At 47.5% G+C, this 121,896-nt stretch overlaps 2 protein-coding genes across 2 annotated transcripts; one reads left to right on the top strand and one right to left on the bottom strand.

The window, feature by feature from the left end:
- Positions 1-5,682: 5,682 nt before the first annotated feature.
- Positions 5,683-21,452, top strand: Nipal4 (NIPA like domain containing 4). The gene is made up of 6 exons (XM_057775227.1): positions 5,683-5,944; positions 10,729-10,968; positions 13,891-13,947; positions 15,042-15,132; positions 18,582-18,742; positions 19,238-21,452. The coding sequence occupies exons 1-6, from the start codon at positions 5,902-5,904 to the stop codon at positions 19,864-19,866; spliced, it is 1,221 nt and encodes a 406-aa protein (XP_057631210.1). The 5' UTR covers positions 5,683-5,901; the 3' UTR covers positions 19,867-21,452.
- Positions 21,453-22,770: 1,318 nt separating this feature from the next.
- On the bottom strand, positions 22,771-109,815 carry Adam19 (ADAM metallopeptidase domain 19). Its single transcript, XM_057774711.1, has 23 exons — positions 109,600-109,815; positions 105,477-105,562; positions 101,523-101,593; positions 74,376-74,454; positions 68,563-68,639; positions 58,825-59,017; positions 58,134-58,199; positions 53,694-53,765; positions 50,517-50,683; positions 48,843-48,927; positions 47,478-47,617; positions 44,849-45,026; positions 43,011-43,100; positions 39,717-39,912; positions 37,204-37,312; positions 35,458-35,671; positions 34,716-34,793; positions 34,499-34,607; positions 32,916-33,054; positions 32,060-32,144; positions 31,574-31,798; positions 27,418-27,570; positions 22,771-26,685 (listed from the first exon to the last, which is right to left on the bottom strand). Exons 1-23 carry the CDS (start codon positions 109,676-109,678, stop codon positions 26,632-26,634), a joined length of 2,745 nt encoding a protein of 914 aa, XP_057630694.1. The 5' UTR covers positions 109,679-109,815; the 3' UTR covers positions 22,771-26,631.
- Between the last annotated feature and the right edge of the window lie 12,081 nt (positions 109,816-121,896).

Below are 121,896 nucleotides of genomic sequence, written 5' to 3'. Positions count from 1 at the left end.
GTGACCTGAGAGCCTGCCAAACCTGGGCTTATCTACCTTCTATCCGTGGCCACTTGAGGAAGTCACGTGACCTCATAGCTTCTCACTACCATCAGCTGGAAAAATGATCTCTCTGATGCCGCGACCCTTTCATACAGTTCCTCATGTTGTGGTGAGCCCCAACCATAAAATTATTTCATTGCTACTTCATAACTATAATTTTGCTACTGTTAAGAATTGTAATGTATATATCTCATACGCAGGCTCTCTGATACACAATCCCCAAGGGGTTTGAGACCCACAGGTTGAGAACCAGGCAGTTAGTGCCAAGCCCAATGCCCTGAGTTCAATCCCTGGAGCCCATGTAATGGACGAAGAGCACCAACTCCTGACCTCCCTAAAGTCACATGCCACGAGCTCATCGCGAAGTTTGCATGCAGTGACATTACCTCAGTGTAAAGACACATAAAGATTAGAGTGATACCCAGAAGAGGCCAGTCACAAACGAGTCATGTAACAACATACGTTGGTGACTGCAATGTAACTGGTTTCCCATAAGACCTGATAGATAATCTTACAACCTTAAGTACAGTAGACTCTCTGCACACCCCCACCAAGGCCAAGCAAAGCCAGACTTCCGCCTTCTGCCTGCACGCCTCAGAGTGAGCTCCGGTGCTGTCAAAGCCTGCTTTCCACCTGTAGGCAGACAGAAAAGTGGTGTGTTCAGGGTGAGAGGAGTGACCGAGAAACGTGTTCTGCTGGGTTTCATCACAGCGTCACTGTGCATTGCGAAAAGTTACTTAACTTCCTCAGCCTCGGTTTTCTCGTTTTAAAACCAGCACTAATAGCAGTGCCCAGTGCATAAACCTGGAACAAGGAAATGGGATAATGGAAGTAAAAACTTAACATACTGATTCAGCCTTAGAAAATGGGCCCAAAATATTAACTCTTGATTTACCCTCAGCTTAGCCCTTTGCCTCTGAAAGGAAAGAATAGAGGGCAGCAAAAGCGCCTGGGATGGCCTTAGAGTGACTTCAGATAAAGTGTAGATCGTGTTACCAGTTACCTATGCGGTGTTGATCGCGACCCTGCTTTTACGCTCTGCCTCAGTTTCTCTATTTGCAAAACTGAGGAGGTGGAATTTGGTGAGCCCTTTCAGGCGCCTAAATAAGGTTAGATGAGAAGACACAGGCTCTCCTACCAGGGTTTCTGTATGGATCCTACCTCCCCAACCATCCAGAGTAAAGGACCAGGAAGGGGCTAGCCTCATCAAACCCATGTCTCAATTGAGAGAACTATTGGAAGAGAGAAAAATATCCCAGCCGTATCCATCACTGTGTAACCTGGGTCATTCCACCTCTCTGCACCTCAGTTCCTTCTAAATGGAGCATCGAAGGGTACTCAGCTTGTCATAGCCACATGAGCTAGTGTCAGTCAAGGGCTTAGTCCACAGACAAAGGGTTCAGTAACAGTACTGTTTGTCAATCACTATTGGTTGCTAGGTGCATTGCATGCAGACCCCATTGTTAGACATAGCCCTTCTTATAGCTGGACCCCCCCACACACACACACATACACACACGTGAGTCCATTCCAGGCAGTATTTCCAGTGGCAATAAGGTTCTTTATGAGAGCGGCAGTCATGCCATAGGCACACCTGGAAAATTGTAGGCTTGCCTCTGCATACCAACCGTCTGCATTCCCGTTGTTCCCACTCGGCCTGAAGGAGGTGGCAGCCCTTGCCACAAAAACCGGTTTTGCAGAACTGGGGAGGACTGAAGATTACTTCTTACCCAAGATAGAAGGTAAGAAGAAGGGACCCTCCCATATCTCATGTAGTGTTATGGAACTTAGAGCTGTAGGGCACTATGCACTGGACTGAAGAATACACTTCAGGGATATGTCCAAGACAGACCTCCATTTCCTTAGCTGGAAAATGGAGTGAACCCCAGAACCGTCTTCCCCAGGTCGCTGCAAAGACCGAAGGAGCACACACATGGCGCAGAGCAAGCCTACAAAGAGCATCACCTGTGCCCTTGTCTCTATTCCGCCTGGGGTGTTATTTGACCACATGACCCTGGGAACACCCCAACAAAGGACACTTGGAGAAGCCCTTTCATTGTGACATCTGTAGAATAGTCTGGGGTGCCAATCTGGAAAGCTGGCTTCCTCCCTGGCTTTACCTCTCCATAATCTCACAGGATACTTTCAGTCTACGGCCCAGAGTTTTCTCATCTGTAACAGCCCCATTCAATAGAAACCCAATGTAAGCCACCAAAGCAACTTTAAACAGTTGCAGGTCTCATTTTTTTATAAGACATCAAAAGAAATAGGGCAAGAGGAAAATGAATTGAATACTCATTTCTCTCATTTCAATCTATCCCTCCGTGTTATCATTCCATTTTCTCTTTGAAATCTTGGTGGTTCTTAATTACAAGGTGATTTTTGGCAGTTTATCTGGGGATGTTCAGGGTTATCAAAAGCCAGGGCAGGAGGTAGAGACATGGGGGTGAGCTTGGTTACCTGACAGTAGAGGCCAGACCTTGTTAAACAACTTACAATGCATGGGAAAGACCCCTACATCATAGGATGGTCTGGTCCAAAAGCTGACCAGAAGCTGGTTGATGCTTGCAACAAATCTCTGTTTAGATTGGCTGCTTGTCAAGGGCTCATTAGGCACACGTGACCAGTGGCTGTCATATCCGTCTGTGCACATCTTCAGTATCAATACTGGGACATGGGCTTTAAAAAGTCAAGGATTTAGAAGATATGTACTTTTAACAAATTAGTTTTGTGCTCATCCTTAAATAGCTGACCAAAAGATTTATGGCTGGTCCACCACGGCTGCCTAAGAACAGAGCCCATCTGTCCCTAGCTGGTTAGACCCTTTCAAAGCACCCACCCGCCCCAGGGAGACCAAGCCTGGGTCAAACAGTGAGCCTTGTTGTTCTTGACGGGGAAGACAATGCTGCAGGCCCTGCTACCTGCCTGACAGAGCCATTGTGGCTGGAGCAGAAAGGGGCTTTGTCAGGATGGCAGCCGAGGAGCCCGCAGTTCAATAGGGCCCTTTATGTGTGCCCTGATAAGATGCCCTGATGCCAGCCTTGAGAGGCCCTGCCCCCTCCTGGAGCAGATGGGGAGCCTGAGGCCCTGAGAGGGTATGGAAGGCCCTGCTGAAGGTCTTAGTCCTCTTTACCTTGAAGGGGAACTTAAAATACAAACCTCACCTGTTACTGGGATTCCCTGTCCTAGCACAGGACAGACTCAGTACTGTCCTCTGCCCCAAAAGGACATCTAACCAGGACCCTCAAACATAGTGGCTCCTCAGATGACAAATCCACATAAAAATAAATATATTAAAGAATACATATATCTTTCTTCATATCTGGGTACAACTATGGCAAGAATAATTTAAATAAACTCCGTTAAGCTTTTAAAAGACTACCAAGAAAAGTGGCCGGATCTTGTGCTCTTAACATAAACATTTGCCCAACACACACACACACACACACATACACGCCCCAGTGTGAAGTGGCCATATTAATTAGTTTGGTGTTGTGGTAATCTTTCACAATGTATGCATATACCAAACCATCACACCGCATTCCTGACATACATGTCATTTGTGGCTAAAGAGCAGTCTGGGTGGGTAAACTGTTTTCTATTCGAGTGTGAGCACTTGAGTGTGTAGCCACGTCACCCGCATGCAAATGCCATGTGTGGCATTGCTTGTCTGTAACCCCAGTACTGGTGGGAGGAGGGATGAGCAGAGATGGGAAGATTCCTGGGAGTCTGCCAGCTAGTCATTTCCACAGGAACAGCAAGCTCCCGGTCAGAGAGAGACTCTGGCTAAAAACCAGAAGGGAGGGTGGAGGCTGATTGAAGAGGACCCCCAGACCCCTATCCTCCTGAATGAGTGAGAGCACCCACACATGAATGTACACACACATGCATGCTCATACACATGTACACGCACATGAAGTTGTTGCTTGTCAATAATATCTCAACACAACTGGAAGAGATTGAAAGATCTAACCAGGGAAAACCATTTGTGTATGCTCGCCTCTGTCCTTAAAACACAAGCGATTGAGTTTGAACATGAGGAGGCTTTGGGGCTGAGCCATGGCCAGCGTTCCAGCCCACCCGTACTGCAGAAATGCTGAAGTACAAGAAAAGAGACATTCTCCTATCAACTCCTCCTGCTGGGCCAGCATGATCCAATCAATGCATAGTTTCCCACCTGGGCCAGTCATTCTGGTTTCTTGCTTAGTGATCTGACTCACATTGGTCTGAAAGATGTTCGACCCTGTTTGGACTCTGGCCTGACACACACTCAGTGGGAGGCAGCATACAGAACCTTCCATGTGCATTTCTTTCTGCAATGCTTGAGACCGCCCTTCCTCCTCCAACTTCTGCCTGAGCAATTCATATACAGAGAAAGGACAAACATGCAGCTGAGTTACTAGAACAGAAGGGGACTGATCCTTCCAGAAAGCAACCGACTAACCCAAAACATTAGAGGAGGCCATGTGCTCGGAGAAACCACCAAGATCAGCAGGGTAGGGGTGCATATAAGGACCAGGCTGGGGAGCCTAGGAGGCTAGAAAGGCAGCCTGCCTCCCTTCCTGACTCAGCTGTGCTGTCACCCACAGAGCCAATATCTTTTATGATTTTATCTTTATAATCATCATCATCATCATCATTACTGCAGCTGTGTTGTGGTATTTTTGACAAATGAAAACTTCAGGGCTGGTGAGATGGCTCGGCTGGTAAAAGCACAAACCTGAGATCATGGGTTGGATCCCTAGGGACATGGTGGAGAGAAAGAAAGATCTCTCAAGAGTTGTCTGTTCTCTGATTTTCCCATGAATGCCAGGGCATGCACACGCATACACACACTCACACACACAAATAAATAAGTGTAAGAAAGCTGCATGTATTTAAGGCATATAAATGTGATGATTTTATATGTATATATATTATGAAATTAGTACAAGTTAATATACTCATACATCCCATATATATGTGTATTAGTACACAAATACACATTCCTTCATAATTTTATGTATATATCCATATATTCCATCACTCTTACATAGATCTCCATATACTCCGTTACTCTTACATATATTCATTCACTCCCAACTTTTATTATGTAAACATGCATATTTATGAAATTTGATTGCTTACACATAAAATTTATAAGTGGTGACTTTGGAAAACATCTGCTTTCAAATGATTGATCTTAACTAGTTTCTCCCAGAACTGTATAAGAAAAGAATAGCCTGATTCATCTGGACGGCCAATCACTTCATTTCCTCCCTCCTTTCAGCCTGCCAATCCCCGGCCGTCCGTTCACGGAACACAAATATGTCTTGAACATTTAAGGGCACCTACTCTGCTCCCGTCAGCCACAGTGCCCAGCACGATCAGATCTGTAAGTTCTGCGATAGCAAAGACAGGAGAGGGGGGTAAAGGAAATGGGGGAGTGGGGGAACTAGGTTCTCAGACCTTTCCTTAAAACTTCCACCGCCCAAAGTGACCTCTGTACCATCCCGGAGCACATCAACTCTGCCATTGAGGAAACTAGATGTGGATGCTGCTGTCCCGGAAAGGCGGGCCCAGCGGACCCGCCCCCTCTCTCCTGCCCCTGGCACGGGCCAGTGACTCGGTGGCTGGCACCCAGCTGCAGTCGCACCCTGGAAGGGCACGAGCCCCTGCCCCAGTGTTGATTCCCCAGCGCCTGGTGTTGCCCAAGGCGCAGGGTGACTCCTCCCCGGGGACCCTCCCCTCTGGGGCGCGTCACTCTCCCCTCCCCTGGGTCCAGACCCCAGCGGCTTCCCGCCCCTGAGCCTCGCTGGGACAAGACGTGGCCACCTGTTTAGGAGCCGCGGACCTCGGGCGTTGTCAGCCCAGGTCCCCATGGAGTTGCGGGTCGCCAACGCCAACGGCAGCTGCGAGAACGGTGCGTGCGACTGTAAGGGGACCTGGGTGGGCGCTGCACTTCTCACCTTGCTCTCACCTGTCAACTTCTCCTCACTTACTGGGGCCGCAAGCTAGGGGTGGTGGTAGTCAGCGTCAGATTCTCACCCGGTTCCCAAACTGTCCTGAAGATCTGGTCTGGCAGAGATGTCGCCTCCCCAGTGGCAGCCGAGGGAATGCTGAGGCCAGCTGAGAGGAGGAAAACAGAGCGCACCGGGCAGGTGGCCCTATGAAAGGGCTAGAGTAGAGGACTCAGGGGTAGTGTTGGGTTGCTGCAGGTACCTGCCCACATATCTTTCCATCACCCAAAGCAGAGAATAGAGGGACAGAGAAGTTCCCCATCTCCAAATCCACACAAAACTTTTTGGAAAGGGAGATAAATGATCAGGAAAAACCCTTGATTTTCCAGTGTGTTCTTAACTATGTAGCCCATGGCCCTTCCCTGAACTATCCCATTTAATTGCAGAAGCAAACTGTAATAAGCAGGCAGCTGGGTTGTTGTTGTTGTATTTAGACAAAGTCTTGATGAATTGTCCAGTATAGCTTCAAATATGTGATCCTCCTGTCTCAGTATACCTTGGCCGGGGAGTACAAGTGTATGCCACTAGGCCTAGATTTTGTTTTAAAATTTATTACTAGTGTGCCTGTATATGAGCATGCCTGTGTGTGTCTGAGCATGCATGGGCAGACACATGTGTGTGCATGCATGCGTGCGTGTGTATGATGCATGGTGTGTATTTATGCGCACGAGTGCTATCTATACTGAGGATATGGAGGGTAGAGGACGGCTTTGTGCAGTGAGTTATCGCCTCCTGCCTTTATAGAAGTTCCAGGGCTCAGGATCAAAGGACTTTCTTTACCCAAGGAACCATCTTCCCAGCTCTAAGACTAAGTTTTTAAAACTTTTGTTGTTGTTGTTGTTTATTTTTCTGTTCTTTTCCTTTGGATTCTTTTCCTCTTTCTCTTTTCTGTTTTGCAATGTTGGAAATTGAATTCAGGGCCTTGTACAAGCTGGGAAGGGATGCTAACACTAGCCTTCATCCCCAAACATTTTGTTGAAGCGTCACTGTGCCCATTCTAGAGATACAGAAACAGAGGCTCTGGCAGGGCTAATAGTTTGCTCCAGGTAACACAGTGGGGAATGTGAACCACTTCTTGGGTTCAGACTCCTGAACCCACACTGCTGCCATCCTCTGTTTCATCTGGAACATTCTCCACGTGCCTCCTGCCTTGGAAGTACAGCCTGTGCGGTGTCCTGAGGTCCCTAACTTCTGCCCTTCTTCAGCGAAGCCAGCTCCCGGTGTTGACTGACCTTGGTCTCATTTTCAGCTTCACCCCTTAACCCAAGGCAGAGGGCATTCCTAGTTCTAGAACACGCTAGAGTAAAAGCTTATCAGCTTAGTACCCCCCTTTTCAGATATGTACCCACTCTGAATTGGGTACATATCTTTATCTCTTTTCTGTGCTGGGAGAATTTGACTTCATCAGAGGTGCTAAGCTGGGGTGGGGTACTGGAAAAATTAACTTCCTCAGAGGTGCTGAACTGGGGGCTGGGGTGCTGAAATGAGCCCCCTGCCTCCACCCACTAGCAGTGAGACTTGAAGAAGCAGGGGAAAGGTGAGGAGCAGACTCTGGCTTACTGCCTGCATTTCCTGAACTCAGGGAACTCCCCAGATGAGGTTCTTGGGCAAGGATGCCTTGAGCTGGTGGAACAGGAGAGAGCAGTGCAGAACCAGTCTGGTTAGGCCCTGAGATGACGACTTCTTGTCTCATTGTCCCATGGTGGAAAGACAGAGGGCACAAGACACCCAGATACCCCCTGGTGGATTTCAGTCCCAACTCCAGCAAATCTCAGCAAATTCTCAGTTTCCCCCAAGAATATTAGAGGATTAGACCATCTGTTGGGGGTTTTGTGGTTGTTTTTCATTTTATTACTTTTTCTACTTAGCATATGAAATAGTGGGTTTTGCTAGGACAATTTAGTGCACATATCTGATTGTGACAACTGTGCCTTGCTCACATTTGCTCGCCCTCCACTTTATGCTGCTCTTCCTCCCCCTCACTATTTTTTAACGAATGCCTCTTTGTCCCCCATCCGGTACCTGGGGTGGAACCTGCAGCCTTGCTTATCCCTGGCACATCCTCTACTTTTGAGATACACCTACTACTGAGCTACATCCGAGGCCAGCTGGGTTTCCTAAAGGCCCTTCTACCTCTTCTCCACGGCTCTGGGCCAACTTTGTCCTTCCTCTGCCGCACCCAGATGCTATACTCTGATGCAGGCGCGCCAAATTTCAGTCTCCTTGGCCTAGGATTTGGGGCCCATCTAGACACAGAGTAGAAACTCCAGCTTGGTCTGAGAGATCTGGTCTGGGCTTAGGTCCTTGGCACTAGGGTCTAAGCCTTTGCCACACACGCTAGGAAGATCAGAAGCTGAAACACCTGGAAAGGGCAATAGCAAACATGAATTGTGGGAGCAGGGTAAACTGAGGAGTTTCATAGGCATGTCTAAGAGGGATTCCGCTGCTGTCTCCAGGGCTGGCATGACCAGATAGACACACTGACCTTCTAAGCTTCAAGTGCAACCCCAAGTCTGAATGTTCCTAGGAAAGCTCCCCAGTTTTGACTGTTTGCGACAGGTTTACGTGTTAACCCAGGATGAAGTGAAGATGGATCCCACACATTACTGACCCATGGGGCAAGATGTTTATCAAAGAATGTGTAGTGATTCTGAGCAGAGACTCAGCCATAAGATGGGCATGGGGTCTACTTCTGGCTTCACCTCTCTATAGTTGGATGAGATGGGGTGTGTTCATGGTGGTATGACCCTAGACACATTTTTATAACAGGTCCCTTAAAGAAGGTCACTGAACTTGACTTCTCCTATTAAGGACCTGGAAACGGTCACTGTGACTGTTTCACTGAGTGGTTGTTAGGAGTCCTCAAGGAAAACTCTAGGACAGGAGCCACGTGCACGGTAGCACTGGTCGAGACTTGGTCATGCTTTCTTGCATTTCACTGGACTTGTGTGGTTTTGTGTTTCACCGAGGGTCTTCCCTTTGTTCCCAAGACTGTCCTTGGTGTCTGTGCGAAGGAGAATGACAAGTCGGGGGCTGGCAGTGGGCCTCAAGGAAAGAGTCAAACTGCAGACCGAGATGTCCAGAATGACAGCAGAACCAATCCAGTTACGCCCAGAAAGAGTCCCAAAGGCCCTGACCCAAACAGCACACATCTCAGAAATAAGTCCTAGAATGGTGAGCTCCCTCCCACAGGAAGCTCACTCCTCAGTTACCTTCAGGCTGACCCGGGCCTGGGTGGGCTATCTGCCTGGTGGCATTCCCACTCTATCTAGAGTTGGCAATAAAATGAAGAAGCCCCAAGTGAGCTCATGAGTTATTGGAGAACCCAACAGCCCAGAGGCTGAGAGGGGATCCCTGTGGAGGACACTGGGATGGATGCAGTGACGGCTGAGAGCTTAGGTGGCGTCCTACCCGGTGTGGAAGGCGTCAATCTCACAGGTTGGAATTCTGAAGCCAGACCATTGGTCAAGGCTTTCTAGAGGGACAGTTCTTACAGAATGAATATTAATTAAAAGAATGTGTTAAATCAGCTTACGTTGCAGTAGTAACAACAGTCGTGTTGCTCCTGAGAGGTTGAGAACTGTGTAATTACTTGGTCCTTCAGGCTGCGTGCCTCAGAAGTCGGGGTAGTCCCATACTGGCTGTGTCACCCTGGGGAGCCCAAGAGCCTGCTAGCTGCTCTATCCGTGAGGCTGGTCGACCTCACAGTACGAATCTGCTGCTAAAATCCTGGAGGTTCCTGGAGAGTAGCTGGTTCTCAGTGGTCCGCAGAGTCCTAGGGCACTGGTTCTGCCGTCAGGGAAGGGATCAGCTGCAGGAGTGTAGTAGGAAGCGGCGGGCTACTTCCCGCCACCCGGCTAGCTTTACCCGAAATAATTACACGGAAACTGTATTCTTTTAAACACTGCCTGGCCCATTAGTTCTAGCCTCTTATTGGCTAATTCTCACATCTTGCTTTAACCCATATTTAATAATCTGTGTAGCCCCACAAGGTGTGGCTTACCAGAAAAGATCTTAACCTGCGTCTGTGTCGGGTGGGAGAATCATGGCGACTGCCTGACTTGGCTTTCTTTCTCCCAGAATTCTGTCTGTCTACTCCACCTACCTAATTTTCTGTTCTATTAAAGGGGCCAAGGCAGTTTCTTTATTAACCAATAGACATATGACCCTCCTCCATCACAGGAGAAACAGAGTAAATCAACTCCAGGAAAGAGGGAAGGAGGAGTAGAGTAGCCTTCCTTCTGCTGTACCCCCTTTCCATCTGAAGGTGCCGCTCCCAGCGGGGGAGGGCTTCCAGCATCAATTAAGACAAACAAGACAAGTCCTCGGGTGAGATTCTTTACTCAGGTGCTGCGAATTCCCGATCTGTGTGTCCTTGAACAAACAACCGCACCCTCACAGGCTCCATACCTTGTCTGTGGAATAAGAATTAAAGACATTGCCTACAGGAGGTCCTACAATTTGATAAGTCCATGCAAATGAGCTATTTAGACAGAAGACAGCTAACAGCACAGAGAATGGGGACTTGTCTTTTTTTGGTTGAGATTCGATGTGTGGGTGGAGCCCTGGAGCAATAGAAACATGACATCTATGTCTGCATCAATTTCAGCGCATTTGAACCATGTTCTCGCGTATTTGAACTGTGCCCATGTCCTCAATCTAACTCACAACATGCGTTCCCCTCTAGGTTCCATAGTCAGTCTCTACTGCTCTTCCCAAGAGGTCCTCTGTCAGATCGTCAGAGGCATCAGCCCTGAAGAACCCAACAATGCCACCGTAATCACCTGGCAGGAGAGGATCAGGAAGAGGTATGGCTTCTACATCGGCGTGGGCCTCGCCTTCCTCTCCTGCCTGCTCATTGGTGGCAGTGTCATCCTTAAGAAGAAAGGCCTCATCCGACTTGTGGCCACGGGGGCCACCAGGGCAGGTAGGCTCCTGGGGTAGGTGGGAATGGATAAGGGGTAGCTGCGCCTGGAATGAATGACTTCCCTTTACAGGGACCTCAGGTGGGTCCTGGAGGTTTGCTGTCAACCCTGCTGAGAATCCCCACTGCCAATAGCTGGACGCCATCCTTTCCAGTCCAGTATTTCCTGAGAATTCCATGATGTACACATTAGGGTATAGACACAGCAAAGCCTCGGGATGGAGAATCAGACACTCCAGGCTTCATCACAGATTGGATTCTTACCAGCCTGTCCTGCAGAAGAAGTCACAACTTCTCCTGTGAAATGGGACCTCAAATGCCTCAGCCAACACACATCACAGGAGAGCCTTTACACATGCGGCGAACTGTGGTTCAGGCACTGAGCCTCATGCCTTTGGAAGACTGGATGCGATTCACTGAGACAGTCCTCGGGAAAGGACATCCCACATCATTTATCGCGTGCTTGCTGTGTACCAGGTGCAGTGTGAAACCTGGGACCCAGCGTCCCTGTGGCACTACCGGTCAAGTGGGAGAGAGAGTCATCCTGTGATGTGCTGAGCGCCTTCGTGGGGGAGATGCAGGTTGCTAGGGGAATAGTTTATACAGCTCGCTAAGGAAATACTTTGGAGTATGTAAAGTTCGGATACAGGTACAGAAAGGAAGTTTTCTGTAAAACTTGTTTCTTACACAGAGACCTGAATGAAAAGGAGGTAGCAGGGAGAGGGGGAAAGAAGATGATTCAGGCAGGAGCAGTGAGTGCCAAGGCTCAGAGGAGAGACTGAGCTACACGTGGAACTGAGGGCAATTCAGGATGACCAGAGAGCGCAGGGGCTGATGAGCTCAACAAGGGTCATGGAAAGTGGGCTGCAGAGATTGAGTGTGATTAAGGGATTGACTGATGTTTTAGGCAAGGGAGTGACAGTCTCATTTATGGTCTGAGAAGGGTCCCTGTTGCTAGGTAGAGAATGGATTAGAGTCCCAGAGTGGAACCAATGAACTGAATGAGAGGATGGAAGTAGGGCACTGGGTCTGGAGACACTTGGCAGATTCCAGAGATAGTTTGGGGGGGAGGGGTGGAACTCACTGGCTTTGATGATTCTCCCTGCACCCAGGGGAGGGCAGAGGGAAGTTGAGGATGACTCAGGTTTCTGACTTGAGCAACTGGGAAGCCGGTGGATGATGCCCTGTTCTGCAATGAATGCAGAGGGAGAAACAGGTTTTGGGATGAGGGCCTGTTCAAGTTTGGACCTGTTCTCTGCTTATTCTTCCCTTTCCCACGGGACACTGCCCTTTGGGAGCAGACTATTACAGTTCCAACTCTGGTGGCTTAACTGTTGTTAGTGGGGTTCTGGGCAAGAAACGCATTTTTATTTACCCCAATTCCCTCACCTATAAAATAGACGAAGAATGGTAATAACTTGGCATGTGTGGTGGTGTACGCCATCTGTTCTAGTTTTCATTCATTTTTGTGATAAAACACTAGCATCGTGAAGGGAAGTTGAGGCAGGAACCTGAAAGCAGGAACAGAAGCAGAGGCTTGGAGACAGCTTACTGGCTTGTTCCTCATGGCTAGCTCAGCCTGAACTTATGTTTGTTTGGTTGGTTGATTTTTGTTGTTGTTGTTGTTGTTTTCGGTTTTTGGAGACAGGATTTCTCTGTGTAGCAATCTGGCTGCCCTGGAACTTGCTTTATAGACCAGGCTGGCTCAGTCTGCTGCCTTTTTATACAACCCGGGACTACCTTTCCAGTGATGGTATCAGCTACAGAGGGCTGGACCTCCACATCAAGCACCAGTCAACCAAATGCTCTATATCCTTGCCCACAGGCCAATCTGATGGGTGCAATTCCACTCCTGCAGGTCCTTCTTCCCAGTTTAGTCTGTCAGGTTGACAAAACACACACCAGCATACCATCCCAGCACAGATGGAGACAGAAGGAACATAAGGTCAAAGCCAGCTGTGGTTACCTAGTCAACTCCAGGTGGGGTCGCTAACCTACACAGTGAGACCCCTCATAGGAAACGGAGACGGGGAGAGGGGTTCAACAGTCCAGGGTAGAATGCTTCCACTGAGGTAGGGAAAACGCCAGAAGATAAACAGATCATCTGTAATTACAAGTGCTAAGAACCATGAAGGAGGTTGGCCATCTCAAGGAGAAATTACAGAAACTGGAGGCCAGACTGGGCAGCTAAGGGAAGCAGTAGAGACTGACAGTGTGGGTGTGAATTCAGGCAAACACTAGAGGAGAGAATTCTGCACCTAGGGAGAAACTTGGTGTAAGAAAGAGCTTATTGTTCTTGAGGAATATGAAGACTATGACAGGGGTGTTTGCAGAGATGGGCAGGGTTGGTCTTTAAGGACCATAATGAGCGGGACTTCGTCTCTGGAATAAGTGGAAGACACTGGGTAGCTATGCATAGAAAAAGGGTATAACCTGATTTATTTGCATTTTCCAAAACCGCTGGCTGCCAGGAAAGAAACAACTTGCAATGGGAATGAGTGTGGAGTCACAGTAACTCCGTAACAAAGCGGTTGCATCCTCCTGGCCAGACATGATGGACAAGGATGCTGACAGTGCTGTGGATACATACCCAGCACTTTTTGGTGACAGAATCGGTCATCCAGACTACATGCAGAGGGCCCCTGATTTCTAGAAGTGTCATTTCCAGAGTTTCATTTGACAAGTTGCAGGGCTGTGGTGGAAGTCAAGAGTCATGTTCAGGGCAGAGATTGGGGTACATGTAAAAGATGGAAGAGATGCCAAGTGAACAGTTTAGAGGCACAGCTGAACTCAGAAGACAAGTCCAATCCACAGATACAAAACAGGACAACTAAGAAGCAAGTCCTGGGGGACAGTTCAGGTGACAAAGGCAGAACCCCACAAAGTAGCACTAACTTCTAACTTTGTGTCTATTTCCTTCCATAGTGAATGGCGGCTATGGCTACCTGAAGGACCCCATGTGGTGGGCTGGATTTGCTACCAGTAAGTGACTTCTTTTACTACTAAGAACAGTGACCTACTGATGGCTGGGATGGAGATGAAGGGAAGGGCAGATAGAACTGTCCTGTTTCTATTATAGACCCTGAGAGCCCAAGGTCAACTTGCTTGGGAGAATCTTGACCCTGTAGACAGCTTATACTGAGAAGTCGTTTTCTCAGCCCAAAGGAAGGCCTCTTCTATGACGATAATGATGTGTGTGCACAGGCCTGGGATATAGCACAGTTGGGAGAGCACTTGCCTAGCATGCACAAAGCCCTGGGTTCAATCCCAAGCATTGCATAGAACAGGGATGGTAGAGCGTGCCTATAATCACAGCACTCCAGAGGTGGAAGCAGGAGGAGCAGAAGTTCAAGGTCAACCTCAGTTACACAGCAAGTTCAAGGTCAACCTCAGTTACACAGCAAGTTCAAGGCCAGGCTGGGATATCAGAAACCCTGTTTCAATTTTTTTTTTGAATGAATACAAGTGTGTTCTCTCATCTGCCAAAAAATTACAGGGCACTGGTAGCACTGCCCCTTGGTCACAGTCGTGGCCTCTATCTGGTAGACTCTGGGAACCTTAGGCAACTCCACTATCCCATGACAATATGACTGTTTTGCTGCCTTGTCCAGATTTGTACGCTCACACTTTGCTCCGGCTGTCCATCTACCCTTCTGGTTATCAAAGCTTAATTTTTAAAAATATTATTATTGCTATCATCATCATCACCATCAGTTGTGTGTTAGGAAGATGTTAGGCATCTTCCTCTTATGTTTTCTACTTTAGCTTTTGAAACAGGGTCTTTTACAAACCTGAAGTGCGGTTCACAGTTTCTGCTAGGCCGACTGGCCAATAGTTTGCAGGATCCACATAGCTCTACCCCACTGTGAGTTCAGGATTTGGGCCTTGCCACCTTTACTTAAGAGTCTGGGTCTGACCTTATCTCCAGGGAGACAGCACACGGATGGATCTTAAGGAGTGCTGGTCTTGAGTTTTAGGTACAGTTGAACACTGACAGAAACCATCTCTGCTCAGATTCTTCTGGAACGGACGTGGTGCCTTGGAGTCACACTGGCCTCTTTCCTCTAATTTCCTAGTGTCTGCTGGAGAAGTCGCCAACTTTGGCGCCTACGCCTTTGCGCCAGCTACAGTTGTCACACCGCTGGGAGCACTGAGCGTCCTCATCAGGTCACTGTCCCCTCTTCTGCCACCTCTGGTCCTTTCCTGTTTTCGTTTTGTTGAGACCTGGATTTACCAAAGTGGGAGCAGCTACGTAGGATCCCCAAAACAGTCCATCGGTTCTGAGAAAAGGGAGCATGCTCTGAGAGCTTCCGGCTCTTGGACTGCTGGCTGCCACGGGTCTCAGTTCCTCTCGATGAATTAATAACACGAGCCTCGGTGTGCATTTGTTTCTAGTGTGTATGTCTTACGTGTATATGTGAGCGTGTACAGTTGTGTATACGGATGCATTTGCATTTGTGTATATCTGTGTGTGAGCTGTCTGCGGGGGACAGAGATTAGAGTTCATTGTCTTTCTTAATTAGTTCCTACATTTTTTTTTAATCAATGTTTCTCACTTACTGGAGCTTCCAGTTGGTTAGGCTGGCTGCCTAATAAGCTCAGGAATCCTTCAGTCTCTGAACTCCCTAGGACCAGGATTATAGGCACACATCACCACACATGGCGTTTAGGTGGGTGCAGAGGATTTGAACTCAGTCCCCCATGCTTGCAGGGCAGGCACGTTACCAACTGAACCACAATACTACCCAGGTAGTAATCCATACTCAAACCTTTGTAGTGATGGGTTCACAGGCAAGTCTCTTAGCCAAGCCTCAATGTGCCCATATGCAAAATAGAATACTAATGATGCACACTCAGAGAAATAGATGAGACAACACAAAGAATGGATGCAGAGCAAACTAGCTCCAAGTAACCATGGCTACAATAGACAGGGGGGAACTATGCATGAAGACATCTGGATGTAGTCTGTGCACTAACTCACTTCATCCTTATGTGTGTTCCCAAGACCCAGAGAGGTTAAGCACTTTGGCCAAGGTAACTTTCCAGCAGTTTCTACTTCTTGACCTATATCTGTTCCTTGGGTGGTAGACAAACCCCCTCATTTTACTTGTAAATGTCGGCATGAAGACCCTGTAGTCAGGCCAGGAGCCCTCCTATGCAGTATAATCCCAGGACCCAGGAGTTAACAGCCTCTCTCCGTAAAGATTCTGCAAACCATGATTTTAAAAATTAAGCTGGTGCTGTAGCTGGGAGTAGAGTGCTCACCTGGCATGCTTGGGTTTGATTTCTAACTTCCTCGAACAACCAAAAACCAGAATACAAAAAAATAATTGATACTAGGCGTTCGCACCTCTTATTGCCCCCATTCCCTCGAAGCTATGAACTAGGTATACCTGAGGAACACTCTCATTTAGGGGCTACCTCTGGAGCCCTGACAAATCCCGGCCAAACACACCTAGGACCTATCATCTCTTCTGTTTTCCCACCTGATGACAGTTTTGCAATGTTTACAGCTGTGAGACAATTAGATTCCTCACTCAGCACACAACTGGCCTGGCTGCTGTTACAGCTGAGTAGAAGCGCTCCTCAAATCTGATATGTTTACAAATTCCCACTCGTGGGATGTTCTGAGAGGCACGGGATTCGCCACTGTCTGGCCCTGCCTGTGTAAATGCCATCAGAATCTCTCAAAAAGAACATTGTAGGTAAAATAGTTGAGTCTTGCAGTTCCCAGCATGCTCAGTTTGTTTTCTTATCTGCCCCAGGACTACCTGCCCAGGTGTGGCACTACCCACCATGAGCTGAGTCATTCCTCAGCAGTCATCAATCAAGAAAATGACCCACAAGCTTGCCTATAGGCCAAGCTTTTAGATGCTACCTAGGTCCCAGGGCATCATTCACAAAACACTTTTAATGTGAACTAATGCCACCTTCATAAAGCAAGTGAGCTCACGATTCATTTCTAGCCTGCCCAGTCCCCCTTTTCCTTCCCTCATCTAGAGGATCAGAAGGGAACAGAAATCACATCATCAAGGAGTTGGAGGATCTTGCTCAATAAAGACTCCGGAAAGCATAGCGGTTCTCTCTAATGTAGAGGAAAACCTGTCGGCTTTACAGTAAGATCAAAGTCCGTTCAAAACCTGCTTTCTCCACTTAACAGTTAAAGGACTTTGCTGAGTCATTTCAGCTTCTATGAGCTCAGCTTTTTCATCTGTAAATCGGGAGCAATATCTGTTAAGTCAGATTTGTCAGATTAACTCTGACACGGGACATGTTAGGAAATGCATGCCCCAAGACATGGTGTCCGTAATTATCATCGTGGTGGTTTATATTGGCATATGCAAGTGGAAGAGAAATGAATTCATTCTCTATGACCTAAGGAACAGAAATGGGACAAGGAATAGAAAGTACGAGAAAATGCATTTGGAGTGAATACATAGTGTGAACCTGCAATGTTGTTCACTTGGCTTATTCCTGGCTACCACAGCTATGGTTGCAAAACATCTCCTAGCAATGCTATGGGACAATACTGTAGAAGGAGCTGTGGGCTGCGGCAGGGCTCCCGCATGGTTAGCTTTACACCCGAAATAACAACACACAAATTATATTCATTTAAACACTGCCTGGCTCATTAGCTCTAGCCTCTTACTGGCTAACTCTCATATCTTGATTAACCCATTTTTAATAATCTGTGTAGCACCACGAAGTGGTGTCTTACCCGGAAGATTCTAGTGTACGTCCATCTTGGGCTGGAGCTTCATAGCGTCTGACCCAGAGAGGAGAGGCAAGGCGATTGCCTCACTACCCTCTTCCTCCCAGCATTCTCTTCTGTCTACTCCACCCACCTAAGGGCTGGCCTATCAAATGGACCAAGGCAGTTTCTTTATTAACCAATGACCTTCCTCCATCACAATACATTTAGTTGGTAGGGAGTCAGACAAGAGTAGTTTGAAAACCTCTTTTAACCTGTCTTGGTTTGCTTTCTATTGCTGTGTTGAGACACCATGACCAAAAGCAACTTGGGGAGGAAAGAGTTTATTGGGCTTACAAATTACCGCCCCTCATGGGGGAAGGACAAGGCAGGACCTCAAGACAGGAACTCAGAGGCAGAAACTGAAGCAGAAGTCTCCTTGGAGCTTGCTCCTCCAGGCTTGCTCAGTTTGCTTTCTTACACGCCCCAGGCCATCTGCCCAGGAATGGTATACCCACCAGGGGTCTGTGCTGACCCACATTCCACCATCTAGAAAACGCCCCACAGGCTTGTCAACAGGTCAGTCTGATGGGGGCATTGGATCAGCTGAGGTCGCCTCTTCTTGGATGACTCTAGATTATGTCAAGTTGACAATAAGCCAACCAGGACACAACCCTTTGGTTTGTGAATGGTTTCCATTTCAAAAACCAAAGAGATCTGTGTCTGTTTCTGCTCCTCCCGTACACATTCCAACCCCCAAGAAATAAGTTTCTGCTTTGGAAAGTTTGGGGTTAGAAGGAAGGAATCTAGGAAGGTCTCCACAGAGAGGAGGGAATTTTGGACTGTTCTCTCCCCTAAGTCTTTACTCACCCCTTGTGTCTTTTGGTATCCTCACTCAATCCCTTTCTCCCATACCCCTGTGCAGTGCCATCTTCTCCTCCTATTGCCTGGGAGAGAGCCTGAATCTACTGGGGAAGCTGGGCTGTGTGATCTGCATGGCTGGCAGCACAGTGATGGTCATACATGCCCCCAAGGAGGAGAAGGTCTCGACTGTTGTGGAGATGGCTTCCAAGATGAAAGACACAGGTGGGTTTCAAGCACTGGGTTGGCAGAAAACACGGGGGTGGGTGAATTGCGTATAAACCATCTAATTGGGCTTTGTCCATCTCAGTACTGCCCCCTTGAGGAAGAAGTGAACAACAGAAAGGAAGTTGTTACCTGTTAGTACCTGTTAGTACCTGTTAGTAAGGCTTCCTGGAGCGTTGTAAACATGTACCATTTATATTGTTCATTATATATTGTTCAATATATGCAAGCACGTCTCTAAATACACGTATTTTTATTATAGAAACATGCAAGAATATGCATTATTTTATAAAGCAGCTCTACAAGGAAAAAAAATCCCCCTTTTGATCCCTTTTTACAAGTGAGTAACCTAAGGTCTTAGAGTTTAATAACTTGCATGAGTTATTCAAAGGTCTTAAGCTGAGATTAGAACCCACATGTGTCAGACTGTGAGTCCAGGTCCCTAGATACTGTCTGCGTCCCTCACTGAATGATTCCTGTCCCTCCTTGCTGAAGGGTTCATCGTATTTGCCGTCCTTCTGGTGGTGTCCTGCCTCATCCTTATCTTCATTGTCGCCCCGCGTTATGGGCAAAGGAATATTCTCATCTACATCATCATCTGCTCTGTGATCGGATCCTTCTCCGTGACTGCGGTCAAGGGTCTGGGTGTCACCATTAGGAACTTCTTCCAGGGCTTACCCGTGGTGCGGCATCCCCTGCCCTACATCCTGTCACTCATCCTGGGTCTGTCCATCATCATTCAGGTCAACTTCCTCAACCGGGCGCTGGATATTTTTAACACCTCCCTGGTCTTCCCTATCTACTATGTTTTCTTCACCACGGTGGTAGTGGCCTCCTCCATTGTCCTCTTTAAGGAATGGTTTACCATGTCTGCTGTGGACATTGTGGGTACTCTGTCTGGCTTTGTCACCATCATCTTGGGTGTTTTTATGCTCCATGCTTTCAAGGATTTGGACATCAACCAAATCAGCTTGCCGCACACGCACAAAAACACAACTCCTGCCCCCGCCCCAGAGCCCACGGTCATTAAACTAGAAGATAAGAATGTCCTTGTGGACAACATAGAACTTGCCAGCACGCCATCACCGCAACAGAAGCCCAAAGTATTTATGATCCACTCTTAAAGCCTGGAAATACCTGAGTAAGAGGAGGTGCCCGATGGTCCAGCCTGACCTCTCAAGTTCAAAACTACCAGGTTACTTTCAGCACATCTGTTGCCGAGGGCTATCTTTTTTTGAGATATTCATTTATACCTCATTGCTGTTTCCAGAAGGAAAAAAAAATCCCTACCCACTAAGGTAGGGGTAGCAAGACTTCCTAGAGATACAGCCCTGGCGACTAAACTCACTACTTTCTGTTGGAACCAGCAAGTCCCCAGAGCCTCTTCCCTCTGGTTCCCTCGGCACCATCTCTGTGTTGTTGGGGAAGAAGAGAGAATCTGACCTGCTGAATGTAGCCCAGCTCAAGAACTGCCCTCAGACACTGGTTGTCAAGAAATCCTTCACACCAATTGATCTGTTGAGCTGGACTTGGCCCAAGAATGAAATTTGTGGAGGTCTGCAGAGCAACCTGGGTGCCCCACCATCCCAAGGTGCATGGCAGGTGCCAGGTAGCCTGATGTTTCCTGGAGATAGAAGCAAGACCGCAGCTGACCGTCTTACTGTGAAAGCCACCTGACGTCTCAGGGAAGTTCCAATGAGTCCATTCTCCAAGCACTCCAGCCTGGAGGTTGTATCTTGCTGTCCATGCCCCAAGTGGCACCGCCACCCTTCCCTCTCTCCGTCCGTCCCAAGGCACCAGTCACTGTCACATGCACACTGTAACCTTAGAACTCAACAAGAGCAGGGATGTCTCCTTGCCTGGCCTGCTGGCCAACCCTGTGTTCACCTAGCCTCCCCCGGGAATAGAGCAGTATTGTTCTGTCACTCTGGAATTGAGCATAATGTGACTTCTTTGCATCAAGGAGTGGACCATAATATGACTTGGGGAGGTGGGGAAGAGTATGAGGAACAATACCAAGGTTGGAAGGATGGGGTTATGGACTCTCTGGAAACCTGGAAGTAACTTTTGGGCTGACTCTAAGACCCAAGTAAGAACCCAGGCCAAAAAAGGTGTGGGGAAATTTCTGAGCCATAGCTCATGGAATTGGTTTTGAATCTCAGTAACTAAGTGGGAGTGTAGGATTGGTGTACCTTGGTGACCCAACTGGGCCTGAGTCTATCTCTGTTGACAAAACTAGCTGCCCACACTAGCATGCCACGACTCTTCCTCCATCACTTGCTCTGGGGACCATCTTTGGTGACCTCACATTTGGCGTGCACAGATAGCAGCCGGAGAACTGGGATCCTTTTCTTCACAGCTGCTTCCAGCTGTGAAAGGAGGGACCACAAGAAGGTGAAGTCAGGAGCCAGTGTGTAGGAAAAAAGGGGGACTTGATCCTCAGTGCAGATAGGGTCCTGTCAAGCTCCCTGCCTGTTTGCCTGATCCCTTAAGGGCAACCACACCCATGTCAAACCCTTTCTAGCTTTGAACAAGCTCTTAGGGCAGATCAACACTCCGGGCCCCTGTTCCTTCCATCTCCAAATCCCCAGAGTTTTATTGAATGTGGATTTCTGACTGTAACTGAGATCCAGGGAACACATTGGATCTTGCGGATGGCAGTCAGCTGAGGGTTCTGAGAGCCTGGGCTCTGGGGTCAAGAATAAAGACTTCAGAGTGTGTTTACTTGACAAATGACTTCCTCTTCCTTGAACACGGAGCAAATTCACACCACTGGTCCCTCTAACGTGATGGGAAGCCAATCCACACCACTGGTCCCTCCAATGTGATGGGAAGCCAATCCCTGATCTCTGAAATTCCAAGCAAAGCCCTCCCGTGTCTTTTACGTTTCTGTCCTCATTCAAGTGGGGAAGGACACTGTTGGAGTAGCTGCTTCTGAAGACGACACCTCAGCTAATGCCTGAGCCCTTACTCGGCTCCAGGCATAGTTAAGAGCTTATGTTACACGAAGGATGCTTTCCCTGCACTCATGTGAGGGGTTGATGAAGTCACTGCCTTAGCTAAGGTTTCTATGGCTGTGAAGAGACGCCATGACCACAGCTACTCTTATAAAGAAAAACATTTCATTGGGGGCTGACTTACAGGTTCAGAGACTTAGTCTATTATCTTCAGGGTGGGAAGCATGGTAGCTTGTGGGCTGACAGGATGCCGGAGAAGAGTTCTACATCTGGATCCAGGCAGCAGGAAGAGAGTGCAACCTTAAAGCCTGCCCCCAGTGACACACTTCCTCCAATAAGGCCACACCTCCAATGCCTTGTGCTTATGGGAATCACTTTCAATCAGATCACCACAATACACCCCACCCCACCCCCCACCCCCTCGTGAAAAAAAAAAAAGTGCCAAGAGTCCTGCATGGGCTAATCCCTCAGTGAGTATTCCTTCCTCTTGTGGCTCTTAGTCTTAGAAAACCTCAGAACTGAGGTAGTGCATAAGTGAGTATGATGGGGGCGGGCACCAGTAGTGTATGGTGTTTTTACACAGGCCCAGGGAATCTGCCCTGTACAGCCTGGCCCTCCTGCACCTGCCCCTGCAGCCCAAGAGACCCTCACCAAGTCTCCCACCTTCATTAGAACACGCCCCTTAGTAAGGAGAGATGGTAGCACAGCATCTCAGCCCCCTTCTAAAGAACATACTAGAATCTTAAGATCATTAAAGCCCTTGATAATCTAAGATCTAATGAAACCAGACCATCTTCTGCATAGGAACAGCAGGCAAGACTCTCTGCTGGCCATGGGAAAACCTGGGGCTTCACTATGGCTCAGGTCATGGCCTTGCGGGAAGACTGGCGGTCTCTAGGGACCCTCTTTCTGAGAGGTACATGCCACATGTTTTAAATGGTCCACGCAGTGGGACAGTGAAACTGCACACACACACACACACACACACACACACACACACACACACAGAAGAGCTGACCAAACAGATAGCATTTCCCAATGACAATTTGTTTTAATTAAATACAAACAAGGAGAAAAAATAAAACAAAAACAAAAAATAACAAAACAAGGCACCATGGCCCATTCAAGTATTTTGCATAGATGTACAAATATTGTAAACAATCAATAGGAGGACAAGAGAGGAGAGGACTACTTCCTGTGAACAATCTCCCAAATAAAAAGAAAATTCACATTTGCCCTGTATCCCAGATGCAGGCGTACACACAGTCGTACAAGAGGAGCTGGGAGCATGATTCGGGTATTGGGCTTGGAGTCTATAGAACCTCTAGTAGGCGTCCCTAGGGAAGGGGCACCTTTCCAGTTGGTGTTCCCTGACCTGTGTGTGGAGTCCTTTGGGGGCTGTCACTACAAGCACGTGACAAAACGACCAGCTTTAGCACGTGCCTCCAATTTTAAGAATACGAGTCTCACGCCGGCTTTATCAAATACGCAAATTAACTGAACCCAGGGGAGACACTGTGGCAAAGGCTTACTGCGGAGTGACGGGGACTGTTGCATGGCAGAGGACGTTCAGACCTTAAAATCTACATGTCTTGGGGGAGGGGTTACAAAGGGGGTTTCCTCTTACAGGTGGAAGTCACCAAGGAACAGAAAGCAAGAAGGAAGTTATAATTTGGAAGGGATTAGGGACCTGATGTTTACGGGTCAGAAATGGCTTTAGAGCTCTATACTTGACAGCTAATTTAGCTTCTCAGAACGTTTACGGGCTGGGCTGGGGTTGGATCTCAGTCGGTAGAGTGTTTGCCTAAACGTACTTGAAGATCTGGGTTTGAACCCAGGACTATGTCACCAAGTGTGGTGGCACACACCTGTAGCCCCTTAGCACTCGGGAATTCCAAGGTCGTCCTTCGCTTTTCAGTGAGTTGAAGGCCAACCTGGGATATATGAGATCCTGTCTCATATATATACAATTTTGGTTTTGGAGGCAGAGTTTCTCTGTGTAGCCCTGGCTGTCCTCGAACTCAGAGATCTGCCTGCCTCTGTTGGGACTAAAGGCATGTGCCATCACACCTAGCTACAAACTGAACTTCCCGCGGCCCATCAGAGCCTTGGCTTTGACCTACCTCAGTGTCCGCTAACATCTCTATAGCGGCTGGGAACAGCTATTTCTAGGAGGAAGAGACCTGGTCGGTCGTCCTCATTAACTTAGACCATGAAACCCAATATGGACAGTTCAACAGAACCACCACATACGGGCTGCCCATGCCTGCCTCAGTATTGCCATGGCGTACATTTCAAACATTTTTAAATTTCACTTTTTTTTTTTTTTTTTTTTGAGACAGGGTTTCTCTGTAGTTTTTGGTGTCTGTCCTCAAACTAGCTCTTGTAGACCAGGTTGGCCTCAAACTCACAGAGATCTGCCTGCCTCTGCCTCCCGAGTGCTGGGATTAAAGGCATGCGCCACCACCACCCAGCCTAGATTTTACTTTCTATGCACAAGAAAATGTTTTTTTAGCCTTGGATGCCCAGACTTGGGGTAGGTTGACCGACGTGTTCTCTCGTAATCATCCCCTCCGCTCCCTGTGGTAAGTCTCTTTCCCCTCCTAAGTGGCAAACAACCCTTTGGGACAGACACTGAAGTCTAGATGTATCTGTATGGGACACTTCATGGTGCAGAAGGAAAGGAAGGGGCCCCTACCTGTGACAGCCTTCCTAACCTTTGGATAACAGAGGTGGGCATGAAGTTGTAAACAGAGTAGCTGCCAGCACCTCTACCAAATTAAAAAAGTTTGTCATCTTCCTGTTCACAGTATAATTTTATGGAATGGGGGTGGCATCATCAAAGCAATGAAAATGGCAAAGGAAAAAAAAATGATTACCGAAGAGCAAGGAAATGGGTCTTCTTCTGGTATGGTTCAAAGGACGGAAGGCTTGAGGTTCGGAAGGCTCATGCTGTGGCTGTGGCATTGGCCCTCAGGGCCACCTGCCTCCTGAGCTGAGGGAGAAAGGCCACACAGCCCACAAGAATGTCTAGAAGGTACGGGGTCGGGTTTAAGGGAAGTGGTGTTTCTAACTTCATGGTGAGCGGCAGGGTGATTTTAGGACCCAAGCTGTAGTCACTGGGCATTTGGCGTAGCACGTGAAAGGAAAGCTCTCAGAAGGCAGGAAATGGACCTAGGTCCCTGCGACCTTCTGTATCACGGCTCAGGGAGTCAGAGTGGGAACCGCATGGTCACCCTGAGGAGAAAGGTGTTTTCCTGAGATCTTTCTACCCTCAGCCATGCACCCCACATCTCCCATCTGCCTACAATCCCAAGAGCTCGAGTCGAGAGTTTCCTCTGTGAAGAGCTATCAGGAAGTTGTTTATAAATGGGAGTCACAAGCTTGTCTCCTCCTCAGGGAGGCTTCTAAGAGCTAGCAACTGCTCACTGTGGTGGCAGGAAGGTCCCTAGAGGACCTTCTGGAGTGCTATCCCAGCACCTTTTGGGTGATGGAAGATGGCCTCTCAGAGGCCAAGCCCAGCAAATATGGAGGGACTGCCCTAACTAGCAGAGCACCAAGACGCCCTCCTGAGCTCTTTTCATGAGGATCACATATAGGCAGTGATTAGGAGAGAACCAATGGAAGTGCATGATAAGATCCTGGCTGAAGAGGGTTGGGGGCCCCCTGCCCAGATCTGGTTTACTGTGGCTGCTGGCAGCTTCCAAAGAGATCAGCTATCTCTTTAGAGTCAACAGACCCACCTTTGAACTGACCACGAGGGGAGGGGCTGGTGCCCCTGTGTATACTTTCCTAATAACTGGGGTTTTAAACATGCCTGTCCCCTCAGTATACCTGTGACTACCTCAAAAAATATCACCTAGGATATAGGTCAGAAATAGGGGGAGGACCCTTTTCCTGCTTGAGGCCAAAAACCACAATTATATGCAGAGCTGGCATATTCTCTCTCTCTCTCTCTCTCTCTCTCTCTCTCTCTCTCTCTCTCTCTCTCTCTCTCTCTCTTTCTCCTCTTTCTTTCTCTTTCACCCAAGCCCACTCAGCTCAACACTCATGAGATCCAGTGCAGGAAAGTCCAGTGCCTACCCCGTGAGGCAGGATCCTGATTCGTCGGTCATCAGAGTATGGTCACCAGCAAGTCAGGGCTGCTGTGGTTTTACCACCAAAGCACCATAGGATAGGGAGGTTGGAGGAGGAGGAGGGGACCCGAGAAACAATGGGGACGGGCAACTGGGAATTCTGAGAGTCCTAACAACCTTTGGCATCACGGCTCAGTGGGGACACAGGCTGACCACTCCCCACTGCTGTCTACGCTGCCTACAAATAGTACCTGTCTGAGTCAGAGAGCGACCCGTGTAAATATGGGAGCGGGAACGTGAGGAGCGGCAGGGGAGCATGGCTTGTCACATGCAGTCATTTGACCAGGAACAGGCACCTTGACCAAGCCCTGGGGCAGGGATGCAGCAGCGGCTTCCTCAGTCCCTGAAAGCTAAGAGACAGGCAAGGCCCAGCCTCTCTGTAACCTGGGAATTCCAGAGAAAGGCCAATCAACAGATGCTCTCCCATGTACTTGCCAGCATGGGAGCTGTGTGGATTCCTTCTCCAAGCTGGGCACAGAAGGAGGAATCTCCAGCTTGAGACCTTCCCTGACCGTCATTGGCTAGGGGGCTGAGAGAGAATCTTCCCCATCTTCTTCCATCAGGCCCCCTTTCCCGCCAGGGATGTATATTGCACAGGACAATACTTAGAAGCCATCAGATAGTCCCTCTGGGCCTCAGAGGAAACAGGAGGCACTGGGGCGAGAAGGGAGATTCTGGAGATGAGGGGGACTCCAGAAGGCTGGAGAAGCTTCAAGGTGGCCGAGCAGACTTCTTTCTTCTGGATCTTCCATGGCATCCAGAGTCTTCAAGGGAAACAAGAAACTTCTATACAGTTCTAGATCTTGGAGCTAGTTGTTCCTCCAGCCCTCTGTGATCTGTACTCAGGAAGCTGGAAAGAAAGAGGAAGGGAAATACGTGACCTCAGTGCTGGCCAGTCGGACTAGGGGCAACTATCCTCCTGCTCTTGACAGTCAAGAACAGAAGCACAATCTTCAGAAGTCTGTCCCTGTGGCTGCTTTCCTGAACCAACAGCCCTCACAGTTAGAGCAAGTTGTGTGCAGCCCCAAAGCTAAAAAGTCGCCCCCTCCTCTCCTTTGTCAGGCTTCAGTACAACAGTTTCCCAATGATTCATGGGAATTCAGGGATGGCAACCAGCCTCCTTGCCTTATTCCTTCTGACCCAACTCCTCAGACTAAGCTAAACAGGGCAGCCAGAGAGAAGCATTAAGGAAAGGGACATAAGTGGCTAGGCTTATATAAATTAATGGCTTTGACCTTCATAGCAACGTTATGGAGCTGGTCCCTGCTGTTTCCTAGGCTTTTAAAAAATCATCTTTCCTGGTGAACCACCTTACTGGTACATCTTAAGTCTGATTATCTAGACAAGGGCTCAAGGTGGCTTAGCTGTTCAGGTGCCGAGGTAGTTGGAAGCCACCAGAACTCAGGCTTCTCAAATGAAGGCAAATCATCCTTTGCTCGTGTAAGGTACAGTCAAATAGTCCTCCAAGCATGGCCTTGTTCCTGCTTCTGTTCTAGAAGCTCAGTCAGGATGATGAGAGCAAACGGCTTTCTCGGTCACACACGTCCCCCACTGCTATTTCTGGGTCCTCCTGGGGACTCACCTTTGGAACAGATATTGTGGGAGGCCGGGGAGGCTGAGGACCGGCAGTAGGTGGCTGCAGCAGGGAGCTACCTCCTGGCCTGGGAACTGTCCTGTGGCCTGGCACAGGGTTTGCTGGGAGTGCCTTCTGGGGCGGCCGAGGCCTAGAGAAGTCCTGGAGGAAGCAAGAAGTCTCATTTGAGGGGCTCCTTTCAAAAGAAAATATGCCTAACATTTTTTGGATTAAAACCAAATAACTTACAAACTAGATGGTCTCATTTTTAAAGAACTCACATGTGTGTGTAAGCGTGGGGTGGGAATAGTATATTTACATACTAAGGAAAAAAATAAGAACTTTTTGAAAAACAAGTTGGCTATATCTATTAAATTTAGAGATGGGGTATAGCATGGTGTGTACACTTTTAAGTCCAACACTCAGGAGGAAGAAGCAGGTGGATTTCTGTGAACTCAAGGCCAGCCTACTTGACATTAAGTTCCGGGGCCTGCCAGCGCTATATAGTGAGACCCTGTCTCAAAACTAAGATAATTAATTAAATAAATGTACAAAAAAATAAATAAACAAACGGAAATGGTCATTTCCAGTGTGACGCTTCCTGCTGGCCATGTTAGAGACTGTTTGCACAGGTGCACCAGGCTGATCTGCAAGAATGTGCCCTGTCCTCTGTTTCTAACACCAGAGAACCTAGAAACTTCTGAAGTTTCCGCAGTGAGAGAAAAAATGTAAAAGTATCCAGGGACATGGGCTCCAGCAGGCACAAAGAACAAAGCAGGTGGGTAAGGGCTAATGAGGACAGTCAGCTGCCAGAGAAGCCTGGTAGAGGAGTGTATACAAAACAGACTACCATGGTCCCTGCCTGAGGCCAACAGAAGGAAACAGCAGCCAGCCAGGAAGTGCCAGAGCAAACTGACAACAGAGGAAGGGCTACCCTGGGATGGGTGTGGTCCAGGGAAACAGAAAGAATGGTGTGAGTGTGTGTGTGTATATGTGTGTGTGTGTGTGTGTGTGTGGGAGAGAGAATGTGTGTGTGTGAAAGTGTGAGAGAGAGAGAGAGAGAGAGAGTGTGTGTGTGTGTGTGTGTGTGTGTGTGAGAGAGAGAGAGAGAGAGAGAGAGAGAGAGAGAGAGAGAGAGAGAGAGAGAGAGAGAGAGGCATGTGCACACACCTACCCACAAGCAGTACCCGGACAAATTAAAACTTTAAGAAACCATGGTTTTTACTGTTGCTACTTTGTTTGGATTATTTTTTTCTTTTGTCTATACATGGCATGATGATTATTTTTCACCTTCTCAAGATGGCAAAATTTTCCTTATTATTACCTAACCGTATCTCTATCTAGCATGTTGTATCCTGTAGAGAGCCACGTGAAGTCGCACCTGATGGCAATGTGTAGAGAGCTGCGTGGAGCCGCACCTGATGGTGCTGGCTTCCACCCTCCGCGATCCCAAAAGCGAGTGCTCTCTGTGATAATCAACTCCTAATATCAACTAGGCCTGACTTATGCTGTTATCACGCAATGATTGTCAGCTGCTTGCATATGCGTGGATCTATGAGCAGTGTTCACCTGGCAATCTGGGGTTGGCGGCCCAGGCCTACTTAAGGGCTGGGAGAGGTTTGCCCAGAGAGAGAGAGAGAAAAGGAAAGAGAAAGAAGTTGTGAATAAAGTCCTGAATAAACCGCTTAGCAAGAAGAGCTCCGGTGTTGCGTCTTCCTTGCTGGCCGAGGTGGCCGCGGCAGTATCCCAAGCCATTTTATTTTACTCAGTTTCTTTCTTTTTATAGCCTTTATCCCTACCAACTTAAATAATTTGTCAGGCTTTTACTTTCTCTCTCTAGCCACCTCTGACTAGGACTAAAATGCAGGCGGGGCAGGGCACCTTTTCTATCTAGTTCATGGGGCTGTTGCAGGCTTTCTGGGCGGTTGATACGCAGGAAGCCTTCAACTCAACAAGTACATAAATGAATGAGTTATTGAAATGTCCTAAAATAGATACATATTTCTGTGCTACTCAAATTTTTAATTATAAATAACTATTATCATTATTGTTGTTGCTTTGAGTCAGGATCTTTCTACATAGCCCCAGCTATCCTGTAACTCACTGTGTAGATCAGGCTGGCCTCGAACTCACAGCAATCCACCTGTCTTGGCCTTCCAAGTGCTGGAATTAAAGGCGTGCACCATCATACCTGGCTATTTGTACTATTTTTGATTATGTGCATGCGTGAGCGTGTGCCCTGTGTGTTCAGGTGCCCATAAAATCCAGAAGATCCCTCGGAACTCACGGATGTGGGTGCTAGGAACTGAACTCAGGTCCTCTACAAGAGCAGCGAGTGCTCTTAACCATAAGTCATCTCTCCAACCCCACTACTCAATTTCTTTAAACAAATACTTTAAGGGGCAACTATAGCCTGCCCCCAAGCTGATTAGATTTGAGAAAAGCCAGTTCCTTAGCCTGCCTGCGAGGGGCGCTAGTGAATTCCAAGATAGGCATGGGGTAGGTGTACAGGAAGCAGACACACTGCAGAGTTGGTTTCCGTACAAGAATGACTTCTTAGAGCAAAAACTGAAGCTAGAGAAGTCAAAAATGTCTGAGACCAAAAAGTCACACACTTCTGTTCTACCCTTTCTGAGGGAACCTAGACTGCGCCAGAGAACTCAGGTTTCAGGGAAAGACAGTGGGGTGTGGGTGTCAGGTCCCAGTTGGGAAACTACCAAGTGAGCCCTTGGTGGTTGTTATCTGCACAGGAGCCTTATCAGGTCTGCCCTGGGTTTCCCAGCACTGGGCCTCCCAAAGCAGCCAGTCTGATGCCATAACCTGATTCTTGGTGAGTGAAGAAGCAAAGCCCAGACTTAACAGAGCAGAGGCCAATAACCTGCTGTGAGCGAGGAGAGCATGGTGAGGATTCGCTAAACTACGTCCCCTTCACAGGCGGCAGCAAGGCAACTTTATCCAAAGCATCCATCCGCATTCATAAGGTGGGCATCCCTGAGCACGCTCAGTTTAAGGCCATAATTTACAAAAAATAATCGGAGCAGGCCCATTTAGGGGCACGCATATCTCGATATCACGGAGTCGTGTTTAAAGTGACTAGGTAGGCCTGAGTCTGGGTATGCTCAGTTTGAGATGCATCAAGTCAATCTTTCCTCCACATGGATTTGTAGATCACATCCCTGCCCCCACCCCAGGAACTTAGGAGCAACAGCTTCACAGCACAGAACCCAACCCAACACCCTCAGCTCTGCCAAAGTCTCACTACCCCATGCCCTAGGGACCATACCAAACCCTCACTGGCCCATGCCGTAGAGACCATACCAAACCCCCATGGAACCATGCATGCCCTAGGGACCATACCAAATCCTCACTGCCCCTGTGTTTGCTGTGATCAGAGAAGCCCAGGCCCTGGGGACGGCCTTTGGACAATGCCAAAAGAAAGGAGTCCCCTAACACCAAACACAAAGACAGTTCTAGAAGCCACCATGCTGGGCCACTGCCCAAGCATGTCTCCCATGTCTCCACTGGGGTACTTAGACCAGAGTAGACCTGCTAAGCAAACAAGCCACTGGGTAAGGGTTCCAAGTTGTGAGTACCAGCCACAGAGGAGGGGCCCAGTCTAGACCTGCCGCCTCCCAGAGACCCCCTCAGATAAGCAAGGCATCAGGGTGTACACTTTAGTGAGACTCTTTGATGAATGGGAGCTAACTGGTGGGTACACTTTGCAGGGATGGGTACGATGAGAGGTTCAGGGCACTAAGCTCAGCCCTACAAGGTAAGAGAAGCCCCCTCAGGAGGAGTGTTATCTACAGTCACAGCTGTGGATGAATAGGAGCTGGCCAAGCAAAGGGATGTGAGTACGTATGAGTCAAAACAGCATCTGCGATGACCTGGAGGGGACAAGAGCTCAGGGAACTGAAAGAAGCTAATTTGGGGTACAAAGTGGGTGGAAATCAAATAGGAAAGAGGCATCCTGTGATTTAGGGATTGTGCAAAGAAGAACCTTCTTCCTCTTCCTGCTGAACTTCTGGAATCCATCTGATTCATCAGTTCAAAGGAAAGATGATCAAATCCAACCAGTACATCAGCCCAGGCTCCAGTGTCCCTCATTGCAGGCACCCTGCTATGGGCAATGTCCCCAGCCCAGGGTTGCTGAGAACTCACTTACCTGGGACAGGAGGCAGTTAGGTGCAGGGGGCATGGGCCGGCTTGGGGGAGGCCTCCTGGTGGACTCCTTTCGTTCTACCTGAGCCCTAGTTTCCGGGGAGCTCCTAGCAGCCTGGTTCAGGTGTACTGGCAATGATACAGGTGAGGGTTCAACAATCAAGTAGTCTGGAGGGGGCCGGGGAGGAGGATGGGAGGGCTTTCGGAGAGTTTCAGGGGTGTTGGCCACCTGTATGGAGGAGACAAGGGACAGCTGAGATGAGGCAGCCTCTCTATGCGTGTGTTTCAGTGAGGTGACCAGAGTCTCATTTAAAGGCAGGACAGACACGCTGACCTATTCATTCCATCAGATCACAGGCTTCAGAACCAACTGATATGTCTCCCAGACCAATAAAATGGCTTTTATTACCAATCCCATGGACACTTGTGAACTCTTAGACTGACAGAGATAAAAGGAAACCAATCAAGCTCAGTGGTGCAAAGTCTTTACCTTTCGCTTGCCCTGGGGTGTCTGCAACTTGAAAGTTGGGTTGGCATGGCCAGTTCCACCACTCTGAGACACCCTAAAGGGACAACTGGAAACAAAGAAGAGGGGACAGGGAGGAGGAAGACAGTCAGGGCTGTGTGTGGACTGAGCTCCTCTGGCCCAGGTCAACTGACAAACCTAATGAACCCTCCTCTGGAGAGAGTAGGGTGACCCTCTCAAACCTATCTCCTAAATAATAAATAGGTACATATGTGACCAGGGGAGAAATCCAAGGAAGGGATCAGACTTGCCCCCCACTCCTCAGTAAGGAGACAGAAATTCATTGGTCACTACTGAACCCCGTCCCCAGGCATGGACCCAGAAGGATTCAGGACAGAAAAAAAAAATCCCTTCCAGCAAAGAACGTTTAACAGGACTCTTGAGAATCCTGCTTCATCAATATCTAAACAAATTAATCATTTGTCTTCTCAGGTTAATGTCTAGCTATCCTTGTGACTGCCTTTAGCTTGCCATCCCTTCTCTGTTCCTCAGGTTGCTGCTTTTTAAAAAATGAGGTACAAATTAACCAGGTGGAGGAAGGCAAGGAGATTTTATGTCGCACTCCAATCTGAATGGGCTGGGTACTTTCTATTGAGAAGAATCCACAAGTGATGACCACATTCAGTAGAAACCACTTACAACCATTACTAACAATGTCTGCCACGGTGACAGAGCAGGATAGAAGGGATGAAGGTGGCATGTCCCCTGCATTCATCTCCCCAGAATTAGACCCATCACCACCAACCCACCAACTCTTCCACAAGGGTTCTGCGGACTAGAAGGGACCCCCAAGTCCTTGCGGGCATAGCGTTCATCCCACCTGAACTGCTGCCGGAGCTTGAAAGGGAGGGCCGAGGGCTTGCCCAGTTTGTGGCTCTGTCTATAGCAGTGGCATAGCAACACGAGGACAGCCAGCATGAAGAAGGCCGAAAACACCCCGGCTATCACGGGGCCCACACCTGCCGGAAGAGAGCACAAGCCAGAGGATTAGAGGCTGTCCTGGCTACGGTAAAACGATACGGTCTCGATTCTTCCTCAGATAGTTGATTTCCATTTCATTTGTGCAACTTATTTTAAACACACATACATCATATACTATTGGGGCACTAATACTAGCTTTAAGAGTAAAGCCCACTGGCTTTTCTTTTCTTTTCTTTTTTTTTTTTTTTTTTGGATTTTCGAGACAGGGTTTCTCCGTAGCTTTTTGGTTCCTGTCCTGGAACTAGCTCTTGTAGACCAGGCTGGCCTCGAACTCACAGAGATCCACCTGCCTCTGCCTCCCGAGTGCTGGGATTAAAGGCGTGAGCCACTACTGCCCGGCCCACTGGCTTTTCTAAAAAAAGAAAAAAAAAAAAAAAAAAAAAACCTCCACAGTCATTTCTTTCAATGGCAGAGAAACTCTCCAAAGCAGTTCCGACACAGTCATTTGTCATTAGCTTCCAGTTAATAGATTTTCATAAAGTCAGCCTGCATCACAATCTTTCCAGATGCAGGCCAGTGACCAGAAAATACTGGCTCAGACACCTTGGGATTAGAACTCTCACCCTCGACTTTCAATGTCACAGTCTGTACCAAAGCCACCTCAACAGTTTCAAGAATTAAGTTTAAATTTACAAAGTACACTTGTACCAATAAAACTCGACTTTACTCTATTTTACATGTTATTTTGTTTGTCTTTTAAGACAGCGTCTCACTGTGTATCCCAGGGACTCACTGGAACTCACTGTGCAGCACAGATTGGCCTCATAATTGCAGCAATTCTCCTGCCTCGACCTCTTGAGTGCTGGGATTACAGGGGGGAACTACCACACCCAGGGTTTTAGCTTTGTAATTTTTTAAACTACTTTTGCAATTATTCGAAGACCAAGTTTAGAAGTCACAGGAGTAGAGGCCCCCAGACTTCTCCTAAGAACTACAAAACTTAAAACTTCTCTGCTTTCCCATTTCTTAGCCTTTGTTTAGTAAAAGGCAGAATAACCCAATACAGTACACCCCAGGACTGTGATTATTTCAAGTGCTCCTAAAAGGACTAGTTACTAGTTACTCAGGCAAATATATGTGACTATCCAATGACCCAGAGTCTCTCTTGATCTCTCTTCCCCTCCTAGCAGTAAAAGGACCGAAAGGCAGCTAAGCCCAAGCCATGCAGGAGCAACTGACTTCCTCCGACTCAGCCTCTTTTTTCTTGGCTCCTCCCTGGAGAATGAAGAGAGTGAAGCCAACTTAACTTGGACTCTGCAACAGGCAAATCCAGCCTATGGCTCACAGCCCCCAGTATTTCACTATACCTATGACTCCAGCCCAACACATTTGTAGACAACAATGTCATATTGCAATGTCAACAGGTTGGTGGCTCCTGACCATCAACCACTCATACCCATGGTCTCCATTGCTCTCACTTACTCTTGGGGGGCAAAGGACCACTGTCAATGCTGCCGCCATCTCCTGGGGTGTTACAGAACGGTGGAGCCCAGCCAGCAAAGCAGTGACAATTCTTGTTGTTGTTGCAGACCTAGAGTGAGGAGCCACAGACGGTTCAGCACCTAGGAGAGCGGTGACCTCCCATAGGGCACACCCCTAGGACACCAGCATCCAGGAACTCAGGCTTCTGCACACATACCCCATGACCATTGCACTTTTTCCCGCAGCCTTCGGTCTCAAAGAAAGAGGTGTTCCTGCACTGTCCTTCGAAGCAAATCTGCAGAAAGGGAGAGCAGCCATCAGTAGAGCCACAGGGATATGGGGAAGGCTTGGAAAGTGGGAGTTTTGTACTAGGGATGAATGGGAACCCCAAAAGGTAACTCTTTGACTGATATATTATAGTGATAAACACAAAGAGCCCCAAAAGGCAGGACAGCACATAATTAAATTCTGCTATCAACTTTGTGATTGGGGAAGACAGCAAACACTGCTAAAATGCTACATTCAACAATTAGGACATGTTTACAGTCTGGTATTAACTTGATTATATGCTATCCAAATATGAACATGTACTAATTTTAGCCTTATGCCTAAAAATAATTATTGTAGCAGGAGCTTACTCTGTGCTGGGCATCGTACCATGTGGTTCCTTTGTTTTTATAACTTCACTAACACAATTACATATAGGAGATGGGAGGCATTATTTTCCTTGGTTTCCCTGGCCCTTAGACTACTTCTGCTTCATGTGATGGCTAATGATACAGATGACAGTGGTGAGTTCATTTACATGCCTAATCCATAGTCTATGGGTGGGCACCTCTAGACGGGTACCTGTGGGTGGGATGCTATTACTCTGGGAGCCGAGTGCCTTCCTCCAAAGCCCACACTTCTCAATTTCTGTCTCTTATCTGTTTCTGAGGGAGGCTGGGGCAGGGACTCACGTGGTTGTGACCACACTTGGTCCCAGTCATCACCAGGCCTGGGTCCAGCATGTCACCTTCCCCTTCCTCCTCCTCAGGACCCCGGTAGACATGGGTGCCCCGACAGTGGATCCGCCTCCCATTCAAGGTGATGGTGGTGTCAATCGATACGGCATTGGATTCCAGGGGCCGGGCCTGGGTGCTCTGACACTGGATCTTCCCACACTTGGCATCCCTGGGCGGGGAGAGAAGACAGTATCAAAGACTGGGGAGGAGCTGGAGATGCAGAGCTTCAGTGTTAGGCGGGGTAGGGCCAAGACCAGTTTAGAGACCCGAGGAAGACCAAGAGAGGGGGCAGGTTCCTTGTCTCTCAGACCGAGGCCAAGAGTTGAACTTAAGAAGCCCTAGCTTCAAGGATAACTGCATGGCATGAGTCATGGCTGTCACCTTATGCTCATTACACAACCACTCACCTAGACACTCCAGCAAGGAGCTGGGTCTCCCTCTGACTTCATTTCTCCTGGGATTGAGCATTTCTCTCCCTGTCAATCATCCCTCCTACAGTTTCCCTGACTCATGCCTGTTACTACCTTCTTTCTATTCTGACCTGCCAGACACCGAGGCCCCTGACTGCTCTGTCCATGGGAGGAGACCAAACTCTTCCAGCAATGCCTTTAAATCTCTCAGGATCCACCCCACTTCCCCTTTAAGTCTCTCAGGATCCACCCCACTTCCTCTAGTTATGCTCATTTCTCATGGCCCCTCTCCTCTGTTCCCCACAATTGCAGCTTACTGTATTTACTGGCTTGTCAATCTCTCTACATAAAACACTTCTTTACACACCCGTGTGACGCCTCACCCTGTTCATGTAGATGACTGCTACAGAACTCAACCAAAGAACTTGGGGAAACCACCTCAAGCTATTAACTATTACACTGATTATCATAATGCTCTAGACCAGTGTTTTTCAATCCATGGGTCGTGACCCCTTTGGGGGTCAGATGACCCTTTCCCAGGCGTCAGCTAAGACCATCAGAAAACAGATATTTTCATTACAATTCACAACAGTCACAAAACTACAGTTATAAAGTCGCAACAAAAATAATTTTCTGGTTGGGGTCACCACAACACGAAGAACTATTAAAAGGTCACAGCATTAGGAAGGTGAGAACCACTGCTCTAAACACTCAATATACATCTTGCATGTGATAAATCTGCAAAGGCAGTGGGAAGGTGAGTAGGTGAAAGATGGGCCAGTGGGTGCCTGGGATAAATGAATCAGAGATTCATCAAAGAACAGGCCATAATCTTAGCACTCTGGAAAAAAAAAAAAAGTTCAAAGGGCCATTTTCTGCCCTGTTGAGACAGGGTTTCTCTGTGTAACAGCTCTGGGTGTCCTGGAACTTGCTTTGTAGACTAAGCTGGTCTCAAACTCACAGAGATTTGCCCGCACCTGCCTCTGAATCCTGGGATTAAAGGCCTGTGCCACCATGTCCAGCTATCCTGCCCTGCTCTAAGAGAGTCCCCAAAGCAACCTTGCTCAACGTCCTAGGAAGCAATGCTACACACGCTTCTTTATTACTTCCTTAGGGCCAAGTGAACCATGATTATCAAACAACAGAGAGAGAACAGATATAGGCTTTCACTGGCTTGTTTAAAAGCTAGCTGAGGGCCAGCCATACCAAGCCAGGTGGGAGTGAAGAGGACAGAGCTGGGATCACTTGGTCACTCTTTCTCCCATGGGGCAGGCAGTGCTGTGGTCCTCACCTGGGGCTGCACTTCCTGTATTTGCCATTCAAGCCCTTGCCACAGTTTCCATAGGTATCTCCAGCTGCATTCACCCGCTCGAAGCAGAGATCGAGGGCAGGCCGGGCTCCTAGTGTGCAAGAAACATCTGTCAGTGAGCAAGCCTGCCTCAGGCAATATGATACTTCTATATTCATCAAAACTTTTACAGGCAAATTATTTTAGATTGGTTTTAACCCTTCATTGAAGACGTGTACCTATGGTAGTTGCATGCTTATCTTGCTTGCTAATGAAGAAGGGCTGTCCTATTTCTGGCCTTCAAAAGATTAATAATCCATGTCCAAAACATTAAAGAGCTAAACCATATATTTGGAATTTTTTCTTTATAATTTGCCATGTTTTCTCTCTCCTGTATCATAGAAAACCAACAATCTTTAGCTGTGTGTTTTCTAGGAAAAAATAATTTCTTTTGTTTTTTTGTTTTTTGTTTTTTTCTGAGACAGGGTTTTTCTGTAGCTTTGGGGCCTGGCCTGGAACTAGCTCTTGTAGACCAGGCTGGCCTCAAACTCACAGAGATCTGCCTGTCTCTGCCTTCCAGGTGCTGGGATTAAAGATGTGCACCACCACCGCCCAGCTATCTTCATTATCTTCTGCATCCCTTACATTCGATTCTGGGGCATCTTCTTGAGAGAACGAAACAAACAGTGGAAGCATCTTCTCTCTTTCTGTTCTGCATTTTGTGCTGTGACTCAGTTTGTTGCAGGGGTGCTCATATTCAGGACACGGAACTCAGCAGCATGGCATTCATTGCATGACTCAACTGGGTTACTTTTAATTGGCTGGTACTACAGGGCACCTAGGACACTGTTGCTACAACTGGCAACAGTAAAATAAACATCTTTGAAAGCATCTTCACACCCATCCCCAAGTACAACTGGAGGCTGTTTCTAAGTCCTATTAATTCCCAGCTCCTGGAAATGGTGGCGGATGGAATTCCATATCTGGATCCTGGGAGAGGGGCTCAGAAAATGGGCAACAGTAACGAGTTTCTGAATGTGACCACAAATTAATTAAAAACAGAATGTGTAATGAATCCAAGGTGTTTCTGGCAGAGCTTACCCATACTACATCATGTGACTTCACGGCATCTGTGGTTCTCAACACACTTGCACACTTTGCACACAACCAATGAATGGCACTGAAATCCCTCAGCTCAGATGTGAGGCTACTTTATATTATGAATGGCCGTGTTTGTACTGCTGGCTTGCTGTCTCTTGTGCAGTGGGTTAATCAAGAAAAACAAAGATGTAATGTTTTCCCTCCTATTATACCTCAGTAGTTAAGCACCAGATTAATGTTTGCATTTTGTTAGAAGGTTTGATTTGTAAAACTGCTGCTTGAGTTGCAGACTTGAGTTTCTTAAAAAAAAAAAAAACAAGTAATCAAACAATAATCCTAGCTGAGTGTGGTGCACGCCTTTAATCCCAGCACTTGAAAGGCATAGGCAGGTAGATCTCTGAGAGCTGAAGGCCAGCCTACACAGTACATTTTAGGCCAGCAGGCAATCAATACACAGTGAGCCCATATCTCAAAAAATAAAAATTACTAAATGAATCATGATTTGGGGTTAAAACAGAATTTCCAACAATTTCTAGTAAAACCATAGACTTATTTCTGTAATTTTTGTCCCACATATTGATGTGAGTTGGTGTTCCTACCACTGATAATGGTAAAATCATGATGTCAATCAACCTTTAAGAAGTGCTGAAGACCCTCTATGATCCATACCATCAACTATTTAGCCAAGATTTAATTCTTTATATAAAAAGCAAACAAGGACACTCATTGATTAAAGTGTAAATTTGTGCTGGCAAAACTATATATGTGAAAGATTATTTTATAATAAATTCCCTTTTGATTTATTATTAATAAATGTTTACTGTATATGTCTATTTTTATATCGTCATATATTCCATGTAAAAACTTTTTAGAAAAAAGGGTGAGTGGAAAAAAAATTAAGCCTAATATAGGATAACTAATGGGACCAGTAAGTGCATTAAAGGTTCTGCTCTCTCTAAACTGCTTTCTCCAGGGGGTCTGTTTCCTCAGACCCTCCACAACACCGCATTATGATAGGTGTTGCCCTTATTATATCACTTGCTGTCTTTGTGATCTGATACATAAAAACTCCATTTAATGGTAGCTACAATTTATTTTCCTTCAATATGGCTGAGGTTAAGAATCTTTTGTAGCTTAAGGGTCTTTTGCATTTTCTTTTCGTCTCCATTTCCACTTCATTGGTGTGTGTAAGGCAGGGTACTGCTATCCAATACCCTGTTAGAACTAAAAGCCTCGGGGGACTAGGAAGAATCCTGTCACCTGACTGCCCCTGGATGTCTCCCTTGAGCTAAGAGGATGAGAGGTGGTGTTTGAACACGCTCCGAAGCCAAGGTTCTAGGCCATGCTAAGTGGCCAGGGGGACTGGCTCAGAAGCGGTGGCTGGAAGACAACAAGCTCGCCAGCAGGGTCCTTACCAGGTCCCCAAAGCTGCTGGCACTGCTCCTGGTAAGTCAGGCACATGCCATTGTAGCAGTAGGCCTGGCCGCCCTCACAGGGGGTGCCGTCCATCTGGTAGAAGTTGGTGGGGCAGTGGGGAGACTTGCCAGTGCAGAACTCGGGGAGGTCACACTGCCGCACCTGCGCGCGACACGGGGTTCCGGGAGCCACCAGCTGAGTTGAAGAACAAGAAGAGCAAAGAAGTCATGTCTTCTTCCCTGACCCACCACCCTTTCAACCAAGAGCTCATCAGCCTCTCATCCGCGGATCACGATTTTCCATTACCTTGATATCACAGCACCTATTAGCACATGGCTTCATTAGCTCAGGCTGTCATTGGCCTTCTGATATGAACAGTGACTGAGCACCTTCGAGACTGTACCCACAAAGGCAAACGCAGCTCACTAACTTTTCACAGCATTCTTAGGAAGCAGGCGAGAAATAATATGTACGTAACAATTTATAGTTTATTTCGTGCCTGGGCAATTATAACTGCCTTTATGCAGCTTCGCCTAAGTGTCATTGGGACTTCATTTAGTTTGAGGGGCAGTCCTATATAAAGAAGTGAATCACAATGCTCAGAGTCTCGTGGTAAGTGGCAGATCTGTGCCCTGATATGCGCGCATATGCCCACGCACACATGCACATACCCACACACAGAAGACTGGCATGTGTGTGAATTTTCAATTTACAGCCTTCACGTTTTGTTCTTGAAACTAGCCTCAAACTCATTATTGAGCACAGACTGGCCTTGACATCATGGCAATCCTCCTGCCTTAGCCTCTGGAGTACTAAGACATGTCTCGCTGCACTAAGCTTGCGACTCCAAACTCTTCATCAACAATACATCCCCGCTGCCAGGCCAAGCGTGAGGCTGAGTGCTGTCCAAACACTTAGGTCATCTGACCTCACAATATCCGTGAAACAGATACAGCTACTTATCCTATTCTGTAGATTAAAGAACCGGACAACAGTACATTTGGGAAAACAATAAAAACCAATTTAAAAGCTTTAACTTCGGCTTCCCCCGGCAGTGTGTCTAGTACTCATGCCGGTCTGCAGACAGACAGCTGAGACCTCAGATGGTTGGTGAAGTGCCCGAATTCACACAGGCAAGGCTGGAAGTCAAGGAAGCCTTTGTGAGGCTCCATCTGACATCCGGGAGCTGGGTGAAAGGTCACTCCATGCTTATTCTCTTGCCTTCATCTGAGACTTGAAGGACTCAGTCCAGCACAGCCTCTCTGGGGTTGCCAGGTCAAAGAGATGATGTCCAAGTCCCCCTGAGCCAGCCAAGGACACCTGTGACTCCGAGCAAAGCCCTCCCTTGATCCCAGAGACCATGCTACCCAGAAGTTCTCAGGAGAAAAAGCAGGCAGGCCCCTCTGCTAGTGGGCCTGTGTGAGGAAGGCCAGTGCAAAGAGGAGAAGCCTCAGTCCATACACACGCTCAAATATACAATGTGCACTCGGCAATCTGAGGGCAGGACAGGCCGCAGCTCTATTCTGAAGCTCCTCTAGAGTTCAGATTTCAGGTTAATAAGAGAAAACAAAGGTACAAATATCATTAATAGTGTGTGTATGTGTGTGTGTATATATATATATATATATATATGTCTAAATGCATATGTACAGATCTGTATGAATAAATGTGTATAATTATAAATATATTTGCTGCTATATATGTGTATTATATAACCCAGCAAGACCCAAGATAAGCTTTATAGTCAACATTAAGGTGAAATAAAAATAATTATGAAATATTTTCTTCATAAGACAATAATTAGTCGCATATCCATTTGGGTCAGATTTTGTCACTAAAACTTATCATTTTTTTCCATTTTGGAACTTTTTTAATGATCAGATTTAGATTTAAAAAGTTCTCTTATTCAGAGTTATGTGATCATTAATAGTAATAAATTATTTCATGCATGGATATTAGGAATGTGGGTTCCAAAGTCAGGGAGAACTGGGTTCTCACCCTGATGAAACCTTGACTATGTCACCCATGTCCTAATGACCCTGGTTTCCTCCCCTTAAAAACGGAGGCAATAAAATTTGCTCCACGGGCCATCTGTGAAGATTTGACTCCGAAAACCTGTGTAACATTCTCAGCCTGGCACTTGACATCTACCAAGATGACCACTGATGTTAATCAAAATCACGATTTTCTTTTTAATGTGTTCAAATAAAAATGAAGCCTAGCTGGGCCTGGTGGCTGAGGCCTACAATCCCACCTGGGAGGTGATGTCAGAACTGGACTCCAGAGTAAGCTCAAGGTCACCCTGAATAATTGAGCAAGATCTTGTTTCAAAATAGAAAGATATATATCTTAATCTTATATAAAGCATATATATACACATAAACATACGTGTGTGTATTTATGCATGTATATATGTATATACTTCTTGGGGTAATTTGAACACAAGGATGTCCAGGGTGGAAAAACAGTAGGTTTAGTTGAAGGGACATTCTCAGTTCCAAATACCGAACACTCTCTCTCTCTCTCTCTCTCTCTCTCTCTCTCTCTCTCTGTCTCTCTCTCTCTCTCTCTCTGTCTCTCTCTCTCTCCTTTCCCATCCTCGCAATGCTGGGGTTGAACCCAGGGCCCTGAGCACGAAAGCACAGGGTTGGAGAATATTATTTTAAGATGTGTTACATTTGTTTATAACTGTGGATCATTTAGTTAATGATGCAAAAATATGCTGTATTCTTTTATGTTGCATTTGTTTAACTTAGTGAAGCTGTGTTACTTTGCCTGTCTAAAACACCGGACGGTCTAATAAAGTGCTGAACGGCCAATAGCTGGGCAGGAGAAAGGAAAAGTGGAGCTGGCAGACAGAGAGAATAAAACGGGGGAGAAATCTCGGAGCAGAGGACGAAGGAGCGAGAAAAGGAAGGGCCAGCCACCCAGTCACACGGCCAGACATGGAATAAGAAGGAAAGAAAAGATATACAAAAATAGAGAAAGGTAAAAGCCCAGAGGCAAAAGGTAGATGGGGTTAGTGAAGAAAAACTGGCAAGAAACAAGCCATGCTAAGGCCAGGCATTTATAAATAATAATAAGTCTCCATGTGTATTTATTTGAGAGCTGGGAGGCGCACCCCCCCCCAAGAGTCAAAAGAGGGGGAAAAAAAAAAACCACCAACAGCACAGATTCTACCACGGGCTATTCTCCCAATCCCTGCATCTAGACCTTTTAATGCAGGCTGAAATAGAATCATCACCCACTAGCCTGTCATCTCAGAGCCCGAGGCAGGGGGAGAGGGCACTTACCTTACACTGGTGACAGCAGGCCCCATGGGCACACTCGGCCCCTTCCTTCAGAGTGCAGTTGGAGGCATTGCAGCAAGGGTTTTTACATTCCTAGGAAGGCAACAACAGATAGCTTTTGGCCTCTGCAGCAGCAGGGCAAGAGTCAGAGTCCAGCAGGGGGCGCCCTTGCCACCTCCAGCCCCAGCCTGCCTGCCCTGCCCTGCCCTGTTTTTTGCTCCCTAGAACATCACTTGGCAGGATTTTATGAAGGTAATGAGTATTTGCCAGAGGAGACACAGGTGCACCATCCTTAGAGAAACCACAGCTTAGATGGGGCTGTGTGGTAGATGGGACTATTCTCAGTAGGTATTATATCCTCTAATTATGAGGTCACACTGAGCCTGCAAAATCCTCCCATCGGCACCGTTCCTAACAGAGCTCCCTCTCTGCTGAAGGTCCAGGGCGGATCCTTGCTTTTAGTCCATGGTTCTCAGTCTTTCACTAGTGCCTTTACTCTGAAAGTTACAGGGTTATGTTTTAAAAACAAGGCCAGAAAATGGCCCGGGCGGGGGGTGGGGGGGGGACTCGCTGCCAAGCCTGACAGCCTGAGTTTGATCCCTGGGCTCCACATGGTGAAAGGTACGGGCCACCAACTGTCACGCCCACCTTGGCCAGCAAGGATGACACGACCACCGGAGCTCTTCTCACTGCAGTTTTATTCAGGACCTTTTGACAATTGTAAAATCTCTCTCTCTCTCTCTCTCTCTCTCTCTCTCTCTCTCTCTCTCTCTCTCTCTCTCTCTCTCTCTCTCTCTCTCTCTCTCTTTCCTCTCTCTCTCTCCAGGCAAACCTCTCCCAGCCCTTAAGTAGGCATGGGCTGCTAAACTCAGATTGCCAGGTGGGCACTGCCCATAGGTCCACGCATATGCAAGCAGCTGACAGTCATTGCGTGATAATAGCATAAGTCATGCCTAGTTGATATTAGGAGTTGATTATCACAGAGAGCACTCACTTTCGGGATCGCGGAGGGCGGGAGCCAGCACCATCAGGTGCGACTCCACGCAGCTCTCTACATTGCCATCAGGTGTGGCTTCATGCAGCTCGCTACAGAAAGCAACTCTCTGGTGTTATTCTCTGACCTACATACGCATGCACACACACATGTGCACACACACAAAATAAATGCATGTAGAAAAACCAAAAGAATGTCTCGACATAGAGACCATACTGACACCTCAAGTATCACAGCCACAATATCACTTACTGTTCACCAGCTGTCAAGCAAGGGTTAACATTTTCTCATCCTTCAAAAAACAGAGGCGAAGCAATCTAGTTCTGCTTTTTTTTTTTTCAGAGAAACATGTTTCTGATAAAAATGACAGAGCTAGGGGGTGTGTGCTCCACACTCATTCCGAAGGAGGAAAGACCCATCCATAAGAGTTCTGCTTCTCCTTCCTTGGCTTCCCTTTCCCCGCTTCTCTTCTCCAGGCTAAACCGTGACCGTGCGAGCTTGTCATCTTTAGGCTTCTCACCGTGCTCATCTTTGTGAGCGTCACGCGCTCCTCTGGCTGTGTAAATTCAGGCCTCCAGAGTAAACTCGGGGCAGCTGGAGGGCCAAAGACACCACCTGGGGCTCCTCTGGGGAGGTCTGTGGCTTGAGCCGTTGCCCACAGAGGCAGAGGCCGGAGAGATCATCCACCTAGAGACTGCCTACATCTTACACACAAACGGTCCGTGGTTGCCATGTGTAGGAAATGCTGGCAACTAGGAAGTGATCTGGCACATTGTCCTTCCGATGGCCTGAAGCTCTGACAACAAAGCAGGGTCTCCCCTCTCTCTAGCCAGGCCCCCACGCTCACCTCCTCCTCCCCACAGTCGCACTCTTCGCCGTCTTCCAGGTACCCGTTGCCACACCGCCGGCCTCCGTACAGCGTCCGCGTGTCTGGCATGTTCGAGAGACACATCCCGCCTCCTGACTGCAGGTACCTGTCCAGCTCCCTCCTGTTGCACCAACTGAAGACTTTGGGGAAAGGGTGCCTGTCGGAGAACAAGGGGGCATGAGCTCGCCATTCTGCCACCCAGGAAGCTAACTCCACCTAAATAAAAGCCCTACCCATGCCTTCTGCCCCAGGACACTCGTCAACTCATGAACTTAGAGTTCTTTTATCCTGAATCACGAAATGATCAGCATGCCATGTGGTTACATTTTTCTTTTTACAAATGAAAAATGGAAGTTGAGAAACAGAACAGCAATATCCATCCTTCCCACCAGGGAACTACAGTAAGTAAAGGACAATAAGTACATTAAGACAGGTTTCCACACTGAGAGCCGAACAGAACACCAGCCAGCTCAATGCCAGGTGGGTATCTATTTTCTCACGACAAAAACCAGAACCAGAAAGCCCGAGATCACGGGTTTCATTTACTCATGGGCTAAAGGGCTGATCTCTGTTCTCCAGATAAGCAAATCCCATTGGCCAATACATATATGTGAGCTCTCCACCACCAGAGTACATACAAAAGCTCCCAAGTCACCTGCTGCTATGGAACAAACCTAAAGTGCAGCAGGTCCCTTATCTGCAGCTTTGCTGGCCATGGTTTTGGTTACCCATAGTCAACAGTGATCAGAAAATATTAAATAGAAACTTCTGGAAATGGACACGTCCTAAGCGTGAAGTAACTTCTATTATCGTCACTGTTTTAAATGGCCTAGTTTGAGTTCATGGTTTTAACCTCTTACCGTGCCTGCTTTGTAAATTAAAATCATCGTAGGCATGAGTAGGAAAATCACACAAGTGCACACACAGAACAAGCTATAAATATGGAGAAACTGCTATGTCACCACATGGCTCTCTGGACAGAGGCCCCAGTAAGGCTGCCCTTCATTCTCACCAATTAAAGGTTAAACACTGAAGGCTTCCTCCAGTACGACAGTATGCCCCAAGGAACTCGCTATTCATCATTAACCTACAATGTGTGAATAACCTAAAAACACATGAGAGTCGTAATGAATATAACTGTCAGCCATTTGTCTACTGCTGCAGTTCTGTAGGTTGTGACCCCTTTGGGGTCAGACATCAGATAGCCTGCATATCAGATATTTACGTTATGATTCATAACAGTAGCAACATTACAATTATAAAGTAGCAATAAAAGAATTGTATGTTTGGGGGTTTCCACAACATGAGGAACTGTATTAAAGGGTCGCAGCATTAGGAAGGTTGAGGGCCACTGCACTACTGGGATTGGCTAAGAAAGGGGTGGACTTCACGATGAACTCAAAGGAATTTGAATATGCCCGTGGAGTTGTAACCCACACGTCCCCATCATCCTTTCGGGGTCACAGCAGCCAAGAAGTGGGGAGTAAACACTAATGCTGCAAACAAGAAAGCTGCATTGAACCTCCTTTCTCTAGAAAGCATAAGCAGACCCCAGTGGTTTGGAATGGAGGAAGAAAATAAGAATTCTACCACAATGCCTTCTGGGGAGTGGCCTGAGTTCTGAAGAACGCCATGGTGTATGCCGAAAACAGACATGAGAAGAAGCTATGGTGTAGAGAATCTGCTGCAGACTCAGTAGCCTTGCTCATATTCTCCATGGGTTCCCTGAGGAATGGGTGGCTGGCTCCCTTCTCCTCTTGTTCTGTACACTACAGAGTTCCCAAAGAGGCCTGGGATCCAGCAACACTGACCGCGATGGCATGGAAGGACCAAGCGTTGTGGTTCTGATCAAAATAGGGTCTCATGAAGCTTCCTATGGTGGTTTGAAAGAAAATGGCCCCTAAAGGAGTGTCACTAATAGGAGGTATGGCCTTGTTGGAGGAAGTGTGTCTCTGTGGGGGTGGGCTTTAAGGTCTCTTTTGCTCAAGCTTCTCTTAGCGTAACTGTCAGTCCACTTCCTGTTGCCTGCAAGATGTAGGACTCTCAGCTCCACGGTCTACCGGTACACCACCGTGCTTCCCTGGTGGATGATGGACTGAACCTCTGAAACTGTAATGAGCCAACCCCAATCAATAAGAGTTGCCATGGTCATGGTGTCTCTTCACAGCAATGAAAACCTTAACTAAGACAGTTCCTGAAGAACTGGGCATACGGGTGTGGTAGCACATACTTAAAGCCCCAGACATTGGATGACCAGGGTGGGCAGAGTGCTTACATTCACAAGTTGAAGATCAGATTGGGCAAGACACTCTCTCATGTGCACTCAAAAAAAAAAAAAAAAAAAAAAAAAAAAGGTGTGTTGAGGCCAATTTTATTACTGAAAACTGAAAACTATAGCAAACTAACTCAGTCTAGTGATCAACCAGCACCAACCTGCTTGGAGGAACTTAGTGTCCCACAACACATTTGCCTACTTCATCTAAATGTCTTCATCAACAGTTTAAAATTTTCACTGGGGCCATCTAGGAGGACTACTTGGGTCACACTGACCTGGTATCTCTCACCTCACTCTTCCCCTCCCCCAACATCACCCTTCTGGTTGACTCACCCAGTGGCAGCTGCCATGATGCACCCGCCATCGGCTGCGCTGGCAGAACAGCAATGTGCAGAATCATGGCTCATGCCAAAGTTGTGGCCAATCTCATGGGCCACCGTGGAAGCCACGCCAATGGCATTCTCGGAGTGGTCCTGTTCAGAGAAGAGTTCAATTCAAGGTCAGGGTTTTATTCCTGTTCTGCCTACCCTGTCCCCATTTGGTTTCGTTTTGAGACAGAGTTTCTCTGTGTAGACCTGACTTTCCTGGCACTCACTCTGTAGACCAGGCTGACCTCGAACTCAGAGATCATCCTGCCTCTGCCTTCTAAGTGCTGGGATTAAAGGTTTGCACACCTTTTCGTTACCTGAGCCTGATAGCTCCCACTGATTGCCCTAATGTTGAGCACACTGGCTCTCTCTCTAAAACTTGCTATTAATGAGTCTAAAGCCACTGTCTTCACCAGGAAATCACATGTTCAAAAGACTGTTTCCTGTGTTCTTTTAAGTTGCAGACTGTGAATGCCCTGTTGATACCTGGAACAGCACCCTGAGTTGAGCAGTACCGACATTTGGTTCACTGTTTTCTGAGAGCACCCCATGTACAACCTGGCACAGTGTGAGACCTTAATCATCAAAACAAAAAAAACTTTTAAAAAAACCATAAAGAACAGAGCTTGGCATAACATGAGTAGAGAGCTATCGCACTGATACAAACCTATAGAGAGGCTGAGGCAGGAGGGCCATTTGAGCCCAGGCTGTTTGGGCCCACCTCAACAAAAACCAACCAGGAGAACAAAAGCAGCAAAAAGGGTATTTATACCAGGCAAGGTGGTGCAGGCCTTTAGTCCTAGCACCTAGCGTTGGAATCAGGAAGAACCGAACTTCAAGGTCACCTTCTGCTAGATAGCAAGACTGAGGCCAGCCTGGTCTACCCAGTGACTTCCAGATCAGCCACAACTGTATAGCCAAACAAGCAAAACAAACCCCCTACTCTCGCTGAGTCAGAATTTCAAAAGACAGACATTTCCTAACTGTGACTCTTGAGAAAGGTGTTCATTTCACAACGCAATACCCGAGGACTCAAGACCTGGACTAGAAATACTTCCGCCTCTGTCCTCTTCCCCAGGTCCCTACTCTCACTCCTCCAGTCCCTGATATGGAATAGTACACGAGAGATCTAGAGGTCTGTCTGTTTATACAAGTGCTTAAAAGCCAATATAATCTAGGATGAATGAAAATTTAGCATCCTTGGGACCTGATAACTTCATTGGAAACATTTGCTCTTTTTAATGCGCTTTAAGTCGGTTTTTCAAGCTGGCCTCCTGTCTTGAGAGTCACTGTCCCCGTGTGCAGTACCAGTGTATGGTCTGAGCCTCACCATGCTGACACCTCCAGACTGGTACACAGAGCACATGGCCATGAGTGGCGCCAGGCCAATGGTAGTACCTTGAAAGGACCTGCCCCTGCAGGAAGAAAAAAGATAGGGATTTCAGGTGAGGGCTGAGAGAGTTGTTCCCCTGGGACAGGCTGCCCCACTGTGCACTGACCCCATTGACATTCCCAGATTATTCCCAAAGGGATGAGTCTGGTAACCAGCCAACTGGACAACTTTTAGGGTACCACACCTCTTATTTCCTCTCAGTCACTCCCTCAGGAGCACAGAAGAAAGGTCACTTTGCCCTCACAATGTGCCCAAAGACTCCGAAAGGAAGAAGGCAGGGCCTGACCAGCTGTGCCCCATTCCTGGTTCACAAAGAGAGGTCAGAGGCAGGAGTACAGGGAAAGGGTGGGGCACAGGCTGTGGTGCCCCAGTGAATCATGTTCACGTCCACCGGTGACCAGGGGCCCAGGACACCGGTGGCATGTGTCATAGGGGCAAAAGCTGGGAAGTTGGGAAGCAGCTGTGGAGTTGATGTTTCAGTCCTCAAATCACACACGGACCAAGGAAACAGCTGCATCTCTCTGGGAGCCTCACAAACCACAGCTGGGAGAGGCCTGAGCTGCTTCCGCCTCTGCTCTTCAGTGACGGTCCTAACATGTCAGCAGCTTCAGTCCCCCCCACCCCCAGTTTAACATGTCCCTCTCTCTGTTGCACCCGAGCAGAGCAGGCAAGGAGGAATAAATGGATGTCTGCTGAACGCCTGCTTCCTAGATTCACTAGACAGTGAATGAAGCCCCACTTGTCATTTTACAAACTAACACTCAGTTCTGGAGAAGCCTACTGTAAACAGATTCAAGGTGTTCTAGAGTTCAGGCCAAATGTCTCCGTAAACAAAGACTCGCTCAGTGAGTGGACGGTCCTCAAGTGACCACTCAGGTTTTAGGGACAAGTAAATATTGGCAATCCCAGTTGCTATGAGAGGGTAAATTAAGGTATCGGGGTTGGAATGACTGTTGACTCGGCTGTGTTCAGGGAAAGAAGCAGAAGCTCATTATCTACGGGTGTTTTGGTGTGGCCGCCTCAAATTACCCTGGAAGGCCAACATTGGTATATCCCGACCCCCCTGGAGGGGCTGTATTCTGTTCTCTCAGAGGCAGTTGAAAACTCAACACAGTCCTTGGCCAGCGCTTCCTCCCACCAAGCCTTCCCATGAGGGTCCTACAGGCTGCCACTTGGCCCTCCCCAGGCACTCAGCCCTGAGACATTTGGAGAAGCATGAGAAGGAGCTGGGGACCTGCACCCTGCGGTGGTGGTGGTGGGGGCAGCTGATTGTCTAGAAGAACGTTTGTGGCAGGCTGTTAGCTGTGACCAGGAGTCATTCACTGCCCTAGTAGACAGTCACGAGCCTCAGCTCATTATGGGTGCAGCTCATTTTCTCACATGGGTGGGAAACACGTCAGAGGACTGTTATCATTCTTAGACTTTTTAACATTTTCGCAAGGCGTGCTGGGTCTGAAAAATGCCTGGTTAATTAGGCAGGGAGCAAGGGAGCTCTTGCACAACTGATTCACCCCCTGGGGAAAGACTGGGTGAACTTCGTACCCCATGGCCGGCAGAGTACCCCTTCTGCAGCCAAAGCTGATGCACCACCACCAGAAAAGGCCTACTCACGTGATGAGCTGTGCATTGTCGTGGCTTTTCTGGGCAAGCAGCTTGCGCCTCCAACTAAGAAAGGACCAAAGGGTAGAGTACGGGTTCTCGGAGACTTCACACTTATCCCCGTGTGTCCACACCTCCAAGCCCACGAGAGCAATCCGGATGTTCAGGGATCGGTAAAACTGCCAAGACACAGAAGGGCCAGGTCCTCTCACTGCCCAGACTAGGAGCTCAGAGCACAGCCATTAGGGTCAGTCTTCTGCCACTGGGGTCACTCTCCTGCCACTGGGGTCACTCTCCTGCCACTGGGGTCACTCTCCTGCCACTGGCTCCAGGAAGAAGCAAGTGAGATCTTCAGAGAGATGCGTTCTGGTGCCCAAACTGGAGTATCTTGCTTAGGAAACACTGAGGTAAGAAGAGAAAGGAGGGGAAAAACCCCACCCATCAAGGAGTTCTTTAATGATCTGACCTTGGTGCTACTGAGTCAGTGACTGTGTATGTTATATGTACATGTGTCCTGTGTGTGTACATGTGCCCTGTGTGTGTGCATGTGCCCTGTGTGTGTGCATGTGCCCTGTGTGTGCGCATGTACACGTGGAGCCCAAAGGTCGGTGCTGGGCCTTCTGCCATTACTCTCCCCACATCATTGAGACAGGGTCTCTCACTAAACAAGGAGCTCATTGATTCAGTCTGGCTGGCTTGTGAGGTCCATGGAGAAACCTGTCTCTATCCCCTAACTCCCCCACCAGCTACACGGTTACAGGCGCAATGCCACCATGGGTGCTGGGACAGCAGCTCCTTATGCCTGCCTAGCAGGCACTTTATATACCACGCCAAAAACAACAGGGAAAAAAAAAAACTCTCGTGTACACAGAGGCCACAAAAGGACAGATTACATCAATCAAAAGGGGGGCGGGTGTCCTCAGCTAAAAATAATAACTGGGGCACCACTGTGTATCAGGCACTTTTCATGAGCAAGGCAAGGACTCGGGCTTAGAGAAGTTAAGAAATTTGCCCAACGTCTCAGCAGGAAGACTCTGGAGCCAGGATGAACTGAGATCATACCCTCAGGGCCCTTGTGACCATCTGCTGCTAGAGAGCTGGGATCATATAGCACACAATCTATATACTATATATACTATACTACACTATACATACACACACATACATCTCGATCCTTCACTTGCCCCTAAGGGACTGCAGCCGGGATGGGCTCCTGATTGCATCTTGTGCCATGTCAATCATTACAGAAAGCCCAAAGCATCTGGATTTGCCTCACTAAGGAGTGTTTTAGGGAAGTGAACTTGGCTTTGCTTACAGTTCAGGGAAAAGGCTGTAGACTGGGCTCCTGATTCAGCACATGGGTGTCTCCCTTCCAGTTTTAGTGCCATAACGTTCAATCCCAGGAGCTGGCTCAGCAAGTTGCAGAGGCGCTCGCTCCTGTGCCTCACCCTCCAGGGAGCAATTAACCTCGTGTGCTGGGAGGGAAGTTAGAGGCATCTACGCATGGACCATCCAGCAAGGAGCCAGGCTTCCTCCAGCACCTGTGGTCTGCAGCTACTTCTGTCCCACAGCTTTCACTTTGGTTGTTGATGCTTTGGGTTCGTTTGTTTGATGTGTTTACCAACATACCACTTCCATTTTCCATCAGTGCCTAGAGGTAGGTTCTCATCACCCAGTACAGGAGGAAAATTCCTAAAGCCAGACAGCTAGCCGGCCAAGCCCTCCAGCTCCCTGGCCTCCAGGACAATGGCTGATACACAGGTGGCAGAATGATCAGCTTCCTGTATTCTCCCCTCCACCTCCCGGGGAAAACACACTTTCCCAGATGTTAAGTGTTTGGTTGTGGGATCATTGAGATGCCATTGCTGCTGAGGTCGGAGCTGGATCTAGGCCCCTACTATGCCCCTAGAATCTTTTCCTCTAGGAAAGGCCAGTGTTTGACTTTCACCTGTTACATGCCAGCGGCCTGCTTCCACAGCTGAGGAGGACGAGGGAGTGGGGGTGGGGGGAGGTGGAGTACAAGGCTGAGAACTTCTCCTTTAATGACTTCACAGTGACCAAATTTGCATTTTTCAGCCCTGAATGTTTAAAACTTTTATGGGTCAACGGCTGAGCCGTCTCTCCAGGCCAGCGGCTGGGACCCAGAACTTCGAGCAGGTCAAGAGTTTTAAGCCTTCAAGTTCTACAGTGTCCTGAAATGGTTATCAGAGCCTCAGAGAGATCTGTGATCCAAGAGCTGAGACTGTAGGTCAGTGGCAGAGCACTTGCCTTGGATGCATGAAGCCCTAGGTTCAATCATCGATACCGCCCCTTCTCCAGCCCTTGAAAGGAGGCACGTGACCAAAGTGCACACCGAGGTCTACTTTCTAAAGTCCACACTGTTAGCCTGTGAAGAGGAGCTCTCACGGCCATGTTCCCTTCTCTGTGCTCTTGGGATGGAAATTGCTTCTACATAGACAGGTCTGAGATTGTCCTGTTCAGTGCAGCTCAAAGCTCTGCTAATTTCCTAAGTGCATGTTCTCAACAATCCTGACCACAGAAACAGCCATTTGTAGTCTTCCCAGAAGAGGGGATCCTCAGACTGTTTCACATATCGGCCCTAGACAGACAGCACCCTGACTTTTAAAGGTTCTATGTACCTTCTGGGCCTGACCCACTTCAACCCCTCCTAAGTCAAAGGAATGCTGGGCTTTCACCTAGAAGGAACTCTGACACACATCCTCAAAGCCTTCCTAAATTAGGCTCTTCCTTGCCCAAAGCTCCTCAAGAGCCACTTCAGATATGAGGAAGGTTAGAGGGACAGAGCCGTGGGTCTGGCTGCTGTTTACTGCCGCTGACCTCTCCGTAGGCAGGGGCATAAGATCTCATTCTTACAGATTCCACCAGAAAACCATAAAAATAACTGAAAGCCACTGAGTGAAGCCAATGCTTGTACTTTATAAATTAAAACAAAGCAAAACAACACCCCAAACACCCATACAAACCGACAAAACCCAAACACTCAACCCAAAGAAATTGCTTTCCAGTCAGGGTTCTGCCGTGCTCCCCTCCCCAGCAGCTGTGGCACCGAGCACCCCTTCAAGGACCTGCTGGGGGTGCCCAATTCAGGAGTTCAGGGAGGTGTGACCTCCTGTCCTGCAGACCGTCTCAGGTGCCACTACCTCCCCCAGAAAGCACACCTGGTCTCACCTTATCAACATAGTTGGCGATCTCCATGAGCTTGTGTTTGGTGGCATCCTGGTCACGCCGATTCTTCTGAAACTAAATGAGACAAACAGAACCAGGTGAGACCCTCTCACAGCTCTCATCCAAGGACTGTTCTGGGACCCGTATGTGCTCTTACCCTCCTGTCTTTGGCGTGCAAGCATTTTTAGGCCATGGTGCTTCCCACAGTTCACCAAGGGTAGGACCTGACAGAGATCCCGCTTGGCACCTCCATCACCAAGCTCGAGACAGCACAGGGGCGGACCCAGTTATCGTCCTGTAGCCCTTCAAGTAAGTCCTGTTTTCCTGTACTTTAAGTTACAAGGCCTCTGGCTAACTGCTTAGTTGGAAGAGGGACTGACTGGTCTCTTGCTTTGTTCATCACCCCACTAGGACGCCACCTTCCTACATCTTACAGAGCTTTCCTGCATGTGGTCAGTTAACCCTAATCTAATGGTTGCTGAATGACGCTATGGATATGCTGTTGTGCTTAGCACAAAGTGGGGATACAAATGTTACATGGTGACCCCAAGACTACAGGAGCTTCCACTACAATGGGGAGAGAGCCAGAAATAAGTACAATGACAGATCCCAGAGGTACGCGATTGAAAAGAGCTAAGAAACCTGCTGAGAACTTGCACAGAATAACTGCAGAGGAGGGCCATGCCAATGTCACACAGAGGGTGCCGCCAACAGGACCACGTGGCATCAGCAGACAGGTGCTGCCTTGCATGCCATTCCAACTGGCAGTGCCTTCTGTAGTGTCTGTGAAGTTAGACATTGATAATCAAGCACAGGAGAGAAGATTGTGCTGTACTCGATTAGAATGTCTGCCTCGAGTCCCAAAAGGAGGTTTCCTATTTACCACTTCTGTCTGAAAAGGACAAACCTCTGTCTTTTGCCTTCAATAATGAAGTAAGAAAATCATCAGGATGTAAAGATAAAAAATTGAAAATTGTGACCTCCCCCCACCCCAGATGATGGACGTCCCTGTTTACTGCTGTTCTTACACAGGGTCTGGATACCCAGTGATTCACTGTAGCTAGCTACTGTGTATGCTCAGCCTCAAGCTCTCCCATGTTTCCTCCCTCCTGCTCCACCAGAATACCCAAAGAAGAAAAAGAACAAACCGCTAAATAAAATACCCTCAAGTGTTTGTTGGGCAAGGGCTGTGTCCCAGCCCTCATACAGAGAAAGGCACCACTTGCTTTTCTCTTGTAGATTCTAGGCAATTCCTTGACTTCCTTGGAACTGTCACTCACCAGAAGAGACACCGCTATCCTTACCTCCTACAGAGTTAAATACTAGGACCCTATTGCACAGACCTTTGTGGAATGTTTAATCTAGAAGTTTCCATTAGGAAGACTTCCCGGCTGCTAAACTGGCCCTGTGGCAGAGTATTTCCATTCATTTAGTAAATATTTATTAGAATGCAGCAATGAGATTTCAGGCTTCCAGATAATTTAATCCTGTCCTCAAACAGTAAGGCCCAATAAGGCCACCATAGTTAAGGCAGTGTATCACGTTTCCCAGAAGATTCTGGAGCAGGGTTTGGTAAGCTTACTCTGTAAAGCAACGCAGAGTAAACATTTTTCATTCAGCATGGTGGACCACCTGGTTGGGGACCATAACTACCCAGTTCCGCTTGGTGGACCACAACTACCCAGTTCCGCTTGGCGGACTGCAACCTCCCAGTTCTGCCTTGGGGGCTTAGAAACTTCCAGGCTACCATAAACCAAAGGTTGTGGCTCGCCTCCAGTATACTACTCATAGAAACATGTGGTAGGTTCACATGGCCATGGCTAGGGTTTACAACCCCTGATCATGAGAAAAATGTGTCTCAGTGTTAGACTTTCTGGGACAGTGTGTGAGCCTTTCCCACATGCCTCACAGCCTGCTGGTACCACCAAGTCCCTTAAAGGTCTCTGTCTACAGCCCTTCTTTCCCCTTCTCTGATATGAACCAGACTCTTTGCTCTAACATTCTATTTCACTTGATGAATGAGCAAATGCCCAGAATCACCCAAAGAGCCCTCTTACACTCCGCACACCTATGGAATGGATACGGTCAGAAGCTTCACCTAGAACTAGGCAGAGAGACGCTACTGGCTCACTATTGTGGACAGCTCTCTAGACACGAATACCACAGCCTCAATTCTCGGCACTTGCTTTCCCACCCAGAGACCCCGTTCACTGCTGTGAATTCAGAGCCCAGAGGAGAAGGCTGCTGTGCATCCTTCCCTTCATTTATCTTCCCATAGTCTCAGATTAACTGCCAGGAATACATGTCTGCCTGCCGATTCTGGGGCTCGCAAATCTTGCCTGGCCTATTGCACCCCAACACGAATCATTCAAAGCCTTACAGCTGAGAGTTGTTCATGACCCTGAGAACTGAGAAAGCCCCTCGCCTACCAGGAAGTTAAGAGTCACAGCCCTTAGCAAAGGGGGTACAGATGCCTATGCTGCTGATGCTTAAGGTGCACCCTTCTGCAACAATAAGATTCTCTGGACGGCCCCACAGTCATGAAGGCACCTTCTAGCAGACACGTTTCCTCCCTGGCTTGCTGTGAGTCTAGACATCAGGAGGCTGAAGGCTCACCATCTTCACCTTCTGTGCCTGCTGGAGACTCACATGCAGTGGTTTATAAAACCCTGCAACAAAGACCCACTGGGCAAAAGGAGTAATCCTCCTCCTTTTAACTGGGACAGTGGGGTTTCTAGGTGCAGGACCTTTATCTGATCAAAGGATCTTGCATCTTGGGAAAAAATGGTCAAAGACCTCTGTTTCAGATGACACTGGATGCAAGGCTTAACTAGAGAACCATCCTGGGGGAAGGTGCTTCGCTTTCTCCCAGCAACTTTCAGGATACAGAGTGGTAAAGGTGATGGTGTGGGACAGGGCTGAGTAGAGGGCCTGGTTGGTCTTAAAACCAGCCTTTGCCACTGCATTCCCATCCTCACAGCACTCTGAGAGAAAACAAAAACATGAGGACCCACCCACCCGTAGCTGCTGGGGGAAAAACAAAATAATGCCAATATCAGTTCAAAGGCTAAACTCTTCTGAAAGTGACCACAATGGTCCCTCCCTTGAAAGCCCTTCACCTCTGCCCAGTGAACTCCTCCCTTTCTTTAAGGAGCTCAGGGGCCATCTCTTCCTACCTCTAAGCACTCAAAGGCAGCTCTCAAACTTGGGTTTGAACACTCCCTCCCAGCCCCCCGAAACTTCCCCTGATCCACACTGTGGGGCTGTGGAAAAGGCAAAGTCACCTAGGTTGAGGCCTCTGGGAAAGCCGTAGCCCCAAGTGGAGGGGACCTGAGACAGAGTGATGAGCTCCGCTTTCGTGGAAGACAGAAAGTTCTGGTTAACTGTTCAGCCAGGTCACAGAAGTCTGCTTGGCTGTGGTTGTAGCCCTGCATGATGTGGGACTTGAAGGAAAACTTGGTTAATGGAAATATGGGTGGTAGGGGCATGGTCCCTATACCATATTATGTCAGCTGTTGGAAGGAAACAGGACTCCTCTGATTTCGGGATAATTCTCTTTATATCTGAGCTGTCACCATCAACATTGCCACCTACCTCAGAGAGGCTTTCCCCAGTCCCCTGTGTGCATTCTAGGCATCGCCAAGGGACCATTTTAGTGGCTCTCGTGCTCTAGAACTACAAGGGTTTTGGGCTTCTGCTCTGAACTCCAGAATAAGGGGCGGCTCAGGCTGTAATCTCATGCCAAGCACTGTGCCGGCACATCATAGAAGAAGAATCAGGAAGTCACCCAAGAAAGTGAAACAAATGTTGGAGCCAGGTGTGTGGGTGTCTGTGAAACTTTAGGGCCTGTCCCATTTGAGGGATCTGAATTAAGGGGCTACCCTGCTCTGTTAGGCTGGTGGCTCCCAAGATCACCTGCTATGCATTAAAACTACCCCCAAAGTCTTATTAAAACATGGGTTGTGGGGTCCCACCCTGACAATCTGGGGTTGAAGGGATCTGGAGCAAGGCTCAGAGATTTGCATTTCTCACGGTTCCCAGGTGCCGCATACGCTGCGGCTCTGGGGACATTTGGGGAACACCAACATGAACATGAAAATAGATACATGTGAGAAAATAGCATCTGATAAGCCACAGGGGAACTTGCTACCTTTGTAAGACAGAGGTCTGCAAGATTCTCTGAAGAGCTACAGACCATCCTAAGAACAGATATCAGAACCCCCACTAAGTCACGCCCTTAGTGTCCACACTAAGCGCTTTCCTCAGCTTCTGATTATTGTTGATTTCTTTTTTCCTGACTGTTTAAAATGGCTGAAAGAGCCCTTGGCCAGATTTAAGGTCAAGTTTATACGATAAACCAGAAAAAGATGAGCGTGTCCACATCTCGGCAAAGCAGCCTCAAGAGAGAGGTTTTTCTGCTGAAACCCACGGCTGACCCCTTACCTCTGAGTAATCAGCCACCAGGTACAGTTCCACGTACTTCATGGACTGTAAGTCTTCCCGTTTCATCTAGGGAAGACACAGAAGCAGATCAGTGCCATAGAAACGGTTGACTCCAGCTCATCCCAAAAAGCTGCTGAGAAACCATGCTGGTTAATAACCTGTGACCTTCTTTTAACTTTAGGGGTTAGGAACAGTCCTGGCTGCAGCCCACCACCTCCATCTGCAACTGGTTATTGCTAGAGGGCTTTCTGAGCCATGGGATCTAATCTTATTTTCTCAAAAACCAAGAAGCCAAACTGGATAGTACAGGCAAAATCGAGGCCAACAACCCATGAGGGAACGTGCCGGCAGCTTAGTTCCCAAACAACCTTGAGACCACAGGCCTCTGTTTTCACTGTGAACAAAAACCATTTTGTACAGCAGATGAGGTGGCTGTTCCAAGAGCGGAAGTAGACATTTTTTTAACCTTATACAGTTTCAGAAATCAGCATCTCAGAGCATTCTATACACAGTGGTTCTCTTATGTTGGCATCTCACTAAACAATCCCAAGAAAGAAAGGGCGAGGGGCTTTTTCCTCTTTCTCACCAATCCTTCCTCAATTTAGAAGTACTTCTGGGGCCAAAGTAAGGGTGTACAGAGGGGACAAGCTCAGATCAGTCTGCCAGTTCCAGTGAGGACCTAAAAACTCACTCTGCGAGGTTGCTTTTTGGTCTGCTGTGTAAACTGAAGGGCCCAGTCCTTGGCGGTGGGCTCAGAGTGCTCGAACCCACAGTTCCCCGGGGGCAGCTTGAGATGTTCAGATCTGTAAATACGGTGTTGGCTGTCGTTGCCAGGGACAGGCTCGATGATGTAGCTGAGGTTACTTCTCACTATAACCAGTCCTCTGTGGATAAGAGAAGTGGAACAGAACTCTGGTCAGTGCCTATGGTTCTGGAAAAGTCTGTTGCATAGGTTCATATGCTAGATGGTTCTTCACTTTATAAGGGGCCATGAACCCTTCTGTGAAATAGGGCACGGAATCTCAGAGCACTTGGATCTCCCTGAACCATTACGGGGCTTTAGACTGTGACTCCTTAAAACCTCTAAATCTAGCATGACATATGACAACCATAAGTTAACACTTTAAAGACCCAGGAAAAAGCGATCAGAGAAAGCACAGAGGCCTGAGGCAAAGGTTACCGAGGTTCTAGATTTAGCTCTAAGGCTCAACAATCGCACACTCCCCAAGAAACATCTTGTGTCACCCTGAGCCTCAATTTCCTCATCGCTAAAATAAAAATGCTAACGTACTAACTCATCAGAGATCTTGAGTGATTAAATAAAGACAAGTGTCCTTGTGCCTGGAAGCTAAGTGGTACTTAACAGCCAGCATTCCTACCCATCCCAACTGTCCCATGCTAACGAGGCAGCTATCGCTCACTGGTGAGGAAATATCCTTAAATAAGATCATGTGACAATCTTTCACCCAGGACTGAACTCAAAGATGTGCGCTGAGTTATCTAATCTCTTCACTTACTGAGATTGCACGTGTTCTAATTATTGCCTAAACCCCACAGGATTCTTGCTGTTGGTATCCACAGGGTCCAGACTCCCAAGAAAACAAAACAAAAAAATCACAGACATCCCAGACTGTATATAAAATACTGTGTGATTAATGTATAGCCTATTCATGTCTTCCTAAATATTTTGTATCACCTCTAGATTCTTATAGTGCCAAATAAAATGTAAATGCTGAGGCTGGAGAGATGGTTCAGCAATTGAGAGCACTTGCTTCTTTTTTGGATTGGTCCGAGTACCCACGTCAGACAGTTCAGATTGCCTATTACTTCAGCTCCAGGGGACCTGGCTCTCTCTTGGTTTCTACAGGCCTTGCACACACATGATGCACATTCATATACTCAGGCACACACACATATATACATTAGATAAATAAATAATAAAACTTTTTTTTTTGTTTTTTGTTTTTCGAGTCAGGGTTTCTCTGTAGCTTTGGGACCTGTCCTGGAACTTGCTCTTCTAGACCAGGCTGGTCTCGAACTCACAGAGATCCACCTGTCTCTGCCTACAAAGTGTGCCACTGCCGCATGGCTGAAAACTTTTGAAATGAAAAAAAAATCCGTTAAAGATGTCATATTGTCTAACAAATAATGACAAGAAAAATATACATGTTCAAGAAAACATTTTTTCCCAAGAATATTTGATTCACTGTTGGTTGAATCTCCAGAAGTGGAACACACAGGCAAGGAGAAACAATGGTGTTCGTGGTTGTTGGGAAGACAGCCGTTCTAGCTATGCATCTGGCACCACGAGAGCTGTTGAGGATGGCAACATGAGCCAGTCACGGTGCCTGCTCTGCCGAAGAACAGAGTGAGCAGGGAGTAGTCACTGTGACTCAGGGCCTGTCATCAGCCCTGGCACACACCCATGGCTGAGATGCAGCTGCTTACAGGGCTGCCCTAAGGAAGCCTCTGGAGCTGTCTACATTCAGAGAGCACTTACTGCCCGTGGCTTCACAACAATCAATGGAGGCAGGGCAATGCCCACAGGACAGCTCTGTTATCTCATCTGTTAAGATCTATGATGTTCCAACTTTCCACTGTGATGTGGGAATGAAATAAGAGCAATGGTCTGCGAATTACGTGTCACGGGGCTAGTTATGTCTCCGTAAACCGTGTCTAAGGGTGGACGGGGCCCAAATGCCTTCTCTGCTATCTTATCTCCTAGGGAAAGGGTATCCTGCCACAGTCAGGCCAATCGGGCCGTGGCTAGTCACACTTCTGAAGTTCCTGGCATCATCAACCATGGTCAAGAGTAAATGTGTTATGACCTTTGAACCTACTCCCCAAACTGCCACTCTCTATCCAGAGAGAGAAGCCAAGTCATGGGTTCTTGACTCTGGGATAGATGAACCTGGACTGAATCCCCAGGATGCTGGCAGCATGTCACCTAGGCTCCCATCCCTTCGAGCACTCCAAACCAAAGGCATCCTCAGCTCAGCTCTGGCACCTGAGTGGCAGGGCTTCCCAATGTCCACCCGCCTCTGTCCTCCGGGGATGCATGGATGCCCACCCAGGTTCTGTCCTTCAGTGAGAGCTCATGACTCCCTCAGGAAAGACATCACAGACTCTAGTGGGCAGTAGACCTTTCCTGACCTTATCCCTCGCTGACCTCATGGCAGTACCAGGAAGCCTGTCAACTTCCTGGCTGCCTTCTGGCTGACACAGCAGCAGTCACCTGGCCTATGGTGAGATACCTAAGGCGTTCCCTTCACAGTGAGGATGGAGGGCAACGAGCGAGGGTCACAGCCACTTCCCCAACTCCACACAGGAAAGGGCAGAAACCAGGGCGACTTAGGCATCCTGTTTTCAGCTATCTCCGCATCCCAGCTGACCAGGGCCTCTCCCATCATTCCAGTTTCCTCTGAATGGCACAAACCAGCTGGTGCTGCCATGTGCACCAATATTACACCCAGTGAGTGGAAAGTTACCCACAAGAATCTGTGAAAGCATGAACACAGAGCCACAAGGTATAACGTTGATTTGCTGTGATATGAACAAGCCCTTGGCCAAAGGGTCAGAGGTCAACAGGAACTTGGCAGCAGGTTGGATAATAGTCATCATAGTGGCTATAATATTTTGAGCTTCTCTATGGGCCAGGCACCAAGCTGATGAACGTTTTATTTCTCATACCGACTTCTCTGACCCTTACAAATGTTATTTCCATGGTACAAAACAAAACAAAACAAAACAAAAAAAAACCTACGTTCAAAATTAACTGACCCACCGAAATTCACACAAGTAGTAAAGAGTTAAAACGGGGGTGAACCTCAGCATTCTGGTTCTACACCCCACAACCTTCACCCCAACCTCTTACTGTCTTTCATAAGAGCCCTAGAGAATGGTTCAGAGAGACACACATGCCCCGTGTGCATATGGCTATAGGTGATGGCACCGGCGACTCCCCTCTGATGTGAGACCAGGCAGAAAATGCAACTGGCTTTGTCTGTGGAATCCCAGTTCCTGTGAGAGGACAGGAAGCATTGGTCCCCCCTCCTCCTCAGACATTGTTTGCTGGGCGCTAACTAACCACATGCCCCACAGACTGTACATGTTAATCTCTCTTCATTCCATACCATGTTATAAGACTGGCAACATCATGAATCTCACTTTATCAATGAGGAGTCTGAGGCCCAGGAAATTAGAATCGGAAGCTTTCACCTGGGGCCAAGGACTTCATGGACACAGTCTGTTCCCTTGAGCTCTGTACATCTGCCTCCACTGGTAAGCTCTCCACCTGCTCAGAGATCCCAGAACCAGAGCTTCCAAACTATCTACTACTCTACAGAAGGTACCCAGGCTATCCCAGGAGACTCAGGCCCAAGAGTCTGTACTTAGTCCCACGGGCAAAGCTCTGAGACATGCAGAAATTTTGGTCAGGAGTCCACACTCTTGCCTATGTTTTCATGGTGCTTGAGCAACTGCCTCAAGAAGTAGGAAGTCTGAGCATCTCAAGCTTGGGACAACCGCTGAGGTTATCCCTTCCAGCAACAGGATTCAGCAGCCCCTTCCCTATCCCACCCCACTATGGCCCTTGGAGACTGACCCCAGGAAGGAGCAGGGACCTTCATGTAGGATTACTAAGAGCTGGAAAGGTGGTGTCACGTGCCTGGCACTGTCCAGCAGACTCCAGCTTTGTTGATGGGGACTCTCTCCTGCCACCAACCCACAAGTCACCTAGACACCACCCCCCTCCACAGTCACCCATCATTTAACCTAAGAGCCTCAGCTGATTCAATTTGCTAAATGTTAGCTCTGGCAGAGGCAGAGATCAAAAGTGGGACTGAGAACCCAAAAGGCAAAGGGCCAGAATGCTACTCTCTAACCTATTCCTCATCGTTAAGAGAATGAGAAACAAAATAAATCATAAAATAAGATCATATAGAGGAACCCAGGCAGGCCAGCCAGTCAGGAAATAATAGGTTCAGGCTTAACCCACAAATCACTGCAGGACTCACTCAAATACATCCTTCAAGACAGGAGAGAGGAGCCACTCCAGAAGCTGTCCATTAAACACAAGGTTGCACATCCACATCCCGTCATAGAGAGAGACCCTAAGAGGCAGCAGCCCTGCAGTCCTGCTCCCCATCACTCTCCCAACCTGCACCCACATGAATGGATCAGGAACTTCCAAGGCAGCACAGTCTGCTGGGACAAAGGCAGAGCACAAACAGCAGTGAACACAGAGTCAGGAAGGAGACATCCTGGATTAGGATCCTGGCCCTGCTGTCTCTCCCAGAGCAGCTGTGTTAACAGTCCAAAGGAATCAGACTGTGCTCACTGACAACCAGGGACCATTCTCCAAGAAAGCTAGGAGTCCTGGAAGCGTGTTGTGCAAACTAGATACAAAACATTTGGTTGGGAAGCCATTCAGCACGGAGTACCTGACGTGAGGCAGGACTGTTCTAGCCCCTGAGGACATAGCACTAGCCAACCAAAGATCTTGCTGTCAAGGAGATGGGGCTGATCACCTAACATGAACCCACCGATGGCATCAATATCTCTACTCCCATCTTACAGGGCAGAAAACTGAGACTTCAGGAGTGTATCAGCACCAACCGGGGCCAGTGAAATGACTAAACCGGTAAGGCTCTAGCTACACAAACCTGGGCTCAATCCTTGGAAGCCATGTTAAGATGGAAGGAGAGAATAGACTTCATGAAGTTATCCTCTGACCTCAGCATGAGCACCTCCCCGCACCACACACACACACTTATCATATACAATAGTAATAACTAAAGTCATTTTTAAAGGACTGTGCTAGTTGGCAGGCATGTATTCATGTGGGAAACATATGGAAGCAGAGGACAGCCTTGGGTGTTGTTCCTCTATGGTTGTCCATCTTGAATTTTTTAAAGACTAAATCTCTCCACGGCCTGGTGCTCACCAATTAAGCTATGCTAGCTGATCAGCCATTTGCAGCATCATACCCAGCTTTAAAAAAAAAAGTCGGTGCTGGGAATTGAACTCAGATCTTCGGACTTGTGTGACAAGTACTTTACCAACTGAGCCATCTCCCCAGCTCTAATTGCCAGCTTTTAGACTCAGAAGGGTCTGCCTCTGGAGTCCTTGTCACGGTGTAAGGGTCCTGTCATCTGAGGGCTTATTCCAGGATGAGGCAGGTGATCATCGTGCAGAGGAAAGTCATGGCTTTCGGGGGAGGACTTCTTCCTGCCCCATACTCTGCTCCTTCTCCTCAGAGTCCAGGGCTTCCCAAGATAAAGGGTACTTTTACGATTCTAGTCTACTCGAGTTTGAGAAGTGAAGAAATCCCAGGGTGGGTGGGGAAGTTGCTCAAGAGACACTGAGTGAGTTAACAGAAAGCCTGAGACAGATCCTAGGTTGCTCAGTTCCAGAGTCGTGGTTCTGGACTGAGGTCTTACCAACCCTGCTATCCACACCCTTCCCAAGCACTTAGCGAGCTATTAAGATAGAGTGAGGCCCAGGGGAAGGACCGGACCAGTCTGGCCAAGGTGAAGACAAGGGCAAAAGTAAGTGTGGAAGACAGAGCTGGTGGGGGTGTCACACCACCAGGAAGGGGAGTGGCGGAGCACACTCAGGGCCCAGGAATGGCAGTGCTGAATGCATTCCAGTCCATGGTGTGCACATTTGGACAAGTTATGCCCCACCCAACCTCAGAGTCTCTCCCTAGAGCACGGGATGGGAGTCCAGGAGCCGGTCAGCCTGGTAGGGTCCCAGATGTTGGCTGAGAGAAATGCTGTGACCATCAAGCTGACCCATCAAGCAGATGCGGGAGGGTTATTTATTGTTTATCACTGAGAGGCTGTCTCTATAATTCAACTCACCAGACTTTAGTACGTAAGAGTTTACGGTCCCGTTAAAGTAATGGGACAGATTCATATGCACCCGAGACTTAGTTTCGTGTCGGAAACATCACAAAACTGGACTGCGTGCTTGGGATGACCTCATTTGTACATAGTAGACAATGCAAGTCCATTTTATACACCCGAACAGTGACGTGAACAAGAATGGGTTTGGGCGGAAGGATGGAGAAGGACAGAACTTTAGTTTTTAGCTTCAGTCCTGTACGGTTTGGATGTTTAACCCTAAATCTGTACTCATTACATAATGACAATTTTCAGTGAGTATTGTCTGAAAAATTAAACAAACAAACAAAAAAAAAAACCTCCCCAACAATGGACGGGAAACATACAGGTTTAGTCAAAGACATCACAGCCCCAGTACTGGCTAAACTTTCCCACAAGCGATCATCAGACCTTCCATTTAGTCTGTGGGTTCAATGGGGAGACGTATCCGCGCAGGCAGGGCATTGTGGTGACATTTACAAGACAGGTTTTTAGTGTGAGACAGGCTCGAGGGTATGGACATCTGACACCTTCAATGAAGCGGCGATCCCCAGCTGGGATGCTACGTGGAAGAGGCTGGGCCAGAAGAAGAAGAAGATCTCTGAGGGGCAAGTTCTTTGGACTACCGTCTCTCTAACTAAGACTGTTCTGCCTCACCATGGACTCCAGAGCCAGCAGAGAAGCACTGAGCTCTCTGAAACCCTGAGCCAAAGCGAATCTCCTGAGCAAATCTCCCGTTTAAACTGTTCACTTTAAACACTTAGTCATGAGTTGACTAACACAGATGGTTTGCTGTGTCTTTGATGACATCCACAGCCACTGATTAACCCAATTCCCAAGGTGACTGGGGTCCAAAAAAGTTACAAAACATTTTATATTATATAGCAAGGTTCCTCTTGCCGAGAGTATTTCCAAAAGAATGCATAGGAAACTGGTGATTTGTGAGGTAAGTTATGAGATACAATTGGGAAAGAGGGGTGAGAAAGAGTGCTGCCTCTCATTATATCCTTAAATGGTCCTTAACATTTGGATTTATTTTACTTTGATCGGGTATTTTTCTTTAATGATAAAGCGACTTACAAAGTACTCAAGAGAGACGAGGCTCCGGTAACCATCGAGCAGTGGTTCTCTCAACCTGTGGGTCGCAACTCCTTTGGTCGAACAACCCTTTCACAGGAGTCCCTTATCAGTTACTCACATTCCGGTTCATAACAGTAACAAAATCACAGTTACGTAGTAGCAACGAAAATATTTGTATGGTTGGATGTCAGCACATGAGGAGATGTATTAAAGGGTCACAGTGTAAGGAAAGTTTTGAACTGCTGGCCTAGGCTGTACTGGCTCCTTTCATTTTCCGCCTGAAGAGCCTGCCTAGCATATATCCTATCCATTTTCTCCAGACACCCGAGTACACTACCAGGAGAGATGAACGGTTGCTATGGAAACTCCCCATGGCGATATCAGGCTTCTGGAGCCTTGGGAGGCTATTTGGATTTAAACACTGCTGTCATTCCTGCCTCTGCTCCAGGGACCCAGTGTGGCCGCCTTGCAAGTCTCCAGCTCTTAACTCAGCCTGGCCACAACCTCGTTCTTTTAGCATGTAGACGGAGGAGAGGGCTGGGAAAGAAAGGCATGTGGACCCCACCAGATGGAAGCCTGCAAAACAGCTTCTCCATCAGCCCGACTGCTGGAATGACTTACAAGAGGCCACGCCAAGAGCATTCCCACTGTTCCAGTCCCAGGAGGGACAAATGAAGAGGCAGAGAGAAGCAGGTCACACCTGCTGGTTCCCTTTCCTCCTTCCTGGGACAGCCGCTGTTTACTTGCCGGCTGCAGGTGGCAGGGACTGAGCCTATAAACACCACTGAGAGGCCAGTTGGCTTGGCTGGAGGAGGCCACTTGAGTGGAGGATATGAGACCACTGTTAATCACCTCCCAGCCAAACCCGATTTCCTGCCTAATTCCCTCGGGCAACGCGCCACACAAATGTGAACCAACTCATAAACAGACATGAGACCTGCGGCCAGAAGGGCCCTTGGTTATATCTGGGGGCAGGGAGAAGCTAAGTCTTGGAACACATCTTGTGAAGTGCTGTAAAATCAATGAAACACGTTGTCTCCACCATACCTATCACTGGTGCCCTGAGGACACAAAATTATAACACCGCCATCTGCCAGTGAAGGACATGGCATACATTAACAAATGGCAGAAGCAGCCACTGATTCAAAGAAGGGGAAGAAACCATCCCCTACCAGCTCCTGAGAGCCACCAGTGAGCCCGCCCATATTCCCAATTCTGCCTTGGGTAGTGACACTGCGTGGGTAGTTTATCAGTAGTGAGCGCCTTGCCCCCGGCATATAGTTGGCTACCACCAACCAAGGATTTCTGGTATTCCTGGAGTTAGCACCCTGAGTTCAAGTGCCATGCAGTGCAGGCCATTTGTGTAGATAAGAGCCCAGATTTTTCAAACAAGCAAGGAAAGATACAGCATGGGGCTATAGAGATGGCTCAGCAGTTGCAGAAGACCCAGGTTGGGTTCCCAGCATCCCCATGGTGGCTCACAACCCTCTGTTGGCTCTGCCTCCATGAGATGTGATGCCCTCTCCCACCTCCCACCAGACACGTGCTGCTCTTGACTCAAACGCAGGTAGTTTGGTTTATCTAGTTGGAACTCTCCAGTTGATTTTCTGTCTCAAAAATTTCCTCCCCTTCCTTGCTACACCTCTCTTCCCTGACGTCCCGTTTCTGGCTACCCAACCTCAAAGTTCTTCTACCGTGGAGTGAACAGGTGGGAGGAACGAGGAAACTCAGCTTCGAGTCTACCAACATCTCATTTGTTTTTTGTCTCTCTTTGCTTTCATTTCTAGGACCTCACTGACCCTGGAGGAACTGTCCCCTCATTGTTACCCAACTCCTAGAGAGATATTTTGCCAGCTACAGTGCCTTTCAGTATAAGCCAACCAATAGCCCAGGGCCCAGCTACCATCTTGCCTTGGTTTCTCTCCCTCTGGGTCACAATCCACCTACCCATGGGGTTGGGTACCAAACAACTTCATGGATCCCATGTCCCAGAGCTACTGAAGTTACACAGAGCGGCCACTCCTCAGTCAGCTCGCCAAGCTCATCCACTCCTTCCCTGCACTAACCCACATGCCCCCAGCTTCCTGTCTCTTCACACCCCTGGGCTTTCCCACGCCGCCCCCCACCCCCCGGGATTAGCATGTCTCTTTCTACTGTGACTTACTGCCTGCCAGTTACACCCGACAGACAGCTCTTTATTGATGCTAAGCTTCCAGTCATGGTTGTCTCTTGACTCGTTAGCCGTAACATTCCTAAATAAGAGAACTCAGATCTTAGCACATTAAGCTCATCACGAAAGGGAAACCCAAGCCCGGTGTCTGTGTGACATCTCACGAGCTTGGCTCCAGTCAGAGTGTAGACACATACCCAGGGGCCTCCTGTCCAAGGCCCTTTGCCCTGGGTTAACCCCGCCCATCTTCCTGGGGAGTGTACCATTCATTCGCAGCAGCTTCGGCGTCTCTTACCTAATTCCCCGGCAGGTGCTGAGCGTGACGCTGGATGTTTCTGCTTCCCTCACAGTCCCGTGGTAAAAGCAGTGATCCTGGCAAACAGAAAAGTGCTCACATCAAATGGCACCGATAAACATGACTATGTTACCGTCTCATGAATGACAGGTGACGGCTTAGTTCCTTACCAAGCCTGACCTTGCAGGATCTTATAACCTGCAAAAAGCTTCCAAGTGACCTCTGTTTGGTTCTTACAGGAGCCTAAGAGATAGCACAGGACAGACGTCTCCAGTCCTACTGAGTAGACAGAAATGTCCAGGCTCACAGGTTGGAGAACACAGTTTCAGATCTGACATGTCAGCCTCAGGGAACAGTCTTCTGACAGATCCAGTTTCTCACTGATGTCGCCTTTGTAGCTCACTGTCATGGGTTGGACAGTGTCCTCCTGAAATTTTTATGCCTACCCAGAAGCCCAGAATCTAACTTCATTTGTAAATAGGGTTTTGATCGTGTCATTAAATTAAAATGCGGTCACAATCGATAAGAATAGGTCATAAATCTAATGGCCTCATCTACCTATCAGATGAAAGGACACAAAAGATATATAAGGGGATAAGCCACCTGAAGACAGAAGCAAAGACGGACGTAATGTAACACAGGACAAGGAGCACTATGGAGTTAGAGGAAGAAAGGGAGGACTCTTCCCTGGGGGGCCTTACAGAGAGCACAACCCCTTCCAACAACTTGGTGTTGGACGGTTAGCCTGTAAAATGGAGAGAGAACCAATTTCTCTTGTTTTAACCTCCCCATTCACAGTACTTTGTTAGGGTAGCCTCAAGATCTGAACACAGCTCAAGATGCTTCTCCTCCCCTAAATCCTCCACGTCTGGACTCTCCTTCCTGGGAACCTAGCTCCATGACGTCTGACGCTATTCTCTCGTCATGATGCCTCACAGGTGTCTGGTCCCCAAAAGCCAGCTGGAGCTTTCCATCTTTATAAACACAGAGAACCGCCCCATGCAGGCGCTGGACAAGGCTTCAGAGATGCAGTGAGGAAATGGACACACAGCTCTCGTCCCTGGGGTGTATAGCCTTGTGGAAGCAAGTCATTGATAATTAGGAAGCTGTGGTGAACGAGAAATGGGCCTCCTCTACCCCCGCCACAGTTCAAGTATTTGAACACTTGGAGATGCTACTTGGGTAAGTAGCACAGCCTCGATGGAGGAGGTACATCACTGGAGGACAGGTTTGGGGTTTTATAGCCTCCCCCACCTCCAGCTTGCTCTCTCTGCTTCATGTTTGTGGCTGAAGATGTGATCTTTCAGCCTCCTGCTCTGGCTGCCAGCTGCCGTACCATTATAGACTAGCCTCTGGAACCTTAAACCCAAATAAACTCCTCCTTCTGTAAGTTCCTTCTAGCCATGGTGTTTTATCCCAGGAACAAAAAGCAAGTGATACAGATGTCAAATGCACACAGCTACGGATAAAAGTTTGTGGAAGCAGAGAAGGGTTTGCTCACTAGGCTAATCAAAGCAACCAGGAAAGAGCCCTTCTAAGAGTGCCTTGTGCCCATGTGCTACACCAGACTGTCCCCCTCCCAAACCAGGTGGTCAGCAATAGGGGTCAGAACGGATAAGTCAGCCAGAACAGAGAGAGGTAAAATTGGGAATAAAGCCAGATTCTTAAAAGGGCTTCCCTAACACCCTGAGACTAAGTGGCAGTCACAAATTCCCAGGCTAGCCCTGCATAACAAACAACCCAAGGGCCTCATCTCCAGAATGTGCTGTTTGCAGTTGTTTCCTTGTGGGGGGATTCAGAAGGCAAACGCACATATATGAGTTCGCTTCCCTCCCACCTCTAACCCTGAAAAGAGCTCCATAATTAAACTGAAGCCGTTTGGCACAGCCAAACCAGCCATACATCCAGGCTCCCACATGGACCAGCGGTAGAAACGACTCCTCTGGCCTTCCACATCTTTAGCCTCCAACCTCAGAAGGATCATAAGAGTCCACGATACAAAGGAACTGGCTGGACTGCTCCCTAGCCCAAAGATAGACAGCAAACATTAGTAGTCACATTTTCATTAAATTCTTTCACTAAAGATAAAACACGGCCTCAGGGGACTCAAAAGGCCACCAAAAGGGCTGACCCAAATGCACAACCTTTACAGTTTCTATTCTACATCCTGTTCATCTGAGCCATACAGCTAAGTCAGGAAGCCCAAGCCAAGCCCACAGTCCTCTTGGGCTCTTTCTCTGGATCGCAGGTACCATTTCATCTACCACGGATCCATTGTCCGGCAGCGCTGGTTACCTGCCCATTCATACTGACACACAGCCAGGAGGAGGGACAACAGCAGCCTCCTCTTGGCATCAGAGACTGCTGGACTTTAACCAAGTCAGATTCTGACCTTCATGTGAGCACAGAAGGAAGCCACTGTCATGCGTTTTCCTTTGCTTGTCATCCCCTAGCACCTAGGAAGGCAGGCGACACATACACAGCCTGATCTCTAGCCAAGGGTCCCATTGTCTTCAAAGGCCAACCTGTCACATGGCTTCCTTATCTGTCCCCTATCTGGGCTAGGGGAACTGAAGGCAGACTATCAACAATCAAGTACTAGACCCGGTCCTTGGAACTCAATAGGGAGGCCACAAACCCAATGTGTAGAACACTGGCATTGAGAAGAACAGACAGTTCTCCCTGGTAGAGGGAGCCAGGCTGTCACAAGGAAAGCAGGGCTCACAGACAGTGGAATGACTGCAAGTCAAACATTCAGAAATGAAGGCTGGAACACTGTCCCTGCTGGTTCCTTCACAAGTAGCGAGAGCTTTGATCCAGACGTAGCTAAGGAAGAATTGGACCTCTTCGGCGCTCTGGCTGATGGCTGCAGTGTGCACACCCCCCGTGCTCTCTGCAATGGCATGTTCTACAACTGTCATGTGCTATCTATAATGTACAGAGGGCACAAACACATGTGACCAGGGTACCTGTCACTTACTCTTAGTAACTGCAAGCGCTAACAGCCAGCAGGCTACTACCACCTGATAACAGTTGCTTATCTGTACTTTAATTCTGATCCCAGCTTTATGAGGCAGATATTATTCCCAGGAGTTTAAAGGGGAAACTAAAGGTTAGCTTAAGGGATCCCAGCTTTCAGTAGATGTGAAAACCTGAACCCCAAGAACTTGGCCCTGAACCCAGTTCACTACCATTCCCAACCAACGCAGAATCAGCACCTGACTGAATTCTCTTGCCAAAGCTGTTCTACCCTATAGAAAGTGGACACGCTCTAGTCCGGGTCTCACCCCTTTTAAGCATAGCCAAGTTACTTTTCCTCTTCTCAATCCCCTCAACAGTAAAACACAGAGTTAGAAATAATAGTTATAAATCCCCATAAAAATCAGTGACTCATCTCACCCTTCCAGAGCACTGAGTCAGTTACCAGCACAACTAATTTCTGCGATTGAAAATAACAAAAGAACTCAGTACGGTCCAAAGGGTTGATTAAGGCCACACAGCTAGTGAAAGCCAAGACCGCAGCCCTGGCTTCAGATCCCAACCCCTGTAAGTCTGGCTGTTGGAACACATCCCCAGACCTGTTCCCCCAGTAACCTGACCTAGATTAGGGCTGTAACCTACAGGGCCAGCTAATGAGTCTCGGTAAGATTCCCAGAATGACTATTAAGTTTGAAGGCCCAGCATAGCCCTCAGCATTTAGGCCAAGAACAGCTATGGATTCACTCCGGTCCCATTTCTCCTTGGTTTCTTAGTTTCCAAATGAGAAGGCTGACTGGGAGCCCCCTGGGCCTGGGTGGAGACTTCACAAGAATCCAGCAGTGGTGGATGGAAGAAAACCATGATCTTGGCCCACGGTTCAGTCAGGATCTGCTTCAGCCAGCAGGGCCAGCAGGGCCTTCAGGAAGGAGGGGGGTTCAGGGAACCCGGGGACATCCTCTCCCACTGCTCTTCTCTGAAAGACCTTTAACACATCTCTGCTTGGTGCACAGCGTAGGAGCACAAAGAGCAAGTCAGAGCGGCCATGAAGTCATTGCATTCCGCAGCTCTTGGGGCTGAGGGGGCCACCCCGGGGGGCTTTCACTGCAGGAAGCATGAGCTCATGGCAAACTTGTGCCCTGAGACCCATTCTTGACTTATGGCTGTGGAGGTGGGAGGGGCTGGACTCAGAGGAGGGAGTTTTTGTGAAATTGAAATGGCTGTGGGCTTTCTCCACATGGCGCTTACCCAGCCCTTTGCCTGTTCCTATTCCTGGAAGCAGAGAACAGAAGTCTGAAGAAGGGAAAAGCTTGGGCCAAGGGGCTCTGCGGAGGTGTGGGTCACAGCTGGACAGCTTCCCAGAGAAGGCCCAGTCTGCCCGCTGCTGTGACTGGCCACACTTCCAACTTCTTTCGCACCCAGGAGAGTCTTGGGAAGACGTCCCACTGACCTTCACATCCCCTCCAGCGATCCAGGTACCCTACTGTAGACCTCATAGATGAATCCAACCTTAAAGGGACCCATCCTTTCCCCATTCCAGGGAGTTCGATAAACTAAGATAACCTGCTAGTAACTGCCAATAGCTATCTGGTTAGACATCCGCACACCGGCAGAAATACTGAAGAATATTACATGAGAATCTATTTCCATGGATACTATTAGAGGGATCCCAAGCAGAGGAACCTCCCCTGTTTTCCTCCATCCACGTCATACATCACATCTCTTGCCTCAGAACCACAAACACAAAAGGTCAGTGTAGCTTGTGCTCTTCCCCTTCCCATCACATCTCATGATCCCAGGCTCAGAAGCCTGGGTCTGGTCCAGCGCTACTCCCCTGAGGCACCACTGGGTAGACGATGGTGGGATAAATCTACCATGAGGCCCTGCTCTGTGTCCAGTAGGATTCTTCACAGAGTCCCTGGCATCTGCCCGTGGGATGCTAACGACATCCAACCATCAGCAAGCATGTGCAAGTGTGCCTTGCAGGAGGAAAAAGAATCACTGCTTCTGCTGGAGATCCACTGCTCTGGGCCTGTGAAGTCTAACAGAAATCGCCATGGGAAGAGCCAGCAAATCATGACACATAGAATGTACTATCTTAAACATCCACCAGTAGGGTATAAATTAAGTGAAATAAATTAAGATGCAAAACCATTTTCAAAATGATGACTCTTCGATCATATGCAAAACTTTCCCACTAAAAACAACTCTGAAGGGGAAATGTTCAGTATGAAGACAACAGCAACGTTTTACAAAGCTCAATAGAGTTTGGAAGTGGCGGCGCACGCCTTTAATCCCAGCACTAAGGAGACAGAGGGAAGAGGAGATCTATGAGTATGAAGTCAGCCTGGTCTAACTAGACCCTATCTCAAAAAATCCTTGATGGTTTACGATTGCATTAAAATGGTATGATGTTAATGTAAATTTGTATGAACAATGATAAAAACTCCACAAAACCTTCCATTTTCTTAAAATATTAATCAGCATCTAATTGGATGAGATGGCAGGACAATGAGTAAATTACTCCTTTTAAAGACAGAGTCTTAGTGAATGGTTAGTTAACACAGGCCTAAGAAATAATGTTTACTTTGTCATGATTTACATGGATTTTTAACCAAGGCAATTTAACCTCAAACATTCCATCTGTTTGCTTTGCCATGCTTGCCAACAAAGGACAGGAAACAACTGGGAGACAACAGACTTAGCTTCTGTTTGTGCTCTCGGTCTTAAGTCAGGGGACACAAGACCTTCAGAGAAGGGCTTTCCATCACTTATTTCCTCCACCCCAAAGAGCGGTACCCAAATACGGCAGCTGCTGATGGACATGCGTAGCTCACCTCGGACTTCAAGGTGGTGGTTTGAGGGTTGCCATTTGCAGTGTAGCAGGTTTCTGTGTAGGCTGGAGCAAAAAGGTGTCTGGAAAAAAAAAAAAAAAGCAGACATTTGTATCTTTATTGACAGATTCCATCTTCCTGGTGATGGGGCCAGTGACTTTAACTGAACCAGGAAAGGCGGCCAGCCCCAGACTAGAAGAAACTGGGTGGCCATTAAGGAACCAAGGAACAAACAGAAAACCAGGAGGAAATTTATCATTGGTTTTATATTCAGAGATCATCACTCCAGCCAGATAGAATAGACAATAATAATCCAACCATCGTGATTCGTTTTCCTGGGTCCTGAGAAAATGGACATGCAACCACATCCACAATATCCCAGGGTCAGGGGACCCCATTGTGAAATTCAACTGATCCTTCCAATATTGTATATGCTAACTTTCAGCATGGGTGCCTCACTTTTTCTTTAGGAGAATAACCTCTGCAAAATGCTTTTGGTGGGGTTATCGATCAAGGGGGTCCACCTGGTCCTGGCCTATGCTTTAGGCAAAGTCAGTGGAGTACCAGGTCTGAGCAGATGACAGGAATAGTCATTGTCCACAAAGCTGCTGAGGCTGCTGTTTATCCCTTCTTGGGGTCAGATCTCCCGAGACCTGCTAGTTCTGTTGGCCGCCATTCCAACAAATTCCCTTTTTCTTTTCCAAATGTGGATACTGTTTTCTCTCTCGCCACAGACCCTTTGAAGCTGAAGTTCAGGATCCCTAACCAAAGGAGATACAGAATAGGCTTCCTAGAATTTCTCTCAAAGTGAAATGAAAAATAAAAGAACCAAACGGATGTTTCAATTAACAGAACTGATCCCCAGAAAGTCAAGGTCAGGGAGCAAAGTGGTTTCTGATTTCTAATGAAGCAAAACATCACAAATTCAAGGGTGGCAGAAGAAATGCATATTTACATATAAATGTGGAAAATCTACAAAGTCACAGGGCATTTCAGAAATATATGTATTTCTTAATTCCATTTTAGTGAAAAACTAAATGTACCCCGAATGCATGTACTAAAAACAACGGGCAAGGCCAAGAGTACTTCATCAATGCTGACTATCTCGGGGGAGAGCAGATTTCCCAAGACAAGTTACATATTGCTACAATTAAAAAGAATACTTATCAAATATTTTGAAAACAGGAAACTTAATTCAAAACTCCTTTTAGAAGAAAACACAGGTTGAGGCCAAAAAGAACAGTCAATGAAATCCGCAGAGACATTAGATTTCGGAAGAGGTGATACTTTCCAGGGGAAGGAATATGGCTCCAAAGTCGAAGCCAGACTCTTCCCACCCCAGGATGCAGTCAGAAGGCAGATGACTCAAGAATTAGCATTCAGGCTTGAAGAGAAGCAGAGAAACCCAAGAGACATGTGTAAAACCAGAAAAACCCAAAACCCAGCTGGCCCAGAGGACTGCCCAAGCTCATTTTCTGTGTAGCATCCAGAAGATTCAGAGCAGAGTCATTCACGGTGGGAGGGAATTCAATAGTTAAGTCTCCCAAGCTTGTGTCTTCCCAGCACTTGCAAGTTTACTCAACGGACGATACAGTTAACTGTGGACAAAATTCTGAGTAGTTCAGCCTGCCAGGGGCTTGGGGCATGGGCTGGGATCTGAAAGACAGAGACCTTGATTCCAGCCACTATCTGTTTACCTCCCTCTCCTCTGCTTCCTCTTCCCAAGAATGAGGGAAATAAACCTACTGAATCAAACCACATAACAATCCAGGTAGCAAGCTGAACACCAAGCACGGTAGAGGGGAGCTGGGTAGAAAACAATGATTATCACCACTGCTTTTATTTTAGTCTAACTTCTGGAAACAGCGTCTGTGGTCCAAGCTGGCCAGGAACTCATTATGCAGCCAAAGAGGAGCCCTGAAGTTACCACCCTCCTGTCGCTACCTCCCAAGTGCTGGGAATTACAGGGCGGATGAGTGAAAATGTGCCCTGATTTATAGATGCTGAGGATTGAGCCCAGTTCTCATGAGTGACAGGCCAGTATTCTCAGCCATTAAGCCGCATTCCCTGGTGCTTCCCTATTGCTTTTAGCAAGGCTTACGATAGAAGGACCCAGAAAAAAATGACTGGATTTTCTTGTCTCTCTCTCTAACTCTCCTCAGCTATTGATTCGCTCCATACGTCACTTAGGAGAGATGATGAAAAGCAATTAGCTCATCCCTATGCTCCATTTCCTGGGTTGTTTCCACAGGCGGCATAATGGACGGCTGGTCAGAAATTCAGAGTTTAATGGAGTATCCTGGGTGCCAGTGGAGAGTTGTAAATTTTCCCACAGGAAATGCGCTTGAGGTAAATACACTCTAAGCTTATTCTGTGTCTTAACATAGGGGGGAAAATCATGTATCTGGCAACATTAAAATGAGTCAAAAGGGGTGAGGGTGGGGGATGAGCCAAAGAGAATAACCCAAAGCGAGCCTCTGAGGTATCCACATGTTCATAGGAGATGACTTTTCTGCAGCTTAGTTGGGGGTTTGTCCTCTTTGACATAGGACAAACTCTTGGAGTCTCAATATTTAAATTACCTGAGAAAATAAAACAGATTTCTCTCCAGACTACATACTCCCTTGAAAGCAGGGACCATGGTTGTCTTTAAAAGCTCCAACTAGCTTCCAATACACATTTATCCTGAACAAATGGATGAGTAAATTAATGAATTAATGAACAAATGGCCCTCCTACCTAGTATAAGAATCTACCAGATAGCCATCAACAAGGGAAACTTCCAGAGACTGGGAGCTCCTGAAGCTACCTGCTCTGACCTCAAGTCCTCTCATAGGTAAAATCTCACCCTGAATTTAAAATGACCTCGCTGTGTCTAGCACCTACTGGCTTCATCCTGTCTCTAGAATCCAAATCTGGAGGGTACAGCCTATTCCCATAGCTACATAACCACCATTTCTAAACAAAGTCAACTTAAAAAAACGCAAGTTAGGAGCTGGGGAGATGGCTCAGGAGGTAACAGGCTCCCTGCATAAAGGTGAGGACCTGATTCCCAGCAATTAAGAACAATCCAGTGTAGCAGCCTGTGTCTGCTAAACCCAGAGCTGCAAAGGCAGAGATAGGATTCCTGGAATCTGCAGGCCAGCTAATCTAACAGAAATCAGTGAGCTAGAAACTCAGTGAGATCCTATCTCAAAAAATAAGGTGGAAAGCAACAGAGAAAGATCCAAACAGGTAACCAAGCATCCACCATGTGCAAAATATAAAATGCAAAGAATATGGGGTCACACTCCAGACCTATGGCATCAAAAAGAAACTGAGGCTGGGGCCCAGCCTTCTGTCTTACAACTCCTCCCCGCAGGTGATCCCGATACAAGAACAAGCCTAGAACCAACACCCTAAACCACAAGTTTCTGAAAAAACTTCAGAAATGTGTAGACACATCTGAACGCCCAAGCCCCCTCTCCTTCCTGCCTCCACCGCATCCTGGATTGATGCAAACTGACGAGGTTACTCCCCGCCCACTTAACCGCTAGGCTCTGCTGTTTCTGCACCTTCACAGCATACCTGAGAGGTAGGGACTCTTACCGTTCCCGCTTTGCAGACCAGGGGCCAGGCAACTCTAAGTGGCCACAATGTTGGTGGAGCTAGATTTCAACCCACATCTGAGAGCCAGACTCTTTGAGCAGTCTGTTGCTCTGAGCCTCTGAGATGAAAACATAAAACCAAACCACTGCCTACAACTCGTATATCAACAGTCATGATAACGATAGTGGCCCTGAGGTTATATAGCGTGTCGTGACCAAGGCAACTTGGATACAAATGTCTGCAGAGGAGAGCCATGGGGTAAACTAGGCACAAGCTAAGCTAGTTCTATCCAAATAACCCTTCCCTTACATGGGCTATGGATGTAGGTCAAGAAGGTCCCTCCTTCTAGAAGCAAAGGGGTCATGTTTCATCACCATCTGTACAGTTTTACCAATGGGGGCAAAGCACTGCTTTCAACAACTCTCCACTGGCCCCAAGAGAAGGTTGAATATGTCCACGTGCCCAGGCAGGAGGATCCTGGCACTGTGCTCAGAACAAAACTTGCTGTTATTTTCCCAGAGAGGAGACCACATGCATGGATGCTAAGTGGCCAGCTGTCCCTTCTCCAACATCTTTCTCTCATCTCTCTGAGAGGGGGCTGGCGCAGCACGGTGGCAGGAAGCTGTCTCTTACCACTGGCATGTGATAGGGTTTTCAGGGAACGACTTGTGAGTGATGGAGATCCAGGATGAGGGGGAGCCTATCCAAGCTCCCCACCCTCCTCTCTCCCCCACGGGCTTTGCGAGAACCACCATTTCTATTGTACTCTCTTGCCTCCAGTCCTGTCCATTCTGCACTAAGGAGCCCATGGGTAGGCAGAGAGCAGCAGAAGGGTCTCCATCACATCTTAGTCATCACAGTGGTAATAGCAGATGGCACTGCAGCCCTAAACAGGGGCCAAACCCTAGTCACTAAACCCTGAAGTCCCTAAACAAAACCTCCATCGTGGGGCTGTAGAGATGGCTCCGTGCTTAAAATCTCTTGCTGCTCTTTGCAGAAGACCCAGGTTAGGTTCCTCAGGACCCACATGGTGGCTCACAACCATTACTCCAGTTCCAGGGGATCAGACACCCTGGTCTGGCCTCTCCAGGCACCAGGCATGCAGATCGTGAACATATAATACATGCAGACAAATACTCATACACACGAGGAAAAAATAAATAATTCTTTTTAAAAAAAAATGTGAAGTAGGTCTACAGGGAATCAATAAAAAGTTTTAAAAAAAATGAAAACACCCTGAATCTCTTGAAGCCAACCTAAGATATTAAACTGCACCCTCCTCACCACCCCCAGGCACTTTCCTGGGAAGAACAGCATCCACCTTGGCAACCTAAAACCACTAGAGCAGCCAAGACCCAAAGCATATAGCCTTTTCTAAGGTTTGTGCCCTTCCAAGGCCCACCAGCACTCTTGCAGAACTATATATTAACAGGAGTTTCAGATGGTTCTCTTAGCTACCCCCGCCCCCTCCCGGAGCGAAGAGCACAGATAAAGCAAACCGGTACAAAGTGGTAACAGCTTCAAGCCACCTTGAAAAACAACCCCTTCCCATGTGCTCGGCACGAACAAACGTTTCTCTGCTCCTTCCCAGGCTATTTTTACTGCTGCTCCTCCCCCCTGGTCTATTTTATCCTTCTGAGACTATCCAAGTGTCTGAGACATAGAGTCGCAGATTCGCAGATTCGCAGATTCACTTTTCCCCACTGCAGACTCGCTACCCGCTATTGCATGGCCTGGGGTGCGGGGTTGGCCCTCATCCTGTCCAAGTTAGTCACGTGGCTGTCTTTTTTTTTTCCCCCTCACACTCTTAATTTGGCCAAATCACACTACCACACCAGGAAAGACTGTGAAAACGAAAACATGAAGCCCCAGAACCCACCAGGACCCAAGGAGAATTAGATTCTCTAAGGGACTAGTAAGAAATCTGTCTTTAATAGTTTTGCCAGGTGATGCTTTTTCATGCTCTGAGAACGATCCTGCTCTGTTAGGTTCGCTTTAACTTTTGAACTTTTTCTGAGTTTCCTTCCTAGTCTTCTATTCATCTCCACCACAAAAATCTAAAAACAAGCCAGCCTTTAATCCCTGCACTCAGGAGGCAGAGCCAGGCGAGTCTCTGAGTTTGAGGCCAGCCTGGTCTACAGAGAAAATTCCAGGAGAGCAGGGCTACACAGAGAAACCCCCGAAAACAACATAAAAATAGGAAATGTTTTAAGTGTGGCTTAAAAAAAAAATCTAACAATGACACCAGCCCACGACGAAGGAACCAAGGGTGTCCCTGCTTTGGACACTACAATAGGATCTTGTCTACAAGTGTGTCCAGCTGTATTCATAGCTATGTGGTCCAAAGGGAGCTGACTGCACACACCTCATCTACACCCTGAATGTTTCGAATTGAGTGCCAACTGCATTGGACTGTCCTTCCAAGACACGAAAAAAGGCAAGGATGACTGTGGCTCCTTTTAACCTCACAGGACTCTGAGGGAGGAGAGAGACTGTCAAGACACAGACTCTAGGAGGCCCAGCCAAGTTTCTCGAGGTCCCAACTTCAGTATACTAATTATAGTGAATTAGGGTAGCTCTCATACAACCCTGTAAAATAGATGTTCTCCTATAAAGGCTTAGGGAGGGGCTATAGAATTGCAAAGATTTCCATTCAATAGAAAAGATTACACTAAAGGCCATTGTTTCCCCTACGGTTTAACCAGCAACTCAGCAATCCTTTTTCACTGTAATTAAGAGTTTTGTTGGTGGTGGTGGTTTGTTGTTATTGGGGTTTTTCTTTTTCTTTTTTTTTTTTTTTTTTTGGTTTTTCAAGACAGGGTTTCTCTGTAGCTTTGGAACTCTGTCCTGGAACTAGCTCTTGTAGACCAGGCTAGCCTCAAATTCACAGATATCTGCCAACCTCTGCCTCCAGAGTGCTGCACCACCACCGCCTGGCACATTAAGTATCTTTAATCCCAAATGTTTGGGACTGAAGTGTTCCAGGTAGCAGATATATCGATTGCAACGATGGGGATGAAAGCCTGGGCTTCACAGACGTTGGGCAAGCACTCTACCATCAAGCTATAGCCACAGCCTCTGGATTTCCATTAAATCCGGATTTCCATTAAATGGAAGCAGTAATGCCCAGGACTCCCTGGCACTGGAAGTATAGCTGAAAATCAGGAAGTGTTGTTCTAACGGAATGGCCTCTGCTAGTTCACAGCTTGAATAGACAAAAATCAAAAATTCACATGCATTATTATTATTATTATTATTATTATTATTATTATTATTATTATTTTGGTTCTCCAGAAGGGTAAAACTAAGAAGAAAAACACAGCTAGAGCTGTTTCCGGACCAAGTTTTCCAAACCAGCACTCTGTTTGGTCTTCCTCTGACTCTAAAGGAATGGAAACAGATTTGCAGTCCCACTGCCAAATAAGGCACTGATAAGTCCAGGGGTGCACAAGCACAGGCATTCCTTTGTGGGGAAGCAGAAGGGCCCTGGAAGGCTGCTCCCATGGTAAAGAGCTAAGCCCTCCACCCACCCAAGGGCTCCCTTGGCTAGGGGACCAATGTCCAAAGCAACCCTAAAAGCAAGATGGTGCCACTCACCATCAAAAGCCCAAAATGATGGGTACTCTGCCTTTAGCTTCCTACTAAGGACATCTCTAAACAAGGCATTAAAGCAGCACTCCTCTCCATCAGCAGCTTCTCATTTTATCTCCTGGTTTCTAAGGACCACACACACATACACACACACACACACACACACACACACACACACACCAATAGCTCTTGATCCTGTGTGCTGCTTCTATGTTGTGCTCAATGGATGTCAGGGTGAGCACTATTTATCCTTCAGCTGACGGGATCTTTATTTAATCCTCTCCTTGTCTCTCTCTTGGCTGTGGCTATGAGAACTATCCCTCTGTACAAATAGGACAGGGCTGCTGCTGTCTCAGGATCAGGCAAGTTTAGCTGGCAGGAGATCTGAGGGGCCCAGGAAATGGCTCACCGATAAGAGACCCTACGTAGCCCATCCTGGACGCTTACTGGAATTGGCTGGTTACGAACGGTTTCGGGGAAATTATATTTTCTTAGAAATACAAAATTCTAGACAGCAAGAACTATTCCCTGATAGCAGCCTGTATGGTAACCGGTATTTAGTAAATAATCACAGTTGTTGTTCATCAGATTAGCTGAAACCACAAAGGCCGGGAGGGGATTACCAGGGTGTGGGGGAAGTAGAAGGGGGGTGCAGACTAGATGGCCATACTATGAAGAAGGGCTTTCAGTATGAGCCCCAGGGGAATGGAGGAGAGCAGTTACCAGAGATCACCAGACCTCTGAAGACATGCAGAAGGGAAGACCAGGTGTAACTGACCCTGAAAAAAAAAAAAAAAAAAAACACCAGAGCAGCTATCTGAGAACCACAAACTTTCCTGCCTCAAAGATGGTTGCTTCTGTAAGTATGCAGGACCCATGATTCTTAGCATCTCAGAACATAAGTGAATAGCATCAAAACTTGAAAGGCCTCCTGGACCACAGAAGACCATTGTCCCAACCCACCTAGCATCTGGGCCAAGTTCTAGAGATGACAGTGGCCTAATTTGCTCTAGCAAGAAGCTCCTATCTCTCTACACTACTGACTGGGGTACTGGGAATCAGTCAAGGCACTTGTTCTTACTTGGTCACAAGCCAGCACTGGCATCTACCTGTCATGTCAAGGGACACCTGTATCTATCAGAGTACCCCCCATCCAGCATCAGCTCCCAAAGGGTCTATCATCCCCGATCCTGCCCAAACCAAGTGTGTGTCGTTCGGATCCTTTCAACACACTTTTGCATGGGACAGAATAAGTATGCAAGCCAATGAATCTACCACGACAGGACAGTCTTTACATCCTACCCTCTCTGCTCAAGTCTTCCCCTTTTACAGAAAAAGGGTCTGAAAAGGGTTAAAGCAACGTATCAACATGGCAGTTCTAATTTGTCTCCAAACCCAGCAGTCTCGACACCCAAGAGTATGTGCAATACTGGTGGTAGTTAAGTCAGGCGTTGGGAACATCAGAGGAAGGATGTTCGCTCAGTCTCGCTCCTGTTTTGTATCAAAGGCAGGGTAAGAGGGTGTAGAAAGCCTGTGTTCCTCGTGTCCTGATTTCATCATACACTTTTAAGTGCCTGGCTGTACTCCAGGACCTCGTCTGCATTCCGGATCCTATAACTGCAACCCCACTCATACCACAAATACTGTGTAAGGCCAGTCATGTGCCGGGCATTGTGCTAGGGGATTGAGACTCCGTCCTCAAAGGCAGGTATCATTTCCCTACCCTATGGGGACCTGCCTCTTCCAGCATGAAGCTCAGAGGAGGTGAGTCATGAAGGCACCAGAAAACAGTTGAGTGAGGACCCTTAGCAACTCGTGAAGAGCTGACGGAGCACGTGAAGGCAGGTTTTACCAGTAAGTCCCCAGAAGGTCCGTGCCCACTTCACAACCCACCCTCCTTCCTTCTTAGAACTGGTAAGATAGCCAATTTCCAGTTTCCTCTAATAAACTTAATATAAAATTATGCAGGAAAAGTACATATATGTGCACGTGTATTCCTGTGTGTGAGCGTATGTGTGTGATTGTGTGGGTACTGAGGGTAAGGCTGGCCCAGATGCTGGGAACACGGAGTCCCTGGCTCCACTCTTCCGGACATATTTGCACATCACACACCTAAGAATCTACGTTGATTTTTGTATTCGTGTGTAAACCCTAAATCTAGGATTTGGTTAATTCAAGCAATAAAGAACTTCGGAAACAGGGCCCCTGTTAACCCTCCCAAGCTTAGAGCACCCTTTCCTTTATCCCTCCAAAGGAATCCTTTTTCCCAGAATCCCCTTCTCCAGAAAGAAGGTTTTGAAAAAAAAAAAAAAAAAAAAACATGCTTGATATAATGCGGCCATTATAGCCACTTGGCCCATCTGGACCTCTCTCAAGGGAGGCTGATGCAAGAGGAGACTATGAGGCCCAGGCCAGTTTTCTACAAACATGCCCCCCTTGGGGGAGGAGCGGGAAAACATGGGGGGACATGCAAGCGACTGGAAAAGAGCCTTAAGTCCTTGAGTCATAAAGACCTGAAAAGACCCAGCTTGATCAAGAAGCTGAGAAGAGCCTAGCCAAGCTCAACTCACTCAATAGTATAATTGTTTGCAACTAAAGCTAATCTGAGACCCCAGAGAGGCCCCCAAGTGAACTTTCTGCTGCTACTGGATAGGTAGAGACGGAGACTCCCCTGCTCCTGAGAAGTGAAGCACTTAGAATTTTAGGAGAGGAAGGGCTGGGGAGACAGCACGGTAGCTAAAGGGCTCTCTGTGCAAGCCTGAGGGCCTGAATTCAAGTCCCCAGCATTCACTGCTGGGAGACTGGGACACAGAAGGATGCATGGAAGCTTGCTGGCCAGCCAGTTTAGATCACCGGTGAGCTCCCATTTTGGAGCTGTCTTTAGGAGCAAGGTAGCAATGAACAACAGAGAAAGACACATAACTCTATGTATCTCTGGCCTCTCCGTGTGCAGAGACACATGGTGGTGACTAGCGATCATTACCTTTAACTTATGAGAAAAACAAGATTTGAATAAGAACATGGCTTATACAGGGTTGGGTCACAAGTTAAGCACAAACCCAAGGGACATGACACTATTGTCCTACCTATTACTCAAGCTGAAAATCACGAGATGGTCCCTGCATTCATCCATGTCCTCTTTCAGCCCGTAGTTATCTCTCCCCATCTCCATGACTCCATCCTTACAAATCTCTCAGCAACCCATCCTCCTCTCTCCATGTCCCCGTAGCAGACCTAAAACTACTTGGCGTTGTCCTAACTGCTCATTATCACTCCCCACTGCTCTCAAGATAAAAAAGCCTGCAAGACCCTGCAGAGACTCATTCCTAGACCACCCCCACCCCCAGCCCTGGGCCTGTCTTCATTTCCTTCCTCCTGTTCTGTCCTAATCACAGAGGGTATCTTCACATCTTCCAACTGGTGTTCGGACCGTTGTTTCCCTTACAAGGGCTAGCGGCACACACTTAACCATCACTGAGCAGACTAGACCACCCCATACTCCTTTATTTGCCGTTTGTGGAAGCCTCCTATACCCTGAGCTAGGACAGTTCTACCGCACCCTCTGCTTTCTCCATGCTAGCGGCCGACCTTGATCTACTATAACTGCTTAAGTGTCTCCACTAGACACTAGTCCTTGGTGGCACGGACTGTTCTTGCCACTACTAATCCCAAAAACATCAGCCACACAGTTGACACTCGCGAGGTTTGCTGAGTGACAGGAGAGAAGGCAAGACAGAAGGAAGAATTCTTAATGAAGGCTGAGGAGATGGCTCTGGAGATAAAGTGTCAGCAGGCAAACACACACATCTGACTTCCATCCCCAGAACACACATCTTTAAAAGCTGGCTGCGATGGTGCAGAGTCTTTAATCCCAGTGCTGGGGAGGCAAAGACAGGAAGATCCCGGGGCTCAATGGCCAGATGCCTGGGGAACTCCAGGATGGTGAGATGCCCCTGTCTCAAAAACAATTAAAATTTCAAAAAGGTGGGTGGCACTTGAAGACCCAATAGCCAAGTCTATCCACTAGCATGCATGTGCACACACACAGAAGGAGAGAGAAATGGAGCAGGGATATTGATAACACACACGGGGGGTGGGGGGGAATGGAGCAGGGATATTGGTTAATTCTCAATTAGTAGTCTGCACTCAACTTGGACCCCTAGTGACTCCCACTAGAAAAGACTGGTCTCTAAGCTAACATTCACTCTTACCTGAGTCTGAGTTTGGGCACCCCCCCTACATACTCAGAGACCATTTAGTTAGTATTCAGGATCTCTCTTTCTCTCTGTGTCTCTGTCTCTGTCTCTCTCACACACACACACACACACACACATACACACACACAGAGTACTAAATAGAGAGAATGTGAAGCTTACTTCCTTAAAATCAAAATACATCCTGGATAAAATGTAGATTCTCGGACAATATCAGTCCAGGTTCTGCCCCCGCCCCCCCCCCCCCCCCCCCCGCAGAACAGTCATGATCCACTGCCCAACCAGAAAGTAGAAAAGGGAGAAACAACCTCGAATATCCAAGGAGTGTAGCATGTGTATTTGAGTTTAGTCATGTTTTTGGAGCTGGGAGAAAAGGAAGTAGATGGTGGAACTTACAATGCTCTGCCCGTACCTCCATATGCACCCCACCACCCAAGCTAGGAGGACACCATCTTAGCCTGTGCTCAGCCCCTTATAATCCACAGACTCCATGGATACATAGCCACACCCTGGGACCAATCCACATTTCTCTTTACTTGGCAAAGATGGCGGGGGGAGGGGGGAGCACTTCCCATTCAAGGAACACAAAGCAGAGTCTAACTGTCAAATGATTGATCTTCAAGCATACTCCTAGAAGTCCCGCCTGCTTTCCCAGCTGTATGTTTTGTTAGAGGCAACAGAACCCAACTCAAAGGCAAAAGTGGAAGAATGAAATACTGAGCTGTCGTCTATCACCGGAATCCTCTGGAAGCCCAGATGTGGAAGGAGATCAACCTTAACACATCACTAATGAGCTATCTCAAACAATGAGGCCACTCAGGAATGCTGGATTCCAAACAGATGACGAAGATTTGAGTTCGCCTTGATCTAGACCAAATATTTATACAGTATCTTCTAGGTCTGAATTCCTCCCTTGTTCATCCATTCATCCCGTCTCCCTGTGTCATCCTCAAAGACTGAGCTCCAAGTACCCTCTCAGGGAAGCTTCCTAGGACCCCATCACAGACAGAGTGCTCTCTCTCCTCTTGCTTTTTCAACATTTTACTCAACTCTGCTTTGTTATTGTCCCCCGAGAACAGAGCAAAGATATCTGTTCACATCCCTCACAGTCCCTAACATAGGACTACATACAGAGGTACTCAATCAAGAGTCCCTGAAATCAAAGGTCATCAAATAGCAGAAAGTTGGCCGAGGTTCAAAGGGGAAATCTAATTAACTGAGAGATAAATGGGTCATTCCTTATAAGGTGGTGTGTGTGCATATGTGTATGTGTGTGTGTGTGTGTGTGATGTGATATATATATATAGCAATTTTAAAAACACTAAAACATGCCACACCATGTATAAACCTCAAAAACATTAAGCTAAGTGTAAGATCCAATGAGAAAAGAGCACAGAGGACAAATTGGATGGTACATCCCTGTAGTTCCAGCACTTGGGAGGTAGCAGCAAGGAGGATCCAGAGTTCATGGTTAGCTTTGGCTACATAGTAAGCCCTGCCCAGGCTGCATGAGAAACTGTGTCAGAGGGATGGGTGGGAATAGATGGGGGGGAGGGGGAAGAAAAAAGGAAGGAGGAGAACAGGCCAGAGGAGCAGGGGAAGGAGAGAGGAAGGGAAGGACCTATTTTCTAATAATCTGATATGAATCACCCAGATTAGGCAAATCTAGAAAGAGCAGGTTGAGGTCTGTGACTAATAGATTTACATGGAAAGCGGCAGGAAGGACTGACTCAGTGAAGCATCACAAATTAAGTGGCTCAAAAACCAGAAGTTTATTACCATAGTCTGGGGTTCGAAGGCCCATGTTCCCTCTAATGGCTGTTGCCATTAAGGGGGCGGGGAGCCATTCCCATCCTGGTTTTGCCTTATGGCACTGGAACTCAGTTCTTTGCATGGCATTTTCCCATGAGCATGTCTGTGTCCTGACTCCCCTTCCTCCAAGGAATCTGGCCACACGGCCTTAGGAGTCCACCCTATTCATCTTGACAAAATACATCTATGACTCAACTCCCAAATAAGATTACTGCAAGTAACCTGGAACCCAGGCTCCAACGTAAGGATGTGGGCAGATAACAACTCAATGCACTCTGCAACAAGGCTCAGAGGTTCTTCCTGGGGTGACGGAAATGTCCCTAAGGTTAGATTATGGTAGAAGTTGCCTAAATAAAAAAACATCAAACTAGTTGCTTTCAGTGGCTACATATAGTAGGTATGGTGTGATGCTATTTGAAAATGAAGGGAGATGAGCCTGGGTTTCAGAAAATATCATGGGTGGGAATGTTTGAAGAAAAAATGTAATTATGTAGAGAGACTAAAGGTAATTCGCCTTCATGCACGCATGTGTTACTTGTGAGCTCCCTTGACTTGGGTCTTACCTGTCAGGGAAGCACCCTCCAAAGACTACAAGTGCACTACCCAGCCCAGAACTGCTTATAAAACCTTAAAAAGAAAAGGCAGGCTCAGCCTGAATGCCCACTGCTAAGAGGAGCTGAAATTAACCCAGGCATCTCGGGTATTGCTAAATCTGGATCATGATGATTGTTCTTCACCTTTGACTTGACAGGACTGGGAATTGTTGAGGAGATAACCCTCTGGGCAAACCTAGAGGTTTCCAGGAATGTTTAACTAAAGAAGGAAGAACCATCCATAAGCTGGGGTTCCATACGGAATAAAGAGGGGGAGAAAAAGGAAGAAGATGGGCTGGGGTCCTGAACTGAATGAAAGGAAAGAGGAGGAGGAAGATGAGAAGGAGGACAAGGAGGAGGAACAAAGCTGAGCATCAACCAGCATTCATTTCTCTCAGCTTCCTGGCTACAGACCCAAATGTAACCACCTCATGCTCACCTCGTGATGTCCCACTGTGGTTAACTGTATCCTTGCAGACTGAGAGCAAGAATAAACCCGCCCTCAATTTGCTTCTTCCCAGTTACTTCATCATGACATTGAAAAAAGCAATTAAAACCAGCAGGTATTTGAGGACTCACTGAATTATTTTTGTGAACTTGATCATCTTTCACTTTAAGAACTGTTAAAAGTTCATTGTGAGGGACTAGAGAAATGACTTGGTGATTACTATCACTAATTGCTCTTTCAGAGGACCCATGTTCAATTCCCAGCACCCACACAGTAGCTTAAAACCATCCATAACTCCAGTCCCAGGAAACCTAGTGCCCTTCTTCTGGGCTCTCTGGGCACTACATACACATGGTATACAGACATGCATTCAGGTCAATGGTCACATGCAAATAAAATAAAAATAAATGAGTAAACTCTCAAAAACTAATATTAAAATTTAAAAGACAAGGTCACTGTGATATATTTAGTCAATATATCATAAAAACATTTTAAATGATCATAAGTGCATATGGAAACATATTTCTAATATACTCTCACACTCGACCATACACAAGTGAAATGCTACAGCCCTCGGGGAGATAGCAATGGAGGGAAAAGTATGATTTATCAAATTTTTTTTAGAGAAAATTTAAACATAACCACCATGTGATCTTAAAAAACTGTTGATAGTTATCAATCCTATAGAAAAATCTACCAAATACTTAGTCTTCACACGCCTATTACTGTAGCATTATTTGTAGTAACAAGAAATCAGAGATTTGATTCTTCCTTAATAGAAAAACAGAAAGTTTTGATCCACCATAATCACTATGGAATCCTATGTCTTTATTAAAAAGAATAAAATAGGGCTGGGTAGGTAGTTAGTGGATTACAGCACTGGCTAACTGCAAACATGAGGACCTGAGTTCAAATCCCCAGCACCCATGCAGAAAGCCTAGCAGAGATATGCATGCCTGCAAACCCAACATTGTAGGTAGAAAAGAGAAAGAACTTCCTGACCAGCCAGCCTAGCCTGAACAGCAAGCTTCCAGTGCAGTCAGGGACCCTAGGAAGATAATAAAAGATAGCACCCAAAATCCTTCTAGTTTAGAAACAAAAGAAAGATGCTATGTTTGAAAGAAAATGCCCCTCAAAGGGAATGGCACAATTTGAAGGTATGACTTTGTTGGAGAAGGTGTGGCCTTCTTACAGGAAGTGAGTCACTGTGGGGGGTGGCTACTTTGAGGTGTCCTATGCTTAAGCAATTCCCAATGTCACAGTTCACTTCCTGTTCCCTGCAGATCAAGATATAGAACTCTCAGCTCCTTCTCCAGCACCATGTCTACCTATATGCCACCATGCCCCACCATGATGATAATGGACTCTGAAAATATAAGCCACCCCAATTAAATGTTTTCCTTTATAAGAATTGCCATGGTCATGGTGTCTCTTCACAGCAATAGAAACCCTAACATTCTATAAAGTGTAAGACAGAAGATAGCTAGCACTTAACATCCTGCTTGGGCCTTCTTATTTATATTCATGGATTCATGCACCCATACATATACCTGCACTACTACACACACAACACATACCAACTGTAGAACACACATGCTCATGCATACACACACACACACACACACACCACCACCACCACCACCACCACCACCACCACTACAAATGGGTTAATGTGGAAAAGTCCTGATGACAAATGTCTTGGTTTGCTACCTAATTGCTGTGATCAAGACCATAAACAAAAGCAACCCGGGAGAAAAGGGTTAATTTCAGCTTCCACTTAGAGTCCCTATGAAGGGAAGTCAAGGAATGAACTTCAGACAGGAACCTAGAGACAAGAACAGCATCATAGACCCTAGTGGAATGTGCTCACTGGCTCGTTCTTCATGGCTTGCTCAGTTTGCTTTCTGATACAACCCAAGACTACCTACCAGGGATGGCGCTGCCCATAGAGGGCTGGGTCCTCTCACATCGATTATTAATCAATAAAATGCTCCACGGGCCAATCTGATGGAGGTAATTTTTCAGTTAAGCTTCCCCCTTCCCGTAACTCTAGTTTTTCCTAAGTTGACACACAAACTAGCCAGCACAAAAAATAACTTTAAAGTACAAAATCATACTTTAAGCATGATCTCATTTTTTAAAAAAACCCCAAAACTTTAATAGTTATATAGCTTTGGCCTACAAACAACATCAATTGTTTTGATAATCCCCGTGTTGTATTTCCAAGTGAAATAATATAGATCATAAACTCAAGGGCCCAGTAGGACTCCATTTGGGTAAATACACAGAGTTAAACAAATCTATGTCAAACACGAATTTCACGGTAAGTGCTCAGACCCTGGGCTGTTTGTTGTTCTCTTAAGGTTGATAGCCTGGTGATAAAGGGACCCCCACAGTCCAGAACAGCCCTCAACTTCTCCCAAGTCCCCAGTTTCCCTGAGCTCTGCAAGGGTCCCCATGTGAGTGAGGCCACCAGGCAGTTGACAGCTTCCTCCCATTCAGTTTTCCCTGGCTCCCAACGAAGGGCAGCCAGAAGAAATAAGCTGGAGACAAAAGACGAGGTGCACATCCTTCCTGGCTATGCAGGCAGCCCTGGCTGCGGGCCCAAGGAAGAGACAGAGCCGAAACTGGAATGTCAATCCCAGCCGCCTTATCAGGCAGGTTCAGGCCTCACTGTGAGGTCCTCCAGACTGATTCTGCAGGCCCAGAGAAAGGTACGGTTGGGCCTACACAGGACACGACTGTTGCACTGCATGTTTGAGATACAGTTAGGTCAAACTGGGCATGGCGGGAGAGCAGAAGTGAGTTTCCTTCCGGGGGCAGCGGGTTTTAAGGTCAACTCTTGTTACATTGAGGAATCAACTCTGGGGAATTCCCTCTTACATCATTCTGCACTGTTTTTCTGACCCTGCAAAATACAAACAATAGTGGCTATTTATTGCCCTCTCACAGCACGCCAGGCTCTGAGAGTTCCTTAGGGGCCATCATGTTTCCGAATTCTATGCATGGCCACCGCTATGGATAAGGAAAGTGAGACTCGGGCAAAGGTTAAGGGACTTGGCAGAACTTACACCTTGTCTTAACACCTCTTCTTGCTACTCTGACAAAAATACCCTTAGAAAAGCAACTGGAGGGAGAAAAGATTTTATTCTAGCTCACAGTACAAGGGGTGCAACCATCATGGTAGAGAAACCAAGGCACGGGGAATTTGTAGCCATCACATTTAAGAAAATAAACTGGAGGCAAAAAAAAAAATATCCCCATCACAAGAAAACCAAGAACAACGAATGCATGTCACCACTTAGCTCTTCCTTTACTAGCACAGTTCATAGGGAATGGTGCCACCCGTGGTGGGTGGGCCTTTCCACTGCAATACAATCTAGATAACCCCCATAGGCACGCTCAGAGTCCTGTCTCTTGGGCCATTCTCGGCTCAGTCAAGGTGACACCAGCCATCACACACCTACAGAGTCAAGAAGGAGCCAGGCTCTGGCCCACGCCAGCCTGTATTACCCCCAGTACCTTACACTGGCATTCTAATTCTAATTAGGGTCTGAGAAGACAGAAGACATGGCGTTTGGAACGGGAAGCGTCTCCACGGTCTCACATATTTGAGCATTTGATCCCCAGTTAGCAGAATGATTGGGGAAGGATTATTGGAGGAGCGTGTCACTGGGGTGGGCTTTGAGGTTTCAAAAGCCCTCACCAGACCCTGTGTTGCCCTGGCTCACTCTCTCTGCTAGCTGTCTGGGGATCAGATGAGAATTGTCATCTACTGCTCCAACACATTACCTGCCCAGCTGCCAAGTCAATGCCAGCCATGATGACTATGGACTAACCCTTGGAAGCCGTAAGCAAGCTCCCAATTAAATCAATCTCTCCTCTCTCTGTCTCTCTCTCTCTCTCTCTCTGTCTCTCTCTCTCTCTCTCTCTCTCTCTGTCTCTCTGTCTCTCTGGTTTTTCAAGACTGCCTGGCTTTAAATGCCTCTTTTTAAAAGTTGCCTCTCTTATGGTGTTTCATCACGGCAATGGATCAGTAACTGACACAGAAGGAAAGTGAAAATACACGTTAGAAGTGGTGTGTTCATATTCACCAAGAAGAGTTCAAAGCATACCGAGCCAGGGAAGACAAAATAATTCCTTGGTTAAGAGGTTTGGATCATAGGGTACAGGGGACAGTTTAACCAGTCAAGAGCTTGCTGGACAAGCATGAAGACCCAAGTTCAGTCCTCGGAAACCATGCTTTTAACAGCCACACATGGGGGCAGGGGCACAAGTTTGCAATCCTAGTGCTGGGGAGGTAGAGGCAGGTGGAATCCTGGGGCTTTCTGGCCAGCATGGCCTACTTGGTGAGCTCCAGAACACAGGCCTTGCCTCAGAAGAACAAAACAAACAAATGAAGATGTCCAGAGGAACAACACCCGTGACTGACCTATGGATTCTACACTCACCACATGAATGTGCACAAACATGTATCTCTACACACAAAGAGGAAGAGAGACAGGCAGGCAGGTGGGCAGGCAGGTAAGAAGACCCACAGACTGACTGACAGACAGACAGGTTCACATCTATCTCTTTGCCTCCCATCCAGGTGACCTTGAAAAAAATTAGACTATTTCAGGAACCCCTTCTGCAAACAGACTAACACAGGTCCCTATATTCGTACAGTGACTGTGTGGTGGCATTGAGCAGCTATGTAAAGGCTGCAGACGGGGCCTCTTATGCAGGCATCTGCAACACTGGTGATTACTCCTAGTGATCTTCATTCCTCTGTTCTCCAGCAGAGAGGCCGTCAGAGAGGGTGTCACGGAACTTAGGCAAGACTGATAAGCAACCACCACACGGCTTTCTCAAGATGTTTTGTTCTTGTGAGTTTCTCACTGGCAATGCCTTGCATCATCAGGATTCTCAGAAAGTATGTTCTAGGAGGAAGCGGTAGGCACAGGCACGGACACCCAGCTAAGGGCTGATGTAGGAGCATCAGTCAATGAAGGACATTCTGGACAAATTAGTACAAAATCCTTTCGCAAAATAAATAATAAAAAAGAAGATTGAAGGCACAGCTCAGTAGCTGAAAACTAGCCTGGCATGTGAGACTCTAAGTTCAATTCCTAGTAGTGCACACACACACACACACACACACACACAGAGAGAGAGAGAGAGAGAGAGAGAGAGAGAGAGAGAGAGAGAGTCTAGCATGAGAGGCTCTAAGTTCAATTCCCAGCAACACACACACGCATTCTAGCTTCCTGGGGACCCTTAGAAGGCCACCTGACCCAAGTTATGAACGCAGAGACTGTCTGGCCCAGTCACCTCACAAAACCATGCCTACCTAATGCCTACCTAACACCTCACCTTAAGGGGTTAGGATTTCAATACACGGACTTGAAAGAGACGTAAGCCTCGAGTCCGTGATGATTACACAGCCGGCTTGTGCACAGTGTAGTTGAGACTCTAATGTGCACAGACATTCTATCGGACATTCTCCACTTGTTCTGCACAACACTGGAACTGTAAAGCAAAACAAATCTGTCTGCGAGCTGCAGTGGGAAACTACATCCCAGAACTTCCAGGTCGTTCCAGGGCAAGGCACCTCACCCAGCACTCAGAATTCTTATGCACTCACGCATTCATTTTCTTGGATCGAGTCAGACTGGTTCTATTCTTCGTATTTCCCACCCCCAAGAAAATGTCTGCAAAAATTCTCAGATACCCACAGGCAGCTCTCATCAAATTCTGTCCTCTCCACCCATCCATCCAGCTGCTTCCTTGGCACCAAGTCTCGCAGGATTAACTGCAGGGAACCGGGAGCCCAGCTGCATGCAGGCTTTGCGAAAACATTTTGAATACTTGAGATCTGCCAAATACTTGGTTAAAGTGGGAGATCCTTTAATTTCTTGGGCCATGTGTATTTTAAGTGAAATGTAATCCATATGTCTGCAATTCATTTAAATGCAACTCGACAAAGCCCGCTCTGCTAAGGGCAGTGGGACACCGGCTAAACCTTTCCCAGCGTCTCATTGACCCAGGATTGAATTTTGCCAACAACCAATGAAATTTCTGACCAGAGAGGGCCAAAGAGAGGTGTCCTTTACCCTGTGTCAGATGTCAAAGTCTGTCCCTGGTGTGAGAAGACACTGGGATGGAGCACGCCGGCAGGAGCACTATGGTTGGCTCTTGTTTGAATTAGCTGAATATTTCTAGGAGAACTCCATGTAAGAAAAGCGTGGGAATGAGAGAGTTGTCTGTTGACGAAAGCCCTCTGCCTGATGATTGGCCACCCCTGTTTCTTTATACCATCCAACCAGAGCGAGGGGAAAGGAAGACAATGGGAAAACTGGTAAAGAATGGCTGTTGGCTGGTGTGGCGGTGGCTCACGCTTGCAATATCATTTCTCAGGAAGCGGAGGCCAGAGGATTGCCATGAGTTTGGTGACATCCTGGTTATCGAGTAAGACCCAGCCTTAAAAAAAAAAAAAAAAAAATAGAAAGGAAGGAAGGAAGAAAAGAAACAGGAAAACAGAACAATGCCGAGTGACTTCATTTTTTAGGGTAACAGAAACAAAGTTAATCTCCTTCCCTATGATATCTGAACTGTGAAGAAAACGTATTGTCAAAAGTCACAATGGATATTAAGGCCCCTAAAACTCTCACCCGTGCAAAGCTATGGGGGTATTTAAGGGTATTTAAACTCCCAAAGCTCTAAGTGCCCAAGTTCTCCATTAATAATGACAGCACAGAATAACACAAATATCTGTTGTTTTTGATGAGCCTTGTACCCTTGGGATCAAAGGATGTTGTTCTTTGTTCATTGTTGTTGCTGTGTTGTCTTGTGTTTTTTTGCAACAGGCTTTTACTATGTAGCACTGGCTATCCTGGAACTAGCTCTGTAGAACAGGCTGGCCTCAAACTCTCAGAGATTCGTGCCTTCCGAGTACTGGTATTAAAGGCCTGTGCCACCACTGCCCAACTGCCACTCCCTTCTTGTGACCAAATCTAAGTGTTCCTAAGGTTTGAATTCAAGGTGGGAGGGTATACTCAAGAGAGGAGAGTTCTAAAGTACACTCAAGTACACTCGGGGAACTAGTGGAGGTAAGATCAAGGCCACAGGTCCTCCTGGCTGGCACATTGCTTCTTTTGTTTGTTTTTGAGACAGGGTCTCCTTTAGCTCAGAGAGCCTCAAACTCGGTGTAGTCAAGGACGACCTTGAACTGCTGACCATCCCTCCTTCACCTCTGGCATGTTGGGATTACAGGCATGCACCACCATGGTCAATCTGTATCCTGCTAGAAATGGAATTCAGGGCCTCAGGTGCGCTAGGCCAGCACTCAAGGAACTGAGCTACATACCCAATCCTCACTTGCTCTTCTTGAAGGTGACCTTGTCATACAGTGATTTTGCCCCCGGGGCTCACTCGGTCTTGGGGTGGACAGATCAGTAGACCCTCTCTTAGAAAAAGCAACCAAGAGGGAAGAGGACGCACAGCTCCCTAGAGAAGTATGGTTTCCTAAGAGTCCATCTAATTGTGTAGCTCGTAAGGTTTGCCAAACACAGTCCCTGGGTTAATGTCTGTCTTTGAACAGGGGGTAAGTCACAGGGAAAAATATTATGGATGTATGCCACCAAATTACAGGCTGTGAACAGCAGTCTGTAATTTCTATACTGTAATTGCCCTCCTGCTCTTTCTGCTGCTTGAACGGGTGAGTCCTAAGCTCACAATTCACCCCAACTTCAAGGACACGGTTTGAGGCACGGCTTCTCATCATCCTGCTGCCCTCTGTGGGGGGCAGGGGGGCCTCCTGAAGCAGGAACTTCCTGTTTCCATGTACACAGTGCCCTTTAAATAGGTAATACAAGAAGACTCTTGAAGCCCGACTCAGACAAAAATCCCTTTTTATACAAGAGAAAGCTGAGGCTGCGGAGGGCGGGCAGGAGTGTCCGCCATCTCCACATCATCCCCTGAGTGGATGTGTGCGTCACAAGTGACTGCCTCCCAACAACTATGCAACGTTCCCAAATTATGCAGCGTGTAAATATTAGATATTTTAGTTTAGATATGTAAATATTAGATATCGTAAATAACATCACAACGCTTTCCCGATACAGAGTAGCATAGTTTTCATGGCAGTCAGGTGTATAGAAAAATGTTACTGTAAAAAAAGAACTGTTTCTAGGGTAAAATCTCTTCTCAGGGCTGGAAATATGGCTCAGAGGTTAAAAACACTTGCTGCTCTTCCAGAGGACCCAGGTTCGAATCCTAGCACCCACATGGCAGCTCACAACTGTCTGTAACTCCCTTCCAGGGAATCTGACACCACCGAGGATACCACGCATACACATGGTGCTCACGCATGCACGCATCCAGACAAAACACCCACGAACACACAATCAAAATAATATTCTTTTAAATTTTTCTTTTCTCCCCCAGCTACCCCAGGAGTCTGTGTATCCGCTTCCCTGTGACTGCACATGACAGGATCCATGTTCTCGTAGGCACAGGAAGGGTCTAGAAAATCCCCACCAGGCAGCAGTGAGCTCTCCTTGTGAGCAGGAGGCCTTCACTGCTTTGCTGACTTGGCACCGCTGTGTGTTTTACAATGAGCATGTCCCAGTTGCGCCATTTGCAAACAGTGGAGCAAGAAATAATAACAGCTGTCCTTTACTGAGTGTGCAATACAAGCTAGACACCGAATTAGGTCCTTCATGCCCACCACAGCACCCCAGCCTCCTCGTGGCTCCGTGAGACAGGACGGTAATTACAGGACTGGGTGAAGTGACCGAGGCTTAAAGACACCACGTAGTTGCTAAGTGGTAGAACCAGCATCTGAACGCAAGACCCAACGCGAAGAAGCCATGTGCTCATTTTCTCACAGGGGTCATTTCTTTTTTTGCCAGTGCCGCGCAGAAAGGGCGCTGTGACCAGTCACAGGGAGGGCACCGACTTATGCTGAGCTGCTTCAAAGTGGAGAAAATACTGCCCGGGCTGCTGACTCTGCTGAAGTTCTGTCTGCCACGTCCTATCTCCCGGCCCCTCCCCCTGCTCCTCTGTCTTCACCATTCTTGGCAATGATCTCTCCATGTGTGAATTCCATTAAAGGCCTGCTCATTGCTATTTCGGGCTGTGCATTAGCAGCAGGACTTTGATTTGATGGGAAAAAGCCAGACACCTCAGAGTGATGAAAAACAAATTTCAATATCCTCCTGCTCACCATCATCCCAGAAGCCCTTGCCCATGGCTCCTGGGAGGCCAAAGCATCCACCGTGTGGGGATGCTGAAATCGTCACCATCTCCAGGACCTCTGAACTTGACTATTCCCTCCTGAAAACAGGCTCCTGTTTCCCCCCCTTCAGGTCACCACTCCAATTCTCCAAGGTCATTCCTGAATACTGTTTATCAACATCTGCTCTCTCCCACCCGCTGCTCTTCCTGAGCCCCCAGTGTTTTGCTTCCTGTATACGGTTCTTCCCGTCAGATACACTGCACACTAACTGTTCACTTGCTGTTTTCTCTCCCACTACATTGGTAAAACTCTTCTTCCCACAGTTCCATCCCCCAGCACCTACACGGTTCACAGAACATCACAGGTGACCACAGGTTGGAAGAGCAAAGGAATCTACCAAGAGGGTCAAGGAACACAGAGCTTGGGAAGTTCCTGAGCACAGGGCCTAGATTCCCTAGATGCCACTGCAAGAAAGAACTATTAACATAGTAATTTGAAAACTCAGGAAAAAAAAAAAAATCTCCTCGCCGCAGAGCAGTTTTGAATCTAGGCTGGCCGGCTCTGTGAATGGAATGGCTTGGGGAAATAAACTCACCAGGAAGTTGTGTGCAGTTGGAGTCCATTCAGCTCTGTAACACGTGTGCACAAACAAAAAGCCCCATTTGGATGAAAATAGCAGGAAGTCCTTCCCCAGGGACACCTGGTGAGGTCACAGGCCTTGACTCTGCTGCTTCCATCCTGGTCAAGTCTCCAGGCTCCAGAACTTACTGGGGCCAGGAACCGTATCTAGACCCTCAGGCCTCCCTGGGAGTTGCTGGCCAGGCCCATACAGCAGAGCACACCTGTGAGAAATCCCCAGCGCTTCAGTAAGGGTATTAAAAGCCACAACAGGGGCCTGCTCAGTAAAACTTTGCTTTCCTGAGCTCAATCCTAGAAACTACATTAAAAGTCAGGCATGGAAATGGGTCCTAGTAATCCTAGAGATACAGGCAGATCCCTGGGACTTTTTGGCTAGCCAGACTGGAGCGAACTCCAGGCCAATGAGAGATCTTGTGTGAAAATGAGGTAGGCAGCGTTCCTGAGGAGTGCCCTGACCGCTGAGCCTAGGCGTGCATGCACACCGCATGCATGTGCACTTAAATTAAAAAGAAGTTTTAAAAAAAAAAAATCACCCTACCCGATATTCCATGTGTTCACATCATCCATTCCTCACAACCAGCCCCACGCGGTGGCCGTGACCACCCTCGTCTCCGTCTCAGCAGCTGGCCCTGAGTCACATGTCACAACTTCAGATCCAAGCCAGCAACACAACCTATTTCCTCTCAGCCTGAGAGACTTTAGGCAAGCGCCTGTCCCTTTCCGGGCTGAGGTTTCTGTACCTGTGCACGAGACTGCAGCATCCCGTGGCCTCTAAGACATCTTTCTAGCCTAACTTCTTGAGATCTTTTGCAGAAGTCCCAACACAGAAGGAAAGGACAAGGACTGAGGATCCCCCTCTTGGCTGATCCGGCTAGGGATCTGCCCCTGATGGCATCATCAGTTCAACTAGCTGGAGGAAGGGTAACAAGTTCCATGCGGGGTAAACCACACAGACACAGGTGACAAGGAGCAGAGCCAGTGAGGAACCAAAGCAGATCCTTGAGAGAGACCCAGCATAAGTGAGTCTGCGCTGGGCCTTTTTTAGGATCACAGCATCAAATTCAAAGAGAAGCCCTGGGCAAGAAGGAACTTCCCACTCCAGGAACCCAGGCCTATCCCAGGGAGAAGAATGAAAGAAACATTCTGGCAAGCCAATAGAACGCTGGTTTGGCTCAGGGGCCCAACATGGTGGTTATGCTCATCTCCCTGGTGTGTCATTTTTTTGGTGTGCTGAAAGCCAGTGTCCCAGAGGCAGAGGGAAGAGGGGGACAGAGCGAGCCCTGTGTTATGTAGCAATTTCCTCTATGATAAACCCCAGCTCTTTAAGACATAGGGTGCTTGCGTAGAGCAGTGGTTCTCAACCTGTGGGTCATGACCCCATTTTGGGGGGGGTCACAGATCAGATACCCTGCATGTCAGATATTTGTATGATGATTCTGAACAGTAGTAAAATTACAGTTATGAAGCAGCAATGAAATAATTGTATGGTTGGGGTCACCCCAACATGAGGAACTTGAGGAACTGTATTATAGGATCGCAGCACTGGGAAGGTTGAGAACTCCTGCTCTAGAGGGGGTGAAAACATCCCATTCTGCTGGGAAGTTTATTAAACTGAAGAAGTAAACGATTAGAGGCTTCTAGGAAGTCCCTGAAACTGACCAGCATCGCTAGGTCCCTCCCTCCACAACTGTATATAAGTAGTAAGGACTACCTCCCTCCCAAGGCTCAGCCCCACCTAGCCATCTGGACGCGGCTCAGGGCATCTGAGTGAGATGCCTACAAGCAGCATGCAATGAACTCCAGACTTCCAGCTCTCATGAGCGGCTACCCATGTTGGGCAGGCCTCGGTGAGGCTGTGCCTGGAGGTAACCCCTCACCCCTGTTACTGTAAGTAACCCCAGTAAAAATTACTGGTTTGCAGAGTTGGATTTTGGCAGCATCCTTACTTTGGTCTACCAGTGGTAAGCAGATGTTTCCTCGCCTCTCCCCAAGCCTGGTGTCACAAAGCCCACTGTCCCTGCACCAGTGAGTTGCCCTTTCACCACACTGGGGACTCCCCTGATCCTTTTCTGTCAGTGTCCAAAGAGCCCAAATTTGGAATAAACCCTTCTTCTCCCTTTCTACCCAGGCCAAGCAGCCATTCCCACCCTTTAGGATGGGGAAGGCCTTGCTCTGGCCCTTTCTTGGCAGCAAGACTTCCATTACTCATCAGCTTCCAGTGTGTCTCAGAGGCTGCCAAGAGCGGGTGGGCAGCTCTCCAAGCCAAGCATCCTTATCTCCAGCGTCTGTGTGGACGAGGAAAGCAGGACCATTGGTGGGGGAATCTATCAAGGCCCTCGGAGTCCCTGGCCAAGTACGGAGAGCTCTAGGAGGCCAGGTGGAGTGGGGCGGAGGGAAGAAAGGGCAATCAATTGATGGACACAGCCAGGCAGCGCCGGCCATTCATCCCCCTCATCCATGAATCGAGACGGTTATGCCGGAAGGCAAATCAATGTGAGGATTTTTCTGAACCAGGCCGCCGCCCTGCATGAATGAGGTTAGGGAAAAGCTGGGCCCGTGGAAGGCAGGAGGCTTTGGGCAATGCACTCCTCAGCAGAATCTTGGGTAGATGAAAGAATCAGGGTCAGAGGTGCCAAATCCCTGCCCAGCCTGCTGCTTCTCCCTGTCTTCCTCTAATCGCCTTCACTTCCTGCCTTGTCGTGGTTGGAGCAAGGACAGCAGCTGCTTCCAGTCCCTTCCCGCCCTTAACCACACACACACACACACACACACACACACACACACACACACACACACGCCTGCAGTGAACTCCAAGAAGCACCGGAAACACAGCCTAAGGAAATCCAAGCAGGATGTGAAGCAGCCCAGCAATCTCCCAGTGACCAAGAGACCAAGGGAAAGCTGTGTCTTGGCACGATGCCTCACAAAGGGACCAAGGATGGAGAGCTTGGGGACCAGGCCACTAAACTTCTTCCTTCCCGTCGGTGACACCTGCATCAGACTGGCACTGAAGGTGAGTGACAAAAGAAGGGAGCCATTCACTTACTCGTTCTTCTCCAGGTCCAGGATCAGTTCTTGCCCTTCCGCTGTGACCCTGAGCTCCGCTGTGAGTGGATGCTAAAAACAACAATGAAAGGATGTCAGTTCCTGGAAGCAGGGACCAAGGCTCCCAGGGCCCAGCACCAGATCTGAGCCGCGCCAGCACAGGGATCCTCCGGAAGCCCGCGAGGAAAGGTCATTAGCCTTTCCAGCCTAAGCTTGAAATGACCTCAGTCCCAAAACAACTCAGATCTTCCCCCATCTGTTTTCCCCTAAGAAGCAAAGGAGAGAAACTCAAGCTGAGGTTCAAGGCTGAGCAGGTGCATATGCAGTCTGGTGAAGGCTCCCACGGAGAGACCTGATCCTCAGAAGTAAATTACCTGGAGGGTCAGACCCAGGGTTGATGCATAGGCTGACATCTGTGCTCCTGTGAACCTGGACATGTCACCAAGCCTCCCTACTTCTCTGTCTCCTCTTTCCTCACCTGGGGTGTTAGTAACCAACATTATAAGGATCCTTAAGGACCAGATGAGAAAATGAATGTAATTCATGGTGCCTAGTTCAAAAGAAGCTCTCAATATCATATTAGCTATCATCTTTTAAAAAAATACTGAAGGGCCTTCTACAGGGTGAGTTCTTTCATATTTTGTTTCATTTTGTGTGAGTCCTCAATTTGGAAACTCCAGTCATCTCAGGGGTGCCAACAAAGAGTATCACAAATTAGGGTTTTATAAGTCCAGAAGTAAATGTATTTTAAACAAACAGCAGCAATTTACTGATGGCCAGACACACCATACACCCAGTACAGATCACCTAAGACATGCAAATGGCCAGCAAGCATGAAGAGTATGTTGAAGATCATGGCTACATGGGCAAAATCTCCCTCTCCCCATGCAAAGAAAAGAAAAAGAAAGAGAAGAGAAGAACAACATTAAAAAAAAAGATATCCTAAACAAAATCAAAAAGGACAAAGACCATTTAAGACTGTACATCACAATGGACACTCTCAGATACTATGCCTGAGAACTTGCACTGAAACCATCTGTCTGAAAAGTAATTTGACAGTATGAACCAAACGTTTTTAAATGTGTAAACTAACTCAGCAATATAAGACCGTCTTTGAAAGGAACCAATGAGACTTACTACTTGCATTTAAAAAAAAAAATTTTGCTGTGTATGTGTGGGCTATATGACGAGTGTGTGCATGCGCTCATGTGTGCACATGTGGTGTGTGCATTTGTTGGAGATGAAACCCAGGACTTCAAGCAAACAAGCTGCAAACTGAGCCACACCCACAGCCCAGCCTCATTCCCTTTCTTAATTCCTGCTCCTCTCATTCCCTGTTGGGATCTGGGCATTGGACTTTGAGATCACCAAGACCTCTGATGATCAAGTACCTCGTGCAATGCCTACTTCACCCTGTTGCCTCATCTTCAGAAGGGTTTGGAAGTCAGGATGCAGGGAGACAGATGGGTGCCCAGGCACTTTCACTCCTGTCCAGGCTCCATGTCTGAGGCGCTGATTCAGCACAAGGTCAGTGCCTGCTGTGATTGCCGCCCATTTGTGATTTTGCCCTGGGGACTTCTGGTGTGCCCTACCCAGTCACAGGGAGGATCAAGGACACACAGCCCCAGTGGGCATTTGAATACATGACAAGAGAACTCTAGCAAATCCTTACCCAAGAGGCAGGCACCCATGTGACAGCCCACACAGAAACAGAAGGTTGGCACAGTGCAAGTGATACCATGTGCCCCACACAGAGACACAGCCTGCCACATGAGAGCTTGTATTTATTTTTGTGTAGGTAATCCAAAAATACTTCTGTTCCTGGAGGGTGCTCAGACAGGTTTAAAATCAGATGCTCTCTGTTTCCAGGGAACAGTTCAAGCAAAACAATGAAATTGCGTTTCTGTGAAGCTTCCCTTCCAACCCTACTATAGACGGCTTTCCTCTATAGTATAGGATGCCAATACTGCCTAAAGAAGGGACAATATCATGCCTCCTGGCAAGTATGTGAAGGTGCCCACTGTTTGTATTTCCCTGAAAGAAGGACCCCAAATCCTTTCTGTATAGGGTGAAATTAAACAGACCTCCAGCTCCACGCCATCTGAGAAGCTTATCCTGTGTGTATGAATCATCCTAAAACATCTGTATCAGAGCCCATACATAGTCAGAGTGTCAGGAATGACTAATAAATCAGTGAATTACCCACATGTAAGTAAGAATCAGTGAATCAACCCACACTCTTTCTTCTCTTCTCTCTCCCCTCTCTACTGCATTCAACAAATATTTATGGTGCCAGGCACTGGGCTGACTATCCCTGCAGAATACAATGAGCCACGCTCTGGGCAGACAATGGCTGGGAACAAAGACAGGATCTGGTCCTCCACGTTGTTTCTCAGGCTTTTCCTGAGGATGCCCAGCATCCAACATCTGGAGGGGATAAAGGAGCTTCTATAAAAAGTATCATATCCATTCTTTGGCAATAATGGTGATGGATAAAATATCCAAAACCTTAAATTTAATAAGAACAATCTGCCTGAGGATGGTCATCTATTAATTTGTCTAACTTCTCCCAAGGCTATTTTCAGTCTTTCCTACTTTAGGATGGAATGAGTTCATACATTTTTCCCCCTTTGCTTTCAGGGTAAAATGTTCCCTTCTTTTATTGTCCTGAAATTTCTCTGTAAGTCCCCTTCTTGTGCCCAAGCTGGTGAATTGGGGACTCGTCTGTATGACTCTGCAGTAACTTAAGGAATTCTGGGCATTTCTCATCTGTTTATCTTTCCAGATTCCAAGGCCACAATCTTCCAAGTCTTCCCTGACACTTCTTTCCTCAGCTTTAATCTTGTTCCTATCTGTTGCCCAATAAATTACAGGCCATTTGACCCCCTCGGAGATCATAGAAACCAGTCCTTCATACCGGGCATGGTAGTCTATCTCTGTAATCCTTGCACTGGGAAGGCAAAGGAGGAGAGTCTCAAATTAGAGACCAGACTAGGATATGTAGCAAGACTCTGCTGAGAAGGAGAAAGTCAGCACTTTTCCAAAACTCTGTTCCTCTTTATTCCTATTAAAACTGATTTTATAAGTGAGGAAGTGCAAGTCATCCGAAAGCAGAAGGTCCTGAACTACTGTCACGCAACCATTGGTTTTCCTTCTCTGCCTTGTCACCCCTAACTCGGGCGTTCAGAACCAGAACCAAGAACACCCAGGGTTCGCAGCCATGTTCCGACTGCCTTGATAGCACCTGTGCATCTTGCTAATGTCCTGGCCTGAGGAACCCGTAGGGCTTTCTAAAGATATAGAACCTAATCTGAGCACCCTAGCTTGCCTCTTATTAAATATGCTGAGCACGGTGGCGCACGAGCACCTGTAATCTCAGCATTTGAGAAATGGAGGTGGTCATTCTCAGCTATGTAGTGAGTTAGAAGGTAGCCTGAGCTCCAGGGGGTCCTACCTCAGAAAACAAAAAGACAAAAAAACAAAACAAAAATGTCCATCAAGATCTGTGACAAAATCACATTTACACTAAATCTGTGACAGTATTTTTTAAAGATTTGTGTGTTGCCTGCGTATACATCTATCTGAGCACTGTGTGCATGCCGTGTACCTTTTCAGAAGCCAGACACCTTTGGATCTCCTGGAACTGGAGTTACAGATGGTTGTGACCCACTGTGTGGGTACTGAAAACTGAACCCCAGTCCTCTACAAGAGCAGAAAGTGCTTTTAACTGCTGAGCCATCTCTCCAACCCCAGTCCTGTCACTATTACTGTGGGTTTTCAGTTACCCAACTGAAAGGGCTTGGGAATGGTCTACACGCTTGTCATACAGTGAAGGAAAGCCCCTGCGAAGATATCCCAAACTGACACAGAGAAAGGTTAGGACAGAAGCTGTGGTGATGCCTAGGTGGCCTGATGTCATCCTGGCTTCTCCATCAGCGTTACTTGGAAGGCTTACCTTTCCTCTCCTGGGGTTTTCTGAAGTCCGCCACTGAGGTATTATGAATTCATGTTGTGGCTGGGGGTCGCCTTCTTTGCTTCCATCTGCCAACACAAGACAGCATAACCCTAAGAATTCCAGACCTCCACAGCTTAGACCCTCAGTAGAGGGCATATGGCTCGAAACCCAAGTACCGCTCCAGCCCACTTCTGAGGCAATCCTTGCTCCCTGGAAAGTGTTCCCGCCCAGGAGGGTCGGGACACCTGCTGGGCTCTCCTGTGCGTTGGTGACAGAAGTGATAAAGACAGAAAACAGGGCCTGTGTCCTTACCAAGAGACAGGAAATGAGCAGACATTCTCAGGTGATGGTAACTGCCTTGGGGAAAAATAAGACCATGTCACCAGATAAAGGGATACCTAGCAGGAGTCCTGTTTTAAACAGGATGGTCAGTATTGGTGGTGTTTAATTCAGACCTCAGGAGCCAAAGGAAGATAGTTGTGCAATAAATAAATAAATAAATAAATAAACAAACAAACAAACAAACCTAGGGGAAGAGGAAAGAGTGGCAAGTGCAGAAATGGCCTTGGCCTTGAAAAGGAACGAGCAGGAAGGGGAAACAGTCTAGTAAGTCAGAGGACGTGGGTAAATATGCCTAGCAAGGAAGGGAGACACTCTAGTAAATTAAAGGATGTTGGTAAGAAACATGCTAAGCAAGCCAGCTGGGGGTGTAATGACACAAAGGCATGTAGAGGGTCTGGATTTTTATTTATTTTATTGTAAGTAGACTCAGAAGGTTCTGGATGTCTTAAGACACAAGAGCAATAGGATCTGTATTAGTTTTGTTTGTAAAGATGACTCTGGGCGGAGAGTGGGGGGTGGGGGTAAGAACAGAACAGAAGCAGCAGGCAGACAGCAAGGCTGGAGGCACACAGGAGCCCTGGTGAGAGGTGTCCATGGCTCCCACTTGGAAAACATCCTAGAGAGTAATGATGTGGTGAGATTCTGGGTATAATCAAAAGGTTGAGCTCACGCTGGCCTCCACAGAGCTTTAGAGTGACTGTCACCTCCCTGGGAGGTCTTATGGGGCCACAGGTAAAGGTGACATGGCCCCCCACCTGCAAACCATTAGCGTTGAGTTGCAAATCATTAACCTTAGCAGTCTTCCCGGCAAGTTTGCAGTTGTATTTCATTTCCTAGTCTCCAAATCTTCTCACACCAGTTCTCTCTTCTCCTTGCCACCCTTGGAGGTAGCCAGCCAGTTCCCAAGAAAAGAGGCCCCATTCAGCCATAAAAGAGTCATTTTCAAGAAAAAGGGAAACCTTGCTGGGTGGGTGGTGGGGTGGCATATGCCTTTAATCCCAGCACTCAGGAGGCAGAGGCAGGTGAATCTCTGTGGGTTCAAGGCCAACCTGGTCTACAGAGCGAGTTCCAGGACAGCCAGGACTGTTATATAGAGAAACCGTGTTTCGGAAAGACAAAGGAAGGAAGGGAGGGAGGGAGGGAGGGAGGGAGGGAGGGAGGGAGGGAGGGAGGGAGGGAGGGAGAAGGATGGGAGACCACAACACTAGTTACAGATCAAGTATTTCCTGGTTCCTAAGCAAATGAAGTCTCTGAAACAAGGTAAATCCAAAGACTCCCAGGGATGTAGCTGAGCACTCCAAATGTTCTGTCCCTTCTAGTCCAATCGCATCAACCACATGAGTGGTATAAAAGATGGTTGTGCTGGACATTGTGGTACACATCTGTAATCCCAGCAAGAGGCCATCCTTGGCTATAGTGAGCTCCAAGACCGCCTAGGGCCACACAGCATCCTGTCTCAGGGAAGAAATTTTAAAGGTGGTCGGAGTGGCGGGGTTACCATTGATTAAATTTCTTTTCAGATGACTAATATGATATATTTGCAATCAAAACACATCCTTAAAAAGAAAACTCACGGGTTTCATTTACACTGGTACCAATCAGAAGGGATGGATTCATTCACGTATTTAGTCAGTACATTCTGAGTTACCAACCCTATGCTACATACCATGCTTGGTGCTTACCGTTCAGGGGGAAACTAGCCAGGCAGAGTCCCTGATGGTGACTGACAAGTCTGGACTCTTAAACAAATGGAGTGGTGTGTGGCGTCTAAGAGAATGTCTAAAGGTCTCAGGATCATAAAAAGCACTGAATGTAATCTCGAGTCTGTACAAACACGGAACAGTTTGAGAGACTCACAACCTGGACATAAGGCAGGACCCACGTAGTATTGTCTTTCCAGCATCAGAACTGGAGCGCCGTTTAATAAACGGATGGGCGACTTGGCTAGGAGAATCTCTGGCTTTATTTGCTTTTGACAGAAGGCCTGTACTCGGTGAAGTCTAACATTATTAACTGTGGGCCTGTGATGGACAAGGATACAAGCGGCTTCAGGATAATGGAGAGATAAGCAACTATTATGTGATTCTGTCTAACCACGTGATTCTGTCTCGACCATGGGACTCCACCTCATCAATCCCCTTATCTCTAGGGTTCTGCTAATGATTTTTAACCAGCTTTACACAGTCGCCTCTGCCACCTCATAGAGAAAGTCATAAGTGGGAGAAGAAAAAAAAAAACCTCTGTTGCATTTGGATGAGAGCCAAGAGTTTAACTTTGGGGAAATTATATTTCTGTGGTCTCTTGGTAGAACTTACAGTCATTAAAATCATAGTTTTGGAAAACTATGTCATGATTTGGGAAGTACTTTTAAAATGTGTGTGTGGTATGCTTCCAAATTCATCTGTATGTAGTCACAGGAAGACAAGAAGAGGGAAAGCAAAATATTAATAGTAACTGCTCATTTGGGGACCATAAGTCATTTTACTACCCATAGATTTTTATTTCTTCCCAGGTCTACAGCCACTCGCCTGAGTGGTCTCTGGGACTCAGGATCCAGGGATTTCCTTGCCCTTTATACTCAATGTTAGAAGGAAAATCAGACTAAGAGTACCTTGCTCCCTCTTCCTCAAGGAAACCCAAACTCCAACGAAAGGATGCCCACCCCCCTTCCTGTGTGAAGCCGTATGCCTCGCTTTCCTTTTTGGTATAAGAGCTTTGAAAAAAGGCAGACTGAAGTGGGGGGGGGGGCAGACCCTTGCTTGGGTCAGGCTCTCTCGGGAGCTGGGGGATGCAGCCTGCCCAGCCGGTACCCCGGTGTCGCTAGCTTGATTTGAAAACGCTGACGGTTGGTACAGCAAGCACCCCTCTCAAGTCAGCCCAGCCCCCAGCTGCTACAGCACCAAAGCTAAGCTCTCCCGGGTCAGAATGACAGAAGCCAGGCATTGCCCCTCCGGGACCCTCTCTTCCGCAAAATCCTAGGGGAGTCTCTGAGGGATGGGGCCCAGGAGGGAGAGTGTCTGGGAAAACAGTTGTGAGAAAACAGATATTTTCCAGCTTCCAAACTGGAAGCGCAGAGCCCATCCCCTTTCTTCATAGATAGGGAAACTGAGGCCAAGAGGAGGCTGGCGTTGGATGAAGTGGAAAGAGGACCCTTATTTTCAGAGTCAGGAGGTCTTCAATGTGGGGCGTACTATACATATCTCGATAGTGAACTTCAGCATACGACCTGCATGATGGGTGTGCGTGGCCCTTTGATGGTCTTAAAGTAAGGTCGCTGCCAACGGGGGACGCGAAGTGTACAGACAGAGATCCAGTAAACCACCCTATCCTAATCTCTTGGAAGACTGATTTTCTACCCCACTGCCATGCATTTGTCCCGCAGCAGGATCCCAGGGAGTGGCTCCCCCACCGATTGTGTATAGGATGCTTGGGTGCTCCTCTGGGGATGCTCTGAGAGCAGCGGGCGCAAAATAGCGATGAGAGAGAGGGAGAAAGAGAAGACCAAAGTAGGAAAGATGGGAAGGAAATGGAGAGAGGATCCACTGGTTTTTGATTGTTCAGTACGAGCACAGATTCACGACCTCCCATGGCTCACCGCATGAGAACAAAGCCTGGGCTCCAAGGCTTGGGGGTGGCGGCAGCACTCACGCCCCAGGGAGTGGCAGAGCTCTCAGGGATAGCGGATAGCGGTCGTGGAGCTCCAGGCCTGCAAGCGCGACTCCCAGACCCCCAGGTCACCCACCCCAGCCACCCTACGACCCTGCTGTGCGCTGCCACTTACTTGTCCATCCCAGCGGCCAGTGTAGCTGGAGGGCTGCGGTCAGCAAGCAGAACCGAGCGGCGCCCGCGCGCCCGGGCATGATAGCAATGGCCCTCTCACTGTCCGTGATCACACGACCCCTGCCATTGCCTGCCCCGGGCCTAGCCGCGGCAGCGCTTTTCAAGCAACCGCTGGCCTGAAAGCCTCCCAGTCCTAGTCCTGCAGCCCAGACGCTCCGCCCCCAGCCCCTCAGGGCTCAGCCTGGAGATTGAGATCGAGGAGGAAAGGAGGTGCCACGCGCGGAGGGGGGGGGGGGTGGCTGAAGAGATAGAAGTGGGAGGAGCGAGTGAAGCCCCCCTCCCCCCAGGAGTCTCCCTGACTCAGGTTAAGGGCACCCAGGGGAAATGATGTTCCAAATGAGTCCACTGTGAACTAGGAGTGTGTTTAGGACTGAGGAAGCCCTGGGTTCCAGTCCCAGCATTTCATAATTGCAGCAGTGTGGAGCACCACTGTAATCCTAGCACTTAGGGGGTAGAAGCCTGAGGATCCAAAGTTCAAGGTTATCCTTTGCTTTGTGAGTTCGAGGCCAACCTGGGCTACCTGAGGCACTCTCTAGATTAACAATGATCATCAGCCTGGTCACCTGGAGCGGGTAGGTATTAGCATTTCTGTTTTTAAAGGAGGGAGAGGGGAAACAAACCTTCAAAAAAACTAAGTCCCTGGCCGTTAGGGTCCCCATCTGTACTGTTACAAAGCCTAATTCAACCTGCCTTATTTGATGAACTTTGAACAGAAAGAGCGATAGCCAGACGTGATCCATAAAAGATTGCTTAGTAAAATTTCAAGAGAAGGTGCTAGAAACTGAGTCTAGCACCCACACTTGTCTTTTCCTTTCCCCCAAACCTTTGGCCAGAGTCAGATATCATAAAGATGTCTGGTTGGGAACTCTGGAAAATGGTGGGTGGGCGGGATAACTGCAAAGATTACACTGTGAGGGGATGAAAAGTGTAGTTCTTAACCATTGCTGGGGACAGGAACCGTGTGTGTGTGTGTGTGTGTGTGTGTGTGTTCTCCCAACCTGCTGCGGTGGAATAGCAGATAGTGACATAGGGAATGGCGCTTGGGTCACCCAGGCAACCAATGGTACGACTGGTATGAGGCAGAAAAGAATTGTTTGACGGTCATGAAAGCTGGAATTTCAAGCCCCCTGTCATCTGGTCAGAATCTGATAACCTTTCTGCTTTCTTGAAAACAACTGTGTCTTCACTTGGCCCCTTCTCGGTCTGCACAGAGAGCAAGCTCTGGTGTCTTTGTCTCCTGAGGACGCCAATGCTCTGTGTGAACCTATCCCGGAGGACTCATTTAACCCTGTTATCTCTGTGAGCACCATCTCCATGCGCAATCACACCAGGGCTAGGATTCCAACACATGGGAGGGGAGCAACTTAATCCATCACACAGTGTTCTCTCATTCCCTGAAGATCATGCTTGCACATTCAAAAAAAAATGCAAAACAAACAAACCAACCAACCATTCACCCTCTCACTGGTGTGGATTGACAGTCCAAAATCTCATCTGAACAGCGTCTCCCTTTGGGATGTCTGAGAAGGGTGTAGCTCATCCTTGACCAAAACTCCACTATGAGCCTGTGAAAGCTGACGTGGTATGAGATTCCAAATGATAGTATTTCAAACGGAGCAAGTAATAATAATAATAATAATAATAGTAAAAGAATGGGATGGCAGGTACCAGGCCAAACTGGTTATCTGCCCTCTAGGTGACCTGGTACAACAGGATCATCCTTCATCCCCTTAGCTCTCTGCCAGAGCCAGAGTGTGAGTGGAGGAGGAAGAGGAGGAGATGACCTTGCCTCCTAAAACACTCTTGCCCTGGTTTTGTAGGGGGAGTGGAAGTCCTGATCAACTCTGAAATGTCTTTAGAGCCATTCTTCCCATCTCATCAAGGAGAAGCAGGTAAGTGACAGCCTTCCTTCATTCCCCGGCTGTACTCCTAGGATCCCCTCTGAGTTTCCAACTTCTCCTGTACTGACTGATTCCTCTCAAGGAATCAAGAAGGAGTGATTGTTCAGCCGCAGTCTTTCAAAGTCCCTCCACCGTGCTCCTCGTTACTTACTGCTAATGAATAGGCTGAGAATGGGCCAAATCAGCAACCTCAGATTCCTTTTACAAATCCTTCCCAGTGTCTTCTGCTTGCATTTCAACAAGCAACCTGGAGAAATGAGGATGCTTCATCTAGGACTGTCTCACAGCTAAGTGCATTCCTGTCATGGGCTGAATACAGGAGGTGTCTCCACCAAAGGTCCCTGTGTGTGGAAGGCTTGGTCCCCAGCTGCTAGCACCACCCAGAGGCGATTACTTCACAGGGATGCTAACTTCATCCGTGGGTTCATCTTTCCCAATGGGCTATTGGGAGGTCCGTCCTGCTTAGAGGAAGTAAGGCACTGGGGGGGGGGGGGGCTGCCTTTGAAGGCTATCTTCACCCCAGCCTCTCTGTACTTTCTGACTGTAGAGAGCATGTACCCTTGTTACTTAGAGCAGAAGGGCCTGGCAAGATGGTGCAGCAGGTTAAGGCACTGACCCTCAAGTCTGACGACCTGAGTTTGATACCCAGGACCTACTTGGTACAAGGAGAAAACTAACTCTGTAAAGTGGTCCTCTACATTCTCATGGTGGCATGCACACACACACACACACACACAGACACACACACACACAGACACACACACAGACACACACACACACAGAGGATAATAAATTTTAAAATTGTAATTTCTTAAGAATTAAAAATTGAGAGTGAGAAGCCATGAAGAACTAACTGACCAAGCAGGCCGGTTCTTATAGGAATCTGGTACCAAGTCAGACCACATGTGCAGGGAAGACTGGAGCCAAGTATGAGTGTGTGAGTGTGCATGAGATGGCTTTTCCTCTCCCTTTGCAGCATCCAAAGCAACGTGTCGGACGCAGCATAAATTGGAGAAATTGAATCACAAGACAGACCTCAGAGTTTCCCTGGAGAACTTTCCCTGTGGCTTCTGAGGTCCATAAAATAAGTGATTAAGCAGAAAACACAGCTTGCCTTTGCAGAATAAGATGCTTTTGTTTACGGTTACCATCAAGCTTGTGAACACGAGGGCCACTGCTTAGGAAAATAAAACTAAATATATTAAGAACTACAAAAGAGTAGACGAGAAATGTGGAGAAATACATGGTGTTCCTAGAAAGAAAAACTTTTCTTTTTTTCAGTAACGGGTCTCATTAGCCCAGGCTGGCCTCAAATGTGGCCTAAAACTTCTGTTAAACTTCTGATCCTCAACCCTCTACCTCAAAAGTGCCGTAATTACAGGTGTGCACCACCACTACTGGGTTCATTCAGTGTTGGGGATCAAACCTAGGACCTCATGTATGGTAGGCAAGCCCTCTACCAGCTGAACTCCATCCCTAGTTTTCTCCTTAACTCTTCATTAGGAAAACGTTTTAAACAAACAGAAAAACTGAAGAAAAATATAGTATAATAAGGGACTAGGGAAGAGGCTCAGCAGGAAAAAGTCCTTACTCTGTTGCTTGAAGACCTGAGTTCAAATCCCTGGGCACGAGAACTGGAAAGATCGCTTGCTAGTTAAGAGCCTGCTGCTCTTCCGAGTTCAATTTCTGAGTTCTACAGGCTTTGTCACTGTCTGTGCTCCAGTTCCAGGGGATCTGACGCCCTCTTCTGGCATCCACAGGCACCTGCACATTTTTGCCATTTTCTCACACAAACACGAATACAGAAAGAAAAATACATCTTAAAAAGAAAAGAAAAGCAGGCAGATCTGCACGTGCCGGTGACCCCAGCGCTGGGGTTGGGAGGGGTGTGGAGAGAGGTAGGTCCCCGAAGTTCACTGGCCAGCTAGCACAGTCACAGTTCAGTGAGAAATCCTGTCTTAAAGAAATAGAGGAAGACCGTCAACCCCTCCTCTGGTCTACACATGGGCATGTACACAGAGAGACATACAGACACCAGAAAATATGTAAACAGATAAACAAGATAATAGTACCACAAACACCACTACATCCACCATGCACACACACCAATTGTTCCTTAAAAAAGGTTTGAACCATAATAGTTCATAAAAAAGAACTAAATTTAAAAGTAGCTCATAAGAGATGGTGGAATGGCTAATGGACAAGCTCGGAGCCAGAAGCGGGGTCCTTTAGAACTTCCCGTGCCATACTGACACAGGAGCAAGCCGACTTGCAACTTCTGTGCCTGGAGGGCTTGGCATGTATTTGCAAAGAATGTCCGTTCTGGGGCTGGAGAGACGGTCGAGAGGTTAAGAACACTAACTGTTGTTGCAGAGGACCTGGGTTCAGTTACCAGCACCCCACATGATGGCTCATAGTTGTCTATAACTCCAGCTCTCTTCTGGCCTCCGGGGACACTAGGCTTCTGGCAGTGATGTGCATACATATATACAGGTGAAACATCCCACATGCGGAAAAAATAAAACTAAAAAAATTGGGTACCGCTATCTTAGGAAAGAAAGTACATGCTATTGATCAGGAACACCGCTTTCCCATGTAACACCTAACTTAGTAATTATATTTCTGGGAAATGATCCTAAAAACAGCATACTCTGAAGTTTGCTCACAGATTTATGGGCCAAAATGCTCATAGTGGGTTATTTATAATAGCAACAATATCGGAAACAACCTGAAGCTCCAGCTCTTAAGGAATGTGTCATAAATTACATAATTTCCATATGATGGATTATTACACAGCTGCTTAAAATATCAAGGGTTTGTGTTCTGGTGTTCAGGGAGAGAAAATGCGAGATGCAAAATTATATCCAAGCAGAACCCCAGCTATGCAAAAGAAAGACATTTTTAAAAGGCTGGAAAGAAGTGTACTAAGATGTTAATGAGGTCTTGTCTGTGTGGAGAAAGGGTGGAAGTGTCTGTTCTTGATTTTTAATCTCTCTCTCTCTCTCTCTCTCTGTGTGTGTGTGTGTCTTTAGTGATTAGGGAATAGGTAGATTGTAAATACAAAAACAATGCAAGAAAAAAGTCAGTCTCTCACATATCATTTGATATTTGCTTTTGTTTGTGGACAGGACACTTCAAGGTAAGAAACTAGCCTTAACCCATCTAAAACCCACAACATGGTCAATAACCCTATAACCCTAAAGAGAGCCTTTTGGGCCTGTATCCTTAAAAATGTAAACAATTGGGCTTCAAGTTGGATCCTGATCTGTCCCTAGTATGCCCTGAACAACCAGAAGTGCTGATCTAAATTTGGCATGTTGGAACCTACAATCCTGTGGGACTTTGATAGAATTCCTTCAATGAAATTGCAAACAGTGCCAAATTCCCCATCTCCAAGGATCCTTGTATCTCTACTTGTTGCGGGAGTATTCCTGTACACTCTGTGAATTAAAAAGCTGATGGGCCAATAGATCAGCAGAAGGTATAGGTGGGACTTGAGGGTAGAGAAAGAACTCTGGGAAGAAGAAAGGCTGAAGCAGCATGGACAGTACAGAGTAAAGGTAATAAAGCTACAAGACAAAAAGTAGATCAACAAAAACAGGTTAATTTAAGTTGTAAGAGCTAGTTAATAATAAGCCTAAGCTATTGCTTTTATAGTTAATAAGAAATGTGGTGGGCTGGAGAGATGACTCTGTGGTTAAGAGCACTTGCTGTTCTTGCAGAGGACTCAAGTTCAGCTTCCAGCATTCAAAATGGCAGCTCACAACTGTCTGTAACTGAAGTTCTTTGGGATTATGGTTCCCTCTTCTGGCCTCTGTCAGTATTGCATGCAAATAGTGAACATACATGCATACAGGCAAACACCTATACACATAAAACAAGAATAAGAACATTTAGAGTTTTTATTTTATACAGCATTTGCTCACCCTGTGATACTACTCTATTTTTATAGAGATATGAGTTTCCTAATTGCATAATTTTCATATTCTCTGAAAAACTTTTTTAAGATCTGGATTGGGGCTGGTGAGATGGCTCTCAGCAGGACAAGGTATCCGCTATGCAAGCACACAATCTGACTTCAACCCCTGGAACTCAGGACACCCAAGACCAGGTTCTCAGCACAAAGGAGATTTATTTGCCCCAGGGGGACAAAGGGCAGGAAATAAGAGGATATAGACAGGAGATAGAGCACAAGAGAGAAGAGGAAGGGAACAAGGGGGGGGATGTTTGTCCTGGAAGGGCAGACAAAGCATTGCCTCTGGACAGAGAAGAGACAGATGTGGCCCATAAGGAAAATGGCAGTTTATGAAGGCACAAGGGGAAGTCTCATTTTAGGACGAGGTATTTAATTTTAACTGGGCATGTTATTAGGTGAGCCAAGGGGGCTTTTGATTGCTGGACTTCAATGCTTTGATAACTGGACCTTGGTAGTCAGCCTCAGGAGGAGGAAGTGGCCAAATAAGGGAATAGTCCTTGGTGGCTAGCTTTAGGAATGCAACCAAACAGTTTTGAGCAAGGAAGAGGGAATGGGGAAGGAGGGCAAAGCCGGCCAGAGCCACATTTGCCACGTGTGGGCTGACTAGAGTAATAGTAGGAACAGCAGTAATAAGAAGAAAAAGAAGAGACTTGCGAGCATTTCTTAGAAGGCAGGGCTGTACATCTTCTGTCAAGGGAGATGTTCCAAAGAGATACAAATACCTCTCCTACTCTCCCATTGGCTGTCAACTATTCAGACAATGGACCCCAAGAAACTGGAATTTCCCCAGGAATCCCATGTGGGGAGAAAGGACCATTGCACCCAGCACCATTGAGAGGAGGGACTTGGCCCCCAGGAAGAGTTTTCACCCAGTATAGACTGCTTGTCAGACAGACAGAAAGACTGGATTCTAGACAGTGATGGGTCAATAGTAGGGGAGCCCTGACAAGGGCTGCTTAGCAATGCAAACTCTTACCCTCTCTTAACCTAAATCTCATCAATGTGGACTCGTGAGTCCTTGGGCCTTTTTATTTGTTCCTTTTTCCCAACGTGGATATATTTTTAAAAAATTTCCTTTCACCACTTCTTGCCATTACTTGTCTCGTTAAATGGCCTATTGTTAATAAGTGGCAGGACCTAACTTTTTAGAACTGCCAGGGACCAGATTTGTACCCTAAAAACCCAGGTAACTGGTCTACTGGCAACCAATTTTCTTCATCTTTCTTTGAGGAAGTACTGGTGCGGCCTGCTGGGATTACAGGTGTCTCACCACAGAGCCGTCTCGCCAGCCCCCAGCGTATTTGCTTTTCTCTTCTGAAGAATAATTTTAGAACTTGGGATTTTTCTCTCAACACTTTAAATAGAACCCTCGACTGTTATGTAACTTTACTGGTTTCTGAAGAGGAGTTTGCCTGCTGTTCTTTCCTTTGCTCTAGGTTAAGTGATATGGTTTTCTACCCTGCCCCCTGCCCTCCACCAAAACTGGCTTCTTTAAAAAAAATTTTCTTGTCAGGTGTGGTAGCATATGCTTTTAACCCCAACAGATAAATTTCTGAGTTCGAAGCCAGCCTGGTCTCAGGAAAGTCAGAGCTACACAGAGAAACCCAGTGGGGGGAACTTCTTCGCCTGACATAACAAAACTTGAATGTTTTAAACATAGGTATAATTTTTAGTTTGAACTGAAATGTTCTCTAAACTGAAGACAGCTTCCGTGCCTTTATTCCGTGCGGTGGATCAGACCCAAGGTCTTGGGCATGCTAGGCTGGAACTCTACCACAGAGCTGCTATCCCTGCAGCCAGTCAGTCCCTGTGGTCTGAGCTTTTGTTTCTTCATTTATCATTCCTGGTTTTCTCTGAACTTCCTGGGTCTGTAATTTAGTGTCTGACATATTCAGGGCATTCTCCATCACTGTGACTTAAATATCTCCCTAGGTTCCCCCTTCCTTCCAGCACTCTTCAATCATTTAGCTGCACCTTTTAGGACTGCCAACAGTTCGCCAGCACTCTGCTTTGGAGTTCCGTCCATCACGCCCATCACCAATCCCAGTCATCTGAGGATGACTTTGACTTTATCCTCCTGCTCTGTTTCCTGAGTGCTGGGGTTACAGATGTGAACCGCCCCACCCGGCTTACGTGGTAATCACTGAACCAGCTGAGCCACATCCCTGGCCCAATCTGTGACCTTCCGGTGTGACATCACAAGGCTTGGGGTCTTTCCACAACTGGATCCGGTCTATTCACCAGCTCTGCCCAGGGGATGTCTTCTTATCTCTAGCATTTCTTCTTGGTTCTTTGGATTTCTATATTCACATTTACATCACCTGTTTTTGTATATTCTCTACTTTCCCTTTAAACCCATTAACATGGTGATAGACTTTTGTAATTATGATATGAGAAACCTAAATCCCTATCCAATTTGATTTTGGTGTCTTCAGACTATGTTTTCTGTCTTAGTATGTGTATGTGTATATGTATGTATGCATGTATGTATGTATCTGTCTGTCTGTCTGTCTTTTCAGATGGGTCTCGTACAGCCCATGCTGGCCTCAAACCTGATGTACATACAGTCAAGGATGAGATTAGATTCCTGACCTTCATCCCTCCCATGTGAACATCATATATGTGCACCAACACACCTGGCCTTATCTTGCACCTTACTGAAAGGAGGCCATGATGTGTGAAGTAAAGGGAATTGCAGGGGCTAGACATCTGCCAGGCGAAGGAAGCACGCTGTAGTCCCAGGTCTCCGGCTCATGGATGTCTGTGCCCTTGGGCTGTGAACTTTGCTAGTACTTTCGTGCACAGTCTTACCTGTAGGTAGGACAGGATGGCTGCAGGGGGCCGGGGTGTGTATTTCCCTGCCTTTGTATTGAAGGCTAGAGGGAGCAAGAACTGGTGTCTCCCCTTTCCAGGCATGGCAGGCTTTGATAACACCCTGGCAGGTTAGCCCTTGGTAAAGTCATTTCTCCAGGGGGCATCCCTCACTACCAAATATGTGGGCCTGTTCCTCTCCTCCTCCCGAGGCACAAGAAGATTTTCTCTGACATTCACTGTGGAGACCTAGGAGGTAAAGGTCACAGGCGTGTGGGACTCCCTATGACCTGGACCCTCCTGGAATTTTCAGCTCTTAAGGTATCCCACAGAGCCTCAGAATTCACCAGCAGTGGTCCGCGTTCTCTAACCCCAGCCCTTGATCTAGGAGGTTTTTGCTCCAGTACGTTAAGACTCTGTGTATCTGCCTGTCTCTCTGTGGGGCTACTGTCTGTCACATGAGGATAGAAAAAGAGGTATTTATTAGGCTTGGGTGACCGCTCCAAAACTCCTAATGCCAGCCTGGAAGCAGGAAGTCAAATATTGTTAGCAGACAGTGATGGAGGATGGATCTGGGGATTCAGCTTCCGGCAGCTGTTTCCCTTCTCCGGCTAGCAGTTGCCCTTCCTCAGGCATTTCCCCTACCCCTCACCCCTTCCCACCCCACCCCCCGCCCTGGAAAAATCTTCAGATGACCTCAACCTTTTACATAGACATTTCTTTATGGTTTCCTATTTGAGCCATGTGAAAAGCAATCCTGAGGTGGCCTTTAGGGTCCCATTGCAGAGAGGAGGGACTTGGCGTTCCAAGAGAGTAATAACTTCCCTAAAGTCACAGGGCCATGATGCAACCCCAAGGAGGTAACAAGCGGAATTCTCAGTGGGTTCCCTGCACAGGCTAAGGTAGAGCGTTAGGTCTCAGAGCCTAAACGTTGTACATCTATGGCCACCTCTAAAGGACCTCTGTTCATCTCCGTTGGTTAGTCTCCGTATCACAAGTGGGGAACCGTGTGTGTGTGTGTGTGTGTGTGTGTGTGTATTACAGTTAAGAGATCTGTGGACCAAAGTTAACTAATGCAATATTTTCTAAAAAATATTGTGTGTGGTGTGCCTCCTAGGCAGTAGACCATAGCAAGATGAAGCTGATTATCTCCTTCCCAGTCACTCATTGAAGTGAACAAGGAAGGCAAGCTTCTCACTTCCCGTGAGAAGTGCATGGCTGCAGAAGTCGCTGCTGATGCTCTGGGTGAAGGGTAGAAGGGTCACGTGGTCCAGTTCAGTGGTGGGAAAGACAGACAATGTGTCCCCATGAGCAAGGTGCCTGAATCCATTCAGAGGGCACCAGTTGTTGAGTCAGGGGCATCCTTTTTCTTTTTTTTTTTCCCAAGATAGGGTTTCTCTGTGTAGCCCTGGCTGTCCTTGAACTTGCTCTGTAGACCAGGCTAGCCTTGAACTTAGATTCATCTGCCTCTGCCTCCCTAGGGCTGGAATAAAAGGCATGGGCCACCCCACTCCCACCCCCGGCTCAGAGGCATTTTTGATTATAGACCAGCAGTACTCAGCCTTCCTAATGCTGTGACCCTTTAACACAGTTGCTCATGCTGTGGTAACCCCAACTATAAAACTGTGTTTGTGGCTACTTCATAACTGTAATTTTGCTGCTGCTATGAATTTTAGTGTAAATATTTTTGGAGGTAGAGGTTTGCCGAAGGAGTCATGACCCCACAGATTGACAGAGAGGAAGCACATCCTGAAGTCTGTTCAGGATGCATTACGTTTGCTAATCTGGGTGGTCTCAACTTGGGTATTGTGTGTGAGAGAGAGATGGGGGAGGAGGAGAGAGAGAGAGAGAGAATGCTCCTGGATTGACAGATACTACTGGGCTTTAGTGGTTGGGATCCAAAAGAGCTAGCAGAATCCAAAAGCTTTTTAGTTTCTCTAAAGAAGTTGATGTCTACCAATATGTTGTCAGAAAACCCTTAAACAAGGTTAAAAACCCTAGGACTGGAAGCTGGGAATGGTGGCACATGCCTTTGATTCCAGCACTCGGGAGGCAGAGATAGGAGGATCTCTGTGAGTTTGAGGTCAGCCTGGTCTACAAGAGCTAGTTCCAGGACAGCTAGGGCTGTTACACAGAGAAATTCTGTTTCAAAAAACCAAAAATGAATAAATAAAATAAAAACAGGATCAAAGCACCCAACATTCTGCTTCTTGTTACTCAACACATTCTCCAACACAAACGCCAACCAACTATTGAGCTTAGAAAATAACATACTAAGTAAAACAAGAAGGAGGTTCAGAGGCTGGGGGTGGACAGGAGAGAAAAATGGTTGGAATCCCAAGCAAGGATCTTCTGCTTCAACAAGGTGGGCCAATAGCTCTGTTTTCTATGTGTAACTACCTCCATACTATCCTGCTCAGCTCATTGTCATGGCTATGGGGCCAAGGCCATCTCTACTCCAAGCTAGAGATGAGATGGTTACGCTGTGGCCAGACAAAAAGAATGCACTACAACATTGTCTCCAAATATGGTCAGTCCGTCCTATCTCGAGTGTTGTCTGGCTCCAGGGAATACAAGGGTGCTTGACTTAAGTTTGTTACTGATAGTTGTGGCTTTGGTTGGGAGCTTGCTAGAGTATGTGTGTGTTGAGTAGGAGGTTAACTGAGATGGGAATTTATTAATATAACTTCCATGAAGTTGTCCTCCATGATGAGGTGGGAGGGGATCTGAGGTGTTTGGGGGTCACCTGCCCTTCTGTAGTGTTGCCCCTCAACCATACTCATTGGTTCACAGTGAAATCTTACTCTGTTCTGTCACCAGTGTCCTACATGGGGAAAGTGGATGCTGCTTGCTCATGTCTCCCTGGCAGAAGTTAGTTTAACAGATGGTGGGTCTCAAACATGAGCTTAAATCAGAATCACCAGGAAAGCTTTTCTCCTGCATCCAGGGAGAGATGCTAACAATGCATTGTCGCGTGGTGCTGATGCTGTTGCTTGGAGGAGGAGAGGGATGGTGGACACCACACTTGGAGAATTCCTTTTCTTGGATTGGATGCCACCGAGATGGACTGTGTGCATCCTTTTGCTGTATGTCCAATTTTCAATCATATATTACCAGTTCCAAGAGTTAGAAATCAGAGTTTTTTTTTTTTAAAAAAACCGGGTTTGGGCCTCTCTTAGAAATGAATAGATCCAGTAGTGGTAGGCCTGAGTTCTCCTCCAGTGATAACTGGCCTGACTCGGTTCAAGCTTTTCCCTTTAGGTGTGACACTTGCTTACCATTGTGCCACACACACCATCACCCCTACCCCACATCACTCATTACTTATGTGGGCATTTGATGCTTATGTCTCTGCAAAAGATGATTGAGACATAACGTAAACTTTGAAGTGGGGGGAGGGAGAGATGTGAGCACAGCTGGATAATTCATTTTCCCATATGCTACATGACTAATTCAGTCACCCAAGAAGCATGACCTATGCAGTTGGACAGGACTCTGCTCTCAGTGACAGTTGGGTCCATACTCTATTGTCTTCATATTCTGTTTTTTC

This window comes from Chionomys nivalis, chromosome 7 (genome assembly GCF_950005125.1).
Source record: "Chionomys nivalis chromosome 7, mChiNiv1.1, whole genome shotgun sequence".
In the NCBI taxonomy this organism is placed as follows: domain Eukaryota; kingdom Metazoa; phylum Chordata; class Mammalia; order Rodentia; family Cricetidae; genus Chionomys; species Chionomys nivalis.
This window is presented reverse-complemented; position numbering and strand designations above follow the sequence as displayed.

What these genes read in the sequence shown, in the direction of transcription:
- Nipal4 (XM_057775227.1), top strand. Translation starts at nt 5,902, where the DNA reads ATGGAGTTGCGGGTCGCCAACGCCAACGGCAGCTGCGAGAACG. An exon ending in CACGGGGGCCACCAGGGCAG is followed by an intron (nt 10,969 to 13,890) that starts GTAGGCTCCTGG and finishes TTCCTTCCATAG; the next exon opens with TGAATGGCGGCTATGGCTAC. An exon ending in GTGGGCTGGATTTGCTACCA is followed by an intron (nt 13,948 to 15,041) that starts GTAAGTGACTTC and finishes CTAATTTCCTAG; the next exon opens with TGTCTGCTGGAGAAGTCGCC.
- Adam19 (XM_057774711.1), bottom strand. Translation starts at nt 109,678, where the DNA reads ATGCCCGGGCGCGCGGGCGCCGCTCGGTTCTGCTTGCTGACCGCAGCC. An exon ending in CCAAAAAGCAACCTCGCAGA is followed by an intron (nt 58,200 to 58,824) that starts GTGAGTTTTTAG and finishes TGTCTTCCCTAG; the next exon opens with ATGAAACGGGAAGACTTACA. An exon ending in CTAACTGCCTCCTGTCCCAG is followed by an intron (nt 27,571 to 31,573) that starts GTAAGTGAGTTC and finishes TGCTTCCTCCAG; the next exon opens with GACTTCTCTAGGCCTCGGCC.